Here is a 101,482-nt window from a genome sequence, read left to right as displayed (position 1 = left end):
TACTTCCTTTGAATTGGTCCTTTTCCAATTAAAAATATTAATATTATGATTTCTTTTTCCTCTCTTTTCAAACTGTCGATTACAGTGGTGATCAATATTTTATATGCCTCATTTAAAATTTTATATTCCACTTGGCAAAGCGGATTAATTAATTCCATTGAATTCTATAAATTTCCAGCCTAAATTTTGTCCTCCTCAACTTAGACTCCCGACTCGACCACAATTATATTCTTATACACTGTACGTATATATTCTTATACATTCTTCTTTCTTTAAAATTCAAATGCAAGCTTAGATGATATTGATTATTAGTTAGAACTTCCGGAAGTATGAATCACGGTTAATGTTTGAACGGTTTCTATATATGATGAAAATTTTAATCTAGGAACTCTATAGAATCCGCTTGATACTCCTTTAAGTCCTCTGATGTACTTCTTATCTGTGTCAGTGAAATCACATTGCTGCATGCTCGGAGCACTGGTTCGGAGTATATAGGTTCGGAGCCGATGTGCCGCTTGGTGACGAGTATACGAATGACGCATGCACTTAAAGAGCGTATTAAAAGAGAGCGACGCTAATAGAGGGAAATACGAACATTAAGAAGGATAATAAATATGGAATATTGTTTTGTCAAGCGTTAAAGCATTGAATAGATATTTGGTGCCATGTCGCTACTAAATTATTATTGGCAACTATGACAACACGAACACCTTTTCATTCTGTGGATCGACATAAAATAAACACTAAGTCCCCAGCGTGTGATATTTTCATTTAGCTAAGCTATCGAGAAACATATGCCCCAATTTTGAGAGCATATATGCCTCGCGTTTCCCGACTGTTTGAGTGGCTGGAATTCAGCCATGGCATACAAGACTATCTTTGTATTATCGCTGCTAAAATGCTGTGATAAATATCAGCTTCTTACAATTCGGTACGCCTTTAGTCTAACAATTCTTTTGGCTAAAGCGAAAATAGAAGGGTGAACTAAGAAAGCGAAACAAGCGGCCATGCCGAGGTCGCCATTTGTGTCCACAGAAGTTCAGTAAAAAGAAAACGAGTGTTCCCTATGGCGGCTAATAGTTCGAGAACAGATATGCTTTCTTAAAATAATACCACTTTCGAGCCAAATGTTCGCTTCATGAGTGTCATTAACGCGAAGCGGTTTTTCAGAAGTGAACAAAAGGCTCTCGATCATCGCAGGAGATTAGTGCTAACGGCTACGTAAATTTGCTCTTCAATATTAGCTTAGCGTCGAAAGAACGAAATAAAAACGCCTTTGGCTTGTATTTACCGTGGTCGCTGAGTCATAGCGAGCTGTATTTACTCAAAGATATCCGTGCTTACAGTCACACATGCGTTTAATAACAAATGAAAGCTTACGCCATCTTCAGGAAGACGAGAAATTTTAATATAAAAAGCCGTATAAAAAGACACAACACGTTTTTTTAGGATGCTTCTAATTAGATTCTGCGAGCGTCATACGCAAGCCTAGAAACAGAAAATTTGTATTGCTTAATTCTTTGGCTGATCAGGGAGTATTCCTCGGAAAAGCACGGAAATCTGTTTAATAATTTGGGATTTAAGAAGGAAACTGACTGAACGACAACCTGCTGTCGCGTTGAGGTTTAAGTGCGTGGTCTGAGGCCACTCCCAGCTAATGAGAAAAGACAGCTGAGCTTTGCGCGTGCGTAATTGCGCAAAAAATGCACGTGTTCAAAAAAAGAAAAACAAAGCTCTATTTATATTGATTTCTGCCATTGTGTGTCATGTCAGTTTACGATTAAGCCTCCGAGCTAAGAGCGTTGCTCGAACGGATGGTATCAGTTTTGGTTGTAAAAGACGTTTCGCCATTCTTAGGAGTCAATATGTTGGATAAAACTAATGTTCAGCACACAAGATCGAAGCAGAACTGTCTACGGCAGCCATTCATTCATCCCTTCAATATATCACGGGCTCTCCCAAGAACTACGACTTTAAACAAACGGACAAGAACACGGAATTTCTCCCAGAACTGCTGCGTTAATATGGGACCGTCGAAGCTATATACTTTGAGCGAAGAAGTTCTTGTTTTAATACTGGAATATCTTGACGCTAGGACACTTATACGATTGAGTAAAACTTGTCGTTTATTTCATCGACTTTGTCATTCGGATGTTATATGGCGTCACCGGTGTAAGGTAGGGTATATATGCTCATACAGACCGGCGTTAACAATATTTTTTATACATTTACTTAGCTGTTCGATTTTCGTAACTATAACTTGCGATCTTGGGAAGTTTTGGCCGAAAACAGCGAAATAATGCAATGAATTAATCATATTGTAGCCGAATACTCGGTCGTGCGACTCGGCTGTTGTGGGGTTTCCTCTGAGTGTTGTCAACTTCGCGTTCAGCCTAACGCCATATTTGTACGATTGTCAGGAGTTGTTTCGTGCAAGCTGGTCGATTATTGTCAAGATAAGGGCTCTCTTTCTTTGAATAAGTGAACGGGTTTTCTGTTGTTTCTTCGCTCGGTTTGACGGCATGGGGCAACGAGGGAATCGGTCCTTGAATAATGTTTACTTTACATGTCTTATCTATAATTCAAGAATAGCCATCAACGCTGAGATAAAGCGAAATGAATTTTAATTTAAAATCGGCACGAAATACACAGGAAACTAGATTCAGGGCGCGTTCAGGAGAATATAATGGGACGGAAAAGCAGTGTTTATAATCGGTGTACTATAAACTTTACGATGTAGACATTGACATGTATGTATATTCACGCTATCTCATAGCAGTCGAAAGCCTATCAATTCCCACGACTTTTCGCATTGTGTTGTTGTTATAAATGTAAAACACAATTCAAATTCGAGATGCTTCTGAAACGATATTTCAATTAAATAGCATTTGAAAAGCGTATTCAGCTTGCTGCGTATGTGATTGCATGTGTGTAAGATAGCGCTTTTTACCATCGTATGTCTAGACAAGTCGAGGTAGACTAGTCTCGTGACATTTTCACATCATCCAAAATGATATAATATGAACACCGTATCTGTGATAGTCAGGCGGTCTATTATCTCGGCAGTTGAAACGCCGGAAAAAGCATTATTTGTGGGCAAATGCAAATAGAAGGCCACATATTTGGCTTTAATATCAACCGAGTGCTAAATGTGTCAAAAACGTGGGCTGTCAACATCAACTAGTTTCCTGCTCACGCTTCGAGAGTTTTACAATAAAATATCCTCTTTCATTGTAAACACTTGAGGAAAATAATCAAGCAAAGACAAGCTAAGACCTGTGTATTATTTGTATTATTTATCTCGGAGTTGCCACCAATTCGCAACAATGTACCACATTTCTCACGTTTTTCAGCGTGCTCCGCAGGGGAGCGCACCGCAAACTCGCTGTACACGCAATGCCCTTGAAATATGTGGGGAATCATTCGCGTTCAATGCCAATCAACTTTGCAAGGCACTTCGCATGCCTTATTCACGCAAATCATCACGAATGTGCCGTATTTCGACGTATTCTTTGGCAGTTTTCTTGTCAAATTCACTGCAGGCGTTGGGTGATTTCTGGCGTCAAATTACGGACGAGGTTGGAGAGATGCTAAGAGTAGCGTGAGGCTCTATCTTCAAACCCAATGTTTATAGTCGGGTTCTTTCATGCTAAACCGCACCATCAAGCCTTTAACATTGTTTTGAGGAACTAACTACGGACTTGCCTGCAAAATGTGCGATTCAGAGCGTTCTTGCTACTAATGCCCATTCGGAATCGATTTAAGAAACTGTGAGATCAAGACATATTATAAACTTTGTTCTAGCATAAAGTTGTGCTAATTCAATACATTTTTCCTACTGTTTAAAGTCGTAAAGCAAATTGAGATATATCTATTTTCAATATTGATTATATTAATTTTCCGCGTGATGGATGAGAAGCCCTATATCTGGCATCCAATTTCAAAAATGCTGCAATATACAGGGTATATAATATCTTTAAATAACAAGTGTCAGTACGCATAGGCTGCTTATGATACTAAAGACGATCATTTGTATTATCACTAGACTATTTGGAGTCGTTTGACAAGATTCATGCCAAAGAAAATATTAACAAGATTTCTTCGTTATTGTTTTGACAAGACTCTCTTTTTCTCGAGGGTGCTCTCTAATTAAGGGCTGATGTGGGGCCTGCCTTGCACTTGTATATTGTCACAAATTACTAATACCCAAGAGTTGCTTTTCCTGTTTTTATTTTAGTAGTTCGCTTCTCAACTGTGAAAGCTATTCGTCTCTGTTCCGTACCTAAAACAAGAATATTTTAGATTATTTACATACAAGCCCCCTTAAGCTTAAAGCCAAACATATGACAGCATTCGGCGATGAAAGTTCTAATTTAGACAAGCGATATTACTGATTTATCTACACACGAAAGCGCTTTGCACAGACATGCTGGCTTGCCAAGCTTTTAAGGTCAGCTTATTGTTAGCGCGTTTTTACAAGATTAAGCCTTAAAGGGATTAAATCTCTCGAATTGAAAGGAATTGACTGGAGTCCGGACGCAAAAACAACATGACTTAAATAGTTTGTATTTGATGACCGCATGTAATATTTAGACGCTCGCATATTTGCTTTGCGATGGCAAAAAGCCTTTATCTCAAGCCAAATCTCATTTCCCTTTCTTATTGATGGAATGCCACCGCTCCTATAATGGATATATTGAATAGCAGCTTGTAATTTTAAATACCGACATTGGAGAAGTGTTTTTCTTCCACTTGGAAAAGCGATATTAAAAGCCAGATTTAGTTCCTAATTTTAACAAAAAGAAAACATTGAGATATTTGATAATCTGATTCATCGACTATCCGTGCTTACACTTGCTTCTGCTGAGGGGCTGTGTTTTGAATGGCAACAATGCGATGACCAAAATTACTTTGATGGCCAATGAAATTTGAACTTCCACCATAATAAGTAGGAAGTTATCAAATAACATAAGCACTTTGCATTTTTCTTTAATTTGTGAATTATTGTTGTTGCTTTAGGCGAAGTTGATTGAAAAAAGACGTGCAGCTCTGATGTGATATCGTTCGTAAAATATTCGCACAGCAACAATAAGCACGGGTCTGGTTTTCATTTTAAACATAACCGCCATTTTAGATTTAACATATAAGTATAGGCTCTTTCCGAAATTCCCTTGCACAGAGGTATTCTCGGTGAACATGTGGGTTATACTAGACTTGAATAATGCTTTAATATTGTTCTAATATAGTTCTTCTCAAGTTATATCAGTGCGGCTGATCTTAAATTGATCGAATACGTCACAATATATTTCATATGCCTGATATTAGAACTTTCTATCATTGTGATCTCGATAAGCAAAATCATGAAATGCACCATAATACGTCTGTGGCTGAAAGCTGCATGCATAATGCATAATTTTATGTAATGCAGGCATTTTGCACTTTGCGTTACCCTTGGAACACTTGTCACGTGCCGCTAAAGTTGCTAAAAGTATCAAACCTCTCCTCCATATTTCGCTGGCGTAACTACTGTAAGCAAAAGAAAGCTCTTTCTTGAACTGCCATGCAATATACTGAAATCTGAAAATAAAGGATATTACACCCCTTTCTGTGCCAATATACTATAAATTTGGAATGAAGCTTCGAACGTTCACTTCGGCGATTGCAGAATTCTTTGAACCCCAGACACAATTCCTAGAAAGCAGATAAGTACCACTCGTCGTTGACGTATCACAGAAAACATGTATTTGCTATTTTCGAAATACAGGTAGCTGTCGAAATGATTTTGAAGTTCAAAAGCTTTTCAATCGATAGTGTTGACCAAATGTTGTTAAACCGGGGACAAATACTGCCTGGATATATATACATCTCATCGTCATACATCTCGTATAGAGCTATACATATGGGCGCTTTTTGAAGGCTTCCATGTGGATTTTAGTTGATCAACTTGAAGCGCACCCCAAAATAGCAACACTCTGTGACATTGGCTGATAAATATTCCCCTGCTGGGCATAATTGATAATATTCAGTGTATTTTTATGGCTAAGGGTTATAAATTTTTTGAGTATTGTTGTCTGTATTTTAATTTTCTTCTGATCTTATCCGCCGTCAACATCACAATTTACAACTGTTAATTTAAGGATTGGGTTTTTTAGAAGTGGGAGGACCAGAAAGATTGAATTGGTTCCGATCACCGACCAAAATAAGAGTTTTTTTAAAGGAATTTGCCTTCCTGTTGCGATTATACGAATTTAAAATAACCCTCAGATATGTACGTCAGTTGTCTTTGCCATTAATTGACAACATCGGGAGATCACAGTTTGCAAACCTCCTGTCAAATATTCAGTGCAAAAACTATGAGCCTCAACTTCTGCCGTTTCTTTACAGCCTCGAAGGTATAGATATAGTTTCATGCTGTACTTTTTCCAAATATATTTTCTTTTTACCTTTCAGCTTGACTTCAATCTTCGTACCAAGTGGCTAGAATATTCTTATCTTTATCTATATGAACTATTTAGCAAGGCTAGTGTCCTAAAGAACGACCATAGCTTTTTTCGGCCTGTTAGTCAGCTAAAAACGTCCGTCATAGTCTGGTATCTAATAAACCCGGAGCCACCGAGTAACAGTGTTTGCCAACTCACGGCGAGTCAGGCGAAGTCGATCTGGAATTTGACAGATGATGATCTAGATAGAATGAATAATGAGGCAGAGGGTAAGTTGAAAATAAATAGAAATTCAGTATAGATTATCAGTGTAAAATCGTCAGAACCATGATAATGAAATATACGGGCAGGGAATGCTGCAATAGATGACCATTGTCACAGGATTCTTACTTATTGTGTAATTATTGCACTGGAAATCCATGAATATAATTTTCAATGCTAGCGATACAACAGATTGAGTATTCGTGCAACAAGACATGTATTTTATGCCAGTGTACAGCTGACCCGGCTGACCGCGATTACTAGCCTGGAACCACTGGAACGTGCCTAGAATAAAATCCATTTGCTTCAACTTATTTCTAAAGGGGTTTATATCCCTTTTGGCACACTAAAGCTAAAGTGAAATATAGTTCATGAGATATGAAGTACATGCAGTTTTCATCGCAAAACATGGTTAATTTCGATTCCACTCCTTTTTAGGCATTTACTTATAATTATTCCCCATGGGCATAGGCATAGGAATGATTCAAGCACGTATTTTCACAGTATTTTGGGTGTAATTTATGTTGTTCGAAACTTCGAATGGAGTAGGATTACTAAAGTAGCATAAAACCCCCGTATAATTAGTCTTTAATAATGTAAATTTCCTTTACAGATAACCTGTTTAACCATAATTACTACGACTGGGAATCACTCTACAAGTTGTTCGTTGCCAAACATGGAGGTATTATCCAAATGCAAAACTACGTACTTCGAAGATGTCTACGGAATAGGCAAGCCCTAGAGGAACACTATCAGCTATCATTGCACTCTTCACGACAACAGAAATGGTATCAGTTTTTGGATAACCGTGATACAGGAAACAAGTTTCTCAAGGCTTTGACTGAGCACATGCCGAAGGTCACACATAGTTACATGTTACATCAGGTAAGATACTCGTTAGAAACTTGAGGCATTTCCGAAATACTTCAAATGAAAACGTCAAATCGGGGAAAAAACTCGTGTTACAGTAGGCTACGTAGAATTTTATTGGCTTGATGACGACATTTCATGTTCAAATCCAATCTGTTGATATTTTTTTCGTTCAATATCTCTAAACAACTTTTTCCCTAGGTTACTGCAATGTATATTGATGGACATTTGAAAGGAGGCTTCGATACCGTGAAAGCGTACGCTGATTTTTGTGGTGTTTTCAAGACTTGGCTAGAGGATAAAAGTGTTAAACTATGGCCACCGAGACAGGGCGAAATGCTAATTAAGGACTACAAAGATTGTTTACTATATGTCAATAAGGAGGTAAATATATGAACAGTGTTTTATCTCTAGGTAGATTATGAAAATAGTTTCTTAAACTCGTTGTTGTATTTGAACCTTAGGATCAATTATTTGAAAAGTGGATATTCGAAATCTTTGAAGGATTAAATTGAAAACTTTCACAAAAGTGAAGCGTTTAGTATTTTTGTTGGCAAAAACGGACGTTTCTTCGTTCACCCCTTTTTGTCAATGGCTTTTTGTTTTAGCTGATGGTACCTTCAACCTTTCGAACTTTTGACCGGTGAAAATTATAGGAATAACCCTTGCCCCAAAAAAGTTGGACTGTAATTCGCATCTGACAAAGCCGTGTAATTTGTCCTTGCATGGGACCCTTGAAATCTGCACATATTGCACATAAACCTCTACAATGACACGATTGAATACTTATTTTTGTTTGTATTCAGATATCTACCGTGGCTGAAGAGTTAGAGATTTCGCTAAATGATTTCCTCAGCAAAGCAAAGCCTTACATTGAACGGCTACATGAAGTATGGCAATGGCAAAATAAGAAGGGCCAAGGATATATGAAGGAACACAGGCCGTCGCGTGTCGTAACTGAGCACAAATGTTACAAGTAAGTTCATACAAATTGTATGTACAAGAGACTGGGTATTTTTTGAAGTTGTAGGAGACCGTCATCAATTTTAGCTCGTGTTTATACAGTATGCAAATACACCTTCAGGAGTAGATTTCAGCTGTAAGAACAGAGACATGGTGTGGTCGATTGGTCAACTTGTATAATTTTCACAATCTAGGCGATTCTTAGAGAGAGGTAACTTCGCCGACTATTGCCAACTGAAGCAGTTTTTTGAGAGGCGAGAGATCGTCGTGGATTGGTTCAAGAAGAATGAATGGCTTCATGCATTATTGAGAGATTATTGTACAAGAGCATTGAGACCGGCTCACATGTCGGCAGAGATGGCGCCTGCACCACATTTACCTACAGATCCTATCACATTCTTAGTTCATAGGTGAGTTACCGTGGCATATATACCTGCAAACTATGTACAGTAAATCGCAAACTTACACCACCGACACTTTGCATGTTAAAATATTTGGTACGTCTTTTTTGCGGTTGTGGCTTACATATATGCACATCCTTGCCTAAGTCAAAATCTAATATAGCGTACAACTTGCCTATTGCTAAAAAATTAACGATTCCACCAAAAATATGTTCAAAAACACCCAGCAATTTCGAGATTCTCGCCTTTCAATTAGTACAGTACGTTCCAACAACCGTAAGGAAGGAACCAACAACCGTTCTTGGTTTAATTACACAATACCAGTCCCCGTTATATCATTTGGTCGCGGATTTTTGTCTACAATGTTGCGAACGTGCGACAAATTTTTGCAATTTTAGGAGCATGGACTGGAGTTAAGCTGTTTTTGAATGTCATAAACTATAGACGTTTAACAAAATCATGTATTTTCTTTCAGATTTTTAGAAACAGGCCTGAAGTCAGACTTCAACAAACTTAGAATGAAACTATCAGAAATTGGAAATTTACAATTGGAGAACTTGAACCGAAAGTCACGGCAGTTGCAGAGAGCAATCTCGCGTGATTTGAGGACAGAAGATAGCATTTATTTTAGCGAAGTTGACGCTCCACATTTTACGCACTGTTTCTATCCACCGCGTACTGATTGTTTTACCGGGAGGCAACAGTTTCCGTCGGTTGAAGTTGTAAATCTGGACTGATGGATATACGTGTGAAGGACGTGTAACAGGAAGTTGGGTGTTTCGCTTCATAATGCCTTTCTAATGGCTGGTGATACAACGTCACGATTCGTTTTGTTGTGCTTCTTGGTTTTGTTGTGCAAAGAACTTGACGCAAACCTGATCTATGTGTTGGGGCATAATCGTCCATCAGTACAAATCATCCTGTCAACAAAAATACTTTCATCCTGTCAATAAAAATACTTTCATCCCTGGCATAATTCCGCCAAGCACCGTCAGACAAATGATTGTCAGTCATATCGTTGGCGTTTAGCATTACAGAATGTTGGAAAATAAATGAACTAGACAGTTGTGGTTTCATATTTAAAATATGTTGCCACTAATATCTATATCGTCACATTTATATGCTGCTGGTAAAAACCAACAGTGAATTGACATTCCGAGGAAAACGGACCTATTCCATAATTAGAAACATGTTGAAAATTTATAACTGTAACTATGAATCTTGTGTATATATCGAGGTATTATTGAACATGTTGAAATTTGGGCTGTTCTGTTATGTTAGTTCGGCAAAGGCAGTGCCGATAGCAAACATACAGCTGTGAAATATTGACTAATGTAAATGGAAACTCAAAATTTGTGTTAATAGCTACGGTAAATGAAAATCCACCAGACTCGTACAAACGAAGTTTGCTTTTATGTTATAGATACATCCAGTGCTCCTTCGTCCAAATTGTCATTTTCCATCTTTCTCCAAGAAAGCTTTGGACCAGACAAAGCTTTCTCCATCTTTCACAAAGCTTTGGACCAGGCAAATATCCAAGTTGCTTTGTATATCTTCTTTTATGGCATACTCCTCCTCTTTGGATATTCGAATCCAGAAAACGCCATTCCTCTTGAGCCTTCAATTTCCAAGATAAGTGTTAACTGTTATTGCATTTCAAGGAAACACACAAAAACTCAAACTATAGAAAAAGTTGGGTCTAATTGCATTTGCCTCGCCACCGCACTTTTAAGAAGGGTTTATCCTTCTCTGTAACCAGAGATTTGCTAGGCGGGAAACGAATTTTTGGAATAAATATGAGAGAGCCCAACATATAACTTTTAACATTAAAGCCATTAAAAAAAGATATGTTGGTAACGTTTCGTCTTTAACTTCTTCAGACCCATGTTCAGACTAATGATAAAATGCATGAAACGTTACGAACTATTCTAAGAAGGTTTAGTAGTTTGGGATAGTAGTTGAGAATGTGGGCAGAGAGGAATTACAATACAAACAAAACGACAACCAAAGAATATGCAACTTTATTACTGTTATTTATTTATTATATACAACAATGTCGAGCATGGCGTAACAGGCTTAATAATATTTGGAGGGGGCGAACAAATGTCAACGCGACAGTGGCGATTTCGGTGAGAAATTCTCAAGTCTGTTATCAACATTTCTGCTAAATTTGAAGAGGGAGGAGGACTTCAGCCCACCTCGCTCCCCCACGCATCTTACGCTGTGATATCGAGAAAAATTGGCCCCTCTGATGAAACGGATGGAATCTATGTATCGTCGTATTTCGAGGTAAAGACATCACTTCCACTTCCTGACGTTTCGCTGTAGTTATCATCAATGAACTGGTTATCATTCATGTTACCTCCTTCAGGCACATTTTCTTCAACTACATAAATTTCCTCTTTTACGAGATTTTCAATTTCTTGTATACGCTAAAATTAAAATAAGAAAGAGCATAACGGAATCTACCATTGGAAAAAGCACAACGTAATTTTGCAGCAAGTACGGAGTTACCGGATTTCGCGGGAGCGTCAGTGCTTAAGCAATTTATTTTCATCCCACTCAAGTTTTCACAAAAAATTATACAGTTTAACGAAACTGTTAAAAATATCCCTAAGAGTGGTTGTTTTTTAAATTTATCAAAGAATTAATCTGGTGTCAGGTTTTAAAAAGTAACTACAACTACTGCAGTTTGACTACCTGTGTGATTTTTGGTCCTTCTGTTACGTATCCAAATAATTTTGCTTCATCAAAACTTTTATGAAGTAATTCTAGGGAATCATCGTGTCTGCCCTGTCTGTAATACAAATCACTCTCGACCATCTGGAATTGAATTTTAGAGCCATTTGGTGCACTGCCTAAGAGATCACGCTTTATAGCTTTCACGCACTCAGCGGCGAGATCGATGGAATTTTTCGTAACTGTTCGTCTCTTTCGTCCGAAAATGGAATTCGATTCCAAATGGATCCTTGCACTTTTTATCAGGGCGTAAAACCTTTTTTTGTCACTAACGCGTTGGTTTGAATCCTGCGAACCAATTTCACTCATTTTCTGAAAACTGGTTAAGGCAAGTTCCTTAAACTGCTCGTCCGGTTGTGCAAAAGTTCCCATAAATTTATCAAGATAACTTCCGTAGACCTCGTGATAATGGGAAAGCTCCTCGAAACTGTGGCCAGACTCAAAACACTGTTCAGCCAAGTCAAGATATCTTTTCGTTTCCCCTAATTTGTTTTCATACCTGTAACTGGCGCTCATTATCAGGTGAGCTTGTGCGTGGTAAAGGGGTGGGAAACGGGTGTGGTCCGCGAGTTTGTGGGCCTCGCTGGCGAACCGCCTCGCTCTACGCAAATCGTTTTGATACAAAGCGCACTGCGCTCGTTCTATTGTGACAGCCGCTACAATATCAAAGTCCCCCTTTTCACGATATATCTTCACTATTTTCTCGGAACAACGATCAAGTTCTGTGAAGTCACCATTGTCTTGGAAGAATACGAGAATTGTTTTAATCTTTTCTAAGGCTTTGCTTGGAGTATAGATAACTTTTGTTGGCCCGCGGAAAAGCATTAGAGGGAATGTTAAAATTTTCATAAACAGTTCACTGAAAGGCAAGTTCAGACTGGCATCTTTTAAGCGCTCTATTATGGCTTTGTCATCAACATTTTCTGAATCTTCAGCAGCAGCAGCCTCGTTTTCGTGCGAAGACGAGGGACTTGGAATAATAGATGAGACGTTTTCAGCACCAAGCTCAATGATGCGTCCATGTTGGTTTCTATCAACACTTCCATGCGTTACGTCGTGTACGAATTTGGCATCCAGCTCTGCGAGTATTGCTGGCGGTAACGTCAACACATACGCTTTAAATTCTTCCATAAAGGTTGTGTCTTCAAAATTGGTTTCCAAAGGTGTTGGAAGCGGGAATCGGTCCATACGAATCGTGATAAAATAACTAAATAAATAAAATAATAACTAAAATAGAACGATTTGAATTACGGCTAGAAAAATGTCTTCTTTCGTAAAACATTGATTGGCGACTACCTGGTTGATATCACTTTGCCTTACAATATCTGAAAGGAAGTTATTAGTCGAAAAAGAGCGGGGATATTGCTGATTTTGGCTTTTTCAGCCGGCTGTATAACTATATTTTAAGTATTTTAATAGTAGCCGTAGGTTTCTATTTAGATTGGCCATTTCTGTCACTAAACTAAAATTAACTAGCTTCAACCGTGCCGGCGTGCCCAGAACGACTGCTACAGTGCTACTAGTTGTGAATGGTTGTTACTCCTGTCCAAGGTTAAATTGAGCCCTCGTTATAACTTCACTCTTGCCTTGGCCTTTATTAATGCAAATAAAAGACGTTTGAAAGTCGTACATGCCTTTGTTGAAAAAACGAAAATTAAAACGAGCGGCGAAGAAGACTACATTTGCTTTATGACATGTACAGCCTATGTAGAATCACTTTTTATAAGAGAATTTGAAAGAGACTATGAAATCAAAACTGATGTTGGCTAATCGTTCTGTTTCAACAATTATAACTAGTAGACACAATCATAGCATAACCCCCCCCCCCCCTATTTTAGCCATTTTTTGTGGCGGGCGGACAACACAATGCTTTTATTTTAATTTCAGCCCCCCTAAAAATCTAATGTTCGCCGCCCCTGCTTTTTCTGTATTGTCTTTTCTTATACAATATTTATGCTTAGTGGCAGGTTATGAAAACGCTTGCCGGTTTTTCATGTGACATCAAGACCTATATAGTTTTTATCGCATAACAACGAATTTATGGTAGATTACTACAGTATACTGGGGTAATAGGGCCAGAGAATTGCGGCAAATTTATGGGCGCTATCCATTATACGGCAAGAACGGCCAAAACGGTCCTGTTAAATACTCTATTTCAATCAAAATATGACCGGTTTGGCCATTTTGGCCCTTTAAAGAAAAGCGCCCTGTAACGTACGAAAACCACTGCCACTGGCCAAGCCACAAGCAAAATAAGCGTTATATTTATATCGCAATTGGAGATAACAGCTAAACGTTTATAAATTTTGTCTACATTAATGCAATAGCATTGAATTGATTACATTTCTATTTTACAAAGCGTAATTGCATTTCGTTTAGAGGTAAATTTGTGCGACAGACACGCATATTTAAATGTAATCGATACTGTATAGTTTACCTCGCTGACGATTTTCGGCTGTAGAATTACAACTGAATTACACTTCATCAGCTCAACAGGTCACGGCTGAGGACTGCGATTGTACAATTTTCTTGATTTCTCTGTCAGTCGAGGCAGTGGTCTTGATTAACAGCGATTTTTAAATCAATACTGATCAAATGATTTAATACACCGATTTCATTTTCCTTTAGCGCCGTTCACAGAAAAATAAAAAATTCCCTGATTATAAAGTATGACGTAATTTACGGGCCGAATTGTAAACGGGCCGAATCGAATATATGTTTACAAAATGAAAATATCCCACTGATCTCCATATAAGACAAAACTGTTACTATACTGCTATTTTACACAGAAACATTTTGATTGGATAAGTACACTTTTGCGAGTTTGCCGACTGTAATGAATCTAGCCTTCCGAGGTGCCGCGCGCCTCTATACCACTGAGCTATATAATTCCTGGAGTAAGTGCATACTAGGAAAAAAGTGTCTGCAATGTTTATACTGTAATATTTATGAATTGAGTTAAAAATAAATATCTACTTCCCATGCAGTTTTCTGATTTTCTGATTATGCAACTGAGAAATTGCTTTCTGTGATCAATATTAATTCGAAGAAGAAAGCTGTGCGAATGAGGCAGTTCAATAATTCATTTCAGCCCGCGGACATGGCTATATATAGGAAGCGTTCTCCTTCGTCAAACGCAATAACCATCTTAAAAATACCCTGAAAAGAATTGGAACCTCAGTTCAATTTTAACTGTCAGGGCATATGTTAAGAAGGAATTTAAACGAAACTGTTGTGTCCTAACTTTAGCTCATCTAAAGAAGGGATGTTCCAATTGGCTCCTTTTGATCCGTGAGGGAAGACGTGTTAGACAGTTCGATTTATGAAAACGGCTTCGTGCATGTCGGCCATGCAAACTTATCTTATATATATATATATATATATTCATTTAATTATATCAGTAAATCCATGACTTGAATAATGTGTGTTCCCTTGTCTATAATCGCCGAATTTATTCAGATATTGTATTTCAGTGAAAAACGAAAAATCCCCGAATTCAGATAATGCGGAACCGAAAGTATTTATAATAACAATAACAGAATGTAAACAGAATGTTTAATTTATTATACCGAACTCAAACAGAACAGACATCACTTTGTCTGCAAAGACTGTTTGATACAGCAGATACACTATATTTGCCTTGGGAAAACTTTACTGCAGGTGCGGACACAGCTTCGGCTCACAGACAAAATGAAAGCAGGCATTATACCGCGATGTCGGGCATAATAGCACTCAAGTTATTATTTCAGTAAAACGCATATTCTCATATTTTTATACTCCTGATATAATCCCCTTGAATTTTTACAATAAACTTTTACAATCTATATACAGAAAAACTAAATTAATACAGAATATACTACAAATGATACATATAGCTACGCATATATATAAAGTTTGTTTTTGAAAATTTTAAGTGAACTATAGAATTCCTAATTTCAACTGCCTGGTATTGAATTCCCAATTGATAATGAATTAAACTGGTATCATTGAATTGGTGATAAATTAGGATTAAAATTAGGAAAACTTATCAGTAACTATGTTGACATATGTACAGTGATATACAAATGAGTCAGAAAATTGAAGTCTAAATGGAGAACAATTATAGGCCCCTAACCATAGTTATAGCGGGTTTCCACTAGGGGAATTTTTTCGCGCGACGCGATATCTGCAATCCGCTGATGTGATCGGTTTGCGAAAAAGTATAATCACTTCCTACTTTTTATCTGTTCGTGGAAATAAATTTGCCTATTGCGGGAAAACGAGTTTAACGTGCCGTGGTCGACAGTAAGCCAGTTCGCAGGTTGAACCTTTGTGATATCAAATACACCATAACATATATAGAGCCGATGCTATTGGTATATTTTATACACCGGTTTAACAGCTCGAGGTTTTAAAAGTATTTTGACGAAAAATATCCGTCACTTTCGCTCTGTGATGTTTCATCGTAATGGCCATAATAACCACTTTCGTCATCACTAATGGAATCTTCACCAATACTATTTAAACGTGGACGTTCCTGGACTACTGGCTGGCGTCCTCGTATTTCTTGCATGCGCTGAAATGTAAATTAAAGTTTGCCGTTTTATGATGAATTTTCGTAGTTCGTCCCCGGTCCCCACCCCGTATTTCTACTAACAGACGATGATGCGTCAAGGCGAACTACCATTCAAATTATGCAGATAATTCGTGTTGACGGATGGATCGTCTGTTGCCCGTGTTCACACACAGACGAAGTAGTAGATGAACTATCTTTCGCTTGCCCAAGTTCGTCTAGACTCTAGACGCATGATCTGTCTTTAGGATAAAACGGGTCAAAACTCGATTGTAATCGACGATTAAAAATCTGGTTTTCACATCGGAAACTGGCCGAATAAAGAAGGAAAAAAGTATCAGTGGATATATTGCTATACCTGTTTGATTTTTGGTATTTCCGTTTTGTATCCAAACTGCAGTACTTCATCCCAGCATTTTTCAAGTAACTTAAAAGCATCAGCGAATTTTCCTTGTCTATAATACAAGTCACTTTCTACCAACTGAAATTGGATTGTAGTCCCGTGTGGTAAACTTTCAAGGTGGTCACGTTTTATAACCTCGACAATTTCAGCGGCCTTAGCAATAGCAGTTGCCTGCACTGTTCGGTTCATTCGACCGTGGGAAGAATTCGAATCTAAATAAATCCTTGCGCTTCTCATCATGGAATAAGGCTTGTTTTTCTTATCAACACGCTGACTGGCACTTGAATCTTTTGAACTGATTTCGCTCATTTGCCGGAAGTTGGTTAAAGCGAGTTGTTTCAGCTGTTCGGTTCGTTCTCCGGACGTTCCCAAAAATTGATCAAGAAAACTTCCGCATAGCTCATAGTAATGCGCCAAGTCCTCTATACTGTAAACGAACTCGAAATATTGTTTAGCCAAGTTTAGGCACTTTTCCGCTTTCCCTAACAGACGCTTATTCCTGTAATAACGGCTCATGACGAGAAAAGCTTGCGCCTGGAAAAGAGGTGGGAAGTGCGTGCTTTCGGCGAGTTCTAAAGCTTCATTTGCAAGCTGCTTCGCTCCTTTCAAATTGTTTCGATACAAAGCACACCGTGCTCGTTCTACTGTCACAGCTGTTACGATGTCAAAATCTCCCTTTATGCGATTCTCTTCTATCACTTTACTGGAGTAAAAATCATGCTCTTTAAAATCGCCATTGTCCTCAAAGTGTATGAGGTGTGCTCTAATTTTTTCGTATGTTTCGCTCGGAATGTAAATTACTTTTGCTGGCCCACAGAAGAGCGAGTAGGAAAATGTTGAAAACTTAATAATTAGTCGATTTAGTTCAACCAGGCTGTTGTTTAATAGATTTATTAATTCCTCGCTTTCAAAATTTTCAGCGTCATCCATAGCAAACTGAGCAGGATCCGAGAATATGTTTTCAACTTCAGGACATAGATTCAAAATTAATTGTTGGAACATATTGGGTGATGCAGATATGGGGCTATTTTCTAGTTCCATGATGCAACAGAACAAACACTAGAAAATAATAATATAAAATATTTTAAAAGATTGGATTATTGAAATAAAGGTAAAATTTCGTATCATGCATTGGCATTTAAAGGCGCGGGATTACAGTATCTATACGACTATATAGATTACAGCGTCAGTGCAGCTTATAACAATCGCACGCCTGCTGTCAGTTTAAAAAGATCAGCATTTCATAAACACGTTAATCAACTGTTATTGTTGCCAAATATGGAGTTGGAGCTGCACGCCTGCACCAACAGGAACAAACACAACGCTATGTTTTCAGGCTCAGCATTGAATTTTCTTATTTTATACGGCTTAGCGACACTTATAAACCTTTTTTTACATGATGTGCGTCTATAAAGAGGGGGGGCAAGGGGGGGTCTTGTCACGAAATCACAAAGGTGTTTTTAAGATTTCACGAATCACGAAGAAGATCATTTCATTTTCACGATTTTTACGACTAGTTGAGACTTTGCAGCGGGAAGACTGGGAAATTAGGCGGAAAGCTACTGTTTTGACTATTCTACCTTTCGTTTAGTTGGGGCCCAGTATTTAATCTAAAAAATTATAAATAGTGGTAAAATATTGGGGAAAATAAGATGCCTTTGCCAGCGTTTTAGGTCTTCACGAGTCACGGAACGCATTTTAATCACGATTCACGGAATGGCATTTTCTCAAATCACGCATCACAATACAGAAATGATGCTAATCACAGATCACGAAAGTACCCTTGCCCCCCCTCTATAAAGTTGTCTTAACCATTTTAATTTGTCTAAATATTGCTTACAATATTTACGTCATAGACACAAGTTTAAATGCGTTTTTCCATACGCTACCTTACTTGAATATTATTTTTTTGCTAAGGTTCAATTTCATTCGATGAATGATTTCCAATAGTTGCTTATCAAAAGTGCTCCGTCGGCCATGCAGGCTAATCAGTTGTGTAAAGCCTTCACATTGCTCAATATTTTCAAAGTGGCATATGAAATGAAAATTTCGATATCGCATTTTTTGCATTTTCGAATTTCAAATCCATCATAAATACACCAATCTGGTCGAAACGTTTAGGAAAATATTAAAGATTAGTCCAACCTGGCTGACGATGTTATTCGGCAATAGATTTATTAATTTCTTTCAGACTATTTCAGACTATTTGAAATTGGGTGATGCAGAAGGGGGCTATCAGTAGAAGCGTTAGGTTAAAACATATTGTTAAAATGAATAGGGCGGATGAGGGTCAAAGAAATTTTTTTTGGGGCGAGATCTTATTAGCTAGTGAAGCGAAATCGCATGAAACTATAAACTAATTAGGTAACATGAAACGAGCTGGGGGGAAAACTGGGGGTATACAACAAAATTGGGAGGGGGGTTCTCTTCCCTCTTGCGTCGCCACTGCCACTGGGGCCATTTTCTAGTCCATGTTCTAGTTCCGAATTAATACGAATTTTATATCATACCATCACTAGGACGAAGGAATGTTTGGTCTGCCCGTTATGAATATTTTCGCGTTTCTTTAATCCATGTTTTATAAACACGCACGTTTTGCTTCAAATGTTGATATTTAATAGAATTTCATGATCACGCAATCTTTTTCAAAATATGACGCGTTCGCAGTTGTTTTTGCACAGTGTTATTTACAGCATCAGAACTGCTCATCGGACGCCTGCTGTTTTAAATAAAAGATAATTTCTTTTATTTATCTTTTAAGACGAACCTTAGTTCATATTCATTCAGTAGCATAGCAAACCACGCTATGTCCGCGTTTATACACAGACGAACTATATTTCGCTTGCCCAAGTTCGTCCAGACGGATGATCCATCTCTCCATTTTCATATACTGTTTTAACCTCAGTTATTAAAGTGTGAATTAGGCCTATTTCGTTGTCATAGCCCGCTTAATCAGTCTCGTGACAATCGAATGAATCGTTTAGAACTATGATGAGCATTTGTAGCTTAGCGACACACATAAACCATTATTATTTCTTCATGATGCGCGTCTAAAGTTCACTAGACCCTTTTCTAAAAAAATTCTAAATATATTTCTCATAATATATACATCGTAGACACAAGTCAAAATACGTTTGTCCATACCTTGCTTGAATATTACTTTTTTATGAATATTTGCAACAATTGTCATTCGATGAATGATCTTCAAACTTGCCGATCAGTAGTGTTCTTGATATAAAGTAATTCTGAAATGTTTCAACGCATTTTGTTTCTTCAAACAGCTCCACTCGTTCATGGTGTTGTGTACAGCCTCTATATTTACTGCGTAGAAAAAATTCCCTTTAAATTATGACGTACATGTAAACAAAGAATTTCATTTGCTTTGCTGAAAGGTTTCTGATTACACTCTTAGTCACTAGGCGTCATTTCCTGTTTGTACTATTTCGAGGAATTGGGATTCTAATAACAATCATGTGATAATTTCGAAAAAATTTCGCGTCACCACTATTGTTACATTAATACTAACTCACTTTTTTCCAGTGATTGCTACGAATCAAATTTTAGACAGCAAGAATGTGTTATTTAGCTTTCTAACATTATCTTTTTATGACACAATTTTAATGTAAATAATAAATTTCTTGCTGTTATGAACTGAAGAAAGGTAGCTAAATAACAGCTATTTCTGCATAAGACTTAAAAGGGTCTGTTTACTTCCATTTCGTTTTTATTGAGACACCCTGTAGAATCAGCGACGCATACTATTGCGGGGGCGTCAGCTTTAGGCCGTCACCAACAGTTCACTGATCTAACTCAGAGGAGGTTGGACAGCTGTCACGTGAATTTCTCGACCAATGAGATTGCGCTATTTTCCAAGCGTGCTTGCGAAGATTTTGAGCGAGAAAATTTACATAAGACGGAGAAACATAAAAATATTGAGTATATTTTTTAAAGTTTACTGATTAAAACGCATATTTTTTGAAAAAAGATTCATTGGACTGGCGATATCTGTCGAGATTATCGAGGTAAGCGTTACTTTTTAAGTCGATTTTTATAACTGAAGTTGGTCGGGTCGTTCCGAAGTGATGAGTCATGTGCTTGTCTGTTTACAATTTTCAAAGTTGAAAATCTCGAATTCCTGTGGTTCGATTTTTGAGATTCTTTGTAAGAATGAAGTTAAGTATGTAAAAAAAAAATCGGCTGGATCGACCCCTTGCGACCCCACACCATTTCCGAGATATCGGGCTTTGAATTTACCACTCTTGTTTTGAGATGTTCAAAATAGCGCATTTCGGGTCAATGGGATATTTCCCTTTCAAATATTGTTTAGCTACATAATTTGTAATATTAATGTAAATTTTATTTGTATTCATGGTTTAACTTCCTTAGTTATTAACATTTAGACGGGAAAATAGTATTTTTTTGTATTTTATATAGATTTCCATTTTTGGCAGTGACGACTCCTATGCTCATTCGCTAACGCCTAGCTGTAATCCCACAACGTGGTCAATTGAGTGTTAGATCAGCACATTTCAAACAACCAGAAGGCTTACCACCACCACCACCTTCACAAAATTGATAAATATGAAACATATTGTGTGATTATATGTTTTCACTTCTTCAGTAAAATAAACTGACATTTTATATTGGTTCTGTTCTTTAGATGCTTGTTGATGTTTACAGTTAGTGTGAGTTAAGATCTGCATTACTAAGCCATTGTGTGTTAGAACTGGCAATATTTATGTATATTAGGTTGATTGAAAAGCTAAAGGCATGAACACCTTATCTAGTACAATTGATCTTCAAGTTTGCATGAATTGTAAATGCTATTAGCATAGAAACAATAGCATAGAAACAAAAAACAATGGTGTGTGTATGCAGGTTTTTACTTTTTTGAACATCATGTAAATATATGTATAAATGCAAAATCTTGGCTGTTTTGTCAAGGCAATTTTACTTACAATATTTTATAACCATAATAAAATTTGATGAGTTTATTTATTTGTTCATCAATAAATACAGATTTACATATTTATACCATGTATTGTATGAATATTTTTCTAATTTTCTTAATACTGCAAGGGTTTGTATGAAATATCACATGACAGTGAAGTGCTTTGGTTATAGACAATAGGTTTTGAGGATATAAAATAGAAAGCCTGGTTTCCATACAACATTGTCAGGGTGTTGTGTTAACCATTAAGAAAAATATCTATCATTATTAGTTATTATGCAACAACTTGATTGTCATATGGAAACCAGACTAAAAACAAGTTGATGGCAAAAATGCTGGAAAAATCTACATAGGTTAGCCAATGGAAATAATTGCAGAAATTCACAACTTGCAAACCCTGGTTCTTATGAAATTATATGTCAACGTACACTCATACTAGCCCTTACAATCTGACCTTCCCATTTACCACGCCTCTTTATCCAGATTTTTGGATAAAATCCTATTTTTAAAAAGTTAACCCGAAACTTGATGTGTTCAACATAGACGTCTAGTATATCTCCTGCTGCAATCAGTGGATGTAAATACTTGCAATGTTCAGAAGCTATATATCCAACATTTTCCCATTGAGTTCCATAATGAAGATCAATAGCAATTGCATTTTGGTCCCGAGGATTCTCCGGCTCTGGTCTTAGTCTAACATTTACTGATTCATTATATTCAAGGGCAAGATATGCCTGTTCCAGATGATGTTGGTAACTTTGTTCATGAGCAGCTCCAATGCACTTGAATGGTAGAGCATGAGTGATTTCTTCCTCATCACTTTCAACTTCTTCACTTTCATCTTCTTCACTGTCCTCATTATTAATTTCGATGTCATCAAAATCAGGAGTAACCGCATCCACAGCGCTCGTATTTTCTGTCAATACACGATCCACATCAAAATCCCAAATTAAAAGCATTCTCTCCGCTTTACAATGAATAAATTCATCAGGGATAGTACCAAACTAAAAAAAAGTTTCAGTTAAATTTTAATACACAAATCAAGCCTTAAAAGTTAATAAAAAATATTAAAAAATGAGGTGTTGACAAGTACTTTATACTAACCTCAAATATAGTACTTGCTTTAACGTTGATGACACAAGGAGATTTAAGGCCATTCAACTTCGAAAGCAGTGCTTCGGTGTTTGGTATAATACAAAGTCTTCTTTCAGACGGAGTATTATGAAAGGCGAAATGGCAGCAAAGCCCATGCAGCTTAAAAAACGGTAAACTCGGTACAGTAAAAGATAAGTCGTAATGCGGATCGCAACAATACATATACATCATAGTATTTTGCACTATCGCAGCTTGAAAATCCTGTCTTTCGAAAGCATCCATTTTTCCTATACTCGCAGAGCTCTTCACATCACGACAGTCAAAACGTCAAATGAAGCGTTCGCATAATTGAGCGCTCAATACCCATCATGCTTTGCGGCCTGCTGTCCAACCTCCTCTGGATCTAACTGATCAGTGATCACCACGACTTACTTACTAAGTTCCACGACTTAGTATTTGCACATTACTATCCTCATAGTGGGATAGCAATGTTTGAAGAGAATGCATAAAATATTCTATCAACACAGGTCCGTCCTCCCTCCTGGTTGTCATTTGGAAATTTCCTTCCATTGTGGAAACCCTGAAGTGCCACTCACTATTCAGTTACTGTTCAGCAACTCCCCCCCCCGTGGTAACCAATAAATTATAAACATCATAAAATGAAGTTTAGATGTGGTTTTAGGTAAATTATTTGCGGGCTCTGATTAAAATTTGGCGCGTTTTCTAAACAACCACGAAGCCAGGGAAGAAGAATATCAATGAAAGTTGAGACAATTTTAGCTGGATTTTTGGCTAAATTTTTAGATAAAACGTTGTTATTTTTTGGGTAGTTGGAGTTAAATAATTTGTATGGTATGTGTTATTTATATTTATATTACGCCAGACTAAGTGGGACATTTGCGTGTTGATGCACTGTGGTTGATGGAATCACTTCCATAGTCCACATAAAAGTCTAAAATTATGATTAATGCTAATAAATTGTGAAATTTTAAGTATCATCTCGTGCACCAAGTGCTTGTTATAGATCAGTGATGAATAGAAATATCAGTGCATGTAGAGTATACTTTGATTGTAATTATGATATAAATTTTGTTGGGTCTAGCAGTATTTAATAAATCAATTAAATGCTTTTGTTCCGTTGATTTCTGTATTTTTGTACATCTGGGGACAGTCATTGGGTGTCCACACTTTTTTTACCCAAGATATTAGCACAGTTAATAGAATATACATGGTTTGGAGACCACATAAAACTACAATTCAATTCATTAACTATGTTGAGGTAGATTTATGCAAAAAAGTGTTCCTTTCTCATCACGTGTCTATTGTCTCCAAACCATGTATATTCTATTAACTGTGATATTAGCAAGGTTTATTGCTCGTGTGAGTAGCCAATGTGATGGACGTACGACATTTGATTAGCTAATACATTCTCTAGAACCATCACTTTATATGATACTCTGGTTATGCTGTGTGAATATTGTCAGAAAGTTTCAACTCTATACAGTATTAGTATACACCCGACTATTGTCTATTACAAATCCTACTTTCTGATTGGCTACTCAACCATTGTCTATTCATGATGGTGAACGTTTCGGAAAAATTGCTTGCGTGACCGTATAAAATTGAATTGATTAAATTATTTTTCATTGTAATTGTCTTGTATCGATTATTTTCTCAAAATTAATATATCTAGGTACAGGGTATATACTAAAACAATTAGTGAGCAGCATTGTTCTTCACTGCCATAAATATTTCGGTTATTTTTTAGCACTTTCCTGCCATATGACAAATTAATTATGGTTGATGCTGTGGAAAATGAGTATGTCAATTCTGAAATTGTCTGCACATTGGCTGCTCTTGGTTACTTAGAAGATGATAATTATTACAAAGGAGATGACTGCATAGGTAAGTATTTTACTAAATATTGTACTGATATTTCCAACAATTTTAGACACCTCTTTCTGAAAAATTCACATTTTCCGTTGGCTAATATACGTATTCAAGTGTAACTTAAAGTGTCCTTGGAAAATGGTGCGGATTGTTTATATGTGTAAACTACAGTATATGCAGCTACTACAGTATAGTTTGTTCTTGGAAAATTCTTCAATTTATATACACCTCTGTTTAGTCTGGAAAAGAATTGAAATACTGTTTTTTATGCAACTTAATTAGTTGATGATAACACAGTGTATATATGTGTACTAATAGTTTTATTCTTAAGATAAAATAAAATGTTAATTTTAACGTTGAACACGCACTCTACACTTCAATTCCTATGTGTTTGTTAAGAATGCTTAAAAGACCTGATCCGTTTCCTGAGGGTAGATGATGCTACATGTGAAATCAGAAGACAGTTAGGAAGATCACAAGCTGTGGAAAAGGTGTTGTAAATTGTGTCCCTAAAACTGCATGCCAAAATGACAAGGATTCTGTGAGATTATGCATAAATATAAGGATCACACAGAATCCTTGGTATTTTTTTTCCTGATTGGTGATCATTTGTGTTATGTTTTACAGTTCTGGTAATTAATGACTTTGCTGTCTAATTTTGCATTTTTTGTTTTTTTACATTCTGCATGCAGGATCTCATTCCCTTGCTTAAAAGTTGTTCACTTAAAGAACATGACATTTTTGATGTTTGTATTAGGTAGGTTTCCTTGTTTTGTTGTGCAGGTAATATATACATTTTTCATTCTTGTTCTATATTAGATAACTTAATTAGAGGGTAATGATTAAAAGAATTTCATATCTCTTCTGAAAAAGAGCCTTTTTTTGCAACAGCAAAAATAACAATACATTTGAGATTTACAGGTTATAAATTTAGAGACGTTTGAACATTATTACAACAAATATTAAATTGGTTCCATAAGCAATGAACTATTTGGAAACATTTATAGGTTACTGGTCAACCTAACTCAACCAGCAATGATTTGTTTTGGAAATGTACCCAAAGGAAAGATGGAACAGCACTGGTTTTTAGAGGTTACTTCACATCTACAGTCCTACAAAGAGGTGCAGTATGTCCACATCCGTTTGTAAACCCTGTGATACAGTATATGTGGTAAAGGAAAGGTGTTTAACAGTTATTATGAGGGTGTCTCTGATGTGGAAGAGGCAATTCATTAATCTGGATCATAGATTTCAAAATGCTGCATGCTAAGGTCACAATTCAGTGAAGGTACTCTAAGTGAGTTTCCTTTGATAACAACACTGGTGTGTCTTCCATGTGCTCACATCGGCAGTATTTTGGCGCTCAGAGAATAATCACGGTACCAGTATGGAGTTAAATACCACGCAGTTTGAGTGAGAGCTTATTTATTTATCGTGTAGTCAAAAGCAAAAGGTAAACACTGGGTAAAAATAAGGAATCTTATGTTTGTTATAATTGTGGCTTCATTCCAGGCATTTGCAGAAAAAGAAATTATGGCCCTACTTGGCAGGGAGCTGGGACGTTTATTGCAGGCTGTAAGATAAAGATTGTTGCACATTAGAAAAGCATGAGTATAGGTACATTGAATAGGTGCCCCAAAAGAAAATTGAAACCTGCATACACAAGTTTTATGCATGCATTGAAGCAAATCCACAGAGGAAAATGATTTTAAATTATATTTCCAGGAATGGGATAGCAGAGAAGAAGAGGATACCCTGCTAATTGAAAGAATTCTCCTCTTGGTTCGAAATATCCTCCATGTTCCTGCAGATCCCAAAGCTGAGAAGGTTTGATTATATGAATATAAACTTTATGATATCGAAACGTTGAACAGTTCAGTCAGTAAATTTGATACTTTTGCTTCCAGAGAACAGATGAAGATAGTACAATCCACGATCAACTTCTGTGGTGTGTTTTCTTCATCAGTTTGTAGGTTAGACACCAGGGGCATAACTTGACTCTAAGCAAATTTGCCCTACAAAAGGGCGTGGTGTACAACATATACCCAGAAAAGGGCGTGGCACCCAATCGCAATTATAGCGTGTTTATGATAGTCTGTGAGCAGGCTCCCTTATAGTTATAAATTTATTACGCAAATCTGGCTGCATAAAATTGAAAGCGAGATGTTTTATATGAAAGCCTTAACCTAATTACTACATGTCACCCCCCCCCCAACAGTTACGCCCCTGTTGACACCCTTGCATCAAGCTAAATCAGTTTGTTTAATAAAGAATTGGTGCATTTGCAACTTCTTCACACTTTGCCATTGGAAGTTTACAAATGCTCTAACATTGCTGCATGCATGTATACTAATCAAGTAACACACATTATGTATATATTTACCATAAGTTCGCCAGTTAATTTTAGCGTTGAGTAATCTGCGAATTGTGATGGTGTATAAGTTTGAGTGATTCGAATATATCATTAATAAAATTATATATGCTTTTCCATCAACGCATTCACTGTTTTAGGAATTTACATGTGAATGGTGTGGATGATCTTGTTTTGTACGTTGCTAGTTCTCCGGACGAGGTTTGTACTGTGCGTTTACATAAATTAGCCTTTCTCTATGGCTAGCGAAAGTTGACCAGTAAAGATTATTCAAATCAAGTAAAAAAATATGCATTTCCAGATAGTCATAGAATTGCAGTTCTTGTGTTTTTCTCAATTGTTTGACTAAACTCTTAATTGTCCTGTACAACGTTTATCCCTGTATTCCAACAATTTTATTTCAGAAAGAATTAAGTAAGATACATGTCGATATACACACATATATTCATGTAATTCTAACTACTTTCTATCTTAAAATGGTAGATAAAAAATTAATCATTCAGGCATTGAATTTGCTGTTTTTTGTACACTCGTACGCTCGTTCATTGATTGATTAAAATATTTAACCATTTCTTCTTATTTTTCTTTTTTACAGAGTCGGTGGTCAATGCATGCGCTGGAGATAATTTCTCACATGTTACGAGAACAGGTTCGTACATGTATATATCGAGTTTCTGGAATGAAAAGTCGGTAGCCGCGTCCCGTAAGCTTGAAACCTCGAATTAATTTTCACAAAAAATTACATTTTAGAAAGCCGATGTTTTAGCGAAGACGTCTGTCGGAAGAACGAAAAAAGAACAGGAGGAAGACGCAAGGTTTGTTTCGCGTCCGGACTGTTTTGGCTCGTTTGCAAACGTGATAACGAAAACGGAGGTCGATTTGTGACCACACATGTGCCTTACAATAGCTACAGTATTGAACCGTAGACAAAACAACACGCATATTGTTACGTAGATCATAGATCATAGTAGATAGAGAAGAATAAGCAATTTATTGTTTAATGTTTTTGTTCTTGTCTTTGCAAAGTTATGAACAAATAAATGGTATTGTACTTTCTGCATGACATGAATACCTAGTATATTAACGAGTCCCTTCATCATCACGTGTTAAGCCACTACATCATCGTACGTATGTTATATAATGGGTTAATGTACACTATTTTTTTATTATTAAAAGTTATTTTTATTGTTTTGAAGAGAGCTTGAAATACTCTATGAAAGAGAGAAGTCTTCAAAGAACATTGCTGCTCGAAAGGGAATTAGGTAATTGGTGTATTCAATCAGTTTTTTAATTATAACAAATCAATTTTGAAATTCTATTCCGTCATTTAAGCGAGTGAGGGATTGAACAATTAACTCATTCCGTTTATTGTGTTTCGATATCCAGTTCACCTGCAGTGGAAGCAATCACGCTAGATAAGAATTGACAATCACGCATTCGGCATTCATATTGTTTAGTCTGTGGCTAAACTGTCAACTCCTTTCCTTCAGATCAGTAATTTGAGTATAAGGAATTATATTGTTTTTCCGATCTAGACACTCGAACTTTGGTGGGACGTACTGCATGCAAAATCTCAAAGCCCTTAATGATGAAAATAAGTTGCTCTATCACAGACCAATTCAACGTAAGTGTATCACAGCCACTCCGTAATCAGTATAGCAAGTCGTTAGGAATGGGCGCCAGGGTTGTCATAGTAAAAATGGCAATTTTGTAGCCCTTTTAACAAATGTACATAATGACCTTTTATTAGTAGGGTTACATACATATCAATATACTGTACTACTGGTATGGATCAATATATACTACCAAAATGTATCAATATACTACCAATATCAATATGAATATCAATATACTACTAATATGTACTAATATAACGTATCAATATACTACTGTACACCTGCGTGTCCTTAAGGGAATTTTTACCCGATGTGTCATCGTGTGCTCCAAAGTGTGTGTATAGCTCCTTCCCTAACCTAACTCTTTGCCTGACAAGAGAGATTAATACACCAGGGGGAACGCCTATTCCACGCTTTTTTCTACTAGATAGTAATAATGGCAATAATAGTGTGAAACCAGAACTAACTGCAGTTAGTAATAATAGATTAACTGTATTCATGTGTTAGGAGCGAAGGATCTCTCGTTTGACTTCGGCAAGACTGCCCCAAGAAAAAGAAAAAATGAGATGCTGGCGAAAGAGCAGGACACAGACAGAAAGTCTTCCCTGAGTGTGAGGTATGTACGATTGTTCACAACTTAATCATTTCTACTTCACTCAGTAATGCGATACTTCAAATACTGAAGACACATCTTCAATTTAGGATGTTTCTAAAAGATTTTTGTCTTCAGTTTCTTGAGCACGCCTACAATCCTTTGATGCACATCATCAAGGTATTTAATTCACGCGTTGTAAATACAATTTGTAAGTCTTATGTGTTGTGACAGGTCTGTTAAGCAAGACACGATTTCACCTTGTGACGCCGGTCTGACTGAGAAGTTCCTTTGTCGGTATTGAGATGGTTATGAGCAAAAGCCTTTTTTAAAACAATTTTCCCTTTTAATGGTAACCGACAATGAGTCGAAAGCAGGTCAGAAACTGTGTGAATGGGAATTGGGAACTGATATCCATGCATGCAAGCATCGGACTATCTATTTTATAATTTTTACACAGAGCTGCCGGATAGAGAATGGTCAGATAATGCCACATATTCTTTTTACTGCAGGACAATTTAAAGCACTCGAGAGCCCAAGAAAACGACGAATCGTATTTCCTTTGGGCAATGAGGTATGTACTGTAACTCGATCATGGTGGTAGAAGCCATTCGTAGTTCGGTTCCTCTCAAAAGGAGAAAATCGCACATAATTTTATTTAGGTTTTATTTAGGATATTTAGGTTGTTGCAAAATGATGATGGCCGCGTATATAAACTCAAATTAAACCATGATATTTTTAAGCTACGGTAGTGTTTTTTTTATTGTTTTTTGAACATATCACTACGATTACGAAAAACACCATTTCATGAGCAGCACCATGATATAAGCTTCGTGTTTCCAGCCAACGAAGGTGATCCTGAAGAAGACAGCTACGTAATTTCTCAACGCGCCATGTTCAACGTTTTGATTTTTTTAGATTTTTTATGGAGTTTAACCGACATCACGGGTTTGATGTTGCGTATATCAGGTTTGTAGATAGATTTTTTTGCGGGCTGTTTTCCTCATCAAAAATCGACGTCCTGATATTGATAACGTTGTTGGATTTATATATACATCAAAGATTCTATGGCCTTGCATAGTTAAACGTCGCATTTTGGTCGCGTCGAATGCAATTCAAACAATAGATAGATAAACCTCATTATTAGCATCTAATTATCTATTGTTTGAATTGCATTCGTCTAAAATGTGCGACGTTTCAACCAAGGCCTATAAGTAAAAACGGGATCCATACAGGAGGTGTCTGCATGAAGACAATAAATTTTATAGGCAATCATTATCCCGTAAAGTTGAATAGTATCTTTGGACAACTCTTTAGACAAATGTTTGACGTAATTTTTTTTTACTAGTGAGACACTGAATGTGCCAACATTTCAGTACATTCTTATACTGCAAACGAAATTCTTCGACAGTCTTACGACCATCAAAGACGAAAAGGTGGAGTGGAGTCGAAGGTAAAATTGGTAAAAATATTGTAGAAACCGAAAAAAAAATTGTATAATGTGTTCATCATTCTCGAAACAAACATTTCAAGCTAGTGAAACGATATACGGGGGTCGGATTTTTTCTTTTTTTTTCATTCTTGCGTACATAATTTATGTCTAAATCTTAAAAGATAATGGCAATAAAAAGTAATCTCGTAAGGGGTGAAACCTAAACTACATTAAAGTGGTTGTGCCAAATAACGCGTGCCATTTCCGTTCAGTTACCAAAATTAGTATAGGAAACTTCATTTAGCATGCTGTTTAGTGTGATATATGCTGTAGGTATTTACAATAAGAGCCTAAACACTATAGCTGTATTAAAAAGTAATCTCGTAAGGGGTGAAACCTAAACTACATAAAAGTGGTTGTGCCAAATAACGCGTGCCATTTCCGTTCAGTTACCAAAATTAGTATAGGAAACTTCATTTAGCATGCTGTTTAGTGTGATATATGCTGTAGGTATTTACAATAAGAGCCTAAACACTATAGCTGTATATGAAAGTTATGTTTTGTAGGGTAGTATTCATGTCCATATTTATTTTACGTTGCTGACGATATTATTATTTGCTGCACCTTTCTGTTAGATTGCATCTCGCAGTGAGAGCCTATCAAGAACTTATTCAACATGTAGCTTTGTTGCAACTGTCTGAAGATGAAAACATACAAGATAGTGCTAAAATCATAAAAGGTATATGCAGTTATTATTGCCGTTATTTACCCCATGCATAACTCGTGTACTGTTGTACTGTTGTACTACAGTATAATAGTAACACATCCACGAAACAATTCCTTTATATTTCTTTCTAGAAAACGTATTCTATGTCTCGGAATATCGAGAAATATTTATTATTCTGTTAAAGAAGTTTAATCCCTGTTTTCAAACAAAGTAGGTTATGAAAACTTAAACCTTTGTTATTCAGAATGATAACCTTTTATAATTTGAACCGGCGACTGACTGATCGAGAGACCCCAACCCAGGGCAGTTTACATGCAGAAAAATACCGAAAGTTTTTGACTAAGCCAAATTTATCACGCCAAACCATAAACCAGTTGTATTGAACCGTTCCATTGTTAAAGTTGGGGTGACGTCATCGGTCCATTCCCCTGGAAAGATGGAAAGAGGTTGTTAACTTCGTTAAGGGGTACTCTCTTGTGTACCTTGACTAAACCGTCGTTTAGAAAGGAGAATGAAAATATCATGCTTCGCTGAAATCTATGTGTATATGTTATGAAATCTATCTGTATAGCTACAGGTAATTCGCTTATTTACAAGCAAGTGTATTTTGTATAGATCGTTTCTCAGAGACTTGATCGAAGCATTTCATATATTTCTCAAGTTGTTGGAAGCACATTGTAAGAACAAAGGTCATGTCATTGTACAGGTAAAAGCTCTTCCGCTTGATAATATACAAAGCGATACAAAGCGATAAACCAAAAATACAAATTTTGTAAAACAGATACAGCAATCTCAAACGGACATGGCCACGCGGTTATTGGAATTATAAACACCGCTTGTGTCATTAATTATTTGAATGCTTCTCCGAGTCTCCCGGAGTCACTTTGTATGGTGAACATAAACTGTGTGTCTGTACGATAATTTCATCGCGTATAATTTTATCGTTTTAGCAAAAGAGAAAAAAGGCGAAAAGAAGAAAAAAGAAGAAAACTGCGGCCAGGAGCGAACCGGGTATAAATACTGTACTTTTAATACATAAAATGTGTTACAGTAATCGTGCTTAAGCTTTGGGGCATGGGTCTGGATTTTTTATTATTCCGTGGTGTAGCCTCGTGGTTTGCAAGAATCTGAAATCCCTTTAATGATATAAAATTTAATTCCAGGGGATATTGCATGTACATATTTTCATTAATTATGTCGTATGGCCATATAGAGCCCTTGCTCTCAAGGACATGAATCGACATGCGTCTTCTTATATACAGTGCTCACGACCAAATCGTATTTGGGACATCATTAAACAACGGAACGTAGCGGGCTTATATTCCTTTTAGAATCGTTTTTTTTACATCCATTGTACCAATGCTGGTCTGAAACTTAAAACAAGCATAAACCCATACAATATAACAAAGACTTGTTTACGTGGAGCTAGTTATCCCGGCTAGGCGAGATGAAAACTGCAAATAATGAAAGACTAATCAGGTTAAGCCTTTGATATGATGCGCTTTTTACCTCGCCTAGCTGAGATAAAACGCTCGATGTAAACAGGCCCTAAATCAGCTATTTCAAAATTCATTCTTTGTCGTTCCTTGATGCTATGTATGGTTTTTGGCCGGAATTCTGAACATGTTTATACTTGAACGTATATCTTTCGTTACAGTTGTTCCACTCACAGACGAGCAAAAGGAAGAACGTTGGCAAGAACTCAGCGCAGATCTTTCATCATTTCTACAGAACGAGGATGGTGGCCTTCCTTCGATTATCAATCCTTTCGATCCTGTGTCGGACGTGCCCGAAGAAGATCAAAAGTAACATAAATAATAACATACTGAATGAATATACTGGTTATTCACAGTAAAAAATACATAACATGTTCTGGGGCCGGTTTAGCGAAGCCTGTACTTTGCATGTACAGCACAATTCATTAGATAGGTATATATTCTTTTAACCATCGTCATACCGTTGTTCTTGTTGTAGCAAAACACTACAGAAGTGGAGCCAATAATTAATGAAGAAAAACTCTAATTTGAGAATACTTAGGTTTATTCTAGGTTTTGTCAAACTATGATCAATTTCCTGTCCAGATTATTTGAAAAATCCTACGGTGGATAACCCTATCAAGCTTCATAACCGGCCTCAAGTGTTTAGAGCTTATCACTGTAAATGTATCTCTGAGTTCATCTGTTTATTCAGAATTTATTGATGTTTTGATTGTATATCTTAGAACGAGATGTTTATCGTTAATTCAGCAAAATATTCGTGTGAACTCGTTTGGTGAAGCTTTGGCTCTTCTTCGGGCAGCCAGGTAAAAAAGAGTGTTTCACATCACGTTTAGGCCGTTAATAGGGTAGTTCAATAAATTCAGCTGTCTGCCCTCTCTCTCGCAGGGAAATTTGGCAAAACAGCTCATTCGGTGAAGATGATATTGATCCAGAAGGCGAATTTATGTGTTTTTACGAGATATTTCGCATGGACGTACCAGGTTTGTCCAAATCGATGCGTTATAGCGTGGTTGCTTGTGCCCCTAACCCGAGTAAAGTGTTATTCTATCATGTTAAATATTCGAATAAATAATGAAATCTTATTCTTTATCGTGACCGATTCCATTGTTTATATAGTTATTAATGATGACGGTAATGCTGAGACAGAGGCAAATGGCGATCAAGAAGATGAAATGACGGATCCTGGTAAGACCATTATGGCAAGAACCTTTCCACGGCGTTGTTTTAAAACTCCTGATTACTGTGCATGGATTGTGGATCAGTTCTTACGAATTGTATCTTTTACTCGCAGAGACTGAAGAAATACAGGCTGTTCAAGTGAGGGAAACTGAATTTGACTTCGAAGCTTTCCTAAAAAAGTACGTCGTTTTCAATATAAGATATCTTCATATTATTTACACTATGACAATGAGATTTTTCTTCATAAACTACAGATTAGCTTCGCCGTTGTTGCTGCAACCTTACTGTTGGCTTTTGAGCTGGTACCAAGAGAACAATGCATATATCAATCATTACATTGTGAAGATGATGTATCGAATTGCTGTAGATTTGAAACTGCACGCCATGTTGTTCCAACTCTCTTTGTTTGTGACCTTCAGGAAAGTGTTTTCTGATCCTGCTGTAAGCAAGTATAAGGTACACATGAAAGATCACTCCTTTGGAGTGCAACCTGTCTTCTGCTTATTTAACCCTAAAGTTGGTCATTCTCAAAAGCTTTGTTTTCCAATAATCTAAAAACTGCTCCAGTTATAACTTCAACAACAATTACAACGTCACATGAATTTGGTTCTTCTGATGCAGGAATTGGTGAAGTTTTCAAAATATATTCTATCAAAGTTCTTCGCCTTGCTTCCTACTAACCCGACCTTGTGTGCAGAACTTATCTTTTGGAAATCTCCTGCGGAATGTTATGAAATAACCGAGGGATATGGAAGCTTTGTTAATAGGTATGGACATAGGGCAAGTTTGTATGGTCGCTTTGCTGGATTTCACTGTCAATGTATCTGATCACTGTACTGAAGCATTTATACTGACCTCTGATAACGACGCCAGCAATGGATGTATATGCATGTATTATAAATCTTCTGAACCTCTTAGAGTTCATGAATTTTGGCTTCTTTTTTGTATGGTAGTCAATGTATTATCAGATCAGTTTTACCAGCCATTATGTCCATCCATCAGCTACTACGCCGTAGTAGCCTATTGGAGCCTACTGTATTTGGTCGATAATGAAATGATAACGGTCGAAAATGAAATGCTTTAGGGAAGTGAAAAGAAGTGGACATTCATGGACATTTGAAGAGGAAGAACAACTGAAGCAACTTTACGACGAATTCAAAGACTCTGAAGGTTTGTTATTCAACCATGATCCCACTATCACTTTATTTCGTAAAGTATATAAATTAATCTCGTTATGGGGTGATGACTCAAAAAAGTTAGTACATAGTTGTGTTAAAACAGTTTAGAAATTCCGACAGGAATTAACGGAGTGTCCACTTACGCTTAGATCTCGTCGAGAACATTCTCAACGCCATCGACAACGAGTTCAGATCTAGGAGACAAGTACGTGCCTCGTCTCAATTATGCAACTTATATCTTCCAAGTTTTACAAATCTCGAGATTTTCACCTTTTTGAAATTTCGAGTGCTCCTTAAGGCCCTGTTACACGATGCAATTTTCCAATGCAATTCTACTTTTGAGAGATGTATATTTTGGAACAACGAAACTTTTGTGTTTGTTACACTTCATGCATTTTCTTCTGCAAGACTCTTTACTAATTTACATCTCTTAGAAGTAGAATTGCATTGCAAGTTGCAAGAAAAATTGCACCGTGTAACATTATGGCCTTTACAGTGCTTTTATTATCGTAGATGCATTAGTTATATTAACGTATTCATTTCCCTATTTATAGGTTGTTGGGAAGCTTATCACACTCGGTTTAGTTGAAAATAAGGAGATTTTAAAAAAGTATGTTTTAGACAACTTATGTAGAACATGGTCGCTATAAATTGAAAGATAACACTATCGTATATTCATTAAAACTTTTCCTCAGAAATTTCATATACCTTAGATTCTATTTGGGATTTTAGAATTCTCCAATGCCATGTCTCCAGTCCTATTATCCATATATATATATAGCACTCCGCATATACTGTATGTACTAGTTTTCACCTAACCACAGTATGCTGTTGATTCAGAAAGCCTGTGAATAAAAATGAATGGCCTGAAGAGGAACAAAACGAATTACGAAATTTGTTTGAGGAGTTTAAGGAGAGTGATGGTGAGTGATCATGTATTAATAAATTATACAAAGCTGTTGTTATGTTTTACTACATTGTAGTTTTTTTTTGTATGTCAAATTTTCGATATAATATATAAAAAAATATGTTTCAACCCTAGATATCGTCGGTGGCATATTGCTGAGCATGACTAACAAAACGCGATCAAGAAGACAGGTAGAATTATCCATGAGAAATGAGTTGATTTTGTATATTTTTACCTTTGGTTGTGGAATATAATTTGATTGAAGTGTAGTCATACAGTCGCACCGTACATATAATCTCCCTATTCTCTGATCTTTTTTATATCAACTTGTCTTAGGTCATAAACCAACTGGTTAAACTAAACATTGTTGAGGACCACAGCATACTTAGGAAAAAACGTGCTAAGAAAACGAAGAAAAGAAAAGGCAATGAGTACGAGGTAAGTTATTATTCTGAAAGACCTTTTTTCTTTTTCACATAAGTCTCGATTGTATTTTGGGTAGTTGAATCGTACCAACATCAACATTTCTATTTGGTTTTAACCAGGAAGAAGATGGTGCTAGTGATTCAGGTATTTAATTTTCATTTTATTCTTTCTTCCAGTTGCATGTGTGCACAGTTTCCTAGGGTGGGATTGTAGCCTTTTGTTTGTCAGATAGACATGGTTGGTTCAAGTCTTCTATCGCAGTAAAGAATCGAACCATTTATTGTAGCTTTTTCGGTTTAGAAAATGGTGGGAGCGAAGAACCGGAAGCTGAAACGTCCGACGCCGATGACGAATCTGATGTGGACGATGAAATCGATACCGACTTTCTTGCCATATTGACCACCGTGAAAAAGTCAGGTAATATCTTAACTCGAGTCTTAATTCACACATTACCTACTTTGATTCATGGCATAAGGTTTGAATGGAGCGGTTTTACGTGTCAACATTTTTTCTTCGGTTGATATCTAGAACATGCTGAGCAACTTGATTGGCTTAAAACAAGATTGAATGAAGAGGCTGACGACAGAGCTGAAGACGGTACTACATGTTTCTTGTCCGTTATAAATATTATATGTTTGATTATAAACTGTTTAATGAAAATTATTGCTAAGAATGTGTACAGAATAGTTTCTGAATTTTGATTCATTTTTAACATTTTGATAATGAACATTTTTAGTCGAAAGATTTATATACATTTTAAGTTGCTTTTTATTTTATGTTTGACAGATGATTGGCAACCATTACCACTGGTGACGTTGACAGAGCAGACTGAATTAGCTCTCAGAGATAAATCTTTTCAGAAGCTCCTGAAGAAAATAGGATTAGTTCCGCCGTCCAATGAACAGGTACTGTGATTAATTGGTGATCCTGAAATTTTGCGTGATATATACTGCTGCATAAATAGGCCATTCCCTATTGAACTAAATTTCTATTCGAGAAAAATACATGGATCATGCTTGAAATTCGACTGCTTAAGCACGATTTATTTCGTTGAAAAATGCTTTCACGTTTCAAGGAAAGGTATTGGCGGATACCTGACAACTTGACCCCAGATCATTTAAGAAAAGCAATCACTGACATGGAAGCTGAACCATCAAATTGTAAGTTGTACAGCTCATCGCCTTTTATAATGTCTTTTAGTGAAATGTCTTTTAGTTTATTTCGCTGTTTTTTTCGTATCTTGATTAGCAGCGCCATAGTTGAGTCAGAACAATCAGTTTCAATCAGTTTCAATCATGTTTTTAAGAAAAAGTTTGTTTTAAATAGCGCTCGAATCAAGCAGTAATGAGAGCAGGAAAAGCAAGGTGAATCCCAAGAGGCAAAAACTGGCGGAGTTGGCTGCCACTCTCAAGTCCTCTGACAAGAGAAGTGAGCGAGCAAGAAAAAGAAAAGAACGCGATAACAACAATAGGAGAAAAGAAAAAAATTTTGGAAATGACGAAAGATCTTCTAATGGCAATAGGTTAGCAATCTTTTCAGGTTAATTCAGATTCTGATTAATTTTGACTGTTTTATATCAAATTTCTAAATTCGATTTCGTTTTGGAAGTGAGTAATACCACACCTTCGGTTAATGCTTTTCTGGATATAATTATTTTTTTACAATAACCTTCATGAATGGTGTACAATTGTATCCCTTACTAAAAATACTATAAGTTTGTGAGCAAAAACTTTACATGTAATTATGCTTTAGGATTACCACAACCTTCCCTTTAGGTGCTCAGAGATTTTTTTCTAATATGTCACAAATATTTATTTAGTAGCGACGAATCAGACTCTTACGCCCAAGAAGGCAGCAGAGAACAAAAGCAAAAGATAACGCGAAAGCGAAGAAGAGTCAGAATGCAGGAGAGCGATGACAGTGACGAGGATGCTTTGCACATACACATGGAAGAAAATGTCCAAGAAAATCACGATGGTGTTGCAGCAGGTGAAGAAATTGCCGAAGCGAGTCAGAAAGTTGGTAGCCGTCATCACGATGGATTGGAGGACGATAGTGCAAGCAGCGATGGTGACCACCCTGGTAGGAAAAATGATGCATTTCAGACATTCGAAGGAAACAGTGGTCAAAGTGACGATGATCATGATGAGAATCGTAGTAGAAAAAGAGGAAGGTCTGAGGAGGAAAGTGACAGCAGTGATGACGATTTTGATGTACCTCTAATACGTACAAAGAGAGCGAGACAAGCTGTCCTGGATGACGACGATGATGAAGACGATTAGGTGGAGATTCCATTGCTGTCAATTGTGATTGTTATCGTCGGGTCAGTTGTTTGTTTTATAATGCATCTAGGGAAATCTAGGATAATAAATGATCGACAACAAACACGCCTCGTCACGAAGTGAGCCTCGACCATCAGCTGGTGCTATAAAAGTCAACAAGCAGGAACAAGTTTCAGGTACTGTGTGTGTTACTGTAGAAGAACAGCTAGCAATATAAACGAACAGTAGTTTTTACTGTAAAATTTTTGTGAAAAATTCCCAAAATTGAACTTTCTGTTAATTAAATGTCATCATTGTGGTTTGTACATAGTGCTAATAAGGTACCGCGCGTCGCGTTGGTAATTGCCCGCATCAATTTTTCCAGCTAGTCCAACTAATTCCATTGCAAGTTTAAAAATATGTTGTAGCGTTTAAATTTTAATATATCAGTCTATACTTTTTAGCACAAATTACACGATAATTACACGATAATTCAAAAAGTAATTGCAGTTAATGCATGTTTACAAAAAATTACCGATATGGGAAATATTTAAAAAATACAAGATTATAAATTACATAAAATTTGCCGGGCTTTTTCGTCGAATGACAGTTGTTTTTGTTGCTTAAAATATCCACATCGATTAGCTGATTTTAAAAACTATGTGTTTATCACCAGCCATCATTACATCTGTATTAGAGTTCACAGGATATGAGAACTATAGTATAGCTTAACTAAGAAACCGAGGTATATTCTTGTAATAATTTTACAGCATGTTTTCGTCCCGACAGATTATTTGCTTTTCCTTGAAAGCGGCCTTTCTTCCCCCCTCCTTTCCCTTCCAGCAATCCAGCAACCCTGTAAACAATGTAAATGTCCGTATTAGGAGCAAGTTGTCTGTGTCACCTTTGGCACTTTCCAAGCGCACTTACTTTGCTCCGAGTTCTGTAACAGCGGTCTCCGGTCCAGCAAGCAGAAATTGTCCTGAACCCTTAGGAGCTCCACAAGTGACAAACAACAAGATATTCTATGGTTTAAAGGATATACGATTTAAACATAATTTTGTGTTCGAACACAATCGGCATTAAAACTGGGGCCGGATTTATTGAATTGGTAATGAATACCTGGTCCTTGAGCTCGTTTGCAATCGTGTTCATGTATTCCATATCAGCATCATCCCTTAAAACACAGAAATCGATTGCTATAAAGCGCAGGGTTACAAGACTACAGGGTCAACTTAGGGGACGACTCATTTACCTGTGAATGCGAACATATGGTTCCTTTTTCTCGCTTGATTTAATCTTGTACGCTTCTAGTAATGCCAACTCCCGCAATTGCGATCTATTAACCTTTATACAAAGAGGATAGTCAAAAACGTTACATATTCGTCCAATTGTATCTTAAATTGAGTCAATTGACATTTCTCATAAATGACATCAAACGCGGAAAGCCTGATGAAAACGAAGCTTGACTTTTGCCAACCACGAAACCAATTCTGCACGGGTAAGGCAATTATACGCTCACCAGTGACCAGCCTCACCTTATTGGCCGCTTTAAGAGACTTCTGTAGTTTATCAACCATTGCAACATGTTCATCGGGACCACAACTGCCAAGGAAATATGAAATGAATTTATTAGAGATTTCGGTTCAGTTGGACAAAAAAATTTTTAAATTATGAATATAATTATAAGTCAGTCACGTCAAGCCAGGCAACCTCAAAATTTTTGTAAGTCCCTTTTCGTTGTCCAAAGCTTTATGAGTAAAATTTAAAACCCTTTTTCCTGCCAAGAAAAACAAGCGCAGACATCCTTTTGTCGGCTCCGTGTAAAGAAGTTTTATCATCTAAAACAACGATTCGATTATTCTTTACGACCAAACGAATCAGAAACTGTTGAATGTTGGTGCAGAAAGGTGTAATACGTACATACCTGTAAATCGCTCAAATTTTGGACATGTGTACCACAACACATGTTCATTTCAAGACCTGGAAGTGTTTAACACAAACATGGTAAATAAAAGCTACAAACAAGAAGTATCATGCACTCTAACATCCCACACCTTCCTCCCCTTAACTCACTCTTAACCCACTGTACCCCCCTCTCAATAACCCTCACTCCAAACACAGATGAGCTACAGGTATATCCAACCTTCAATCTCTACAACACGAACTTGGCCAACGTGATCATCTGGCAAACCACGAGTTCGAACCTGTTGAATCAAAAAAGAGGCAGGAATTTCAGAGGAATTGGCAGCATGATTTGCACTAGTATTTAAGAAAAATAAAATGCAGCGCAGAGAGGCCTGTCGCGTTTACTATTTTTTCTAAGACCAAGGCTTTTTTCACGTTTGCTGGGTATCCACGGCTTACTTGCTGTAATTCTGGATCTTTAGCAGATTCATAAACATGCACAGTAACGTTGGTGTGATTTCTTATAGCCATATTGCATTCTTCCTCTATCTCTGTCAGTTGTTCTGGTGTCAAAGTAGAACAGCCAAGATCAATTGCTGTTTTTGCTTTACCAAGCTCCCTGATGGAAAAATATGTGTTCAGTTTTTATCTTGTAGATAAAGTTATCAATGTACGGTCAATATTATATCAATCAATATAGTGCAGAGTTTGACAGGTGCATGTATTATTCTCTTGCTATTTTTCCTAAACAACAGTTCCAAGATTTTTCCGTAAATTCATATACCATGAAAGTGTTTTGTAACCATAGTTCTTGTCAATAATTGCTGTCACAAGATGTTGCCCTAAAACAAAAAATGCACTACATTATGCTATGAAAACTGATAGACACTCACACTCATACTGGTGTGGTACTCACTATTGGTGTAATTTATCTATGACAAATGTGATACCAATATTCAAAAAGAGAGATTATATATTAAAAGAGAGCATACAATATAATATTTTGCTTTTAGTGGGAACATTTTTTGTTCCTTTCGTTCCTTACTTTTCCTTATACACTTTTATATATACAAATACTTAAGTGTCCCACTTGGACTTGAATTCACTACCGGTACAATGATCCCTACTAATATTCCTACCTGAATGTTGTTGCATGTGGTCAAAACGTCTGGTCCAGTCGACTTTTAGATTAACAACAGTATCTTTAGGGATAGCTGTTCCTATAACATGGACAGCAACTCCTCCACGCCTGGCCACACGCAGCACTGGAATATCATTTATCTATTAAAAGATTATCATCAGTTCAGAATATGTATGTGCATTGTCCTACAATAATATTTAATCACACATACATTATTGTCATTTAATAACTGTTGTCATAAGATATCAATCATAGTTTTAAACAACACAATTTCACCAGTTATACTATAGTGCAATAATTCCGAAAAGGGAGTAACATGTTAAAAATGTATCAATTTAAAAAAGTTATGTTTATTTTGCCTTTCCCAAACATTTGTGTCATGCAGAAAGTATGTACTATATATTCTTCAACTAGGAAAACAACAGTTGATCCAGCTTGCATGGTCAAGTAAGCAAAACTAGTGGGAAATAATAATTGACAATTTTTTTAATTCTCAACAAGAACATCTAGAAAAGTCAGTTTGACACAGGTTTTATTAGTAACTTCATTAACTGATTGACCCAATATATATAAAGTACTGTATTTACTTACTGTCCCTTTATCACTTGGCTGGTCATATAAAAAAGAAAATAAAAATATCGCATTATGATGAATCTTCTGTACTGATGCTATCCTTATAGGATGGATAATAGAGGCCTACCATCAGTACCATGGAGTAGGTAATACAAGTTAGCTTTCACTTTCGCTTGTTTAATGTACAATCTAATGCAATCAGGAAATTGGGTGTGCAGAATTGAACCTTCAGTAAACCTTCTTGCATTCAGTAAACCTTCTCGCTGCAGAAGCTCACATTTATAGTCCAGTTTTACATAATTAATCAAGCCATATATAAATTTAAGACGCTTACTTGACCACCACCTTCTGGAAACAGTATTGTGTCTTGCAATACAATCTCGTACTCATTTGACCCACATTCTTCACACGAAACTACTTTTGTCGTGTAGTCAGTTTTATACGAATCTCTTTGGCATTCGAAAACCATCCTCGCTTGTTTCAACTTTCAAGTATGTTATGTTATCTCATACATACGGTTAATTAACCGTGGTATAGCAGATCGACCGTCACAATTATGCTATGACTCAGCTCAGACAAATGGTGGAACTTGCCACTTGGCATAAACATCGTGTGCTCCCCCCGTTCATTATAGATATTGAAAAAAGTGGAAGGAGGGAAGATTGAAAAAAACACTTGCATAATTGCACTCAATGAAATAAATAAATGCAGTCAATGACATGAGCTTAGCGAATTCTCTATAGACGAGTTCTCTTCAAGTCCAGGTAGCAATGATTTTCAGTATGAATAAACTACATAGAATTTAACAGCTTGAGTTGAATATAATTTGCCTCATTGTCTCCTATAAGCTGATTTTAAAACAATGGTGTTTTGTTACGACACTAGCGAGCGGGGTTTCGATATCGATTACTGACCCATTATGACATTATCGTTTGATACTTGTGTCGATACTCAAGATTTTTCACCAATTTTGGTATCGAAACTGGTATCGGTATCAATCGATATCAATTATAAAGCAGTTGGTGGCTGGTATCGCCCAGCACTGCCATTTTCATGATCAGGAGACAATTTGTTGGAACAACAATAGAAATTTTAGATAATTCTGTCACAATTAGCTGTACATATTTCATTGAATAAATTTGATGGAGCTGTACAGGGTGTCTCAAAAAAAACGCAACCACTTAAATATGCAAGAATATTAAAATTGTTCGGGTTTGCACCATAGTTCAGCTAAAATGACTTTTAGCATTGTAAATGAAGGATTAAGAGCCATTTTCAATCCCCAGAGGTGCACTTTAGAGCTGTATTAAAGACACCCTGTACAGAGTACAATCTGGACACTTACACTGGTCATGTCCAACGTGTGACGTCATAACGTGTGATATGATTTTTTCTTGGACGCTATACGTCATAACGTGTGACATCAATGGCGAAGACATGAACGAACAAGAATGTAAAATCGACACAAATTAAAGCGAACAAAGTTGTAATAATAATACAGTTGTTAAATTCGGTTTTCAGATGATATGAAGAATTATCAACCACAGCCTCCAGCTTCGGGTAAGAACAACAAACTTTGACTTGATAATTTTTCATATTATGTTCAACCTCAGTCACTAATTATGAATTATATAAGTTGTCGGTTAATTTTAACCGTTTCGCGATGATGTTTCTAGGTGGATAGTGACATGATTCTAGGGCGTGGCTTTGTCAGCTTTATCAGCAACGCTTGGATTTTGAACGTAAACAAGAAACGTCAAGAAACGTCTTCGCGAAACGGTTAAAAATAGTGCGGCAACAACAATTCATGCAACGATGGTCTACCTTTTTCATATATAAGGACAGTAAGGTTACTTGCAATAGTCGTAACCATGGATTGCCCATTTTATAAGTTCAAAGCATTGAAAGGTGAGTTGCAGTTGAAATTAAACATATTATTATTTTATGTGTTCAATTGTATTGCTTTTATTAAAGAATGTAATTCCACTTAGTCTTGAACACTTGTTTTGAACCATTTCCGATGTTCGGTAATCTTTTAGGATTTGTGTCCGTTGCCGATTTTCCTGAAATTTTGAAATTTATTTAAAGTATGACTTATGTGTTCAAATGTATCATTTTCATGAAAGAATGCAATTCTACTTAATTCTGAACCATTTTCAGGTATTTGAACCAAATTTTGAAACTTCGAAAAATTGACGAAAGTTAGAATTTTTCCTCGTTATCGATTTCCCTGAAGTTTTGAGATTCATCAAAGTATGATTTTATGCGTTCAAATGCATTGTTTCAATTAAAGAATGTAATTCTACTTAGTTCTGAGTCGTTTCCAGGTATTTTGAACCGAATTTTGAAACTTCGAAAAATTAACGAAAATTAGGATTTTTCCTTAGGCCCTCACGTCCCCGTTACCGATTTCCCTGAAATTTCGAAATTTTTCAAGGTATGATTCTATCCGTTCAAATGCATTGTTTACATGAAAGAATGCAATTCTATTTTGCTCTGAACCGTTTCGAGGTATTATGAACCAAATTTCCAAATTTCGAAAAATTGACGAAAGTCAGGATTTTTCCTCGTTATCGATTTCCCTGAAGTTTTAAAATTCATCAAATTATGATTTTACGCGTTCAAATGCATTATTTTAATGAAAGAATGTAATTCTACTTAGTTCTGAATCATTTGCAGGTATTTTGAACCGAATTTTGAAACTTCGAAAAATTGACAAAATGGGGATCTTAAATCCTTTGGCTTTGGTCCCCCACTATCGATTTCCCTGAAATTTGAAAATTCCCTGAAATTACCTTAAAAGCTCTAAATTTTTAAACTAGTTTTCAATTTTTTTTCCAGACTTTAATTTTCAGTCTTTCTAAGAGACACATGTTTTTAATTTTTTTTACTTGTGATATTTTTTCAATTTTTGAAGTACAATTTTAAAGTAGCTTGTAGCGAGATTTTTCTTAGTGTTTTTTACTTCAAATTTCTCTCAAATTTACAGTCTTCTCTAGCTTCCAAATCATACCGAAAATTTCTAGGCTAATATTTTTTGCATTGCCAGGACTTCAAACATTTGTCCTTGGATTGAGAGTCCAAGGTCTTAACAAGTAGACCACCACATCATTTGTCGAAAGCTATTGTTCTTTATTTCACTAAATCGTTTTCGAAGAATTTTAAAATAAATAGTAATTTCGGAAGCAAAAATCAAACCTTTTCCATGCAAGAATCAAGATTCGAACCTACGCTTACAACTTGGTAGACCGTGGTCTTAACCACTGGGCCATCGGAATAATAAATATATATTGTAAGATTGGTAACAACGTACGATCCGGTGGCGCAGTGGTTAAGGCTACGGCCTACCAGGTTGTAAGCGTAAGTTCGAATCCTGCATGGGAATGGTTCGTTTTTTCCCACCGAAATTACTATTAATTTAACATTCTTCAAAAAGGATGAGGTCAAATAAAGAACAATAGCTTTCGACAAATGATGTGGTGGTCTAGTGTTTAAGGCATTCGTCTCTCAATCCGAAGACAAACGTTTCAACTCCTGGCAATGCACAAAAATTAACCTAAAAAATTTCGGTGTGATTTCGAAGCTTTAAAACAATTAAAAGACTCCTCGGCCTTTCCAAAAGAACTGTAAATTGAAAAAAATTGAAATAAAAAATATTGGAAAAAATTCTTGCGTTCAAAAGTACTTGAAAATTGAAAAAAGAGCACAAGTAAAAAAAAATTAAAAACGTGTGTCTTCTAAAAAGACTGAAAATCAAAGAAGTCAGAAAAAAACCTTCAAAACAAACTATAAAAATTTCCCGCTTTTAAAAAACTCATGTTTACTTACCTTAATTTTTTTTCACGAAAATTTGACAGGGTGATTTTCTCGAGACTGAAAAAATTTAATTTTTTTCACTTTTTTGAAATTCTCTTAGATTTTTTTTTTCACGCGGAAGTATTTTGTCTTGGGCTACCTGTGTCTGTCTTGGGCGACCTGTGTCTGGCTTGACACAGGTAGCCCAAGACAAAATACTTCCGCGTGAAAAAAAAATCTAAGAGAATTTCAAAAAAGTGAAAAAAATTAAATTTTTTCAGTCTCGAGAAAATCACCCTGTCAAATTTTCGTGAAAAAAAATTAAGGTACGTAAACATAAGTTTTTTAAAAGCGGGAGATCTTTAAATTTTTTTTTGACTTTTTTAATTTCCAGTCTTTTTAGATGACACACATTTTTGAATTTTTTTTACTTGTTCTCTTTTTTCAATTTTCAAGCACTTTTGAACGCGAGAATTTTTTTTCATTTTTTTTTATCTCAAATTTTTTCAATTTACATTCTTTTCGCAAAGGCCGAGAAGTCTTTTGACTGTTTTAAAGCTTCCAAATCACACTGAAATTTTTAAGGTTAATTTTCGTGCATTGCCAGGAGTTGAAACGTTTGTCTTCGGATTGAGAGACGAACGCCTTAACCACTAGACCACCACATCATTTGTCGAAAGCCATTGTTCTTTATTTGACCTGACCTTTTCGAAGAATTTTAAATTAAATAGTAATTTCGGTGGGAAAAATCGAACTTTTCCCATGCTGGATTCGAACCTAGGCTTACAACCTGGTAGGCAGTAGCCTTAACCACTGGGCCACCAGGATAAATATCGATAGATTCCGGTGGCCGAGTGGTTAAGGCCACGGCCTACCAGGTTGTAAGCGTAGGTTCGAGTCCGGCATGGGAAAGGTTCGATTTTTCGCACCGAAATTACTATTTAATTTAAAATTCTTCGAAAAGGATCAGGTCAAATAAAGAACAGTAGCTTTCGACAAATGATGTGGTGGTCTAGTGGTTAAGGCGTTCGTCTCTCAATGCGAAGACAAACGTTTCAACTCCTGGCAATGCACGAAAATTAACTTAAAAAATTTCGGTGAGATTTCGAAGCTTTAAAACAGTTAAAAGACTTCTCGGCCTTTGCGAAAAGACTGTAAATTGCAAAAATTTGAGATAAAAAATAATGAAAAAAATTCTCGCGTTCAAAAGTGCTTGAAAATTGAAAAAAGAGAACAAGTAAAAAAAATTCAAAAATGTGTATCATCTAAAAACACTGGAAATTAAAAAAGTAAAAAAAAAATTTAAAGATCTCCCGCTTTTAAAAAACTTATGTTTACATACCTTAATTTTTTTCACGAAAATTTGACAGGGTGATTTTCTCGAGACTGAAAAAATTTAATTTTTTTCACTTTTTTGAAATTCTCTTAGATTTTTTTTTCACGCGAAAGTATTCTGTCTTGGGCTACCTGTGTCAAGCCAGACACAGGTCGCCCAAGACAGACACAGGTAGCCCAAGGCAAAATACTTCCGCGTGAAAAAAAAATCTAAGAGAATTTCAAAAAAGTGAAAAAAATTAAATTTTTTCAGTCTCGAGAAAATCACCCTGTCAAATTTTCGTGAAAAAAAATTAAGGTAAGTAAACATGAGTTTTTTAAAAGCGGGAAATTTTTAAATTTGTTTTGAAGATTTTTTTCTGACTTCTTTGATTTTCAGTCTTTTTAGAAGACACACGTTTTTAAAATTTTTTTTTACTTGTGCTCTTTTTTCAATTTTCAAGTACTTTTGAACGCAAGAATCTTTTTCCAATTTTTTTTATTTCAATCTTTTTCAATTTACAGTTGTTTTGGAAAGGCCGAGGAATCTTTTAACTGTTTTAAAGCTTCAAAATCACACCGAAATTTTTTAGGTTCATTTTCGTGCTTTGCCAGGAGTTGAAACGTTTGTCTTCGGATTGAGAGACGAACGCCTTAACCACTAGACCACCACATCATTTGTCGAAAGCTATTGTTCTTTATTTGACCTGATCCTTTTCGAAGAATTTTAAATTAAATAGTAATTTCGGTGCGAAAAATCGAACCTTTCCAATGTCGGACTAGAACCTACGCTTACAACCTGGTAGGCCGTGGCCTTAACCACTCGGCCACCGGAATCTATCGATATTTATCCTGGTGGCCCAGTGGTTAAGGCTACTGCCTACCAGGTTGTAAGCCTAGGTTCGAATCCAGCATGGGTAAAGTTCGATTTTTCCCACCGAAATTACTATTTAATTTAAAATTCTTCGAAAAGGTCAGGTCAAATAAAGAACAATGGCTTTCGACAAATGATGTGGTGGTCTAGTGGTTAAGGCGTTCGTCTCTCAATCCGAAGACAAACGTTTCAACTCCTGGCAATGCACGAAAATTAACCTAAAAAATTTCGGTGTGATTTCGAAGCTTTAAAACAGTTAAAAGACTTCTCGGCCTTTGCGAAAAGACTGTAAATTGAAAAAATTTGAGATAAAAAAAAATGAAAAAAAATTCTCGCGTTCAAAAGTGCTTGAAAATTGAAAAAAGAGAACAAGTAAAAAAATTTCAAAAATGTATGTCATCTAAAAAGACTGGAAATTAAAAAAGTCAAAAAAAAATGTAAAGATCTCCCGCTTTTAAAAAACTTATGTTTACATACCTTAATTTTTTTTCACGAAAATTTGACAGGGTGATTTTCTCGAAACTGAAAAAATTTAATTTTTTTCACTTTTTTGAAATTCTCTTATTTTTTTTTTCACGCGGAAGTATTCTGTCTTGGGCTACCTGTGTCAAGCCAGACACAGTCGCCCAAGACAGACACAGGTAGCCCAAGACAAAATACTTCCGCGTGAAAAAAAAAATCTAAGAGAATTCCAAAAAAGTGAAAAAATTAAATTTTTTCAGTCTCGAGAAAATCACCCTGTCAAATTTTCGTGAAAAAAAATTAAGGTAAGTAAACATGAGTTTTTTAAAAGCGGGAAATTTTTAAATTTGTTTTGAAGATTTTTTTCTGACTTCTTTGATTTTCAGTCTTTTTAGGAGACACACGTTTTTAAAATTTTTTTACTTGTGCTCTTTTTTCAATTTTCAAGTACTTTTGAACGCGAGAATTTTTTTCAATTTTTTTTATTTCAATTTTTTTCAATGTACAGTTCCTTTTGGAAAGGCCGAGGAGTCTTTTCATTGTTTTAAAGCTTCCAAATCACACCGAAATTTTTTAGGTTAATTTTCGTGCATTGCCAGGAGTTGAAACGTTTGTCTTCGGATTGAGAGACGAACGCCTTAACCACTAGACCACCACATCATTTGTCGAAAGCTATTGTTCTTTATTTGACTAAATCCTTTTTGAAGAATTTTGAATTAAATAGAAATTTCGGTGGGAAAAATCCAACCTTTCCCATGCCGGATTCGAACCTACCCTTACAACCTGGTAGGCCGTGGGCTTAACCACTCGGCCACCAGTACTAAGCCTTCCGCCCTTGGAGATGGATCCGTATAAAGCGTTTGGGTTCTTTATATTGTTCTTCATTTGACTAAATCCTTTTTGAAAATTTTTATGTCAAAAAGTAATTTAGGCAGGAAAAATTGAACTTTTCCCTTGCAGGATTCGAACCTACCCTTACAACATGCTATAGGTCGTTGCTTACTCCACATACGCACTATGCTACCGGTGTTAAGCCTTCGACTCTTGGAGTCATACTCCTTATACTGCGCTTGAGTCGAAGGCTTACTACCGGTGGCCTAGTGGTTAAGGCTACGCCCTAACATGTCGTTAGCGTAGAACGTTTCAGCTAGAACTAAGTAGAGGCATTCATTATTCTCCAATTTTGAATTATTGACAAAGCTTAACTGCGGTGTGCATGTGTGCACGCCTTCCCTTAGCGACTGGAATGATTAATATGCATAAAGAGCAGATATACAGGGTTTGATGAATAATACCTTGCTGGATTAATTTCTTCTCAAGCCTAACATTATGTTCACAAAGATGCCCTTTCATTTCAAAGGACTACTCCATCTCTAAAGTAGAAGTGCCTACTAACGAGTATCACGAATAGCAAAATTTCTTGCCACCGAAATTATTTTGGAGGGATAAAGCACTTTTTATACTTTATTATGTGCCGCTACAAATTCTGAAGTGCATCTATATAGCTCCACCAAAATCCACCCCTTTGCCCTCGCAGTTACAATAGACCATTTCAGATGTTGACCAGAGAACAGCCAATAAAAATTAAACATTTCAAACCATGTGATTTTTAACGGGTTGCATTAATTTTGAAATAGCTGAGAAGGTCCGGACATACTGCATGACGGAAAGCCAATGAAATGCATGATTCCCCTAAATCCCCTGCAGCATTTCCACCCTCTTATAAGATGATAGGATCTACGTAAAGGAAACTAAGAGGGTAATACTCTACGAATCGAAAAGGAGTGTTGTCATTTCGATTCAACTGTCAAGAAGTAGGTTCGCATTTGTTGGTTGGGCAAGAGCTTCAAGTTCAAAAATCCGTTCGCATCGATACAAAATCATACAATTTCCAGTACGGGTGGTAGCTTTTGCAAATTGATGAGTGGATTTATTTTTGGAAGTTTTTCATGAGTATATATATATAATATAGCTTTTTTTATTTAGAAAATGAAATTTTGCGTCTTTTTGATTGTTTTCCTAATGTCTTTATTGGTAAGTGGCGTCAGAATTGTAAAGAATTCATTTATCGTTTTATATATTATTCTTGCGATGGATCGAATAATTGATTATTATCGCCTTCCAACAGGGAACAGCAACCGGAAAACCTTTTAAACCTGATCCTGGTAGGTCGTTTCGTATCGCGCCAGGGATCTATGGGGCTATATAGCTAAAACACTCTTCAGTTTACTGTTTTTCAATACTCGGTAGAATGTTCCTTGAAAATTTTGGGTAAAATATAGCTGCCTGAATGAAACATAAATTAATAATTATTGGTGTTTTTTGTAACTTTAGATTGTAATTTCCTTTGTACAATGCAATATGAACCAGTTTGTGGCTCGGACGGCAAAACATACGGCAATGCTTGTCTTTTACGATTGGAAGATTGTAGTAAACCTGGCAGAGTTTACCAAGTTGGTACAGGAGCTTGCGGTGGTAAGCGCGATGTAATAATGATAATATAATATATTATATATATAGGTTCATGACAGATATAGCTATATATATAATACATGCTACATATTCCAAATCAAACTATAATGATCGGAAAGTAATATTCCGCTATTGGGGCTCATTGCACACAAGCTGAGGGGAATGTCACGTTAATGAAAGTCAATAGATAATTTGATAACGGCTTATCGTATTTTACAGATATCGTATTTTTATTTGTAATTTTTAGACGCCCAAGGGGTTACAAGGAAATAATTTACATTAAAGTTTTTAGTGCTACTGCATGCATGTTAGCTAACTGTTAATACATGAAATTGGTTGTCTGATTGTCCTCACTCAGTTTAAGAAAAGTTGATAATAAAGTTGCTTTATATATACACGTGAATGTCTATTAAATATTTCTGTCTTCAATACAATTCTGCATGTATAGCTATATTGCCATAATAGCTAGGCCATGCATGTCTATCCGTTGCAAACAGTGAATGAACTAATGATATGTCTAATAGTAATACTCTGATCATGTCTTGTAGACTTGCATTGCATGCGCTAGAATTATTTGCCTTTATTCAGAGGTTTGCATCAATTAGCCTTTCTATAGCTCACGATGACGAATATATGCCACCATTTTCGGGTACGTATATTTTCAGCACCATCAAGAGCTTAAGACGTCGTAACGGCGACTATCTTTATTTTTAGGCTAAATTTATTCTTCAAATTGTCCGTTGATTCTAAAAAATTGCTTTTCATGTTGTTATAATTTTTAAACCCATTTTAGAAAATTTAAAATACCCCAAAAATGTCATCGTGAAAAAGGCTAATTGCAACAAAATCCTCTGCATGACGTATATAATTACGTTTGGCGCTTCCTGACTGGCGTTATAAACCTATAGTTATATGGCTATCTTCCTGGTACGATAAGAATGACATCGTCAAGATAGACTGTCAAAAATGTCCAATTTTGAAATGTTGTTCGGCGAATGCGATGTTCATTAAATTTTCTGAAATAGCTAAAAGTTTCCGGTTTGGCGCATGTTTCAACATATTGGGCTTATGACTAGTATTAGATATCTTTTGAATTAATTTCGTCGCAAGATATAGAGGGGAATTGGGAATTGAAGTTGAGGACGGTACAGGGGAAACGAAGAACTACGAAAGCATGACCTAATTGACTTCCGAAGTCTCAAGTGTCGGATCAACGAAGAAAGAAACATTAAGTGACCTGTTTGCAACCAGAACAATTATAAGGGAAACCTATTGTTACAACAACATTTTCTGCTGAACTATTTTGAAAAGAAGATGACGTCGACTTTTTTGACATTTGGACCGGCCTTTGTTGCCTTGGTAAGTATTGTGATTTGTCATGAATATCAGGTTTAGCTAAATCCAACTTTAGCAGACAGTTATGTAGAACAAATTGTTTAATTCTACCTTTGGGTTAGGTTGTTAACCCTAAGTTAGGACATGTTCATTCAAATTCAGCCCATATAGATCGAGTTATATTCCCCCTAAATTACCATGCATGGCGGCAGCACCTGATATTAGTTTTCTATACACGTATAGGCTGCTAAAGCCAGCTATATGTGATGACAACTGTGGATATACGTTTGAAGAGAAATTGGCATATTATACTGATTCATACATATAGATTAAAGATTGGTCTTTTTTTCAGGCATTGGTGTTTTTATATTCACCATCGACCAGCGGTAAGTTTGATCTTTAGAATCACTATATCATTCTTTTTTCAGCCCTATATGCATGCCCGTGGAAATAATCTGTGATTAATAATGACAAGCTTAAACAAGCTTATAATATATATGCATGATATTGCCATGCACGAATATAACTGTATATATTGGCTACAGATAAGCCAGAAGATATACTAATACTTTCCGAGAAATTTTGATATAATGACATGCAGGTTTCTATATATAGTCATTTATTATATATGTATAAGATTTAGATACGCTTAGACTGTAGCGAAAACGAATTATTTCTACTGAGTTGGAAAAAATGTATAACGGAATTCATTCATTTATATATACGGTTTGCTTTGAACGTAATGCTAGCTACAATTGATATATTACTGATAGTTTCATCAATTCATAGGAAAATGTCTTCCACTCCGCTGTGATCTTTCTTGCCGTTCCGTTTCCAATGGCAAGAATGGATGCCCAGCGTGCATATGCCCACGTAAGTAAACAGGCGCCAGAAATTTTTTACGCTCTAACTTTATAGGAAAACTTTAAAATTGTTAGCCACCCCGTCTCCCATCGCGACATTTGCATGGTCAAGTTTTAAAACCGATCTTCAAAATTGTATTCAGTTTTTTTCGGATGTCGTAATACAAAAATATGCGTAGATGTGCATGATGTCAACCCTGTACACCAAGGGGTGTAAACCGGCGCCTAAAAAAGTTTGCACAAATTATACACCATGGCGTTCAATGTCCTGATGGTTACATATACGCGGTAGAATATGGCAGTAAAGTATTTAATATGCATGATTTCATGTAATCAAGTAATACTTCATTTTCGCAGACAATGTAATATGCCCACCAAGATTCCGTTGCAATGTGTACTGTCTAAATGGTTACGTACTTGATCACAAGGGATGTCGAACTTGTCAATGCAAACGTAAGTTTTAATTTTTTGCACATATAAAATTACAAATATATGTGGTATATATACGTAGATATACGTATTCGTGTCAAGAAAGGTTGGATTTCTCGAGGTGTTTATAAACAGAGCTGAAACTGAATGCGTTACTTGGGAGATGTGGGGCACAGCATATTCGTATTTTCGTTCTGCCCGAGGAATTTTTTAGTGTAAAGTATTTTTTTAAAAATTACCGTTTAATGTTATTACAGCAAGCTAGCAAGTATAGGATTACAATATACGTATATATATGCCACTATCTATTATACCACATGCATCTATATATCAGTACATCCGAATTACCGAATATATACCTGCGACAATCTATAAACAGATACTGCATGATTCATTATTTTATACTTTATAGCCTGGGATACTTCGTAAATAGTAATGTGGTGGATGTTTGGAGATGTGGTGGACGCAACAATTGTTAGTATTATAGGCTTCAATGCATGTAATGTTTATTTGTATGATTTGAATTCCAATAAATGTGCACAGAATATATCACGATGTTTGAGTGTCAAGTTTTTGTCATGCAGTGAAATTATATTTTCCGTTTGGTAACACGACTATATATTTTTGCCATTGCTATGACACCCTGACTTCTGAAGTCCAAATATAGCGATAATCGTCTCCGGGGACTTCAACCCAATAGGAAATGGTTTTCAAGAGAGAATAATCAGTAAACAATGTCAGTTAAAACAACTAGTTAAAAACCCTACAAGAGGAAAGGAAACATTCGACTTTGTATTGGGTTGTTAAGTATCTGCATGGAGTGATCTCTTATAAATTGCTTGGGTTACGGATCGATAACGATTTTAAATGAACGACCAACAAATAATACATAGTGAAAAAGGCAACAAAGCGATTACATTTTTTAAAAGATAAGATTTTAATTTGTGCAAAGACGCTTTAGCATGCAGATTGACAAGGTAGCGTAATCAATCTAAAATCAATCTGGCACTTGGGAGTGATGTTGTTTTAAAAAAAGCATGCAGAGGTTCGCATGTTAGACGGTATAGGGGAAACGAAGAACTACGTAAGCATGACCAAATTGACTTCCGAACTGTAATAGGCTATATCAACAACACCTAAATCTCACGCAAGTTCAGGTCAAGTGGCCAATGACCATAAAACAGCCATTGAGTGATCTGTTCATACACAAACAAAACAATTATATTATAAGAAGAACTTATATGAAACAAGCAGCTAGGGCCGGTTGTATCGAGCTTGTTCAGCTTAAACGGTGGTTAAGCTCAAAATAGAAAGCAATTAAGTCTATCGTTTTATTCAACAACCGAACTAAAATTACTAAATGTTTTTAACCTTAATACAAAGCAGAGTTGCAAAAAGAGTTCAACCTTCCTCCGGTAGGATTTCAAGTTTTGAAAACCTTCCTCAAAATGACGTTATGTCACTGAGTTAAGCATAAAGAAATATTTGTTTCTTTGGTACATGCATGTCATCAATTAAGGTGTTCAACTTTCAACCTTCCTCACAAACCTCATTCAAAGCAAACCTTCACGGGTGGTACCCGACTACCCACAGCTTTTTTGCAACTCGGATACAAAGATAGCTACTGTTTACAATTACATATTCAGTGCATATAATATTCAAGTTAATGACTCATCAAAAGAGATGTAAGAGTGCATGTTATTTAATTTTGACTTATCCACCGTTTAAGCTAAACGGCCTTGATACAACCGGCCCCATGCAGTGGGCCGGCTAAAGGTTGCTTGGCGAACGTACTAATGTTCATAAAAGTTTCTGAAATTCTACTACATTGTCATTGCACATGACAAGAGACAAAACTCCACCAAACTCCACCACTTTAAATGAACTTGAATTTGCACGTGCAAGTGGGTAAAAATAATAAGGCTCCTACAAACAGATCTCCCGTTTTTCGAGGTTATAACAAAATAATAAAAATGGTATGATAGATATCATTTGTGGGTACAAACAAATTTTACTGTCATCACTCACAAAAATGCTTATGTCAAAAATTTATGCTTGTGCAGAGTGCCTATATAGGCATTCAAACTAACTCTTGCTAATTGCTAATTGTATGTTATATGGGTGATTTTGCAATAATGGTTTTGCCGAAACCATGTATAGATAGTAGCTTTTAGTTTTCTTGGTGTTTTAACATATTGGGCTTAGCATTTGGGTATCCGTTTTAATAAATTTCGCATTTGAACAGTATATCGCCAAAAGGTATAGAGGGGAAATGAAGTTGAGGACGGTATAGGGGAAACGAAGAACTACGAAGGCATGACCTGATGACTTCCGAATTGTATAATATCACTAACACGGCTAAAGCATCACGTCAACGACTGTAAAAATGGCATTTTAAGTGCCCTGTTTACAGACAGAGCAATCAGTTATTGGGTATAAGGGCTAGGGAACTTAGTTTGCAACATCATTTCTGCTGAATTGTTTTAGAGGAAGATGACTTTCAGTTTGAGATTTGGACCAGCCTTCGTTGGCTTGGTAAGTATTCTGATGATATCTAATTATATATCATTAATATCAGGATGGATTAAATTCAACTTAATTTTGAGGGCAGTTAGAGGTGGAACAAATCTATCGTTAAATTCAATCTATCAGTTATTTTAAGACATGTTGGTTTAAATTCAGGCGTATACCCTGTAGCCGCTGTGGCAACTTTACATATACGTTTGAAGAGAAATAGGCATATTTTACTGATTCATTACGATTTTTTTCTAGGCGTTGGTGTTCTTGTACTCACAAACGACCAGCGCCGGTGAGTTTGATCTTTTTTATCACAATATATGCTGTTTCATTTTAGCTAGGCCCATGGGAATAATCTGTGATCTAAGACTAAAGGCTGCCTTCCGCTTATGCGTTTTTTTACGCTTCCAAATTTTTATTTTTTTAACAAATGGGTAATGCGTACTAAAATATGTGCAAAACTAAGTTCTTTCGATTCCACCTACATGGCTTTGACGCGAATGCGGTTGCCGAACGTGCTTTTGCAAACGCGGTAAGCTAACAAAACTCAGCTGCAGTTGCGCAGGAATTTTTTTGCATGCAATATACTGCATGTATAGAGCTTGTATTTATAGACTGTAACGAAAACGAATTGTTTATAGTTGCAGAAAAGGTAATGAATTCATCTAATATGGAATATACATGCATAATAGCTAGCATTCCACTATATAATATAAATTGTAGTGGCTATATAGCTGTTGATCATACCAGTCAAAATTGATATATTATAATTTCATCAAATCATAGGAAAATGTCCTCCACTCCGCTGTTCATTGCGTCTTTGCCCATATGGCCGTGTCATTGGCAAGAATGGATGTCCAACGTGCCTCTGCAAACGTAAGCTAATTATGCATGCAATTACGTCAGCGATAGGAACTTTACAGACTAGTCCCTAGTCCTCATTACCACGCCTTGCATTCTTGTGACTGGGAATTTTCAATTTTATACTGTCTAACTTTAGTAAAACCTTAAAATTGTTAGTTTATTATTTGAATTGTTGATTAAATATGTAAATTATATTTATTGCGGTTATTCGAACCTCGGTATGCAATATGTATTCTATCAGCCCTATACCCATTGGCACTGATGATAACACTGAATATAGCTATATACTATAGACTAGTAAAGTTTCATGTTTTGTCATCCAATATTTAGCACGTAAATGTCCGATATATCGTTGCCTTCGATTCTGTCCTAATGGTTATGTAATGAAAAATGGATGTCGAACATGCCAATGTAAACGTAAGATGATTGGGAGTTTTTGTTAAAAAATCTAACAAAACCAAGCAAAGCCAAGCAAAGACTATACTATAGTGAAGTTTCATGTTTTTTCATCCAATATTTAGCACGTATATGTCCGATATATCGTTGCCTTCGATTCTGTCCTAATGGTTATGTAATACAAAATGGATGTCGAACATGTCGATGTAAACGTAAGATGATTGGGAGTTTTTGTTAAAAAAATTAACAAGACCAAGCAAAGCCAAGCAAAGACTATACTATAGTAAAGTTTCATGTTTTGTCATCCAATATTTAGCATGTCCGATATATCGTTGCCTTCGATTCTGTCCTAATGGTTATGTAATGAAAAATGGATGTCGAACATGCCAATGTAAACGTAAGATGATTGGGAGTTTTTGTTATTATACTTATATACATAAGCTTGCTTTCCACTGTCGCGCGCGCGTTTTTCGTACGCACGTACGCGCACGTACGCGCACGTGAAACGAAAAGTAAAAAACAAATTCCGAATAAACAGGACATCTTGAGACTTGAATCAAACGAGACAGTCACACAGGTTAAGACTGTAAATTTTCCAATTTATTTCAAAGTCATCTTCGGGCAGAGAAATGAAATAAAAAATCTAAACCTTATAAATTTCAAATTTGAAAAAGCAAGGCGAATAAATCGAAAGAACTTTTAGTTTTCCACATATTTTAGTATGCATTTGTTGACCCATTCGTTAAATAATAACAATTTGAAAGCATTTTTAAAAAGTTGCGCGTAATAAAACGCGTATAAGTGGAAAACAGCCCTTTAATACAAATTTACAACTACTCATTACCGCACACTTGCATGACCATCGATAATGCACAAAGTGTACTGTACTCTGTACCTTACTCTCTATTTTTATAACATGTAATCAAGTATAATAATTTATTCGCCCAAAAATTTAACAAGGCCAAGCAAAGACTATACTATAGCAAAGTTTCATGTTTTGTCATCCAATATTTAGCACGTAAATGTCCGCTATATCGTTGCCTTCGATTCTGTCCTAATGGTTATGTAATGAAAAATGGATGTCGAACATGTCAATGTAAACGTAAGATGAAACAATGCTTTCGTTCGACTTTGTTGGTTGTATATGACAGTAGAGTATTTCACATGCATGTAATCAAGTATGATTATTTATTTTTCGCCCAAAAATTTAGCAAAGCCAAGTCCGATATGTCCAAAATTCCAGTGCCTTCTATTTTGTCCAAGTGGTTACATACTTGATATCAGGGGATGTCCAACTTGTCGATGCAAACGTAAGTTTTAAATTTTTGTGTTTATTTTAACTCACAACTATGTGATACGTATTTATGTTAAAAAAGGTTGCATCCCTGAGGCGTGACTATGATAAACGGAATGAAACTAGATGAGGGATGGGAGACCCAGCATATTTTAGGTGTAATTTTTAAATTACTTTTCAGTATAATTGCAAATGCGGCTATTGCCCTATCACCTCTCTTATGCACATGCTCCTCCGTAGATGCCCACGTGCTTGTCCACCAGGGCAAACGTGTATAAAATGTAAAAATGGTTGCCAAACGTGTCTGTGCAACAGTCATGGCTATAAGCATGGTGTTGTTGCAGAGCATTTGTTTAATTACAACATACAGCTATAATTTTATCGCTTCTCTTACTGGTTTTCCTTTCATCTGTGCAGGAAAATGCCCACTTCTCAAATGCCGTGCTTGTCCACCAGGACAAACTTATGTAAGAGATAGAAATGGCTGCCGAACGTGCCTGTGCAGAAGTAAGTTCATGCTATATAATCATGGCTAAAATAGGGTGCAATTTTTGGTGTAATTTTTTAAATTACCGTTCAGTATAATTGCAAATGAAGCTATTGCGCTATCGCCTCTCTTACCGGTTTTCCTTTCATCTGTGCAGGAAAATGCCTAATTCCCCAATGTCGTGCTTGTCCACCAGGACAAACTCATGTAAGAGACAAAAATGGCTGCCTAACGTGCCTGTGCAGAAGTAAGTTCATGCTATTTATAATTATGGCTAAAGTATAGGGCCTGTGGTATTGTTGCAATGCATTTTCTTTTTCAACTATGCATGCAGTTATATGCGAATTTCCTTTCATCTGTGCAGGAAAATGCCCACTTCGCCTGAAATGCCTTCCTTGTTCAAGAGGACAAATTTATGCAAAAGATAGAAATGGTTGCCAAACTTGCCGGTGTATAAGTACGTTTATGCCATATTACCATAGTCGTGGCAAAAGTTATTATATTCTAAGTTTATTTATTGCATTTTTTATGAATTATGTACTCAATTTTCCTTTCATCTGTGCAGGAATATGCCCACTTCGCAAATGCCTTCTTTGTGCACCAGGACAAATTTATGCAAAAGATAGAAATGGTTGCCAAACCTGCCGGTGTATAAGTAAGTTTATGCCATATTACCATAGTCGTGGCAAAAGTTATTATATTCTAAGTTTATTTATTGCATTTTTTATGAATTATGTACTCAATTTTTCTTTCATCAGTGCGCAGAAAAATGCCCCCTCTGCAAATACTGCGTGCTTGTCCACTATACCAGGACAAGTTCGTTAGACTGACGTAGTATTTTAACGCTATAATAGCAAGCTATATAACGACGTGACTGTGCATGCTTAGCCTAATAAAAGTTAGAATTAGCTATACTAATATTTTTACTATTTAATTCACATGAAATTTCATTTAATTTCACGTTAATCGCTATAAGTTTTATGTATGCATATATAATATGTGACCAAGCCCTTGCAACTGCTGAATTAACTGCATGAATATAGTTTAAAAATACCAATGTAGAATTACAATATACGTGTATGCCACTATACCCCATGCATCCATCAGTGCACCCGAATACCTGCGAGAATCTAAACAGATAAATGAGATAATCAGTCGTTATTTTACTCTAGGGAAAAGTCATAATTGGCTTTAAGATGTGGACACGACGAATATTAATTAGCTATACAGCAGTTTGTTCTTCAATGTAATGTTTAGTTGTATGATTTGAATTCCAATAAATGTCCACAGAACATCACGATGTTTAAGTGTCAAGTTTTTGTCAGTGAAATTCATGCATCCATGCTGATCATGCAGGTTATTTCGGAAATATTCTCCGTTAGTAACAGCTCAATACAGTTCCAACCTTCCCAGTAAAACATTCAAGGGCAAAAGAACGATGAAGAAAAATAAACCTGTACTTGCATCAGATTGATTAATTGTCAGCATGTACAGGGTATATATTGTAGCAGTTTGGTATAAAGCTTTGACAATTATTACGACTTTAGATTCGATTTAGGGATATCACGCCCATGAATACGGAGGTTGTCTATTTGTCTATTTAAATATCCTCGGCAAGGTGCGGCACTATATATAACTTTTTCCTTATATATTGCATTATATCTGAACTATAAAAAACCAAATCGTATTTTGGAAAGAGGACTGTACATATCCAAGAATGGTTTAATTCATTCCTGTATAGTGTGCCCCTGCGAAACCTGGATCCGGGTCATATTGCTCTTCCCCTTCCCTTTGCTGGACGATGCTGCCTAGAGGAGCTAAACCGTGGCGGACAAATTCGTTATAAGACTTTATTGAAGCCATTCGTGACATATTACATGTGAGCATTCCGAAACAACGGATGCACTGCTATCAGTGGTTCAACACTTACGTGCTGATGCACCCCACATCACCCTTGAGTAACATCCGCGTATGCACCCAATAGAGGAAAAAGACGCTTTGTCCTATTCCTTACAAAAGCATGAAATAATTGTCCAAATCATTCCAAAAAAGGCGAAGACCACACAGTATCAAGGACGCTTTTTAAACCGACAATTTCAAGTTCATTCAATTTAATTTTTGTATCCATGATGGCAAATGTTTTGGTCTCAGCGATGATAACAACAGCGAAAACACGAAACTGATATGGAACCGCCACTATATTGACTTGGCTAAACACAAAGCACATAGCCCACGCAATATATATTTCAGTCGTTTTTTTATTTTAAGTTGACTCGATATACGGGAGGGGCAGTCTTGTGACTGCATGTAGGTTTTCTCGGAAATATAAAAGTGTGAAAGATAAATTCGGCCCATTTGGCCCATTTTAGTGACCGGGAAATGGTTTCCTGATAATGCAAAACAAACATATTAAACAAACTGTAGATGAGAGGACAGCCGTCGGGGGATTCATGCACCTTCAGTGACTGCACGTGTATTATATGAGTATATAAACTATGAATATCTCTAAATTATCCAAACCACCCTAACCCCTAATAATGCACTATACATAACTGAACCGATAATGATTAATTCAAGTTCTTACGATACCATGCTGGAGTCTTAAAACTAATAAGTGAACTTGAATATTTAAATCGTAGTTAACTCCAGAATACACGATTCTGATTTGCTTTTCCGTACATAACGGTAGTCAGTTTAAAAGATTACTGCTCTTTTATGCTATCGGCTCCGGAAATGTATCAACTAAATAGTTGGTGAGTTTGCATCGTTTTTCTTTTATCTTTATCTATAGTAATTTCTGCCAGAACAAATAAGGATAAAAAAAATGTGGGGAAAAATTCGATCATGCACGTATGATAAAGTTGATATAAGCTTCAACTAGATCACTGAAGAAGTAATTATTACCCAGCGTTTGACGGTCATTGAGAAGAACCGCTGAGATTTACCACAAGCAAAAGCACAGCAAGCTTCGGCCGCTTTCAAGTAACGCTCCTTGGCCCAAACGTGATACAAGCATCGTCATATTCCAAAGGCGGCCATGATCAAAAGTTATATAACTGTATGAATTCTTGTCCTCTATTTTACTTTATGATAATCGTTGACCGGCAGCCAATTGTGGCTTTATTTGGCTAATTGAAGCGTTGGCCACCAGCACGACCTTGATCACCCTGGGTTCATTGATATAGTTCTCATTATTCAAAATTGTTCTGTGACTGTATAGATTTGTATATCATTTTACGAACATTCCAAGACGGAAAATTTCTCCCTAATCTTTGGCCTAGGATGATAGCTAATCTGCGTGATTAATCATTGTTTGAAAGAACTACTGTGTCAGTCATAACAATGCAGGAAGCATATAATTCACACGAAATACGAAGCGTTCGCACCGCAGGCTAATCATGGAAATGGCTCGCATGGTATAAATATTGTTACTTTGTATATATCTCTCAATATAAACAAATTGATATCTTCGGCGAATATCATAGGTCACGATGCCATGGTCGACGTACACTCTCACCCTTCCGGTTGGGATAAAAGCATATTGTATATAATACAAGTATATGGTGACGTAAATATAAATGCTTGCATAATCCCTTCAGCTTGTATTATGACTAATAGATTTCAAGTACGCTCATTACCTGTGCTATTTAGAATCGGAAGCATAGCTTGGTTGTATGTTCTCATCTGACATCTGACGTTTTTCATAATCACAAACATGGCCATCAATAATGTATCGGATCTCAATTCTACGACTGACTATAACAATTCCTTCAGTGGTCAGGCGATTGAGGGTTGCTTTATGACATACATCGTGCGAAAACCAACAACATCGTATATTGTAAACAGTGTATTTGGTATCCTCGTGAACGCAATTCTAGCTATTCTCGGGACATTTCTCAATGCCTTGGTCGTAGCAATCTTTTGGCAAACTCCGAAGCTCCGTAACAAGGTGACTTACTTCATGATAATGCTGTTATCATGTGTGGATATATGTGTCACTATCATTGTTCATCCAACTAATTTGCTGAATTCGATAGCAGAGATCACTCAAAATCCGAAGTGCGCTTATAAAATGGTTTACCAGACTTCAGCAGTTATGTTATCTGGCATGTCATATCTGACATTTTTCGTTATGAATGTCGAAAGATACCTATCAGTATGTCGACCATTTTTTCATATGAAAAGTGTGACTAAAGAGCGATGTTTCATACTGTGCGCTGTTTTATGGCTGATTGGCATAGGGACAGCAATCGCCCCAATATTTGGAGCAGACATTCAATTTTTTGTCACAGCAATGGCGTTGCTTGTTTTAGCAGGGACTTTCTTTATCTATCTATCGATTTATCGGGTTGCCAATAAAGGACGAGAGTCACGGTTACGTTCAGCCAATCGAGGTGGTCAAGAGGCGTATTCGGTCACCATTGAGGAGACAACGTCTGCGCTGGAGTCTCGTCACTCTACTCGACCTAAGAAAACTATATCGCTTTTCCATGATTTACAAATCGCAAAAATGTATGTAATTGTTGTATGTACGACACTCCTTTTGAATCTACCAAATGCGTTGGTGTTAGCCTTGTTTAGTGATCGTGTAGAGACTCTAAATGGTGTTGTTCAATCTAAAATCTGGACGCTCACGTTGGTCTCGATGAATTCCACATTAAATTCACTTATTTTCTTCTGGGCCAACGGACGACTACGTGAAGAAGGGTGGAGATTGTGCAAAAAGGTTTTCAGATTTTGAGAAAGTTAGGCTTCTTTCCGCCGTTTTAGTGTCACAGTCCAAGACAGACTGGTATATACGACAGAAAGTTACATAAGCAGATACTGTCCCCCTTCGTGAACTTTGTTCGTCGTACCAAAATCAGGCGTGTAAGCAAAAGTGTGTATACGAAGATAACAGAACGAACCATATTCGATCACTAAAAACGGAACTGAATCAATCTAGAACTACTTGTATAGCTTCTGTTTGCGAATTTGACATTAATTGAATATTTGAATACAATGCATACATTGGATGTGTAAATTGTATATTGTATATTTTGATTATTTTGATCTCTCAAGTACTATTAATAATTTAAATATAGGCCTATAAAAAAGTGGTCAAACGAAAAAATTATTGGCAAGCCGTGTTATTGGTAGCTTAAGATTACAAAAACTTGAATGATGTAGTTCTTTACAATTAAAAATCTTGACCGTGACTTTGATTTTTTAGCATAAAGGGAAAAAATTTCCGCTATGGTATTGTGCGGACAACCAAGTCGGTTGTATTGTTCCACCGCTGGCTTAGTGCTATTAATACCTAAATCATTCAAAATCGTTTGCAACCAATTTGCAGAGGCGTGATCTTCAAGCCTGCTTCACACTGTTTCCAAATGTCGGGGAGTTTTATACAGGGACATTTGCATACAGGGCGTGGGTAGGGCAGCTGCAAATATTTTTGAATTATACTTGTTTTTGAATTGCCTTGTTCGGGTAATTTTTGCTAAAATCAGAGATAAATTGAGCAAAGAGTACTGAGTCGTGTGATTGGGGTACTTTTTTCTAAAGCTTCCCCCCTCCCAATTATTAGTCTGGTCGCCAATGTACAGAAGAAGGTATAGAATCTGTATATCACCGAAGAGAACCTAAAATGGAAATCATCCGGATTAAATAAGGACAACGCATGCATGTGTTCCAGGCTTTATTCAGTATACTAGGCTGAAGTGTCATAGGGTCAGATCAAAGGGAGGTAACATCATTGAAGTATCATAGAAATCTTTTAAATTTGTTAGAATGAGAATAAATGGACCATGTAATGAACAACAGAACAACATAAAAGGGTAATCAATAGAATTGTTGTAGCAATTGTACTTTTGTATTTTTAGCCTGCTAATTCTATCCTCACAAAATATGTATGAAGATTTTTTACTTGGAAACAAAAATTTAAATCGTATTTGCTACGAAACTTTGACAGGCCCGAAGCGAAAATGTTGCATAAGCGATGTAGGTCGATGTTGTCCATTTTTGTTGCCTTAACAGATCTTACAAGCAGAAATGCCTCTATCGCAAGAATCTAAAAGACGTATTGATTTAAATTGGCTTGCTTAACGTCATTTCCGAAGGCTCTCCAACAGCACACGATGGCACTTCATCGGCGATGGTGTCCTGCCAATTTTTTAATGGCCAATTAATGTAAATGTCATCGCTATTAGCATCTAGCATCCGAGGTTGAAATTAAAATTGTCGTCATCCACTCAAGAATTGAGCTTGTTGATAAAAATGGTTTAATCATAGCCGACACCAGGAAAAAGTAAATCAATAAGTTTGCAGACTTGAAAAACAACCAAGTAAAAACAACGAAGGTTGAATCAAGCATAGGCGTACGAGCGAAGGAAGGGGCTGAAAAGACTACAGACTCCCTCCTCCCCCCACAAATACGGTGCATTGTCCGTCAGAAAATTCTAGTCTCCATATGCCTTAGTTTGGTCGCTGATGGCGGTAATACAGAAGCTTTCGTGCATGAGCTCAGTCGAAACAAAAACAACCGTTGGTGAAATAAAGCAATGAAGAAAGAATGAAACTAAAAATTCGGTGAGAGAGTAAATTTCTCCCTATCCCTTCTAATTCAGAGACGTCCCGTACGCCTGTTGAATCAACCAAAACAACGGCTGATGACAGATTATAGCGGGCGATGATTGTACCAAATCTACATCACGGACAAGTAGAAACAACTGTCGTTATATAGTTATTCCACTCGAGTAAAAGCTATATTTTCAGTGTTTTACCCTAAATCTTCCACTGATTAAGAAGTACTTCCACATTGAACAGTAATAACAAAATTTCTATGTCACACTCAATGAGTGTGAGTGAGCTGTTTGACTGTTACAGGCGTTATAAGCTCGCTAATGAGTCATACTCAAACAAGGAATTCTAAAGATTTGATACGGTATAAGTATACATTGATACACTACTTAAAAACATTAATTTATAGTTCCATATATGGTTCAACACGTTTCGATAGGCGTTTTCAATATTCCTAGAAATCGGAACAAAGAAAGCCAAGTGAACGTGGGCGCACGTTTGCCGGCATTGTGGGGAAGCTGCACGAGTAGTTTATATTCTAATTTCAAAGAATGGAACTTTCTTGCTTGGACCATTTCCGGTTCAGTCGCGGGCATGAAATTCACGGTTGTTCACTGGCCTCGCCAAAATTTTGGACAGCGCCGCCTTTCCCCTACTCCCTAGGGTTGTGCTCATTAATTACTTACCTTATCCACTACATTTACAAGTTGGACAGTACTGTTCATCAAGAACAACTCCACCTTTTCCGTCACAAGAAAGATTGCAGGAGGACATACTGGGACATGGCGATGCTAAAATAGGACAATTTGTTTACTATTCTCTGGTAAACTTTTCATTGGCCTTTTCGAAACACGCCAACTATAGCTATAGTTGTTCACTCAATGTGTAGCAAATGTAGAGTACATGTGTCACACGTTCTCTGCCCATACCTCAAATTTAGGTCACGTATGAAGACGCTTAGCTTATTAGTTTATTCGTCCCATCTTAAAAAGTCTAGACCTGTTATAAAATGACTAATGATAAATATGACTCCTATTTACCTCTACATTGACATTTGTGAAAACATCCAAAACCATCCTGAATCAAACCGTGTTTGCATGAACCCGCGAGTGGACAATCGAATAAACCACAAGGAATACCGAATGAACGCCCTAAACACAATAAATTTCCTTTATTAGTTATTCCCTTTTCAGTTAAAGTACCGCTTGTATGCAAAGTACGCAGTTCTATTTGCACAGTTTTAAAAATATGATATGGTGTTGGTCTAGGTTGGCGTTGATGCTCTTTTCACTATGGGATCACCCGTACATGAATTAGAAAAAAAGAAGTGTTGGACTCAGAGGCTTAGACACGATTTAGGCTGGAACGCCAGTGTGATTCGAGGCGAGGTTTATACTATAAACCTGCAGGATTTTGTGACAGTTGGTAATGGACAACTTTAATGGACAAAATCACACAATGGACGGCCATCAGGACGGCATATGCACAAACAATATTATAACAGTTGAATACAAAATTGCACATAACTTGAACCATTTCAAAACGCATGCTCTAAAATCTTAATGCAATATGCAATGCAATGTTTTTTGCTTACCACACATTCCTTTTTTGAACAAGAAGAAATTTTTTTGTTGACCACAAGCATCTTTTTTGAGTTCACATTCATTCATATACTCAACACCATTGGATCCACATGCACCTTCCATTTCTGTACAGTTGTCGAAGTTTGGACAAATGCACTCCCCCTTAGAGTTAAATTTTCCACCATATTGACAAAGTGGCTTCCCATGGTGGTGAACTACATATAAAATATATACTATATTTGTCGTGTCAGTGTATATGATTATATGCGTTTATCCATCTGTACATATATGTATACAGATACATCCTCCATACATACAGTGTATCACATGAAAGAGGGCGCTACTGAATTCATAGCAATATAAGTGCTCTGGTATAGCTGGCTAGCTACGTCAAAAACGGCGACTCATAAAGACATAAAGAAATTAAAAGTTATGTGGACAGCCCACGAGCCCTTGGGAATTTCAGGGTAAAGAATTGTTTTCTTGGGGGTGTTTCAAAAAAAGGTAACTTATATAACTTTAGCGCGAAGTTGTGAGAAGAAATAAGTTCGTTCAAAAATTAAGGTGAAAATCGCGTATTTCCACCTCCTTCCACCCGGCTGAGGATTTTGTGAAAAAATATTGAAATTTATCTCTCGTATTGCCTGGTTTTCATATGTCGTAATTCATAGGCAATGTTCTATGATCCATTGTCGGTGAACAATAAAGAAAACTATTTCGAAATTTTTTCGTGACTGGCAGCCAACAATACATCGCCCATCTGTCGGTAAGTGAGACCCCGTTTACACTATAGTCTATACCAGTTAATTCCCTGACGCGAAAATATAACTACATTGGCGTAAGGCAAAATCAAGGTATCACATGTAGCAATAAACTGAATAAAGTACTTTTTATAAACCAACTCACCTATCAGAACAGCTAGCAACTGTAAAAAAAATGTAAATATTTATAAACATTTGTCCCAACCAAAATTCAGCATGACCCGGCCGTTCTAAATCTCGAATGTTTCACATGTGATCACGAGTCATTTAGCACAAGGTCATGTGCTAGCCTGTCGCATGCATTCATCACTATAATATTATACGAATAAAAGTATTATATAACTCAGCGTTTGATAACTTCACGGATCCTCAAAAAAATCCCTTATGGTTGAATATAAATAACGTTCCTTTTAAAGAATGCAGCAGAATTTTTTTGCATGACGTGCGTGCAAAATCGAATTATCTCATTGCGCAAACTGTTCTACATATTGTCCTGTTGTCATGCCGTATAAATATCCGTGTTGTGGTAATAGTTACCATTGTCCTTAGTAACAGGTACAGTCAAGCTTTGCAGGATGTCTATTCTTTCGGATGTCTCGCAGCAGACGATTTTCTAACTATATATACAAATTAGGGTTTAACAAGCCCACTTCAACGTGTTTCAATGTACTCCGCAAAGGTCAAATTTCGTTCATTGAACGGCAACAGAATAAGCTGATGGAATTTATCCTTCAGTGTATTTGTTAAAGTACTTGGTAGAAATTTAAATTTAAATATTTCCGTGCTTGTGGACACGCATAGGGAACACTTACAAGTGGAAAGTAACCCTTAGTGTCAGCCTAAACAGCCATTTGCAATTTAGCTATATAAACACTCAGACTGTATCAAGAGCGTTGCGTCTGTGCACAACAATGCTACGCCTTAAGCCTGCTTTCCATGCAGGTTGTTTCCTGTTTTTTTACGCACATACGACTATGGACGGGAAATTTGAAATCTTCCTTATTTCGTAATAGTTAGCATGCAAGTTACACATTGCATCCTCATTTCTTAGTCTTTTTTGAAGTGAAATAAAAATGGTTTATATTTGGACGTGCGTGCGTGCATAGGTGTGAGAAACGCGTATAAAAACAGCCTTCATGCAGTATCCAATTCCATCAATCATGTGCACATACAGCTGTTGACAGCGTTGTTATTGTTCGTTACCTGTCTAACTTGTGCAATCAGTTATTAACTGTCCACAATAAAATGGTTAACCTTTTGTCTCAAAATAGCTCTTCCGTCTAATAAACTATGTATGCAAAAAACATCTGGCGCACAAAGACCGCGGCCAGTAGGTGAACACGATGCCTTAGTTCAATCATAAATGAATGGTGATAAACACTTCACTTTTTTAAAATTTTCACCTTCACTTATTAAAAATTTTGGGGTTTGTTTGAATTATTATTAAATGAATTCACAAAGGTGAAACCGTTTATATCTGCAACGTTACGGACAGATTTAATCAACGCAGGCATCTTATCAAATCTGAATGATTTTGATAACACCTGAATTATTTTTGGTGCTATCAAATTTTGTAAATAAAACTCATATAATATATTCCACCATCCCGGAAATTGGTAGGAAAAGGCTGTACATCAGTTCCCACCCACCATCTCGCATTTACTTTAACAATACTTACGCAAAACATTCCAAGGAAAAAGTTAGTATTGGTGACATACATCATGACCGGCACTGTAGATGTGGCTATACAAATTTATTGAGAAAATAAAATTAGTCCCTGATAAAATTGGTTATCGTCTATAAGCTGTTACAGCAAACTTTCCAATTTGTCGTGATTTTATAGTCGACATGTAAACTGTTTGTATTCGATCAAAATTGATTATTATTGATTGCACACACACAATATATATAGCAATATCCTATTACATCAACCACCTGACGCATTCACGGCAATTACGACTAAATAGAAATCAGACATTGACCCTTTAATTTATTTCTCACTGTAATGAAGACCCAAGTTTGCAGTTTGTGCAAAAACAATAGAAAATTCAATGGCAATAATTGCACAAGCGAGCCATAACCTATAATGAGTATTCTATATGCATTTACTGATAGAATTGCCATCCATTGTTTTGCCTTCACTGGTAGTTTCTTTCACCGTAAAAAGTTCTAGTTACGCGTTTATTTCCAGAATGAAGATGATAAAATAATCAAAATATTTTTAATAGGTGCAATCAGAGATATGGTAAACTTGCTTATATCAGCGTATACACCTCCAAACCTGTCTCTAGACAAGTAGGCGGACTATGGCTCGCTGGATCGAAGATTGTTTGAAATTTTTATTGTAATTGACGTTTTAAGCACATTCGATCAAAGCATCAAACGGGTTGTTGCGATTGACTGTCTCAAAACGGCACACCCTCCACTTTGCTCTCAACCTGACCCATAAGGATGAAGTTATTTGTTACATTTATGATTAATACTCACGAGAACACCGCAAATGTGTTAGTATGATGGCATAACAACCATCCAATGTAATAGATTTTCGGAATCTTACCTGAATAATTTCAGATCTCTCCTCGAAGGCAGCTCTAGTTTTCTGATGTGCTGATTACAGCTGACAACGTGATTTGAAGGCAAATTCGTATGAAATTATACTTTATGCCTGTGCATGCGTGGATATGACGTCAGACCTAACTTCCGGTACCATATTTTCAAATAATCCTGCCATTGAATGTCACAATTGATACATTCCTATGGGATGGATTATAAACATTATAAAGTACTTGAGATCTTCAGAGATGAAGGGTTTTGTTTATTTCATATATCGGTTTTGACGTGCTGGCTGAAAGATGACACACGTACACGTCCATCCAGTGTATAATAAATAGGTCACGTTTTTTCGCCTTTGGCAATGGTACCTCGCCAAAAACATATTTTCTTCAACTATGATTGGCCCGCGGTTCAGATGTTGTTCAAATTAACAATAGATAACAAGATTTGATGAAGTTTATCAATCGCGCGCCCTAATTGCATTTGACACCTCTAAAATTCAGTATATATAAAGAGAAGTGTTTAGACACTGTTGATAAACACTACCACATACGATGTATGTTAGGTGCGTTTGCGATCTTTGCGCGCTCTGAAATTTGTACAAGATTTAAAAAGGCTTCAAAACCATTAATTCAAAATATTTGTGCAACCAGCTGTAGTATGCACTAGAAATACGGGTATTCCCTAATTCGTAAATTTCTCTTTCAACGCCTTAATGATTAACGACGAAAAAGGTAAAATTTTGAAAAAAGAAAAATTCAATTAAGCTATTGTTATAGAACAATTAAAATTCTTGCGTATCAGTGGGGGGAGGAACATATGCCAGACATCGGGGAGCCAAACTCGCCAACCACACAATAGCGTGACGAGCCCGAGGGAAGTGGGGAATAGAAGTTTGGGAAGGACCCCCCAGATGTTTCCAAAACTCTTCCAGTCTTAAACCCGATTTGATGATTGTACCGATTATATCTGTTCATCGGTTGGTATGTTTAAAAGGTGATATTTTGCAAAATAATTCTGCTTGCTTTCTCAGTTTTTTTGTCCTCTTGGTTCATATCGTTTACCGCACTTTGCTGCATGGAATTGCTGCATGTGTTCGTTTCACTGACTATCATTCTGGCGAACTCCTCCCCCCCCTTTTTAGGTCAGGCGACGGCACAAGTCTTTCTCCTCAAAATTTTTCAAATAGATAGACGTGCATACAAACCTAATGTAGTTAAGGGTGGATCTTTCGAGGGATTTTTTAATACACCTATAACAGTAACATCTGGGAAAATGAAACATTAATCGAGCCTATAACCAGTCATTTTTGCGGCGCTCGAGTCGGATTGCATATCGTACGGGTTTCGCATGTCGCTGTTACTGCATGTTCACAGTCAGTGATTAATTTTTCAATTTTTCAATTTAAAAAAACAAAGCACTCTGATTGGTCTGTGATCATGCACTGACGTCATGCAAAAGCCCTCGCCCGATGATTGCGATGTATACTAGGCTTACCAGGCTTAAATAAAGTAGTGTTATACCTTGAGATAATATTTTCCTGAAATTCATTCTTTTGAGCATTTAATGCTATTATACATAACGAATATGACAAACTGCATGATATTTTATCCGGTATTGCATTACCTTTCTTGTCGTCGTATTAACCAAACAATGACCCATTCTAGGGCGAAGAGCATTGCTAAAAAATGAGTATAATGACAAAACAGACAAGAAAAAACGTTAAGACGGGTTTAAGTAGGTTCCTAAGTGCGTCTTTCTAAAATTTTCTCTCTGAAATTACGCAATTATAAATCTTTTAAACGTTAAGTTTAAAACGTCAATCATAAAATGTTAAGCCAGTGGCAAATAAGTATATTTGATGGCTTCATTATATAAATTCATTTGGAAATAAAGTCGATAATTTAGCGAGCTTCAAGAGCTTTTTGAGAAAATCGAATGTGGTGTACGTGGAGTCTTGCATATATAGCTATGATTACAAAAAATCGCGGGACAATACAATGACATAAAGGACGATGTGCAATAAACCAGTAAAAGATTTTCCAATACTATATGATTATGAAGAGCTAGATTTAGTTGAATTCCTAGACGTTCTGGAAGCATTCACGTTTTTTTAATTATTCAGATATTAGTAGGTATAAAGGTATAAAGAATACATTTTTGGCATATTTTCAAGAATGATATCTCAAGTTATAATACCACCTTAATGAAACTGCGATGACGTTTATACACCGTTTATATATGCATACACGACGCGGTTCGGTATAATATCGAGGTTAAAATTTCTCCATCTTACTCCATAGGTATTTCCGAATGTGAAAGGTTGAATGATGGAAATTTTGAGTGGAATTATATTCATGCAATAATCTTATTTTCTGAACAACTTTTATATAGTTGATTGTATTAGAGTCGATGTAAATTTTAAATTATACATGTTCCAGAAACTAGTTTACAAAACTTCAATAAGCCGAAGGAGCGCGGATCGTGGAGCTATATAAGATCAGTTTGATGTTATATAAAACGACTCATCACTATCAGAGCCGGATCTTTTGAATTTTTGCTTATAAGTATATTCTATCGAAAAGTATATACGTGTGCATGAAGAGATTATCCTTTAGGCTAACTGTATTGGAAAACGGTTTGGAAATCGTTATAAGAATGGAAAACGGTTTCTAAACTCTTTCTTTATTGGCTAAGATCGTAAAGAATAGCATTTAAAGTTAACTATAAAGTCTATACATGTGCACACAGGTGACAGGGAGCATAAATAAAAATTTCAACCTTGGAATCTACTTTGGAAAGTAATCCGCTTTGTTCTCAAAGTACAAAAAAGTTTAGATGCTTGGAATTTTAAGAACTCGAGAATAATTTAAAAACAAGGAGCTTAGCTGCCGAATTGACATGTTCTTAACATACTCCTAGTCCTGGAATACCATATACTGTTGAATTAGTAACTCGTTCGAATGCGTGAGCAAAAGTAGATAATTGAAGAGAAATTACACTAAATCAGGAATTTGACATTGTTTTGAACGTCATTTAAAGTTCATAACTGCAAATTAGAACCTTTTGTGTTTTTCTAGAACAACGTGGGTTTTTCCGGAAATTGTAGGAGGTGCGATACACGTCCACGAACGTCTAAAATCGGGTATTTAAGAATTAAGGTCATAAAATATGTCATATGTGTGTATCATTTTACTTGCAATTTCCACTGTTCTACAACTATACGTGAATCCATCTGATAAAACGAACATAGTGCATGGTATTGCGGTACATCCTTGAAAAATTTTATTTACTACTATGAAACTTACTGTTGCTAATGAAAAGATTATGCAATCGTTTAAAACGTTTAATGACAGATGCAACCCAGAAAGTTCAAAATATTCAGACATCCATCTTAATCTCCCACCTTTTTCGGGGACGTGCTGAAAAAGTATTTCGATACTAAATCAACCCACACACAGGAATTTGTTTCACCCAGAAGTTTCCTTGAAGGGTATCACATTGTCCTGTACGTGTTGTGTTATATAGACGGTCTGGTAAAAGTTGAAAACTGTCACATGGACATCTTTTGAATTTCATAAACAAATGCTGCGTATATTCGCAAAATATACAACAGATACATAGATAGGTAGATAGATGGATAAAAAACACTGTGCTGAAAGAGATAAATATGACTATAAAAAGGCAGTTTCTAATGATACAGATCCCCTTAAATTTTTTAAAGAATGTTCTCGCTCGACTGGAGAGCATTAGCCTCATGCAAACAAACTTTCTCCTCTTGAGGACGTCCGTGCAAACAGGAAAAATTCTATAAACACCCAACCTCTTTTGGTGTAAAGATCTTTTAGCGAATAAAATTGTGGTGGGGAAATTTAGCTAGTGTGCAAGACCCATCTGGTGTGAATTTCAACACCACGAAAATCCTGTCATGCGTGAAGACAACTAATAGACATTTCCCGAATTTGTTCTCGGGCAATAAAAACCATCCCATAAACCGATAGATTCCGCCATTGCTCGCCGCTTCATTTCCAAGCTATCATTTTGTGGGCACTCAAGTGACTATATATGCAATAGTGCGGACAAAATATAATATGATTAATAAATAACTTTCGAAGTGAAATGCAACTATATACATTATATTTTCTTATATATTTATTCTGAATACTTGTAGAATATTGGAAACTGTTTATCTAATAAACCACGTTAAATAAATTGAATTAATTATAACAAAATAAGATAATATTAAATAATTACACCCGATTAATAATAAAACAAATTACTATGCAAGCGTTTCTTCAAGAGAAGATTTTCAAATACCACTTTTCTTTTCTGCCTCTCTGCCTTACAAGCACAAGTGAGAACCTTCCGTTTACATCCTTGCTCCAAAAAATCTTTCTTGTCTTCGTTATGAACGGCCGTTGTCTTCTTCCCTCCGTTGCTCAGCTCGACGTTCTCATGGCGAACGCAAGATTTTCCGTAACATGCGCACCTGCGACCCATACGACTGTGACAATCATGGTCACTGTGGCAACCCTGCGGTGCAAGCGAGCATTGATAGACGGGATGTTTCGGTGTCGAACGTTCAGCATGCTCAAACTTTTGTAAAATGGGCCCACGTTCACCCGCTGGTATGTACGGACAGTCAAAATTAAGATAGCCGTCGAAGTAATATTGCATGTTTGTGGCTTGGGCCACTCTCTTCGGATTTTCCTTTTTCACATTCTTGTGACCGTTTAGAACCTGCCACACTGGAGTGAGCTTGAACTCGATTGGCGAGGCGTTATCTTCGCCTTCTTCAAGGAATTTTAGAACAAGTTCCTTTGTTCTGTCATAAAGAAGCTTGCTTCTCGTCTCAAGAGTTCCACCGCGGATCGTAATAGTTGACGTCATCTCCGCATCGCTTATACTCTGAACGTCATCCTTTTTGACACCAGCGCAAGCGGATAACGACAAGTTTACAATAGCGTTCACATTTCCAGCTAATGCCGAGCAGGCTTTGACCGTAAAGTCCTTTGCCTTATACTCGGATGATTCCTTAGCAAAGGCATATTGAATAATACTGGCACCATACGTTACTGTTGTAATCACGTGCGAGCCATGTGTTTTCAAAAATGCATCATATTCTCTCCATGAATCTTTGTACCATGGCTTGGAAATTTCGGTTTCGAGTTCTGCAAAATCGTCGGTTACCCGCTCCTGAAGGTCAGACTCGTACAGGCAGTTGGGTTGAATTTGCAATTCGTAAGACTTGGTGACGAGATTGATTGAAGTTCCACTCACCGTACGGTTGTTTCCGCTAACGCTTTTGGTTGTCGCGTCCAGAGTGAAGCCAAGGGTAAATTTACTTTCATACCCAGCATGGAGATTTGTCGTCGTCGCAATGCCCTTGTAAAACTGCCCGGTGTTTTCGAAGAACGACTGATCTTTCACTATTTTACGCCGCTTTATTTTCCGGTAACATTCCTTTGGGACGTTATTCAAGAACTTTATACCGTTTGGAATTGCCCCCAAGAGGTCCTCTGTAGGTACGTAAATGGATTTTCCCAACAATGCCTCATATTCGTCGACCGATGGACCTACGAAAAGAAATCGTGTGCGTTATACGAGGTCTCGGATGATGAAATGTACACCACAGCTGAACAAATTCTCCATCGTACGGAAAACAAAGTTATATATAAGTATTTCCTGTAATTTTAGTACGTGAATATATAGGATGTGCATGTATCATAGGCTCAACCTGCGACTTCGAGGTTTTACTAGCTTATATGGATGATATTAAGGTATTAAGTATATGGACAATATCAAAATAGTGTGAAATAAACAGGGCACCAGTTGCAAGACAATAGACAACCAGTCAGAATTTATTAGCAAATATGGAGGCAATATTACCGAAGCCACCTCTCGAGTGGTAATATTCAATAGCCGATCAGACCAATTTTTTTCTCTGCACTAAAAAGTGACTGGACTTTTTTAAAATTTTTTGAAAACCAAATGGATTTCTCTTTCGAACAGTTGACATATATAGTGCGTGCCAGGCCCAGGGAGAAACGGGGTGATTCGAGTCACAGTCACTATAGAAACCTCTAAATGTTTTTCAATTATAAATCAAATTGGTAAATCATATGGCAATTTTCATCTATAACGTAACGCATAAATACAGTATATTACTATATATAAATATATAATCACACTGGTTCTGCTTTAATTTATGGCACCTTCACATGTTTTATGACTGTGAAACTCAGCGACTAAATGGATATATAATTAGGCCTATATTTGCAGTCCGGTGAAGTAGCTACATCCGACTATAGAACGTCGAAAATTTCTCGAAAAACGTACAGCATGTGTGGCTGTAACCTACATATACAACTACTGTACACAATACACGCAAAAAAGTACTATTACTATATAGTAGACACCGCCATCTCCACGTATATAAGTTCGTAAACCGATCAGATTTGCATGCAATTGCAATGGTATAAAATATAGCTAATTTTGTGACACAGGACAACAGGAGCACATATACCTGCAGCTCTTCGAAAACACACTGATGGTAAAAAAGTTAGCACAGACCAAAGGCAAAGATAGCTTGACAACCTATGGCTGAATTGTTTTGACCCTGTTTGTTTTTCTAGGCACAACATTTATCGTTTATAGTCAATAGTGAATTCCAGAGCACTGAAGTGTTTTTTTGATTGTTCTAGTTTGCTTATTAAAATAAACTTAAGCCAGACTTACTTTCACCAGCGCAATCATAATGAATTCCAGCTGTGATTGACCAAACTACAATGAACCAGAATCTCATACTTGAAAAGTGACTCTGAGAAAGAGCAGAATATGCTTAACAAAAATATATACAAGAAAATTCATTATTTCGAATTGTTTCAGAATCACGTAAAATCAAGTGTTAAACAAAACTCTTACTCACCCAGCTCTATACTTCTCTGATGAATAGCTCATTATAGCATTGTCATGCATTTAAACGACAAATGTGTGCAACTGGTGGCTCAGCACGGTTGTCAAACCACAAATGTATAAACCAATGTTTAAACCACAAAATATTGCAATGCAGCCGGTGGCTTTCAGTAGCACGGTTGTCAACTTTTTGACAGTGTCCTACTGATATCAGTTGTTGTATATAGTCGTGACAATCAAGCATGACTCTAACCTCAGCGAAACAAAGCAATGCTAGTTCTAAGCGCACATTTTTTCTATTTTGAGGCCTGTTCAAAATAACATTTGGCAGTTTAGTTTCAGTCGCTCTTATGCTGTTTTTTTACGATTCTATTACCAGAGACAATGTTATAGATATATTACACTAAAATTTTTTGTGAGAATAGAAACCGTAATCTTTTTTCCCCTGCTAAAATTTCAATACTACCATTTCCGACATTTTCTTGCAATGCTCTTAGACATCCGGCTATTGTCAAATGTGTAATTGTATGACGTAAATTACTTGCTATGCGCTGGAAGGTGCTTTGGCATGAGTATAATAGATCGAGTTTATCACCCACGAATGGTAACGTTCTATGCCCAGAAGAGACTAACACCGTGTCTAACAATAATCAACAAACAAATTATGCGGCATTGGTACACATGCATCGATTTCATGTTATCTATATAGATATCATACTCCCAGGACAAGCAGGAAAACATATAAAATCTATAAATACGTACATCTAACATTTTGTGGTTAAGGTGACGGATATCTCAAGCAGTTATATAAGAGTATAGCTGCGGAGCTGTGCATGTGCCGGATACTTATTAATTGCTTAATATTGCTAAGGATCATAGATACTAATGCCGAAAAATTTCGAATAACTTAGATATTTAAGTCAATTAAAATACAAACGAAGCTGAGGGCCAAGGCATAAGGAAAACAATCAATGTCACTGTAATTTTAAAAATCATGTCAAAAAGTCAAGAGTATTGATAGTCAATACTTAGCTATAAAGTTGAATTACTTTAAAAAACAATCCATTAGGCAATTTCCCACCAAATTGTAAGCATTTGATAAAACCTCCAAATAATGGCGACAAATGGTTTCAAAACAGACAAAACTCATTATCACCACGCGCTTAATTTCACCAAAACAATGAAATCATTTTTGCCCACCAAAGTTTCAAAATTTGAACACAACTTAACACGTGATAAAATTACTACGTGATATATCCGCGTAATGCCATATATTCCTAACTTTCTGCTTGTATAATGATTATGTCATTGACGCTCAATCAACTCGCTTGTTACCAGATAAGCTTTCATGTAAGATAAACCTCAGTTTCATCATAGGTTTCATCATAGCTTCAATACCTATGCATCTTCTCGTATAGGAATTGCAAGCTGAAAAAGTCGTACAGACAAGGCTGACATGAGCATACCTATGAAGGAGCGATAACTGGATTTCTCTCTATCCTTTAAAACAATTGTCTCGATACACTAGAGACTAGATTTCATATTCTCGCCATTTGCTAAATATCATATATATATAAGTATTAATGACAATGTGTCGTATATGTCATACACATAGTATTTTGAAAAGAAGTTTAACTGTATAATAAATCTTTTATCTTGAAAATAATCGATAAGGAACTATTCACAGATACAAGCATTCGTAAAATCACGACATCTTTTCTTTTTGCTCCTCGTCAGAATCTTTCTCCAAGGCAGGGCTAATCTCTTCTACATTTTTCGGCTCTTTGAACCCTTTCTTTGATGCGGAGGATTTACTTTTTGTTGGAATGAAAGCTAAGATCCTGGGTGAATATGAGAAATACACAAAGAATTGAAGGTCTGCATGTGCTTCCAAAATACAAGCAAGAGCGTCGACTGAAGATAAAAAACCTCCACATTTACAACATACCTTGTCTTCACGTCTTCCATTACTTTAGACACTTTGTCTGTCATGTTATGTATTTCATGCTATATAATGGTAGTAATTAAGATCATTTTTGATACCGAGGAGTGTTACATTTGCAATTAGGATAAAAAAAAGTAATCGATCAGGTGTTTGAACTTACTTTGTAAACGTCGTAAAACTTCGGAATTGTGAACAATGCTACGAGACCTGAATTTAATAGTTATTAAAAACAATATTTGAAAGATTCTGGATATACACAGCGAAATAATTCATTGTTATTATTCATTAAGTATTTATTTACTTTCCAACTCACCTAAAAACAACAACGTAATCCCACTAAACCATTCTCCGAGATAGGAAACCACATGCACTATCGCCAGAACCTATAATTTACAACAGACAACCATTAAAAATATAAAAGATTGTAAAATAATCAATGAAGCACGCTGGTCTTCTGAGTTGAAGTTCAAAGAATTCGAACATAATCGGGAACTGACTTAGCTACCAAACTAACCATTTAACCAATCTATTTTTATCGGGTATCATTGATATGTTTTTCACAATATAAGCACTGGCATATAATAATTTTCTCATTCATAGAGCCAAAGAAAATATATTGAAAACCTCTGATAAACAATTTTTGAAATGTTTGTGAAGTGTGTGCTTTTCATAGTAATATAAAAACCCTTTTTTACCTTTACAGTGTCAACTACATCTTCGACCAATAGTATTCGACGGCATTCCTGTAGCATGACCTTCACAAACTTAGGCAAACTCTAAACAGCATACATAAAAAAGCTAATATTAGTAAAAAACCTAATATTGAAGGGAGAAATTTTAGCTACGAAAAGATATTTGAAACGTCAGAAACACTCACCATGCCAACTAAAGACTCGATATTTGAATCCAATGCATCCCTGTATAAAAAATCCATTAAAATTCACTAGTGTCTTTTGGCTTTGCTGCTTAAGGCGGCTCCTTGCAATTGGAGTAAGGTCTTAACGAGTTACAAAAGATCTGATGGAAAGTTTGCAAGTCGCGCGATAAAATCTTCGTGGAGCAGTAAAAATTTGGAGCAACCAACGGAAAATAGTACATGCCGTCAATCACTGAATGCCGTGCAGCGGAAACCAGTTTAAACTCAAAAAGAAGGACACAAGCAGCAGGGCTTGATCAGTGAACTATATACAGACAGAAGACCGACTATAGTGCCAGAAACGTGACGCCAAATAACAATAATTCCACGGATACAGGAAATAGAGTTTTCACGGTGGTGGTAAGAAAATTTAAAGTATGACGATAGTGAAAGTTGTCGAATCTTTTTAGGACAGCAAGCTCAGTGTGTCAGCGGTCACACACGGAAAATCTAGTAAATCTCTACCGCTCACATAATGAAACTAAAATTTTGCATACGCGGATACCCGGAATTTTCGCTAATCTGGCCAAACTTTCTCAGTCTCTCTAAACCATGGGATCAATATTACGAAAATTTTATCATCACAGATATTGGCCAAGTTATCGTTTCAGTTCTGTTAGAAAGAGTTCAGCAATCTTACTTGAATGGATGTTCGCATTCTGTCTTTGTTAGGGCAGCTTTAAGGCTGATGACCAGACGAAACAGTAATGTTGGTAGAAGCGATATTTTGAGGAGATATGTGACAACAGTGACCACGCTGAAGTGATGAAAACCGTACAATAACAGGAGGCACGCCACGAATATAGGGCCTGTTTTCTTTGGATCTCGCCAGTATAATATGTCCATAAACGTCATATTGAAGAACTAACTACATGGAAAAATGTAGAATGTCATAAGAAAACCGGCATTGCATATATTTCCCAGATGATGCAAGGAAGTCAATTTACTTGTTTGTGATTGGCTAATGACATCAAAAATCTCTCTTAAAGGGTATAATGAAAACAAACAAACCAGGGATATCCGGTACAAGTTGCGATTTTAATTCGTCATGGTTGTTTTTGATACATTTATACTTTCCTTGAAATATGAAATATGAGAAACTTGAAATATGGCACAAAAATGAAATAGGACTTCTGGCCTTGTCTTCGCCGGAATCTTCTTAATTGAGAATCGCCCTTTTAATTTGTTATACTTATAGTCGTATCGTGAATGTTTCAGCATATTTTCAGCATATCAAACGAGGGCTGTTTTTTGTACCTGCATGTGGTTTTGTTGCCAATGTTTAAATTTTGACATTTGCTGAATAATTCACACATTTTGTCAATATGATCTTTGGACTCAAAGTGACGCCAAATACGGTTACATTTACAATAGGCGAATAGCAGTCGGAATTTATTCAACCTCGCTCTTGCACTTTCATCTTTAGTCACCATTTTGTATATACAGATTATAGCATTATGAAACAAACCGGAATGTTTCGTATACGCAGTGACGAGTGATAACTGATAAAAGGATGCTTAAAATTGTGTAATATTTATATTGTGTAAATTCTCAATGTTGAATAATTGAAAGCATAAGCAATAGTGTCAATAAATTTATAATTTGAAACGAATCGTATACTGACACTGGCGTTCAGACAGCTCCACAGGGAGACAATGCAAATTGTAAAGGCTTATTCTTTGTTAGTGAAAATCGATTACTTTTACAGTCGGTAGATACCACGAAATTTGCATTCTGACTGCGGAAACTGCGAATAAACAAGGCCAGTGCTTATATAAGTTGCAGGATGAACGTTGCTATTCCACCCAGAATATATAAAGTCTGTAGTATACCTAAAGTAGCAGTTACAAAGCAAACAATCTCATTTCGTTTCATTCTTTTGAGATGAACGTCGCAAAAGATATAGAGCTTTGTATATGCGTACATTGTACGGCACAGAGATGATTGTATACATGTATATTACTCAGTTTCATCCTTGGCATATGCTGTTAGACGGCGCGAGATGCATTTATCTGGCCTGTGAAAGAAATCTAGCAATTTTGGCGCGAAAACAGTGAACATCGTTTAATATAGGGTGTTACGTGGATATAAGATCAGAACACCGAATCACAAAATGGGGTACATTTTGTCTGTCGAAGTATTAAATATAGTTTTTATGTCAGATCAATGACAACACAAGAGCAATATCATACAGCAGCTGTCTTAACATAAACATGAATAACTTAATACGAATATCAAAATATACCGAAAGAAATCATCTTCCCCTGGACAATGAGCACTCCATTTTACGCTTGTGATTCTTGCTTTAACATAGGCAGGAAAAGATGTTCATTGATACTTCGATTTCAATGAAACAACGCCCCGTTTAATCATCTGCATATTGGCTTGTTGCGCGAAGGCAGCAAAAATATTTAACTTACTGTTAATCGTATCCATACCTGTACGAACTCGTTTCGTTTCCCAGTTTTCTTTTGCAATTTCTAAACCTCCTTTTAAATAACTATCAAAATACTTTCCCGCGATCACGGGTGTTGTCATTCAATATTGAGCTTTGTGCTAAGAGGACTGGTACAGAATAAAGGAAATCAAAACACGATATCAATATTTAATGAAGTCGGATGCAAAAAACTGCAGCCGTCAGGCCCAAACTTAGCACAACTTTTAAGAGGCCTCATCATATCAAGAGACACAAGACTATAATAAATCGAGACCCAAGACTATATAAAACATAAGAATCGTGATGAGCCGAAATATAGTTTCCATGCCAGCGCGAATTCCACGATTTTGCTTTTGAAATTTGAAGTGTAAACTACTAAAATTACGAGAGATTGATAATTGAAATCATCAAGTTTCTGGTTTTCTGTAACAATGAGAATGAGTCGAATAAAAAATTTTCCGTTGAGATATTTATGTTTCATATATATTAAAGTTTAAAGACTACGCGCATAAAATGTGGCATTTTTACTAGTCTTAACGACAAAAGTGGTATAATGCACCCACCGGATTTGGAGTCACTGCATGTGTAATCTGGATTTTTTCCGGGTTTTCGCAAACTTTGTTGAAACCGGGCAAGTGGCAAGTTACCTTCATTTCACCTATTACCGCGTATATACACACCTTTACACACTTTGGCATGCACTCTCAGACTACGATTCGGCTGTTAAACATTCACTCATAACTCGATTATATTCGTCTGACATGCCAGGATAAAGCAAAAGGGAAAAAATAAAAGAAAATATAATACTTCCTATGCAGATCTTCAATTTTGAAAATAGAATTGTCCTGAGCTTCGCTGCGAAATTATATAGATTCATATAGATCTATGTCCGTGAGGTGTATTAAGATCTGACAGTGACTCGGCCTATATGCCCGTCTTTAAATTACTATATATAATTTTTATTCCAAGTTTCATATCTTCATTTCCAGGTTAATAATAGCAGTTTACTGTGTAAAGTAAAAGAAAATATATGTGAAACCCTTCTAAATTATTTCCGTTGATCTGAAATGTCCACTCAAAATGTCCTATAAGTTGTCAATCTCATGAAAACGATTGGCAGATCCTACCTCGATAATATCCGCCACTGTGATCTTTCACACAAACAAAGCAAAATAGCACATTAAGAGGCCCTCGTGGATACAAATTATGGAATGAGCACTGTCAAAGTATACGTTGTAATCGCGAAACGTTACATTACACTGACGTGAATATTGATTTGAAACTCGCAAAATTGATGTGTGTAGAAATAAATAGGGTGGAAAAATCAAAATCGAGATGTAATCGAGATGACATCAGTACATGACTTAATATACAATGTCCATACTATATGGGTTTTCAATATATCTTCCAGTGTGAATCGTGCACAAATGCATGCAATATAAATATGCATGTGCAGAAAAGTGTCCCAACAAACGCATGCAGGCCAAGACGAGATTTATTATATTATATTTACTTTTTTAAAATTATCAACTTGTCATAAGAGTATAATCAAAAGGGATCGATAATCAAAATAATTTAGCTTCTAGTTTTCAGTAAATTATCAGAATCTCATTAAGACAATCACGATGAGTCGAAAAAAAGACAAATTCGGTCGAGATATGAATGTTTAAAGTACGTTAAATGTACACCATAGCAAATATGTTGTACAGTGTATACCCTCAGATGTTTCTACAACAAAAATGGAATGATGCACCTTCGGGACTTTGGATAGTCTTTGAACTCCTTGCGATAATTTCTGTGTTTTCCTTGAGCCCACTGTGCCATCTGGAGCAACCCAGCCAAAGTGAACAATCCAGCTATAAAATGAGATCAGATCAACATAATTATGATGTCCGTGTAACCGTGTTTATTTATTGAAAAGAAGACGGAGGTAAAATGAAATTGTACGTCTTCTCGACCAAGCCTTTTACTGCATGCAGACACCATTCAACCACACATTTTTTTGGCGTGTTTAGCGTTGTCAGTCTTTTTAAGACGCTAAATCCTTTAGCTACTGTACAAATATACGGCTAGACAAATGCATTAAGAAAATAATACTTCATTTCCATACCAGGGAAAGTTTGGGTCATCACGGTGAAGAACAGCCACGCAAAGAACTGCAAATATATAATAAACCAGCGATAAATAAATATTACCAAGACTAAAAGAATATTAAATTCGGATTCTGTGTTGTAACGGACAACACTTCCAAGCTATGCCTACCTATAGTGGGATATTTTGACTTGGAAAAATTATGTCATGCATTCTCTAGTCTAGTCTAGTCTGGTGCAAACAGACCTAAAATCCCGAAGGACATTTGCTTGGCAGGCAACGAGACGAGTTTAGAGTATTACTAAAACGTCACTGAAACACGCGACAGTACCTCGTAGGTATAGTTTGGACAGGACACTAAATTAAACATGAACGTCATTGGGTTTGACGTCGGGTAAGGAATCCTTCGCACATTTGAACCTATAATAGAACAAATAGCCCACTTCATTTCTTTATGAAATTTTAAACAAGCGTCCACGGAAACTACTTTAGTTTCTTCCGCGAAGAACCACAAACACTTCTTAAAATGAGAAATTAGCAAATTCCTACCTTTAGGGCGTAAATCTCTTAGAACACAATGGGACGCAAAATTTCCATATTCATTGACCTAAATTGTATTGAAAAAAGGTCAGAAAGGTAGCTGGGAATATAAATAACCATTTGCATCATTGTACAGTACATGCAGAGTTTCTAGAATCAAGAAGTTTCGAAGTACTTTATAAATTACTAGCTAATATTGTAACAATAAAAATAGATGTAATATACGTTTAGACTCTTCAAAGATAATTATTCGTGCATACCAAGAAGCCGATTAAACCAATGGCAACTTGAAGATCGCCATATGCTAGAAAAGAAGTTAAAAACAAGATATAGATAAAGTATGGATAAAGCCACAATGCCCAGGAAACAAAAATCCCCTCCCCCTTTGGATTACATGGTGAGTAGCTACATTGCAGATTACCTGGGGGAGTGTAGAGTGGATGATTTATGAAGTAACTGACAAAGGCTGCAAATCCCCTAAATGAAAAGATTTCAAATCTTTCAATTTGCTAATTTTAGTCCAATTTGCATTAAGTCCATGGAGCATTCATCAAAATTCGAGCAGTTTGTTTTAAGTCATCAGTTCTCAATAGTTATAATTGACTTACCAGTAATAGCTGCAGTTCTTTATAATTCAAGAGAATTTTTGGAATCCAAAGAGAAAAAATTTTAAATTTGGTTAGTAAATATTTGAACAGTAGATGCGTTGCATATCAGAACTTATATATGTTCTTTCAAAGAGTCACTAATTAATTAATGGAAGCTTGGCTATCAATAATATTTCAAACTACATATGCATAGCCAGTATAAAAGTATATTTGGAACAGGAGAATGTCAAAATGAATAAAAATATGTTCATGCATGCTAAGGAATTATCAAATATCAAATACTTGCTCACCTTAAAAAGATTTCGTATAGGCATGGTTCCTTTTGAAAATCTGTGCACAAATAATGTTTCTAGAATACGTTTGATATAATGAAGGGACCAACAACCAGCAGCAATCCTTGAAAAATAAATGATATTTTTCAGCCACTGATAGGAGCTGCCACAACTGAATGCTTCGGACTTTCGATGATGATGAAGTCGGGTGGTACTTTCAAGCACTATGAAACTAGTAGTGTGGTATTTTAAGGTTTCTAAAAGAACTTACCACACAACTGAAGCCCGAGGTTTTAAAGATGCTTGTACTCCATAAATAAATGCTGGTCTTGGTACAAACATGAGGTAAACAAAAAGTGGACCAGCATATTCTGAAAGGAATACCTAAAGAAATATGCAAAAATCAATACTTGTTCTCTACACACTATATTATGGTGTCATATAGGACACTGTGATGCAACTTACTGTGGACCATCCTATCTGAGGACCTACAAAATACAAAAATAATTGAAATTATACAAATGTCAAAAATATAGTTATTCTTCAAATCTCAATGGAATGCACTTGGATAAACTAATTTATACATACCTAAGTCCTTAAAATATAGTCTATTCCCTTCAGGAAGATCAAGGTCTGATAATTTTAGTTCATCTTTTATTGACTTTCCTCCTAATATGAACAGGTTTGTTGAATGGATACCAATTTAATATTAGCTATAAAATCATATTATTAAATAAATATTTCAATTGTCACCGTGCACTTACTCTGCTCTAATCTTAGTGATTGTCGACTTGGATAGTACTTTGGGCCTGATAAGAAAATTGATATACATCTCTTATGTTACATAATAATAGAAACCGTGCATGCAAGCATGCAAAAAGGGTAAAAACTGCAATATCATACAATTTCGATGTATTTCATCTTTGAGAAACTTTATAGTCGAAGATGGCTCAAGCTAAAAAAGAAGTTAAATAAAATTGGACAAATATAATTTTTTTATTCTGCTAACCACACATTGCTAGTCCTTAGACATAGACCTTATGCATAATGACGTAAACACACAGAACTGTATATATGAATAAACACACCCTCCCCCCAAGGATCAACCTAAGGTTGAACTGTCAGTAGCTTTGTAATAATAGTACTAAAATTTTAGGGCTCATAACTGCTACTATACTACAATAAATATTATACAAACATTTTCAATACTAGCAATTTGCTTTCCGTTGCTTGCACCAATAATTTCAACCTGAATAAAATTATAAAAACCAGATATAATATGTCATCCCAAAAAAGTCCATAGTCCCAAATCGAATGTATCTGACTAACTGACTATCTATCTGGCATTTGAACGTACTATGTAACAATATTATTTTTCTTAAGCTTATAGTATTAGGTGGTAAAAGAATTAAAACCTGACAGAGCAAATATTTTGGAAAAATATTCTTCAATACCTAGAGCATATATTAATGCAATATTGCATAATCCTCATGTGCTGCGTGGTGTACAGTACACCACGATATTGACAATAAAAGCAATAATAGAGTATGCAGACACAGACTGCAGATCTAGAATGATACCTTCATCGTCTGATCGTCTATAAACTTCAAATCCTTTCAAGACCAGGTAGATTGGTAGAAATTCTAGCTAGAAATTCATGAAAATGAACAGCAAAGCCAAGGAAGTCAAGGAACACTTAATATGATATACTTCATGTAATTTACACGATGCGGGGCCTTACGAGTGGCGCATTACTGAAGGGGGCTTCTCAGCTTCTGCCTTCTTCCCTCTGACTCTGAGCTTCTTCCTGGAGCAATGCAAACATTTGGCGAGGCAGTGGTAATAAGATCAGTTAGTTCACAAGTACAAAAATAAGTGAGATGACATTAACTCTGGTTATATAGCTTTTGATAGACGTTCGATTTTATGTTAGAAAAAAGAATGCGCATTTTAAAGAAAAGAACCGAAAGTATTGCACCCCAAAATAGATTCGAATTTCTGTCGATCGAAACAATAAATTCTTCCTGTAACGCCAGCCAATGTGTACATTCAATACATCCACAAGCACGAGGGCTGAGACTAGAAAGATTTACACTGTAATTGTGATGTATCATGGCGTGCCTTCATTTGCCGAGCATCCGTAATGTCCACTCGTTTCATCCAAAGAAGAAAATCGCATGATCGCAACTAAAGTGGTAAAAATTATAAATAACAACTAGGGTGCTCAACTTTGGGGTTGAGATATACTGCATAATATACTGATTCGTTATGATACAAGTGTTGATGATCCTCTGCCAATTGTATAGACACAAGGAATAGAAATTTAAAGTTGTATTTCTAATGTTCATCAAAGCGGTAGGAAAAATTCTGTTCAAGAATCAAGACACAGACTAGAAAAATTCAGCAATCCAATGCCGCATGAAGTACCTATCTTATACATAGAGATTTACACAGTGTAATATGTATATACGATTTATATAATGTATTTGCTTTGTATGTATTTGCTTTATGTTATTAACCTATGGCAGCGGCGTTAACCGATTTTAAGCTGTTACGAAGGGTAAGTTACCCTTGAAATCTCGACATTTGACGAAAACAACACATCCTCTTTCGAACTACTGATAATACGTTCTAATTCAAGCAATCTTTGAAAGGTATGGCCAACTTAAGCTTACGAAGTAAACCTATAAACCTGCTTAACTGAATATCTTTGACCCTAAAAGTGCGAAAACGCTTGAAAACACACACAAGAAAAAGTGACGATTTTAAAAGGTACTGATTGTTTGCACTGATGAAGGCCTGGCTAAACGGAGCGAATTGATTAAAACATCAACAAGCACTGAACATACAAATATACGTGCTGCCGGCTGGTGGTTCCCAATACTGTTAATGAGTAAGATTAAAAATTCGCCCATTAAAGACAATATTGATATATTGTTGTAAAAATGACTAAAATATGTGTTGACTTGTCATAAATGGTTTGGTATACAATCAAAAACTCAGCTGTTTAGATTTGACGTTATGAGATTGCGTGCGTTATAATTTGTAGATACATACCTAGGTCGTAAAGGAATTTTGTGCTGATGTATTTTCTTCATGATGGCACAATTACGAGCTGGGCTTTATTAAATTTCAAACTTCGTGCAAACTTTAGCTTTGGTTTGGATCAGTGAAATCTACTGGAAGACTGTAACTGATTTATTGTTCAGCTATATAGCTCATGACATGAGAACAACATGAAAACCAGAACTCAGTTGATGACGTTATATATATTCTTCAATGGCCCGTCTCTTTGAGAGAAGTTATATAGTAGGGCTATATCTAATTTATTAACAAAGAATGTTTAATAAAATCAGTAAAAATGTTGCTTACTTTCTCACATTGTTTGCTTACAATTTCATCTGTTTCCTTATATTTTTCTTGTATTTTTCAATGTTTCTAGGGTAATATTATTTCATCCTAGAAACAGGAAAACATCAGCGCACGAAACTATTTAGTTTTCATTAAATTAGGATTAGGTGCCCACTGTTTATTAATCCAGATTTATATGCAAGCGAATAGAAGATCAATGAGTCACGGATATTATTTTTGTCATTTATCAGTAATGGATGTTGCCTGCAATTAGAATTTATATAATTACTGAACACATTTATGTGGCCGGTATTCATGCAAACAGGGATAACACTTTTCGCAATCTCCAATTCTTCCATAATAGTATGTAGTATAGGCGTTATCAGTACCGACACTGGCTATCACCGTGGTTGTTTGTAATGCAGCAATGGCTTGCAGCGATTCATAAATGCAGCGATTGCAAGACGCGTATACATTACGTCAAGCTACAACGCGAAGTCGTACGTTGGTGGTGAATGGTACTCAAACATCACTGACTGGATAGAGAATCGGTATCAAATTAACGCGCAAATCTTTCGCTTTTCTTTAACACAATATGTAAAAAGCAATACCTAGCTATATTCGACTCAGAAAAAGTTAGTAACATGCCTATTACCCCCTTTGTGCCGCCCCAAAGTGTGTCCAGTTTAACAAGTTTATATTGTAAATATATATTTTTCAATTTTGCATGAATGCCCGGGTATTTATACTGTCTATATAAGGTATGTTCGCCATGCAGATTAATGCAATGGTATACCGTTCAACGTTTACAGTCAAAGTAATTAGAAAGTAGAAATGAATTAACATAAAATGCGGGTATAATATGCGGCACGTAGTAAGTTGATGACATGTCGTAAATGCTTCATTGTTGTCACGGTAATAACCCTTCACCCGTGGTTGCCAATGTGAATATCTATATATTACGCAAATATTTGCATTATTAACGATTTAACGTGCCAAGATTCGGATTACCGTGAGCTCAATCACACCACTTGATAGCTGCAAGTTGGGTACTCGGCTAGCTCTGTGTATTATACTTGACGCTCTAAATTCTTCAGTGCTTCAGTACATCAGGAATGTGTTACTGATATTGTTCAGTAGCCTGGAACCGCTCTTCTGTCATGAATTTAATTTATCATGGGCGTACCGGTCCAAGTTCACACCCAGAAGCAGGACCGAAACTAGATGCTATCTTTGGTGGAGGTACATGTTCGTACATTCGTCTTGCCCGACGAAGTTCTTTTGTAAGTTTAATCTGCCCCGTCAGACAGAACAAATCTAGTTTCGGCTCTGCCCTGAAAGCCAGAGGGTTCAGGATTCATACCGACGTTAACTGCACAATAATCGAACTTCTAATCTTATTAAAGATTTTCATCTAATTCATGTGAACAAAGTTAACGACCACCTAGATTATAAATGGTTTTAAAACCGGCAATGACTGAAGTTATGAAGCAATTTCCAAGTACTCGGTTAAAAAACAGGTTTCACATCCTTTGATCACACCGCTTGGCATCTACTACTTTTTGTGTAATTTGTGAGTGGGTTCTGGAATAAAGACGCGTTTCTTGCTGAATTCTAGCATATTCTATAAATTATTTTTACCAATATTAAAAAAAGCTGGGAAATGAAAGCCGCCAATTACGCACATTCTTATCACACCAAATGTGAGTGCATTCACAATGCAAATTTTATTATAATAAGCTTAAGTCGAATACTTTGATGCAATTGTTTATCTATATATTTATGCTGATAGTTGTTTGTATTCGCGTCTTTAATTGCCATGGAAAATCGGTAGAGACCAGCACTTGTGTTAAAATTGCAAAATAAATTAGGTGAGCTATAAAAATAAATGAGATTACAAAATTGATTTGATAATTGATTTGGGGACATGGCGATTAGCATTGTGAATATTGCGTTGAACTAGGAGGTAATTGCTTAATAGCCCTCAGGAAAACCTTAACGGTTATTTTTGGGAGGAAGTTGAGATGATTCGAGATGTATGTTGAACTATTTTTTAACATTTATTACCCTTCGATGAAAACTGAATACCTTATCTACTTAAAGTGCAATCAATACGTGTACATTCCTTGTGATGACTAGCCCGGAAGGTAATAGAATGTATATAACTTCCTTTCATTCTTTTTTTGGAATTTTGCGCGATAAACTGCTTCTACTCCATTGCACATTTAAACTAGTTTCCATTTAGTCGTTATCTACCGCCACAGCGACAAATGGAAGATGTGAACTAGTCTGTTTGTCTCGGCATCTTGTGTGTACTTCACAGATCTGCATCCTCCGTGCAGATCTGTCTCCACTCCAGAGATATATTTAACACTTTTTTACATCCCCTCTGATTGTCGTGGCAGGGACAAGCAAGGTCAAAATAGAAACTAGGCCTTACCGGTACCACCAATGCATATATATTCATATAGTACCCTATATGGTCGTGATTTCTGGCACCGTTATTAATGCAAAAACCAATGGAACGTGATTACGTAAAGGAACAAACATGACTCAATGTTGCTCTAATTGCAGAATAAACTTTGTCAGATTATGAACAAAACGGAACAGTTTCAAGTTTCAAGGAATTAATTTGAGGCAAAAAATCGCGAAACAGGATACCTTTAAGACAAACGGGCGAGATTGGTAAACATAATCTCATTTTCCATGACTGTGGTTCACTTGATCCTTTTGCTTTTAAATATGCCCAGGAGGCAGTAAAGAGAGAAAATTTTTTGAATGGAAACATCAACTGTCATCCAGTGCATGGAATGTTTATTGTCACTGCTCTGCGCGGTCCAGTTGTCCCGTCGGTGATAAACTCATGTAAGAGATCGAAAAACCTTTTTTTTAAAACACAGTTTAAAACCGTACCCCCAAGTCAGGTTTGTCAGATTCGCTGTCATTTGCGCAACATTCTGACCCAATAGCTGACGGCTTCCAACCACAAGCGGAGATAAATACTGGTAATCAAGACGCTCCCTACCTGTGGGTGGAGCAGGTCAAGTTGGTCTGATCTTGTTAATTGTAATGAAGCAGTCCCTGTTTATATATTATCGAATATCACTGTCCGTGTTATTTTCGAACATAGCCTTGCAAGTGGTTGCACGGCTATGATACAAATCAAAAAGTTTTGGTCAAGGATATACACTTGTCATCTTCAATTAGGTGCATTAGTTTAAGCACCGCAGTGTAAAGCGATGTTAACACATTGTAACCTTTAGCGATAACTTGCAATAAAGAGCCGGGGAAATTTGATTTGTCATGGAACGACTTGTTGATAGTTTATGCTTGGCGATAAACGTGATAACCTTCAGCGACAGCTCGTAATGGTAACGAGGCGACGCGATATTTGATTGACTGCAAACGATTCCAATTGCAAGTGTCGGTTGGTTGACTGCTGTAATGTCGCCTATAATTCGGCAATTCAAGGCTATTTATGCACAATAATATCACTTCGGATGAATTTCATATAAATCATTACACTTAAAAGTGAAGATCTCAATTTAACAAATGAGCTACCACATGCACGCTAAAAGCAAAAAAAAACAAGCAAAAACACATTAATATAGCAAAAGAAATAAACATGAGTTATAAAAACTTATATCGCTACTATACTCTATAGAGAATATCAGTGCAGATGGAAGAGTGACCGAATTCTACATGCATAATAACTAGTCATTCGACCAGCCCAAAATCCACATCCACCTGTGGCATTTTTAAAAAATCAGCAGAGTGTTGCTTTTAAAAAACCAAAATCATGCAGCAGAGTGTTGCTTCCCATTGAAATTTAGGCACCCTAGAATGGTATTTCGGAAGAGTATATCTCCTTGAAAAAATTATAAAATTTAGCTCGAATGTTTAACAACAGCGAAAGCAACAACACACGCCTGGCCGGTGGTGATTGCCTTGTTCAGCTGCGCAGCTGCACTCAGAGAAATTTTTATCTAAATGTCTCTGTGACGATCATTATTTGAGCTTCATAGCCTGATGTGTGCATGTAAGGAACGCTTTGATGCATCAACATCGAAACTGGGATGGCGCCACGCATGCATGACGTGTGTGCATGGGCTTGGGAAAATTTTGGACGCACAAAATATCTTTTTTCTGTGTTAGCAAGCAGTATTATGCGAGTTATACCCATGCATGAAGATGATCAAAGCGCAAATATTTTTGCAGAAAATAATTTCACACGAAAGAAGTATATTCCATGCATGCATGCTACCACTCATGAATTCTTCCATGAACATGACGCGGATTGCACGGCAAGGAAGCATATGCTCTATTAATTTAGCACATACTATATCAAATACTGTCAAATACAGACAATATAAAAATTCTTGCTTATTCCGCTTTTCGAGGATGCAGTTTTGTTTGTAATTGCGCGTTTTATTGCTATGGTGAATTCCTTAGCTTATGTCGTAAGCCAACAGATTATCAATGGAGAGGAATTAATGATCACAATCGTCGCTTACTTGAACAGGTGCCGAAAGCGTGAATGATTGACGCGCATGGAACCGCAACGCATATATTTGTATGACGAAGTTTCTAAACCCCCAGTTTCTATTGCAACGGTCAGGATGAAGATACCGAGAGCAAGAATTCAAGTGGCAACAGTCGCGCACGACTCCAGGTTCAACCCGGTTGGAACGATAGAAGTATTTCCGAAAATGTCATTCCCGGCAACTCCGGAACATGGAAAAACCGTTGCCGAAGCAGACAACGAAGTGATTGGCGAGGATAAGAAGCGCAAGCAGAGAAAGAAAAGAATATTGACGGGAGTAAGTCGGCAACGCCGTGCAGCAAATGACAGAGAACGTCGCAGAAACGTGAGGCTGAATCAAGCTTTTGTCACGTTGAAAAAGACTCTTCCTTTAGCGAACATTGACATATCTAAGATTGAGATCCTGCGTTTAGCTGTGAAATGGATTGACCATCTCGCAACATTGCTGAAAGACCATGAGCAGCGGAAAGATTTAATACCATCGGATGAAATGGTAATTTATGATCAGATAGTGGAAAAATCCAAGCCAGTAAGACATGATTGTCTTTACCATCAAGATCCTGACTTGAAAAATACACTTTGGGAGGACTGCATCGGTTTGCCAAGTAAGTTAAACTACTTATTTCTTAACAGCACTTGCCAAACGGTTATTATCGTAGGATTTTTACTGATAATGCTTGTACAACAACAGTACGTCATTGTTAAATAAGGAGTCATGCTTATCAAAAATATAAAACAAAAGCTCTTCATCGTGCATACATAACTACATTGTTTTCCACCTAAACAGGACTCAAGAGGTTGGCGTGGGATTTTCTCTTTAGTTAACACATCAAAACAACTTATTCTTGGCCCCCATGTATCAATAAATATAGCTTCGATGATAGCCAAAAATAAATGCCCATGCACGTCAAGTCGTCAATCTTTTCAGTCTTTTTTAAATTCATGACCATACCAAATTCAAAATTGCCCAGCATAAATTTCGAATTTCGTTTGAGTCAAGTACAACTAATCAAGGAATCGATGAGGTTAACCATCTCATTACTCACTGTTCTAATTGCAATCGATCCAAACGAAATTGGACAAGAAATTAGGTCCAAAGTATGAAGCAAACATGACAAGGTCTCACCATAGTCGGCAGTATTACGCGCTGTTGATATACAGTATATATGGGTATAAGTGGGTCCTAAGATTTTAGATTGGCCGGATAGTATAATACGACTTGACCGTATTTTGAAATTATCAATGATCACTCCAATTGCTATAATTGCTATTTAAGTGTTGAAATATCTTTTTTTAGAGATAATACGTTTATGCGTGTAACTGTAATCCTTATGTATCTAACAAGTCGCAATCGGTATACGCCGAGTTTGTAAACAGTAATCATGACAACCAAATGAATAGGTAGTGTTCTATTAATATAGAGTTCAGTGGATTAACAACATTCTTTTCCTATTTATAGAACGCACGGTCGATGATAATGATGGGTGTATACACATCAGAACGAACTCCCGTTTCCATGAACTGTTCTCATAACAACCAGTGTTTGTAAATAAAACCATCCTATGTATTTATAGAAGTGCAATTTTCGAACCGATTTTAGTTGATAGAAACGAGACACGTTGGAATTTGGAATATGTACGTTTTGTATTGTATTTCAGGCCTGATCTGCTGCTTATAATATTACACATCTAAGCAGTCTATGGAATAACAAAGTAGATTAGTGGAATATTGTACTTGTATACTCTATCGTAAGCATTGCAAATATATATATATATATATACACGAGGTGTTCATATGCAGCAAAACACGCTTATATATATTCAAAGAAGTGTGACGAGTTATCCGAATAAATGCATGTGAAGTAATTTCAATGGTTCCGACTCTCGCAATTTGGATGAATAGAATCGGCCTCCTTAGAGGCAAAGGCGTAGCCACAGCAGGGGACCCTTGCGGTAAAAATTTGGCCCCACCTGAGCAGAAATCCGCGAGGCTTACCACACCCATGCCTTTGCTGCCCCCCTTAAACAAAAATTCTGATTAAACCTTTGCTTCGAGACTCCTTATGTGGATTAGAAACATACCAAAGTCCGATTTTGACAAGGAGACACAAACAGGCATCCAAATAACGTAGCTACCATCCATTAGTAAACAAGCGAAAATCCATATCGTTCTTCTGTGAATGCATTATTTATAATTCAAACCGGCAAAAAAAAAGTCGCACACAATATCGAGAAAGAGAATATTACAATGCAGCGAGTGTCGGACCAAAATATTATATCAATCGTCTCCTAATCGCTCTCAAACTCTTGAATATCGTCGTCTAATTTGGTTTCAGTAACAGAAAGTACTTCATTGTCCCCAAGCGACCCGTCTTGACTTGATTGCGGTTGAGATGAGCTTGGCTCGCTATCGTTGTCGTCAATTTCCTTATCTTGGAGTGCGCCATCATTATCTCTAAATAAAAATGAAAAATTTTATAGTGGGGAGAGGGTGAGGACTCTAGAGACTGAGAAGGCCAAGCACCTGTGATAGGTAAATTGGACGCTCGGTCACTTGCATTTTGTGCGTTTGATCGAGATTCGAAAACTCTAAAATTTCAGACATGTTCGGGATACACCTTCACGAGTCCAATAGCATATAGCTCGCCCGACGAGTCAAGTCCGGTTATGTAAATTTCGAGTTATTATAATTATTTATCTAGAAATTGATTGTTTTCACAATCAATGAACACAAAAATATTAGCATAGCGATCGAGAGAAATCGTCAGGCTGGCTAGGCTACTGAGCATGGCTAACGCCACACTGATCAATAATATCTCACCTGAATGAATACAAGTTCTTTGAAAATGTGCAAACAGTTTGAAGGTGATTTATTTGGCCTAAGTGAAGGAAAAATATACAAATGCCTATATTAATATTATAAGTCACATACGACCGTAAAAGGATCAGGGTTGTTGTATCCGTAGGTGGAGCTTGTATGTAAAGGTGCAGCTTGTTAAACGTACTTACATGTACGGTACAGAAACAGTTAACAAATTATTGCCCCTAGTAAAAAGGCTCATTTTTTGGAGCGTAATGATGGATACATATGAGCAAGTGGGTACGTTATGAGTTATTAGAAGACCAAATCAGAGCAATCTGCTTGAATTCAGCAAACGAAAATCACAGCCAAGATTACAAGTGCCCATTGGGAACGTGTATCTCGATCGGCTATTTAAGATTGGCAATGACCATGGCGTTGTTTGTCACATTTATGAAATACTATTAGGAAGAAGACTTCGGCAAGTCAATAACAACAGTGTAAATACCTGGGGAATGCAATGGAACGTCAGTAAGCGCAAGATATGGTAGATATTCACAATGAAACTGTCCTGCATTTCGGGAATGACCTGCATATATTCAAAGAAGAAATTTATTAATTGTATTATATCTGTTATGATTGCAACACAGGGTCGTAGAAATTCAGCGACCATATATCCTGTTGTACATCATCAATGCAAATTCTTGCATTCTAGCTACTTCAGGTTGACTTTTAGTTCTAAAGGGGCATCTTTAATATTTTGCGCATGCCCTTGACACGAGAAAGACATTTGTTTCACGCAAGTAATCCTCTCGATACAGTACTTTGTTTAAGATAACTTTTAGTGAATTAGACAGAACACGTGTATGTGTGGAACACGATTGAGATTAATCGTGATTTAAACTATCAAAAATTTTGCATTATTTAAAAGATTTACACTATATATCGGTGATTTGAAATTTCTTAGGAGACGTATCGACATCAGATTATACGTTTTCGAAAGGATGGGAGGCAAGAGTTCTAATTCCACTCTTATAGTCTAAAGAATGCTTACAATCCTATCACCGGAAGGGTCGAATTTATGCAAAGAAGCGAGAAAGCTTAAAGAGGTGAGAAAGCAAAAAAGAATCCCTAGCGATCAGTAGCGTAGCCAGCCTGTCGATTTGTCCGGCGATGCTAATAATTTAGTGTTCGCTGACTGTGAAAACAATAGATTCCTAAAGATATGGATAATTATAATAACTCGAAATTTACATAGCGGGACAAAATCGTCACTGAGGCTGGCTACGCCACTGCTAGCGATATCTTTCATATAACCCTACCTTTGAATAAGTCCGTTGCTGTAGACATATTATGCCGTGTTTGTTTCAAAACATCCCACCATTTTGGTTTATGTAAAGGACGCCATACATTCTTAGCTTGGTTCGTAGCTTTACGTTGATTACAGAACATTAATCCTCTGATCGCTACAGAGGGCGTGTAACAACATAATGTTGAACGGTGCTGAAATGTGAGCAAAAAGTAAGCAAGAGGTTGAAACCAAAGCATAGCATAGAAAGAAAGCTTTCAATAGTAAATCTATCCTCTCGATAAAGCTCCTTCAGTAAATCCACCCTTCAGGAAATTTTACAGGTATAGCTATATACCGGGTAGTGTCGCAGCTCCTCGCAAGAATGATTTTCATTGGCTGAACTTTACAATACATTTCTGTTTCAACCAATAGCATAGCTTCGTTTTTTAGAAAGCATAGAAAAGCATTATCCATGCAATTGGACGAAAGCTTCCGAGAGCTGCGACATGTCCCATATACCGTTCTATTTGTCTTACACAATATTCCACTTTATACAATTAATCTAATTTAGGAAGTTCTACAAGTATGCGTTGAATTTATTGTGCAAAACATTACAATTAACCAGAAAAACGGGGGAAATTAGCCTACCATCCATTCCGCAGTTAAATGATCACCGTCACTCAAGTAGTTGGATGCGACACTCTAAAACAAAAATTATATATTACTTACATGCATGCATGTTACCGTGAGGATGAAAGACGATCGAAGACATATATTGAGGACATACCACATCGTCAATATTGTTGAAAAAGTCCAGATAATTTTGATGTAAGTACAAATTCAGGTTTTCCCCTGACATGTGGCTTTTCTCGAATATGCTCTAAAATTGAGAAGATACTGGTACCATCACGTATGATATCATGTTATATTATTACCAGTAACGTTATTTGTGAATTAGATGAATAGTTTGAAAACAACTTTCATGAAGCAACTCAAAAAGTTAAAAAATAAGAATAAAAACCTCCGGATTTTCAATCAATGGATGTCGTTCACAATGTTTTAAATGCGATGGAAGTGTTGTTCCTGCAGTGCTCCTTGATTCATCTCCTGAACATAAACGAGCAGAAAGAATACTGACGATGCTTGTATATATGGTATAGGTATCGTATTATATAATCCAAGCAGCTACAATGACAATGTTACGTAATTCGCAACGCATTTCATAAGAGAGACCGTAATTGAATGCTTGACTATGACACTTACTTTTACAGTACAAAACCTTTCCTAAAACTCGAAATAGAAAAAGTGAAGTGTCCTTTCCTCCAATTGTTGCCGACGTCGTATTTTCAGTCTCTACCGGTTTCTTGTTGGAACGTTTGCCAGATTTCTCACGTCCAGCTCGTGATTGCTGCTTCATGTGTTTCATTTTTTGGAACGTCATTGAAGAAAAGCCTACAAACAGGTCCATACAGTGTAATAGGTGAGTGCGTTTTCACCCTGTCATTGTCTGGCCATTATTAGTGGCGCGTTGTTAACTTCTTATTAGAGAAATTTAGCAAACACGACGTGACGCCTGGGACGTCGCGAAAATGGCGTGGATATGGCGTGATATGTCCATCTATGGTTGTGCTTACGCCATATCCACGCCATTTTCATCCGTGTCACATCGTGTTTGCTAAAATTCGCTCTTTGGCGAACTCGAATTTTCTGTGGAATATCGGACCGGGTACTTTTTATGAACACAGAGCAAGCAAGGTTAACAAAAAGTTGACAATACAGCCGAATACAATAATTTGCAATTGAAAAGCATGGATTCCTATTATAGTAACGTATAGTACGCATGTGATGAAAACTGTAATTATTCCTAAACACCCTACAGGTCGCGCTTAATTCATACATGCTATGCGGTAGCTCTTCAAAGGACGTCAGTGTCGATTGTCACCCCAGTAATCCTTTGGGAATAAATCACAGCTACAGTATCTACCTTAGATACGAGTTTCAATACCTTTTAGGCAAGTGAACTGCAAATTATTAATGAGTCCTCTTATATCACCATTACAACCAGATACCAAATTATCGATAATATCTTTTGAAGGTGTTTGAAATGTGGCAGTTCTCTAAAACGAAATGAATCGCATTATTCTGAAATGGTTTTATCACGATACAGGAAGAAAAACTCTTATCTTTTTTTCGTTCACGAAATTTTAGCACATATTACAAATATATATCATACAGTTTAATATATAGACATTCCATGAAGGACGGATTAGAAACTCATAAATCGGACATGCACATGCGCAATCGCGCACACGAAAGTATAAGAAAGGGACTGGTACCTTATTTGATTCAGACGAAATGATCTCTTTAGCAAGTTTGTTTAGGCTAGTTACCGAAGCTGGGTTGAAGCTAAAAAAAATCACACAATATGACTTTTGTCACAAAAAGTTCGAGTATTCTGCTAAGCAAGATCGACAAAGAAAATCACTAAAACAACAACATCGAGTCTCTTTAACATCGAGTTTTAGTTGTTACCGGAATTATATTAAAGCGTTTCAATGAAACGTTTGTACAGTTATATTATCATAATATGAGGCGAGTATGAGGTTGGGCTAGCATACTGCATGTACCAATGTACCTGATTTGAGAGATACTAAGATCTTGTATCGTATCTTTGGGAAACAAACGGAAAGCACTCGTATCGTTACTATTGCTGTCCGATACAATAAAGACGACAGGATTTCTACTGCATCTTTTGTATGATCTACAAAGAATACATGAACATAATTTGGTAAATCAATTTTCTTCATAACTGGCAATTGCAAAGAAGGTTAAACCATAG

The 101,482-nt window shown here is 36.4% G+C and overlaps 16 protein-coding genes across 23 annotated transcripts in view; 7 read left to right on the top strand and 9 right to left on the bottom strand.

Moving 5' to 3' along the window:
- The first annotated feature begins 1,749 nt into the window (after positions 1-1,749).
- LOC114526324 lies at positions 1,750-10,355 on the top strand. Its single transcript, XM_028547904.1, has 7 exons — positions 1,750-2,177; positions 6,451-6,709; positions 7,315-7,586; positions 7,773-7,955; positions 8,378-8,547; positions 8,729-8,944; positions 9,411-10,355. Exons 1-7 carry the CDS (start codon positions 1,815-1,817, stop codon positions 9,670-9,672), a joined length of 1,725 nt encoding a protein of 574 aa, XP_028403705.1. The 5' UTR covers positions 1,750-1,814; the 3' UTR covers positions 9,673-10,355.
- A 614-nt stretch (positions 10,356-10,969) lies between these two features.
- LOC114526390 lies at positions 10,970-14,237 on the bottom strand. Its single transcript, XM_028547979.1, has 3 exons — positions 14,112-14,237; positions 11,636-12,881; positions 10,970-11,367 (listed from the first exon to the last, which is right to left on the bottom strand). Exons 2-3 carry the CDS (start codon positions 12,860-12,862, stop codon positions 11,203-11,205), a joined length of 1,392 nt encoding a protein of 463 aa, XP_028403780.1. The 5' UTR covers positions 12,863-12,881; positions 14,112-14,237; the 3' UTR covers positions 10,970-11,202.
- A 1,382-nt stretch (positions 14,238-15,619) lies between these two features.
- LOC114526378 lies at positions 15,620-19,937 on the bottom strand. The gene is made up of 3 exons (XM_028547966.1): positions 19,774-19,937; positions 16,585-17,688; positions 15,620-16,229 (listed from the first exon to the last, which is right to left on the bottom strand). The coding sequence occupies exons 2-3, from the start codon at positions 17,668-17,670 to the stop codon at positions 16,065-16,067; spliced, it is 1,251 nt and encodes a 416-aa protein (XP_028403767.1). The 5' UTR covers positions 17,671-17,688; positions 19,774-19,937; the 3' UTR covers positions 15,620-16,064.
- Positions 19,938-21,691: 1,754 nt separating this feature from the next.
- LOC114526474 lies at positions 21,692-23,066 on the bottom strand. Its single transcript, XM_028548083.1, has 2 exons — positions 22,685-23,066; positions 21,692-22,584 (listed from the first exon to the last, which is right to left on the bottom strand). Exons 1-2 carry the CDS (start codon positions 22,955-22,957, stop codon positions 22,000-22,002), a joined length of 858 nt encoding a protein of 285 aa, XP_028403884.1. The 5' UTR covers positions 22,958-23,066; the 3' UTR covers positions 21,692-21,999.
- Positions 23,067-23,400: 334 nt separating this feature from the next.
- On the top strand, positions 23,401-39,189 carry LOC114526302 (protein timeless homolog). Its single transcript, XM_028547867.1, has 42 exons — positions 23,401-23,527; positions 24,444-24,580; positions 24,965-25,056; positions 25,258-25,322; positions 25,573-25,687; positions 26,078-26,140; positions 26,291-26,392; positions 26,473-26,513; positions 27,077-27,137; positions 27,532-27,585; positions 27,687-27,751; positions 28,133-28,198; positions 28,472-28,560; positions 29,060-29,168; positions 29,255-29,324; positions 29,657-29,718; positions 30,063-30,113; positions 30,493-30,597; positions 31,212-31,315; positions 31,435-31,513; positions 31,919-32,009; positions 32,254-32,314; positions 32,961-33,108; positions 33,525-33,605; positions 33,688-33,782; positions 33,919-33,987; positions 34,094-34,160; positions 34,236-34,437; positions 34,603-34,748; positions 35,066-35,151; positions 35,309-35,364; positions 35,714-35,769; positions 36,000-36,082; positions 36,202-36,257; positions 36,403-36,504; positions 36,612-36,636; positions 36,793-36,909; positions 37,021-37,089; positions 37,279-37,397; positions 37,568-37,652; positions 37,819-38,014; positions 38,312-39,189. The coding sequence occupies exons 2-42, from the start codon at positions 24,472-24,474 to the stop codon at positions 38,772-38,774; spliced, it is 3,975 nt and encodes a 1,324-aa protein (XP_028403668.1). The 5' UTR covers positions 23,401-23,527; positions 24,444-24,471; the 3' UTR covers positions 38,775-39,189.
- Positions 39,190-39,311: 122 nt separating this feature from the next.
- Positions 39,312-42,958, bottom strand: LOC114526303 (alanyl-tRNA editing protein Aarsd1-like). The gene is made up of 13 exons (XM_028547868.1): positions 42,710-42,958; positions 42,394-42,411; positions 41,801-41,942; positions 41,446-41,503; positions 41,121-41,280; positions 40,900-40,960; positions 40,681-40,736; positions 40,467-40,594; positions 40,292-40,358; positions 40,009-40,100; positions 39,876-39,930; positions 39,684-39,778; positions 39,312-39,609 (listed from the first exon to the last, which is right to left on the bottom strand). The coding sequence occupies exons 1-13, from the start codon at positions 42,842-42,844 to the stop codon at positions 39,486-39,488; spliced, it is 1,191 nt and encodes a 396-aa protein (XP_028403669.1). The 5' UTR covers positions 42,845-42,958; the 3' UTR covers positions 39,312-39,485.
- A 7,638-nt stretch (positions 42,959-50,596) lies between these two features.
- LOC114526295 (PI-actitoxin-Avd5a-like) lies at positions 50,597-51,918 on the top strand. Its single transcript, XM_028547858.1, has 5 exons — positions 50,597-50,714; positions 50,807-50,854; positions 50,949-50,985; positions 51,155-51,295; positions 51,540-51,918. Exons 2-5 carry the CDS (start codon positions 50,810-50,812, stop codon positions 51,563-51,565), a joined length of 249 nt encoding a protein of 82 aa, XP_028403659.1. The 5' UTR covers positions 50,597-50,714; positions 50,807-50,809; the 3' UTR covers positions 51,566-51,918.
- Positions 51,919-52,505: 587 nt separating this feature from the next.
- On the top strand, positions 52,506-54,727 carry LOC114526294 (antistasin-like). Its single transcript, XM_028547857.1, has 5 exons — positions 52,506-52,651; positions 52,980-53,013; positions 53,417-53,500; positions 53,848-53,943; positions 54,332-54,727. The coding sequence occupies exons 1-5, from the start codon at positions 52,607-52,609 to the stop codon at positions 54,346-54,348; spliced, it is 276 nt and encodes a 91-aa protein (XP_028403658.1). The 5' UTR covers positions 52,506-52,606; the 3' UTR covers positions 54,349-54,727.
- Positions 54,728-56,233: 1,506 nt separating this feature from the next.
- Positions 56,234-60,774, top strand: LOC114526293 (antistasin-like). 6 transcript variants are annotated; one of them, XM_028547850.1, is made up of 13 exons: positions 56,243-56,454; positions 56,692-56,728; positions 57,223-57,312; positions 57,631-57,717; positions 57,822-57,908; positions 58,013-58,093; positions 58,712-58,798; positions 58,908-59,006; positions 59,408-59,497; positions 59,635-59,724; positions 59,842-59,934; positions 60,043-60,132; positions 60,650-60,774. In XM_028547850.1, the coding sequence occupies exons 1-13, from the start codon at positions 56,413-56,415 to the stop codon at positions 60,670-60,672; spliced, it is 996 nt and encodes a 331-aa protein (XP_028403651.1). In that variant the 5' UTR covers positions 56,243-56,412; the 3' UTR covers positions 60,673-60,774. The 6 variants fall into 6 exon arrangements, with proteins under 6 accessions (XP_028403653.1, XP_028403657.1, XP_028403656.1 ...); XM_028547852.1 differs by lacking the exon at positions 58,712-58,798 and having other exon boundaries at positions 56,234-56,454; XM_028547855.1 differs by lacking the exon at positions 59,408-59,497 and having other exon boundaries at positions 56,236-56,454.
- A 2,073-nt stretch (positions 60,775-62,847) lies between these two features.
- On the top strand, positions 62,848-65,272 carry LOC114526292 (cannabinoid receptor 1-like). Its single transcript, XM_028547849.1, has one exon. The coding sequence runs from the start codon at positions 63,193-63,195 to the stop codon at positions 64,216-64,218; it is 1,026 nt and encodes a 341-aa protein (XP_028403650.1). The 5' UTR covers positions 62,848-63,192; the 3' UTR covers positions 64,219-65,272.
- A 1,004-nt stretch (positions 65,273-66,276) lies between these two features.
- LOC114526373 (agrin-like) lies at positions 66,277-71,037 on the bottom strand. The gene is made up of 7 exons (XM_028547962.1): positions 70,940-71,037; positions 70,061-70,125; positions 68,528-68,546; positions 67,633-67,836; positions 67,079-67,189; positions 66,725-66,829; positions 66,277-66,492 (listed from the first exon to the last, which is right to left on the bottom strand). Exons 2-6 carry the CDS (start codon positions 70,103-70,105, stop codon positions 66,726-66,728), a joined length of 483 nt encoding a protein of 160 aa, XP_028403763.1. The 5' UTR covers positions 70,106-70,125; positions 70,940-71,037; the 3' UTR covers positions 66,277-66,492; position 66,725.
- A 4,147-nt stretch (positions 71,038-75,184) lies between these two features.
- On the bottom strand, positions 75,185-77,898 carry LOC114526368 (DELTA-alicitoxin-Pse2b-like). Its single transcript, XM_028547957.1, has 2 exons — positions 77,674-77,898; positions 75,185-76,511 (listed from the first exon to the last, which is right to left on the bottom strand). The coding sequence occupies exons 1-2, from the start codon at positions 77,738-77,740 to the stop codon at positions 75,196-75,198; spliced, it is 1,383 nt and encodes a 460-aa protein (XP_028403758.1). The 5' UTR covers positions 77,741-77,898; the 3' UTR covers positions 75,185-75,195.
- Positions 77,899-78,291: 393 nt separating this feature from the next.
- Positions 78,292-83,239, bottom strand: LOC114526318 (reticulon-1-A-like). 2 transcript variants are annotated; one of them, XM_028547894.1, is made up of 8 exons: positions 83,150-83,239; positions 81,352-81,579; positions 80,673-80,712; positions 80,491-80,571; positions 80,109-80,178; positions 79,956-80,002; positions 79,799-79,857; positions 78,292-79,691 (listed from the first exon to the last, which is right to left on the bottom strand). In XM_028547894.1, the coding sequence occupies exons 2-8, from the start codon at positions 81,564-81,566 to the stop codon at positions 79,556-79,558; spliced, it is 648 nt and encodes a 215-aa protein (XP_028403695.1). In that variant the 5' UTR covers positions 81,567-81,579; positions 83,150-83,239; the 3' UTR covers positions 78,292-79,555. The 2 variants fall into 2 exon arrangements, with proteins under 2 accessions (XP_028403695.1, XP_028403696.1); XM_028547895.1 differs by having other exon boundaries at positions 83,132-83,212.
- A 1,611-nt stretch (positions 83,240-84,850) lies between these two features.
- Positions 84,851-88,502, bottom strand: LOC114526317 (very-long-chain enoyl-CoA reductase-like). Its single transcript, XM_028547893.1, has 15 exons — positions 88,240-88,502; positions 87,858-87,908; positions 87,563-87,614; positions 87,424-87,468; positions 87,248-87,328; positions 87,125-87,147; positions 86,931-87,043; positions 86,678-86,783; positions 86,388-86,404; positions 86,201-86,256; positions 86,040-86,083; positions 85,789-85,846; positions 85,571-85,659; positions 85,259-85,304; positions 84,851-85,004 (listed from the first exon to the last, which is right to left on the bottom strand). Exons 1-15 carry the CDS (start codon positions 88,243-88,245, stop codon positions 84,877-84,879), a joined length of 915 nt encoding a protein of 304 aa, XP_028403694.1. The 5' UTR covers positions 88,246-88,502; the 3' UTR covers positions 84,851-84,876.
- A 6,192-nt stretch (positions 88,503-94,694) lies between these two features.
- On the top strand, positions 94,695-96,375 carry LOC114526306 (protein Fer3-like). The gene is made up of 2 exons (XM_028547871.1): positions 94,695-95,158; positions 96,013-96,375. The coding sequence occupies exons 1-2, from the start codon at positions 94,720-94,722 to the stop codon at positions 96,084-96,086; spliced, it is 513 nt and encodes a 170-aa protein (XP_028403672.1). The 5' UTR covers positions 94,695-94,719; the 3' UTR covers positions 96,087-96,375.
- The window catches only part of LOC114526304 (cell cycle checkpoint protein RAD17-like), an 8,057-nt gene continuing 2,935 nt past the window's right edge, over positions 96,361-101,482 (bottom strand). For both annotated transcript variants that reach the window (XM_028547869.1, XM_028547870.1), the window contains exons 11-21: positions 101,279-101,404; positions 100,980-101,049; positions 100,649-100,760; positions 99,907-100,095; positions 99,665-99,750; positions 99,431-99,523; positions 99,292-99,345; positions 98,675-98,855; positions 97,861-97,941; positions 97,374-97,431; positions 96,361-97,007 (exon numbers count right to left, since the gene is read on the bottom strand). In XM_028547869.1, the coding sequence (XP_028403670.1) occupies positions 96,842-97,007; positions 97,374-97,431; positions 97,861-97,941; positions 98,675-98,855; positions 99,292-99,345; positions 99,431-99,523; positions 99,665-99,750; positions 99,907-100,095; positions 100,649-100,760; positions 100,980-101,049; positions 101,279-101,404 (1,216 nt within the window). In that variant the 3' untranslated portion in view covers positions 96,361-96,841. The remainder of the gene's footprint in view (positions 97,008-97,373; positions 97,432-97,860; positions 97,942-98,674; positions 98,856-99,291; positions 99,346-99,430; positions 99,524-99,664; positions 99,751-99,906; positions 100,096-100,648; positions 100,761-100,979; positions 101,050-101,278; positions 101,405-101,482) is intronic.

Source organism: Dendronephthya gigantea, unplaced genomic scaffold, assembly GCF_004324835.1.
Source record: "Dendronephthya gigantea isolate DGI-Jeju-01 unplaced genomic scaffold, DenGig_1.0 000038F, whole genome shotgun sequence".
In the NCBI taxonomy this organism is placed as follows: domain Eukaryota; kingdom Metazoa; phylum Cnidaria; class Anthozoa; order Malacalcyonacea; family Nephtheidae; genus Dendronephthya; species Dendronephthya gigantea.
The sequence above is the reverse complement of the archived record's forward strand: the minus strand, read 5'-3'. Positions and strand labels throughout refer to the sequence as shown.

Coding starts and splice junctions, on each gene's coding strand:
- LOC114526294 (XM_028547857.1), top strand. CDS start 52,607: ATGACGTCGACTTTTTTGACATTTGGACCGGCCTTTGTTGCCTTG. Junction 53,014..53,416: donor ATATTCACCATCGACCAGCG/GTAAGTTTGATC, acceptor ATCAATTCATAG/GAAAATGTCTTCCACTCCGC. Junction 53,501..53,847: donor CCCAGCGTGCATATGCCCAC/GTAAGTAAACAG, acceptor TCATTTTCGCAG/ACAATGTAATATGCCCACCA.
- LOC114526368 (XM_028547957.1), bottom strand. CDS start 77,740: ATGAGATTCTGGTTCATTGTAGTTTGGTCAATCACAGCTGGAATTCAT. Junction 76,512..77,673: donor TTATGATTGCGCTGGTGAAA/GTAAGTCTGGCT, acceptor TTCTTTTCGTAG/GTCCATCGGTCGACGAATAT.
- LOC114526378 (XM_028547966.1), bottom strand. CDS start 17,670: ATGGAACTAGAAAATAGCCCCATATCTGCATCACCCAATATGTTCCAA. Junction 16,230..16,584: donor AAATACCAAAAATCAAACAG/GTATAGCAATAT, acceptor TTTACATTTCAG/CGCATGCAAGAAATACGAGG.
- LOC114526303 (XM_028547868.1), bottom strand. CDS start 42,844: ATGGTTTTCGAATGCCAAAGAGATTCGTATAAAACTGACTACACGACA. Junction 39,779..39,875: donor CAAACGAGCTCAAGGACCAG/GTATTCATTACC, acceptor TTTAAACCATAG/AATATCTTGTTGTTTGTCAC. Junction 39,610..39,683: donor GTTACAGAACTCGGAGCAAA/GTAAGTGCGCTT, acceptor CATTGTTTACAG/GGTTGCTGGATTGCTGGAAG.
- LOC114526373 (XM_028547962.1), bottom strand. CDS start 70,105: ATGATGTATGTCACCAATACTAACTTTTTCCTTGGAATGTTTTGC. Junction 67,190..67,632: donor GTTCAAAAAAGGAATGTGTG/GTAAGCAAAAAA, acceptor TATTGTGTTTAG/GGCGTTCATTCGGTATTCCT. Junction 66,830..67,078: donor TCACAAATGTCAATGTAGAG/GTAAATAGGAGT, acceptor GTCCTATTTTAG/CATCGCCATGTCCCAGTATG.
- LOC114526317 (XM_028547893.1), bottom strand. Junction 87,469..87,562: donor AGATGAAATACATCGAAATT/GTATGATATTGC, acceptor TTTTCTTATCAG/GCCCAAAGTACTATCCAAGT. Junction 86,084..86,200: donor TCCACTCTACACTCCCCCAG/GTAATCTGCAAT, acceptor CTTCTTTTCTAG/CATATGGCGATCTTCAAGTT.
- LOC114526302 (XM_028547867.1), top strand. CDS start 24,472: ATGGTTGATGCTGTGGAAAATGAGTATGTCAATTCTGAAATTGTCTGC. Junction 29,169..29,254: donor AAGTCTTCCCTGAGTGTGAG/GTATGTACGATT, acceptor TCTTCAATTTAG/GATGTTTCTAAAAGATTTTT. Junction 36,083..36,201: donor GGAGTTTAAGGAGAGTGATG/GTGAGTGATCAT, acceptor TTTCAACCCTAG/ATATCGTCGGTGGCATATTG.
- LOC114526324 (XM_028547904.1), top strand. CDS start 1,815: ATGGTATCAGTTTTGGTTGTAAAAGACGTTTCGCCATTCTTAGGAGTC. Junction 7,587..7,772: donor ATAGTTACATGTTACATCAG/GTAAGATACTCG, acceptor CTTTTTCCCTAG/GTTACTGCAATGTATATTGA. Junction 8,945..9,410: donor ATCACATTCTTAGTTCATAG/GTGAGTTACCGT, acceptor ATTTTCTTTCAG/ATTTTTAGAAACAGGCCTGA.
- LOC114526295 (XM_028547858.1), top strand. CDS start 50,810: ATGAAATTTTGCGTCTTTTTGATTGTTTTCCTAATGTCTTTATTG. Junction 50,855..50,948: donor TTTTCCTAATGTCTTTATTG/GTAAGTGGCGTC, acceptor GCCTTCCAACAG/GGAACAGCAACCGGAAAACC. Junction 50,986..51,154: donor ACCTTTTAAACCTGATCCTG/GTAGGTCGTTTC, acceptor TTGTAACTTTAG/ATTGTAATTTCCTTTGTACA.
- LOC114526474 (XM_028548083.1), bottom strand. CDS start 22,957: ATGGATGCTTTCGAAAGACAGGATTTTCAAGCTGCGATAGTGCAAAAT. Junction 22,585..22,684: donor AAGCAAGTACTATATTTGAG/GTTAGTATAAAG, acceptor ACTTTTTTTTAG/TTTGGTACTATCCCTGATGA.
- LOC114526390 (XM_028547979.1), bottom strand. CDS start 12,862: ATGGACCGATTCCCGCTTCCAACACCTTTGGAAACCAATTTTGAAGAC. Junction 11,368..11,635: donor AAGGACCAAAAATCACACAG/GTAGTCAAACTG, acceptor TTTTAATTTTAG/CGTATACAAGAAATTGAAAA.
- LOC114526292 (XM_028547849.1), top strand. CDS start 63,193: ATGGCCATCAATAATGTATCGGATCTCAATTCTACGACTGACTATAAC.
- LOC114526318 (XM_028547894.1), bottom strand. CDS start 81,566: ATGACGTTTATGGACATATTATACTGGCGAGATCCAAAGAAAACAGGC. Junction 80,713..81,351: donor GAATGCGAACATCCATTCAA/GTAAGATTGCTG, acceptor TTTTTTATACAG/GGATGCATTGGATTCAAATA. Junction 79,692..79,798: donor ATGGAAGACGTGAAGACAAG/GTATGTTGTAAA, acceptor ATATTCACCCAG/GATCTTAGCTTTCATTCCAA.
- LOC114526306 (XM_028547871.1), top strand. CDS start 94,720: ATGTCATTCCCGGCAACTCCGGAACATGGAAAAACCGTTGCCGAAGCA. Junction 95,159..96,012: donor GGACTGCATCGGTTTGCCAA/GTAAGTTAAACT, acceptor TCCTATTTATAG/AACGCACGGTCGATGATAAT.
- LOC114526293 (XM_028547850.1), top strand. CDS start 56,413: ATGACTTTCAGTTTGAGATTTGGACCAGCCTTCGTTGGCTTG. Junction 58,799..58,907: donor TCGAACATGTCAATGTAAAC/GTAAGATGAAAC, acceptor CCAAAAATTTAG/CAAAGCCAAGTCCGATATGT. Junction 59,725..59,841: donor CCTAACGTGCCTGTGCAGAA/GTAAGTTCATGC, acceptor TCATCTGTGCAG/GAAAATGCCCACTTCGCCTG.